General features: G+C 46.8%; 2 protein-coding genes and 1 long non-coding RNA gene across 3 annotated transcripts; 2 read left to right on the top strand and 1 right to left on the bottom strand.

Moving 5' to 3' along the window:
* The first annotated feature begins 12,630 nt into the window (after positions 1-12,630).
* Positions 12,631-21,681, top strand: LOC119404170 (uncharacterized). Its single transcript, XM_037670753.2, has 3 exons — positions 12,631-13,682; positions 14,245-14,661; positions 21,181-21,681. Exons 1-3 carry the CDS (start codon positions 12,714-12,716, stop codon positions 21,520-21,522), a joined length of 1,728 nt encoding a protein of 575 aa, XP_037526681.1. The 5' UTR covers positions 12,631-12,713; the 3' UTR covers positions 21,523-21,681.
* A 10,391-nt stretch (positions 21,682-32,072) lies between these two features.
* LOC119405304 (plastin-2) lies at positions 32,073-94,095 on the bottom strand. The gene is made up of 5 exons (XM_037672129.2): positions 93,887-94,095; positions 44,730-44,954; positions 42,839-44,116; positions 40,129-40,269; positions 32,073-35,400 (listed from the first exon to the last, which is right to left on the bottom strand). Exons 1-5 carry the CDS (start codon positions 93,956-93,958, stop codon positions 35,185-35,187), a joined length of 1,932 nt encoding a protein of 643 aa, XP_037528057.1. The 5' UTR covers positions 93,959-94,095; the 3' UTR covers positions 32,073-35,184.
* Positions 47,403-48,223, top strand: LOC125759843 (uncharacterized). The gene is made up of 2 exons (XR_007417547.1): positions 47,403-47,639; positions 48,141-48,223. It is a non-coding gene; the product is annotated as an uncharacterized LOC125759843 (long non-coding RNA).
* Positions 94,096-107,593: the final 13,498 nt, after the last annotated feature.

Below are 107,593 nucleotides of genomic sequence, written 5' to 3'. Positions count from 1 at the left end.
GAGATGCGCGGCTTCCTCCTCGGGAGTACGTACTTTCTGAAGACTCCCCACGACATCTCTGGACATGATCGGGCGCCTCGTGAAGAATATTCTTTTCGGCAACAATTTTTCTTTTTATCTTTTTTTTATTGATATGACATATAAGGAGATGTTGGCGCACAATTATGGCGCCTCCTTAGCCCTTGAGTGAAACTTGATTACATATCCTAAAGTAAAACATACAAGGCAGTTCATGGAAAATAGAACACTCGGGCACACATATGCAAAAACACACTTATAGGCACATATCGCAACAAAATGATAAATAAATGTTCCAAAGTCAGCGAATGAAGTCTCTGATAATGTCCGTCGTTAATATTTGGTCCGACCAGCACAAAAACAGCAGAACACACGTCTGGTCTTTAAGAAGATGTATTCGCTCGTGTGTACATAACAGTCGATACGTCATTCACGTCAGCACACACATACGATGGGTGTCATATGAGACTGCGCATAATAAGTACGACATGTGTTATACAAATGAAAGTTCGTTAGTTCGTAGTACTTGTCAGCAATGCCGCTGTCTTGTAAGAAACGTGTTAACGCTTTCTCAATCATTTTTTTTTCTTTCTCTCTACTCCTTACTCTGTCTTTCGTTGATGTTCTCTCTGTCTCCTTTCTTTTTTCTTCTGCATTTTTTCTCTTTTTTCTCTTTCTTGCTGTGCTACGCTTTACTCTCTCCCCTTCTCCTTTCCCTCCTCCTCACACATCACAATTCTCCTCCTCACGTTCACTTCCCTTTCCCACTCCCTTGCTACACTATACCAAGGTCAATCTAAATAGGTCGCGAAAGTCGGAACGAAAAGTGGTCGGAAACCTGTTGCGACAAACATCAACACCCGCGTGACGATTAAAGCGCTACTAGGTGAGGGGGGGGGGGCAAATAATGAAAACAAGAAATTAATTAAACGTTTATTTTCATTAGTTTTAATTTTATTTGTCACTAATTAAATTAGTAGATTACTTTAATCAAACTTTAGTCTTGGGTATGTGGTTGAGTGGCGAATTTTTTTCGTTTATTTTCAAAAACAGCGGGCACACGCAGGCAGTCTGGTAACATGGGCCAACGATTTTGCGCATTTTTAGATGCAAATGGCGTCGCTCGTTTTTGCGCAGTAGGTTTGTGCCTGTCGTCCGTAGGTGATTTCCTCGCATAAGCGTTGTTTTCTAGTCGTGGTACTTGGCAGAAGGTAATATAGCCCATCGCAGCCATCGGGAACCGTTTCAGTGACTGTGTTTTGCCAGCGCACGACCGGCGTGCTGCCGCCCTTCGGGACGATGAGTCCGCCACGCTACGCGAAGAAACGCTGCGCTGTCTACGGATGCAAGAGCAACACGTGTGCCAGGTTTGTGTGCACGTTGAATCGTTATGCTACTTCTGATTTCTGTGTTATATATTTTGGGGTAATATCCTGTTCAACTGCAATATTTCGCCAATAAAATACACCTTATTTATCAAATCTGTCTTTTTCGTCTTCCCGTTATCTTGCAGGCTTCCATTATGGAGCCGTCATAGTGATAAGAAAAAGAACGTGCAGCTATAAAAAAAAAGTAAGAAGCGGCGCCCTGTCAAAAAATTTCATAATTTCGCGCCCATCGCGTTAAAACGTGACGTCATTTCCGCTTCCGGTTGTGACGTCATCTTTTTCTTTTTTTTAAATTCTATTGTCCGCTCCTCACATAGATGGCGACTGTTGCAACAACTAGCCACCGGCTTGACACGTGGGCTTCTACGGAAGTTACGCTACCAGTTTACATATACCTTGCACTATACTATACAAGGCTATGAAATGCTCTGCTAGCGTGTCTGGATAGCAGAGCTCAAGCATAATATGCAACTAAGCTTGAAGCTTAGTGGGGTGTATTTGTTTTTGTTTGAATGTTACATTCTGCAATAAAGACAAAAAAAGTGTCTGGATAGCCGAGTGGTTAGGACGCTCAGCTTCGGATCTAAGGTACTCGTGTTCAAATCCCGCCTCGTGAAGAAGTTTTTTTCGGCAAGAATTTTTTCTTTCTCTTTCTTTATATCTTTCTTTCCCTCTCTCTGTTTGTTTCTTTCTTTCTCTCTCTCTCTCTGTACTCGTTCTCTCACCCATTAGGGTTATTACATGCCACGCCGTAGCAATGAGTAGTGAGATTTGCCCGAATTCTCTGGCTCATACCCGTTGATGATGATGATAGATTTGCGGCAGGGTCGACATTTTAAGGCCGGCTTAAACCAATTCGCGGTTAATACACATGACTGCGTTCTCATCAGTTCAGCAGCGGTTGCTCGTATGTGCTGGCAAAAATGAATTTAGTTGCGTATAACTAATATTTTGAGTGGTATTGAAACATTCGTCCAGCAGTGTTTGCGCATTAGGACATCGATCCACGAACTTTTCGTTGCTAAGGAGGAGGAGTAGGAATAAACGTTTATTTTAGAATCAGTGAGAAAGTTCTTTCTTCGTTCGATCGACGGCTTTCTCAGTCCATAAAGCCATTGGGTAATTGCGCGTCCTTTGTTTGGTCCAGCAGACTTCTCTGGTCTTCCAAAAATCCCCTTTTTTTTAAAGCCTTGCTTCAAGCGACCGCGATCGTCGCAAGCACCGAACGATAACCAATGGGAATCAAGGTAAACGCTGACTAAGGCCGAATGGTTATCCCTTACTTCAGATCTTGTCTATCAGCCCTATTAAACCATCTACACTTCTGCGCGCTTATCGTGTCATGCAGCCGGTAAATAATAATTGGCGGCAGAACAGTCCATGCTATTCGCTTTCCGAGAAACACAGACAGAGAGCTCCTCTGAAGATCTTGCTGGGTTTCACCCGTGCTTGAGTTTACGCTGACACAAATGTTACGTCAGGCAGAAGAGAACAAAATGAAGACGGAACAACTATTCGCTGTTTCGCCCCAGAATTGTGCTCTTAGAAGCATTTCCAAAAGTCAGAGCTTTGCATTCCAGTGTACTAGATGACATGGCCTTTTAAGAACCCCGGAGCAGCGTGTTACGGGCCAGCAGCAGTGCAAATTCTCCACCAGTAGCACACAGAAATAGCACTAACGGCCAGCCTATCCAAACTGCCGAACACCAACGCTGCGAAGACGCTAACGTTCGAGCTATGAAGACTCCATTGGTGAAGCAAAGTTTTTAAATGCGAAGCATTTCTTAGCGAACCTCTGGAACTTTGAGCGTTTCTATCTACGTATCTATCTATCTATCTATCTATCTATCTATCTAGCCCTCTACGTCTGGGCGCTCTCCTGGTCGTCTCCATAACTTGTAATACACCAAAATTTGCATAGCAGGAGATCAGTGTATGACGAACACGATTCACTGGTGGTGACATTAATAGCGCAAAACGCCTGTTGCGTACGTCATGAATTCTTTCCCTCAGTCACGTGTGGCACATACCCGCATACCACAGTTTGTTATGCGGCTATGTGTAACAGGTGATTCGCAGTCTCAATCAAACCATTAACGGCGAACATACACATCGAAACGCAAGGCAAGTGAGGGAGCTGACGACAGAACACCCCTGGAAGACGCTCGACTAACATCCACTCGTCCACGAGGTCCGCCAGAATCACGGAGAGTTCTCTTCATTTGATATGCGGCTAAACGATGGCCTCAGGATGACCGAGGATGACGTCAGAATGATTGAGAGCCGCATTGCAACACGCGAACAAGCCGCCGCTAAGTGCCCTGACGTCATACGGCTATACTACAGGAATGCGGACGTCTACCGCTATAACGCACGTTGCCTCGACGCTGCGGACAACGTTTGATGTCATCCCGCATGCGACAAACATAAAGCCTATAGGAACGAGCAGGTACACAGCGATGCCCTGACCAAGTTGGCCAACATGAACACAGTAATAATAATAATAATAATAATATCTGGGGTTTAACGTCCCAAAACCACGATATGATTATGAGAGACGCCGTAGTGGAGGGCACCGGAAATTTCGACCACCTGGGGTTCTTTAACGTGCACCTAAATCTAAGTACACGGGCCTCAAACATTTTCGCCTCCATCGAAAATGCAGCCGCCGCGGCCGGGATTCGAACCCGCGACCTTCGGGTCAGCAGTCGAGAGCCATAACCACTAGACCACCGTGGCGGGGCCAACACGAACGCAAGCGACATGACCACCCTGCCGGCCTCAATTTAGATGAGCATCGGCGAGCCGTACATGATCAGGGCCAACATCCACGTATGCGACGGCCTCGTTAATGAAAACATGGGCACCTTGTGGTACATCGAACATGATGAACACGGCAACTTCTTGCGACTGTGGCTTGAATTTCCAACGTCCTCGGTAGGCGTTGTCGTCCAAGCCAGGACGAACCTCATCTCTACAGCACACCTCTAATAGAATTGAAAAGAGTGCCCGTGGGACTGCGCACAACCCCAACCATAACATACGCCAGAAAAATATCTCGTTTAAGAGGGCACAGTTTCCCTTTGCACAAGGAAACACCATAACTATATATGTCATAAAGGGCCACAAACACCCAGGTAGTCTTTGGATACGACAAGCCCTATCCACTGAGGTTGGTCTACGTTGCACTTTCCAGGGCTACCAGCCTTGACGACCTCGCCAACGGAAAAGGTGACTTCGGGTTCTTACTCTACCGACACAGTCTGTCGACGACATGACCAGACTAGCGAACAGGCCTCTAGACATTGCCTTGGGCCGGGCTACCACATACATTCGGTGCCACAACCTCGACAATCACCCCACCGCTCGCCGCTCTCAACGTACTATCGGCGTCAAATGAATCCCGAACAGAGGCAAGCCTTCGCATTGGTATAGTGCGCGCCGTGCAGTCATCACAATAAAGAGGCGCGCGCATCCGGTTTGACCGCACTGCCCATATGCGCGCCTGTCCAGAGTGATGACTGGACGGCGTGCACTCTACCATTGCGAAGACTTGCCGCTGTTCGGGTTTCATTCGACGCCGATAGCACCGTCTGTGCACGCGCACGACCTCGAAAAAGACGCTCTGCTCACAGAAATTCGCGTGTTACCACTTTCTGAAACCTGGAGCGATGAGCCCGCTGCAACCACGGGATTCTAATGTGGCGTCCAGAGCAAGCGCCTTCATTGCATGTGCGGCTGCGTGGGCACATCTAAGAACACTGCGATGCGCGAGTTCAACGTAGGCCGCATCCCACTTCGCCGGCCGCCAGACACCGAACACACCCAGACAAGTAGCGGAATCGGCGAGGTCTGCGTTGCGGACTTCATTAACAATAACAAAGACACTGCGCTCGCCGCCATCTACATGAGAGCTGTCAAGAACCCCTTCCACACATGCATCCTCCATCATAACGGACAAGTATAAGCACTATACAGGTCGGCTTACCGTGCCAGGTGTTGGTAATACTTATGTTGTTGTTGGCATCGTTACGCAACTGTAAACAACTGCTTATATAAGACATCTGCGACTATTCAACATATGTGTGTGCGTATACCGTTTGCACATATCTTTAGCGTCATTTCGTAACGTTTCGCTCAATGTAAAAAATTACGCCACAGTCATCTTCCCGCCGCATGATTCGCATTACATTGATGACCACGATAGGTGTGATCTGCGGAAATTTTTAGCACGAAAGTGTTTTATGCCGGGGTCCACCAAGACTTTAATGACGTATTTCCGTCACGAAAGTACGTCAGCAAAATGAAAGTCATCAGATGGCAAACTATGAGAAAAAGTTCTATTGACGGGAGTCGAACCCATGACTTCTCGGTCCGCGACGATGGCTGGCGGCCGTTTAGCCCACTGAGCTACCGCCACACATTACGGAGGCTACATGAACGCGCCTTTTATCTTTCACACTTTCTTCTCGGCAATCTTGGATGGATGGATAGATGTTGTGAGCATCCCCTTTATAATGGGGCGGTGACGTCTGTGAAACTAGGCTCGAAAAAAAGACGCGCCGTTGCTACGACCGTCCCATTCAGCGCGTTTCCAAGACAAGTTTCATTTTGTCAACGCTTTTACACACTGTGAGGTGGCAGCTTTAGACCAAGCCTCGCTCATAGCATCCATCCATATCGCAAAATAGCTCTCCGACACTCGCCTGGCTGTCGCACCACGTTCCCCCCTCGCCCTGTGAGAATTAAAGGCCAGGCAAAAGGAAAGACACGACGCGCGTAGCGTTTCTCTTCGCATTTCACGACGGTTTGAAGGAGTGCATATCGAGTATCAGTGTTAATATGCGCTTGTTGATAGCATCTTGGAGCGGGATTCATCACCCCCCCCCCCATATGCGGTGTCCTCGTATATGTTAAGAACTTCAGCTACTGCAAGGGTTAAATCATGATTATGGGCGTTAGTCTTCGGTACGTAGACATGCCACTAGGCGTCAACGTGAGTGAGATGCATCCACATCAAGCGGTGCTATATTTTCCAAACAACAGTAGACATTGTACCAGCTCTCATATATCAATGCACTATAAACAATAAACTACTTTTGTGACGACCCGTTTCACTTCTAAACCGATTCCTATGGCGGAGGGATCAGCCATCATTTTTTTTTTGCTTAGGTAATGTGCCGTTGGAACTCTGCATGCTCGTCCGATATCAGTCGCAACAAGTGGCACGCCCACCTTTTTCCAAATTTTTATGACCATTTCATGTAGGTCTTCGGAGGATTCGTACGGAATGCCTTTGATTTCGACATATGCCCTCCGGGAATAGTGTTCAGCCCGAAGTATTCTGCCGTCATGGCAGTTTACCTGCCACGCGAGATCAGAGCACTGTGCCTTTATTTCAGCATTTGAAGGCTTTCGGGGCTTGGTTTTCATTCCTACTTTCTTCATATTCCTCGTTAGCTGTAGCCAAATTTGTTTTAATATCCCTTAGTTTCTTGCGAAAGCCTCGCTCGATTGTTTCTTTGAAATCTTTGCACTGCGCCCTGAGTTCACGCTTCAGCTCATCAAAAAGTGCTCCGATCTCCTTCGACATCCCCTAAACAAACAGCTATGCCAAAAATACAAAATGATACAGATTGTAGCAATGACAGCAGCGGTAAGAGCTGTGAAAGTAAAAAAAAATAGACTTATTCTCAACCTGAGTAAAAGATGTGCAGGGTCGGTGAGCACACGTGAAACCTGCTGCCCTCCTTGCCGCCAAGTGAAAGGAGCAGACGGTGCGCTCGGTGCTTTTGTACTGTCCGCACAGATGACAAACCAATGGGGCAGGAGGGACAGTGTCGCACTCAGCTTTCCGTAGTTTGAAAGGTGATGCTAGCGTCGGAAACACAGCTTTCCCATCCGCGGCGTTGAAGTTCGAAACGGTAGCAAAGCCCACCACAGCCACATTGGAGGACACGGTATCAGCAATGCCTGCGTAAAAGATGCGCAGGGTCTCTGAGCACACGTGAAACCTGCTGCCGCACTCGCTGCCAAGTGAAAGGAGTAGACGGTGCGCTCGGTGCTTTTGTACTGCCAGGCACAGATGACAAACCAATGGGGCAGGAGGGACAGTGTCGCAGTCAACTTTTCGTAGCTTGAATGCGTCGGAAACACTGTTTTCCCATCCGCGGCGTTGATGTTCTGAACGGTAGCAAGGCAACCACTGCCACATTGCAGGACATGGTATGAGCAATGCTCGCGTAAAAGATGCGCAGTGTCTGTGAGCACACGTGAAGCCTGTTGTCGCCCTTGCTGCCGAGGGCGGCAGCATGCTTCACGTGTGCTCACACCGTGTGCATCTGCCCGACAAGACAATGTTGCATGGTACTGCAAACCGAAATAACTTTAACAGCCCATTTTGCCCATTTGGTGACGCCGCCTTCCGCAAGCCTGCAATTGAGCCGGCTTCACCACATCTGTGCAGCAGGCCTCAGTGGTGGCCGACCACCAGGGGCCGAATTGAGTAAGTGAGTTTTACCGGGGGGATGAAACTTCGCGGTTTTTCTGTCCCGTGACCACAGCGATCCTAATGTTTTGGGGACTGTACTACCTACGAGCATAAATGAAGTTGTTGTTGCATTTTATATTTATTACCAGGTTACTTAGTAACTTCGGAGTTTTTAATACGCAAGTGAACCTAAAGGTTGCTGTTCGAGATTGCGAAAATACGTGCTCCACCCGGAGTGGGAAACGGGAACTCCGCCGTCCTATCTCTCGCGGCGAAAAAGGGGCATTTCTTGTCGCGCGCCCATGTATGCTACGACCTAGGGTGTCCCAAAGGCCGCTTTTACCACCGTAAAGTTTGTTTCAGCGAAACTGGCAAAATCCTTGCAAGCTTCAGCGAAACAGACGCATGAATTAATTCGCGCCGTCACCACAAATCGTGCTGTGCTGAATGGTGTCGAAATTCTTCACGCCACACCGGCATAAACTTCTTTCGTATCCCGGCGGACGAGAGGATACGATCTGAATGCTACCCGTCTTGTTTTTCTACGCTCGCACGGCATATCAGGGTGCGGTTGCAGCAGTAGCGTAAGATATTCAAGTTGCGTTTTTACTGTATGAATGGTACGTTTAGGCAATAAAACATACGAACAAACTCTGCCCTTTATTCTTGTCGAATTTGTGTGTACACGTAAACAAAAGCAAAGTCTTACTTATAATGAGTGGTGCGAAAATAGGTGGATGGGCAAAGCTTCATCAATCAGAAAGCATAATAATAATATCTCGGGTTTAACGTCCCAAAACCACAATATGATTATGAGAGACGCCGTAATGGAGGGCTCCGGAAACTTCGACCACCTGGGGTTCTTTAACATGCACCTAAATCTAAGTACACGGGCATCAATCAGAACGCAACGATTGCCATTTTGATCATGTGGTGGGTTGCACAACAGGAAGAAGATCGCGCGCCCGCCATCTGAATACGTTCCACTCGCTCAATTCGGCTTGCTGGTACATCCCAGTTGAATTTCGCGCGAACTCGCCCCCCCCCCCTCCCACTCGGATCCTCAGTCCTCATCAAGATGGCAACCCCCAGTGCTTGTCTGCAATGCCCCACCATGTTTTAGTATCGCCCCCAAACACCAGGCGTTCATCCGGCGCTGCGAGCGAATATCGTGTTCCATAGATGGTATAGGAAGTTTCACTTCCCTGGTTTTACCATTGGCCAAACGGCTTCGCTAATGATATCTGCCGCATCGTGATTGGCTGAAATATTCTCTTACGAGAATTTTTACCGTAAGACATATTTGTTAATACGGGCCCTGACCTTGATCGTTGTATTAATGGCGCATTTCACCGTTCATTCCAAGATTTTCTGCGCGAAGCGAACTCGTAGACGCGTCTCTGACACCATGTTTCACTATGCGTAAGGGAAGCTTTCGAAATAAAAAAAAATTAACAAACCTATTATGGGTCCCCTAAACTATTCCGAAAGGTTGTTTAACCTGCGTGAACAAAGCTCGGCGTTTCTTCGCTCAGCGGTCTGCTTGAAGGGACACTAAAGAGCAAAACAGTTTTTCCCGCATTAGTGAATTACACATTCACAATAACGAAAGCACAACGCCTGCTGCGAAAAGATGCATGGTAAGCGAGAACACGCACAGAAAGAATATGTAGTTGGCAACGCCGCCTTGAAGACCACGCACCATCTCGGTGCGACGTCACTGACCTTGACGGCGTCTTTTGGGGCCTACACACTTTCTGAATGGTAAATATGAAGCAGATTGTCTTCTGACAGGGCCAGATACTTAAGATAGCCAGTTTTAGCAAATTTTCTTGAGCCAATGCGGAAAAAACGCGAAAAGGCGCTTTGAAATCTGCGACGTCACGGAGACACAGGTATTCGCGCGAGGTCGGGCTACAGGTGGCAGCACCGTCGCCGCACTAGTGTGGATAGGCGGTTGTCGGCGCGTATACAAACGTGCACAGCAGCGCTTCGTTGTGAGCGATGTGACCCGATGTACGGCAAAGAAAATGCGTTGACTGCATCTTTGTGGTAATATGTGTGCTCTTCATTCCCGAATTAATGCACGAGGCGCGCCGAACGTTACAATTACTTGTGAGAGAAGCGCATTCTGCCAACGAACGGGTCGGCGACAGACGCATGGAGCAATCCACACTAGGCGCGGTTCAGCCAGAAGCCGCTAGGCGGCGACTCCGCTCGATCTCGCGGCCAATAGCGCGAAATTTATAAATTACGGTATATTTTGACCTTCATTTTCTAATATAATATTATCTGGGACTTCCCAAAACCACGATATGATTATGACAGACGCCGTAGTGGAGGGCTCCGGAAATTTCGACTACCTGGGGTTCTTTAAGGTGCACCTAAATCTAAGTACACGGGCCTCAAACATTCTCGCCCCAACGAAAATGCAGCCTCCGCGGCCGGGATTCGATCCCGCGACGTTCGGGTCAGCAGTCGAGCGCCGTAACCACTAGACCACAGTGGCGAGACCTGCGCTGAGAATAAACGTAGAAACAATCTAGCATCACCTAGCGAAAACCTAGCGACGACCCACAAGCAGCCTAGAAACAACCTGCATCACCTAGCTAAGGCTTAGAAACAGGCAACCAGAAAAGTCTTCATAATCGTCCAGTTTCGCTGTTTCAAGCCTTGCAAAATATAACAGCACGAAGGACGGGAATAAAGACACAAAAACCACAGGACGAGTGCTGACTACCAACTGAGATTTATTTGATGAAAGTGCCTTCTTTATACTGTCACATGTCACCACCAACAACACGCCCCACTCACGAAACCAGTAATATCACCAATCATGAACGCTATCTCATAACAAAACCTGAATCAACGCACAGTTAACAACCGGAACAGCACTCACAGATTATAGAGACGCGCATGGCAATTGTCGAAACACGCTTAAAGACACATTATCACTGTTTAACATGTAAGTGCACACATCTCGTTAGAACACTGTATTGCGCATGCTCCTCCCAATCAGCACAGAAAGCAAGATATTACAACGACTAAAAACGTGGCAGCTGGAAAAGACGATGAACGCCCAACAACCGCAAAAACGACAGTGCTGTGTCCTACAGAGGATGATCAACAGGTGAAACCCAGCCCTGTCTAATTAAAACTTTAGGTTGCTCATACATCGCCTTCCAAAAAGGCCATCTCGTCTTTGGAGAGAAATAAGGAGAAATAATGTGTTAGCGAACCTTCCATAATCATTCAGCTTCGTTGCTTCAAGCCTTGCGCTACTACGTGCAAGCTTCGCCATGTGCTTTCTCTCTTTTTCTTTCTATCGTTCTTCCACTTTTTCTTTCTCTCTTACTTCCTCTCCTTCTCTATTTTCTCTTTCTTTTTATGTCTTTCTTTCTCTCTCTTTCACGGTTCTCAAGTGCTCCATTTCTTCGCCAAGCAGAGGTTTCGTTTAACGCTCGCACCTCCTGTATTCGGTGGTGGGGCTCTCCCAAACCCTGTGGAGCATACAGACCTGAGGACTTTTGCACGACAGAGAACGTTACCGATAACTTAAACAGCTTCACTGCAAAGAGAACGAAGAGAGCGCGTGCCGGTTCATGATGATGATGGTTTTTTGTGCACATTGTACACACCAATGTTATCACGGCCGGCTTAAAGAGCTTCGCTGTTAAAAATGCCCCCACCTCCCCGAAGGGAATCGTGAGGAAATGCGAATGCATTTCTTGCGCCGAGAGTACACGGCGCAGTAATTTTAATGGCGTAAATTAATGACGAGACGAGGATTTGTACCGTAACCATTTATTTACACATTCATCAGCACCTGTTTGTGTTGTCATTGTACCTGACGGCCATAATCTCAGCCTTGTGGTCGCCGTTGGCGTTTCACAGCGGCGTCTCGAGCGCACATTTCTTCTTGAGAGGCGCCCAGCCAGCGGACGGGAGAGTGGGGCGCAGGGAGGAGAGAGAGCGAACGGCGAGAGAAGGAGCGGCGAAGCACTGCACCAATGCCACCTAGAAGAGCGGTGCGGGGAGCGGCGCGCGCCCGCGCAAACCGCGGTGAGGGGGCGGAGCGCGCGCAGTCACGTGGGGTGTGACGTCGCTGCGCCGTTGCTACAGACGCTCCTCTCCGCTCCTCGCGCCGTTGCTAGGGGGAGGAGGAGGAGCGCGGATGACGGCGGATTCGGGGTCGCTTATAAAGTGCATTCGCTCTTAAAATATTAGTTAACCTTTAATCTCCTTGGGAATAGCCCAATATGCTCTGCATTATTACCAGCGGCAGCAAAGCACTTTAGACAGAGCACAGGTAATTCACACGTGTTTTCTGCAAGCCTGTTTTCGCTTTCCTGTAGATTGCCCTAATTTGTTTTCGCGCCACTTGTCAAGACAGATAACCACCGTGACGCCTTGGCTCAAGTATTTCCCGTATGTGGCGCACGTTATCTCGTAAAGGAACGGCACCGATGGGTATATGAGCGTAATCCAAGGATTTACGTTGGGCTATCTCGTTCATACCGCCTTCTTTTCTGCAAGTTTCTTGACCTTCGCGAAATGTGTAATCACACACACACACAGGCAGAAAAAAACTTAGAAATTCGCTGGTTTCAATACATGCTAGTCAAGATGACTAATATTACTCCAGATATTCGTTTCGATACGAAACATTTCCCATCTGCATGCTTTCCGTCATAGCACGCTGACGGGAAATCGGATTCATTCGTCAAAGAAACAACCAGAATAGTGCCCACTATCGCGCTGAAAGTACCATCAGGCAATCTGACGTCAGTTTCCGCACGGTATCGTGAAGTGCCGCCATGATCGTCAGTATGAAAACCACCGATGAAGTGGAACTGCTCGAAAAATATCTGACGTCGGTTTGCCCCAGAGACCGCGTATGGGAACTGCGGCTCACAAACTGCGTGGTCGGGAGCCCTGACGCCCTGTTAAGCTTAATACTCGGGTGCCCCAGCTTGCGGACACTTCGCTGCGTGGCCTGTTCGGCAGAACCGTACGACATCCTGCGTTTCATACTCCCGATGCAGAAGACGCTGCATACCGTCGAGTTCACGCTAGACGAGCGCATGTCCGAGAAACAGGTCCGCTCAATTTGCTTCAGCCTCGCGACGGCGGAATCGCCCGAAGAATTTCTTAACCTTCGTTACGTGTACGTCGAGGTGTCCGGCATCGAAAGGATGGACGTAATCATCAGCCTGATGAACATATCGGTGAACGTCAGCCACTTGCACGTCCACTTTCTACGCGGCAACTTCGCCGAGGCGGTCGTGAAGTGCAAGATGTTGTGGGACTGTCGCGAGCACCTGAGCTCTTTCACGTTCACGTCCGAAGTGCCTTCCACGGCTTGCCTGTTCTCGCCCCAATACATGAGCCCCGTGGTGGGCGGCGCCATATGCGGCAACGTGCTGTACACGCGTAAGCCGCACACTAGTTGGAACTGCTTCATGATGAACGAACTCGCCATGCGTCAGAGACCTCTACGACCAGGACGCGAGACCGTCGTGGTTGTGCCTTGGTGGCTCACAGCTGTGCAAATGATGCGCGAAGCCGGCGTCAGGAACACTTGGAGCGACGTGAGGAACCTCTGCGTCGCCCTGATCGATCCTTCCAGCTACACGCATTACCCGTGCGCCGGCGTCGCCTTCCACGAGGGCCTGGTTGACTTCTTGCGGCACTTCAGGAACAACGTCGAGTATGAAGAGTACGAGCATCTCACCGAGTTAAATGTCAACTCGTTCCACTGCGCCGCCGACTTAGACATGACGGAGGTGCGTTTTCTTTTTTTTTAAATTATATGTTGTTTAGGAGCCCTTTTCATAACGCCGGCAACTTCTTATAACAGATAATAGAATTCCTGAAAATCGTAGCATTAAAAAAATACATAACGACCACTTAGGAAGAGATAATTTAAGTCCATTCATGTAGCAACACGAAAAACAACCCAATACGCAGTCCAGTGACATAACACTAGTTCACATAAAGTGCAGTCAACGAACCCCGTATAGAAAATATTTACACAGCGTCCAGTCACGTATAACACCACTGAAATTGACAAAGTCAAGTCAAAGGGGCACAGTATATGTTGGCCCAACAGGTTTTCTGAATAATTCCCAAGCAGACCCCTAGCTTCTAGAGACTTCTTTACGGCTAAAGGTGCCCGTTTTTGGAAGGCATTTATTGTTCATTAATCTTGGAATTATAGGAGGCTGAAGGGCTTAGGGTCCAGTGCCATTAAATCTAAGAGCAGCTGTTGGCTTCGTTGGCGATATCGATGGGCATTCTAATAAAAGATGTACATACATATTCATTACTGTGTTCATGCCCATTCAGGTGCTGTTTGACGCTGGGCTGACGTGGCTAACGGCTCTCTCGCTGTCGCCCTGCGGTGTTCAGCGACTCGGTTCGTTGAGGCGTCTGACGGTCGCCTGCCCTTTCCTCAACGACTTGGACGTCCGCGTCTACAGCGACGTCCTGCGGTGCTCGCGTTGCCAGCAGGACCTCCAGCTGAGCTCCAAAGACGCGGCCGAGCTGAGTGTCGGTCGCAACGGTGGACGTCTCACGTTCGTAGGGGTGCCCCGGTTCAAGTCGCTGGACTTTCTCAGCCGCTGCAACGTGCGAGAGTTGCGCATGGGCGGCAGCAGTATGGTCGCGCCTGAACAGCTGGGAGACCCGCTCGTGTTCAATGAAAGACTGCGCTGCTTGGTTCTTGGCTACGACAACATGCAGTTCGACGCGAGGTTGTACAATGTACGTAGTACAATGCAGCGTTTCTTCGTTTTTAGTGTATAAATACGACACATGTGGAAAGTCGGATACACAACGAGCAATTTAAAAAAGATTTCAAAAGTGGAAGTGAGGTCCGAAGTATTGCTGTGCCGTGGGCTGCCATAACAGTGCAGACAACACCAACGCACGTGATTCACGTGTGAAACTGTATCGGTTCCCGGGCATGTCGCACGAGAAATAAGGGCGACAAGCGTGGATCACCGCAGTAAGGAAAATCAAGTATGTTCTAGCTCAAAGCGCTGTCTCGCCTTCTATTTTGGCTTTCTGAGTTCATTGCTTTCGTTCGTTTCCACTACATGAATAAGTACTACGTAACGCGGCGCATGCACACGGCGACTGCAGTAATCATTACTCGCTGTCTTCTCGCATTGTGAAAGTCGAGTTACGGTTGTAGGTGAAACAACTTTGTGTTTTGATTCCCCGTGTTCGTGAGACGTACCCGTCGTTGTCGAACGTTCACACTCGCGTTGTACCGCGGTTAGCGTTGTGCGGTTGCTTGAATTCAAGTGAACTCGGCAGATTGTAAAAAGTTGGGCGCCTGCTATTTACGCATCGGAAAGGCTGCATTATCACGCCGGAAAGAACGTCTGTGCATTTTCAGCAAACTTTGACATTGTTCGGCTGGTTTCCTTTGTTTTTTGTCGCTTTAGTAGGGTGATATATATATAAGCCGCTAAATGTAAATCGTGCTTAATACATGTTTTGCAGTTGCCACCTTGCACTAGCGTATCTTCTGTGTTTGTGCGATTTTCTGGCCGCGTTGGAGCAGCAGCTTTTATTCGCCTGTAAAGACGATACTCTCATAAAAAAAAAGAGTTCAAGCATGACGCGGGAGCCGAAAAAACAAGGCGAGCAGTTTAACTTGCACAGTGGTTAAAGCTCAGCTAGCTGCATCGCGTCTGAATCGGCGGGTGATGCTCCAGCGGTACGGAGGACTTGACTTCTCAAGCATTTCTAGTATCATGACCGTATAATTTCTTTCTTTCGCACGCCGCAAACTTTTCTTCACGAAAGTACACGGCTGCTACTACAAGCATGCCATGTCAAAACAACAATCATATGCTTCATACTCTACAATGCAGAACACCGGTAGCGTGCACGACTTCATTTCGCAGTGCATACGGACAACTATGAATGTTGAACATGACAGAATGAGACTTAACTCGAGGTATACGTCCTACACGGTGTTATCGCAACTTGAAAAAAATCACAGCATATCCACGGAGTGAATGATGATGAGTGGGCGAAGCTGCGGAGGTTCATCGGTAAACCGTGAATCTTCCGTGAATTCTGCCCAGTACATCATCACCGACGTGAGATCGGGCGCGTTTTTACTAAAGGTTCCATGAGTTATGACGACTTGCAGCTCACTTTAATTTTACATGTACGCTGTGAATCTTCATTGTTTAGAAAACCATTGCTTTAGAAAACATCTGGCGTCTTTCGTTAAGCAGCTGGCGTCTTTTCGTTTTGCTTTAGAAACATCTGGCGTTCTTTCTTTTTGCCTTTACAAAACATCTGGCGTCTTTCGTTGGTTTATTTCATCAATCAACGGCGTTTTGAACAAAATTTTTATTGTTTAATCACGCACAGGAGAAATCTCACCAGGCACTACCTTGGAGGTAAACAATGGCTGCTAATGGGAATGAGAGACAGAAGAAGTCGGCTTTTAGCTAACGCGCACGCTGCGAATTTTTTATTGTTCAACAACGCACAGGAAAAATCTCCCACCGGCACCACCTTGGAGGTCAAAGCGTAAGACTGGTTACGCACTACGACTACTACGACTACGACTACGAGGGACGAACGGGTGCCGCCTTAAGGAGCTTCGCCCTTAAAATGCATTTCGCGTTTAGTCGTGCGTCGTTGTCGTCGATCATCTGCTCTTCACCGTAAACGTGATTGACGAACCTTTCTCCTTTCATTAAGCTTGCCTGTCGGAAGTGCCTGTCCAGCTGGGAGTCCTTTTTGAAACTGCACTGCAGGAGGTACATTGTGAGGCACCGCAAGAACTCTGCACGTGCACAGAAGCGAGCGGCAGCGCGGCGGAGAGAAGGAAAAACGCGCGTTGTTTGCTCCCAGTTTCTACTTTTCTGCCAGTGATGGCGCTGCCTGTCAAGTGTAGCAGCGCTACTAAGCGATGCTTGGGGAGCCTATACGTGCTGTGCTCTCCCTGCTTACTTCGCCTTACGTCAGCCAGCACAAAAACCGCTTCGCTCCCTGGAGCGGCCGTATACCCTTACACCAGCGTTATGTAGAGTCACGCGAGATCCGTTCCAAAAGTGTTAGCTGCTAGCCTTGCTTCGTATAACACTCCAATTTGTTGCCATCGGATTCATTGCTTCGCCCTCGCAGCGAAACTGTGATATTTTTTCTCTAAATTAACCAACAGTAATTGCTTGGAGGCGGGTGCCGAACGAACGAAATTGACGCCCGCTTCAGCATGTGATGTTAACGCAGCATACTGCTTCTAAGCTCTCTCAGAAATACGCTCTGCCTTTACGCTGCGAAAGTAGCGGTATTCAAGCACTCACCTCGTCCCCTTGCGCAGACTGAAAACAGTTGCAACCCGGCTCCAGTAAGGACACATACGGCGTCGTGCCCGCACGGAAAATATGCACTGTTTCGTTCTCGAATGCGTCACATCTTATCAGGCGAAATAAGGCGAGATATCACACCGCGAAATACTGGTTTTGGCTCATGAACAAGTAGCCGTGGCAGCCTAGCATACCGCTGAACATCTGCACTTTTTTTTACGCCGCAGGCGGAGGTCGCGTGGGAGGTGGACGCTGCTGAACGTTATTTTGCAAGCACGATAGCTAAAAAAACAGAGTTCGTATCTAATTACTGTACCTAGACGACAATAATAATTGTATCTAATTACAATAATTTTTAACGATTTATTTTTTTGTGACAATTGTGTTTTATGTAGCGTACTGATGACCTAGCTGTATCTCTGAAAATCACTTTTTGTTGCCCCATTCTTCATTTTTTCCTGTTAAACTGTGCTCATCAGTTGTTTTATTGCTCCGTGTGAAACGGGGCAATGGTCACGTCAAGCCTTACTGGCTTTTTGTCCATGGTCCTCAACATTATTTGTATGTTAAAATAAGTTTGATTAGGATTGACGTTACCGATATCTAATGAACAATATCCATCTGTAAATTAACAGTAATAATGCAATAGCCCGTATCAGTTAATAAAACCGTTGCATCAGGTGTGAGACAAGCATTGTTGCTTTGAATTAATCTTATTATGGCGCCTCTAGCGGAAATGGTTTGCTCACGACGGCATTCCTGCGCAGTGAGTGTACTACCTTATTTGTTTTCTCAGCAGCGCCGGGCTTTTCGCCTTGTACGGCGATTGCATGATATTCTCAAACATTGTACAGGTATCCAAGATATGTCTAACAGATGTCCGTTTTTGATCGTTGGGAATATGTATAGTTAATTTACCTCAATGCTCCAAAAAAGGGTTCCTAGTGAAACGCCGAAAGACTTTTCTAGGATCAAGAACAAAACACTTTGCCGGTCGATAAATAACACACCGACAAAAGGGTGACAGCAATTCCAAGAAAGACGTCAGTCAGTCCTGTGTCCCTTTCATTGGTGTAGTTTTTCATCGAGGAGGTTTTCGCTCTTCGTCCTGGAAATGTGCCGCCAACTAGCCCAATGGTTCACGACCGAAAGACTTCTTTTGGAGGTCCTTACTGGGCCATGTTTTCGAAGGTCGTTGGGGCATTGGTCGAGCGTGGCACGCCATACGTTCCCGCCCCGTTTTATCCAACTTTATAAATTATTTTACTCTGATACTGCCATTCTGTGTAATGCACACTTATGTACTTCATCTTTTTTTTTGTTTATTGAAATGAAAACTAAGCGAAGGAGTTAAACCACTATACCACCGTGGCAGGCAACCGTTCGTCATAGACATTATGTCAACTACCCTACTGAAACGCCATTCCAACAATTGCTCGTGTTTCCGTAATATTCTTATCGAAACGTAAGCCACATATATGGAAATTATGTATATTAATCGGCATGAAAACATACGAAATTATTGAAATGGCATGTCTAACGTTTCAGTATGGTGGTTAGTGAGACTACCTTTATTTTTTTATTAGTTAACAAAATGTGAGCACAATTTAGATTCAGAAACAGCCGCCCAATGAGCGCTATATCGGGATCATGTGCAGAAGCACGTGGCAGACACGAAGCGTGCCATTTATATAAATTTCATGTCGGCACAAATCGGGGCCTAGCTCCTTCGTGGCGTAAATTTTTTTCACGATAACAACGAAAATGATTAATATCTTCGGTACGATACTTCACCCAAGTGATTACAATATTACCATACTTTCCTTGAGTGAGCATATTTGGCCGCATAATGTTTAAAATAAGATTCTTCCCCCACGCTTACCCGCCGCAGCATCCGCAGGTCACCTAGTTTGGGCACTTTGGTTCAGAAATCTGAGAGCCTTGCTTATTTTGTTATTATTAAGGCGAAAGACTTGGGTGCCTCATCAAACGCGAAAAGTGACCATCGTGTCGTCGGCGTCAACACGGCTGATGCAAAATGTTGGGACGCGATGCTGTCACGATAGGACGTCATATAAACATCATATGGTGTCACTTGGTGACGTCATCATGATGTATTAAATGCGAAGCATTTTTTAGCGAACCTCTGGCACTTTGAACGTTCCTATCTACGTATCTATCTATCTATCTATCTATCTATCTATCTATCTAGCCGCCTACGTCTGGGTGCTCTCGTGATCGCCTCCTTAACTTGGTGTAGACCAAAATTAGCATGGGAGGGTAAAATGACTTGACGAATATCATTGTGTGGTCATGACATGAATAACGTGCAAATCCTGTCGCGTGCGTCGTCAAACCCTTTCCTCCAGACACGTGTGGCACATACCCGTTTACCACCGGCCGCAGTGTACGGGTATGCGCCACAGGTGACTGACAGTTTATATCTACCCAGGAACGGCGAGAACAGACATCGGTAATTTAAATGCGAGAGTTAAGAAAAACCGTCATCGGCAGCGTTGACCTGACGAATGGAAAGAATAAAAATCAGGATCCAAGCAGGAATCGAACCCAAGCATTCTGCGTGGCAATCGGGTATTGTACCACAAAGCCACGCCAGGTCTACAAACTGGTTTGGAAAAACAGCCTATGCAGGCGTAATGGCGGTGCAACGTCAGTTGTGGTTGTGGTGCTGGGTATCTAATTTTACAAGAAAGCAATAAACACTCTATGTAGTCCTACAATATAGACGTCATATCGGGTTAACGTCGTAATTCCAGTGTTGGCTCCGCTTTTATAGCAGTCTAATAAGCATTACATTTGTATTCCTATGATTCAGCAGGCTATATTGAAGCATTGCTCGACCCCGGAGGAATACATTACCGAAAGTTACGTATGATATTCACATCATTGCAGCGTAAAGTGCACTTAGTCCGCCAGAACGACGCAGTGTCCTCTTCATTTCTTACGAGGCTCGGCGATGACCTCATTCTGACCCAGGATGATGACAGATTGATAGGCAGCCGCTTTGTATACTAGACTATGTAGGTCACATACGCCCAGGTAGGCTACGAATACGACAAGCGCCATCCACTCATGTTGGTCTACGTAGCCCTATCCATGCCTACCAGCCTCAACGGCCTAAACCTCACCAACGCGATGGGTGACTTCAGATTCCGACATGTCGCCGGCGCTATGGACAGACAATTTGTCGAGGAAATGACCGAGGCATCCACGATTTCTAACAGCTGTACTATAACTCATACTTCACTACACATGGACCCCTCGCCACCGTGATCGCGACCGGATCGGATAACAAGTTATGACCAGCGTCTAGTGCTCACTGATCACGGTGATGATGACCTTGTTCAAGAACTGTTAGGAACCCCTTCCACACATGCACACGGGTTCGTGAAACGTGCGTCCTTTCTCCACGATAACGGACAAGCACTACATATCAGCTTACCGCTTCTGGTGTTGCTAATACCTACGTTGCCGTTGGCAGCGTTACCCAACTGTAAACAACTGGTTTATAACACATATGCGACTGTTCAGCATATATATGTGCGTATAAAATTTATATAAATCTTTAGCATCATTTCGTAGCGTTTCGCTCACTAAAAAGAATACGCCACAGTAACTTTCCCGCCGCATGCTTCGCATAACATCGACTCCCGCGGTACGTGGGATCTGCCGAATTTTTTTATGACGTCATATCATATGACTTCGCATGATGACGTTCTCACATGACATCGGCCCTTGGTCAAAGGCGGCACGATCCCAGAGGAAGGGCAAAATGTTGGGTGTAGTAACAAACTTTAAGGGGGGGGGGGGTCAGTACATTCGACTGAGAAGAAAAATATCGCTTTCACCTTCGAGCGGTCTTAGGCAAATGCATAAGAATCTACGTGACTTTCTCTATTTTATTTTGCTTCTTTTCGAACAGAGCCTGAAGAAGCTCCACAATCTGCGCCTGTTGTGCCTACGGTCATGCGCGTACCACGAGACTCTTCAGGTGAAAGGCTACATACAATCGCTGGGCTCCTTCATGAATCATCTCAAGGTCCTGCACGTCCACTACACAGGCCCGGACGGCAGCTTTCAGCGGTTAACGTGGGTTCGTCACGCTGACACGATTGAAGAACTCCGCTATGAACTGGATGATGTACTCATAGAACCGGTGCTGTGCGGCCGCGTGCTCAGTGACGCACCATGCGTCATCTGCACGATGCAGACATTCATCGGGCTCGTGAAACCCAAATACCGGGATGTGCACACCAAGTTTTAGCGAATGCCTGCTCTTTTAGCTTTCATCAGACTATTTTACCTTGCCCTTAAACGTACTTCCCTTTTTCTGAATGCCTGGTTAGTGAAGTCGCGATGGTAAAGCCAACACTACCCGACACCTTCTGCTCCGTTATCAAACTATAGCGAATTATGACGTTTTTTTCTTCTTTACATGGATGTTCTCCACGAAAAAGACAACGGTGACTCTTATGCATCTGCCGAGGTTTTACAGCAGCAGCTATGCAGTACGATATGGTTTGTCGTTGCAAAGATTCACTATTGTCCTTCGTATCTACCCTCAGCTTCATAAAAGGGCTCCCCGAAGGGCTTGACTACACCAGAATTCTGTGAATAGGTTATGCATATACACCCACGGTGCTATTGAAACCATATCGCACCCGAATACCGGGCGTGTACTGCGACTGCTTCTTATATCTGCCTGTCGCGCTTAATCACATTGTTTTTTCTTGCTTTTAACTGTCGACAGAATGTAAAGCTTTACGTTCCCTGAACTTAGAATGCGTGATGCCCAACAAAACTTCGTATACTCACAAATAAATGCACATGATAGTGCAAGATTATGCATGAGGGGGATGGGTATTTTGCAATACGAATCACCACCCCTCTGAACTAGAGTGGCGATAACATATCACCTGGAAAGTATTTTTGCATGCTTATTTTTCAGCATTGCTTAGCGTTGTCATTCTTACAAATATTTATTCTATGTGTGTGGATCATATGTAAACTTTTGTGCATGATTTCTTATCTATTTTAAGAAATATACTTGACTGCGTTTTCAAAACATTTCATTCGTTTATGTTGCGCTTCGTTGTACTGACTTGTGGGATTTTGTTCCCGCCGACGGCATAACAAATAAAGAATTTAAAAGGAAAGTGGCCTTAATGCAAGACTTAGAGGTCTGAGAGTGGCACTCGCTCTGTGTACGTAAACTTGTGATTAACTCTGAGCCATGTTCTTTTCTTTTCCTCGGTCGATGTATTGATCCTTCCCCCCCCCCCCCCCCCCCTCCCTTTGCTACAACCTCGAAAGCGTTCTGCACCTCGCCTGGTATTGCAGTCCTTCAAATCCCCCCCCCCCCCTGTTCCCATGTGTAGGGTAGCAAACCGGTTTTCCTAAACTGGTTAACCTCTCTGCCTTTCCTTCTCTACTATTTCTTCTCTCTCGTTTATTCCGGCTCCGGCAACGCCGCGTTGGCCGGGCTAATCGCGGAGGCCAAGGCCGATAGCTTCAACACCATGCCGCACGACGGTAGTTGGCGCTCCGCTTTGGTTTTACCGTCGCTCCGCCACGCCCTGCAGATCCCGCAAACTTTTGTGGCCAGCAGTATATCCAGCTCGTATACTGTCAGGTTCCGGCTGGAATTCAGCAGTATTCCAGCCGGATGTTGATCCAATTGGAGCTGAACTACAGTACTCTAGCTGACGTCTTTTTCGCTGGGAAGATCTCTTGTTCAATAATCCAGCTGGAAATTCAACTGTTTTCATCTGAGAAGGAAGCCAAGGACCGCAGAGAGTTAGGTGGAGCGACGAAACGATAAAATTAGTGACTAGTAGCATGAAGTGAAATCGGCTCGCGCCAGATAGGGCAACTTGAAGATAATTGTGCCTTCACCCTGCAGCGGACATGAACAATTAGGGTGAGAACGACTCATTATTTCACCATCCATGGTCGCCATCTTGTGATCTCACACGCGATTACTTTGCCGAAGCTGGTGAATGCTCTTGCCTTCGAATCGGATTGCACCACATAGCGATATAAGGGCAAATTGACCTATAAAAAAGCGTGCTGTATTTTCCTGGGGCAGACCGGAAAACGGGTTTTGCAACAGTCTACACGCGTTTGATGCATAAACTGCGCCCTAAGCGTAGCCAATACAATACTGTCGTTACAACTATGGGCTGCACTAGGGTAAGGCAGCTGCGTAATGATCAAGTTTCGATCAAGCTCAGAATATCTTGGAACTTAGGCGAACTTACACGTCTTTCAATTTGTCCACTTGTGTCTATGTGACTGAATTCTGTTTCGCGATTCTCGTAAGCGTTCGTCTAGCAAGAAATGTTGTGTTCAACTGTGTAGATATTAATCGTCTGTGATGAAATATACTTTCTAAACAAATAAACCTTATTGGTGTCCATTTTGTCTGATGACGGAGAGCTACATACAGCTCTCCTATAGTAGAGTGCTACAGAATGCTCCGCATCTTTTTCTTTTTTTCTGAGGAAAGAAGGCTCCTAGAGAACCACAACGTCTTTTAAAAAAATGCCCCCACCTCCCCGAAGGGAAATGTGAGGATATGCGAATGCATTTCTTGCGCCGAGAGAGGGTACCGTTGCCGTCAGACATTTGCCTTCACCGACTTCTGCCATCGCCTTGAGAGGCGCCCAGCCAGCGAACGGTCGAGAGTGAGGCGCGAGCGGACGGGAGAGTGGGGCGCCAGTGTCCTCGGCTCGGCGTTGGTGTTTCACAGCGGAGTCTCGAGCACACAATTCCGGATGTTCTTGAGAGGCGCCCAGCCAGCGAACGGACGAGAGTGAGGCGCGAGCGGACGGGAGAGTGGGGCGCAGGGAGGAGAGAGAGCGCACGGCGAGAGAAGGAGCGGCGAAGCACTGCATCTACCCTCTCCTACACTCTCTCGCACCACATGCTCCAGTTGCTAGGGGCGAGGATGAGCGCGCGCGCCCGCAGCTGTTGCTATGGAAGAGGGCGTCGCGGACAACGCCGGACGCCTGACATCATCATCATCAGCCCGTCTACGCCCACTGCAGGGCAAAGGCCTCTCCCATGTTCCGCCAATCAACCCGGTCCTGTGCTTTCTGCTGCCACGTAATACCTGCAAACTTCTTAATCTCATCTACCCACCTAATTTTCTGTCTCCCCCTCACGCGTTTGCCATCTCTTGGAATCCAGTCAGTTGCCCTTAATGACCACCGGTTATCCTGCCGACGTGCTACGTGCCCGGCCCATATCCATTTCTTCTTCTTGATTTCAACTATGATGTCATTAACCCCCGTTTGTTCCCTGACCCACTCTGCTCTCTTCCTGTCTCTTAAGGTTACACCTATCATTTTCCTTTCCATCGCTCGCTGCGTCGTCCTCAATTTAAATTGAACCCTCTTTATAAGTCTCCAGGTTTCTGCTCCGTAGGTAAGTACCGGTAAGATGCAGCTGTTATATACCTTCCTCTTGAGGGATAGTGGTAGATTACCATTCATGATTTGATAATGCTTGCCGAATGAGCCCCAACCCATCCTTATCCTTCTAGTTATTCCACTCTCATGGTTCGGCTCCGCGGTTACTACCTGTCCTAATAGACGTACTCCTTTACAACTTCCAGTGTCTCGCCACCTATCGCAAAGCGCTGTTCTCTACCAAGATTGTTCCACATTACTTTAGTTTTATGCATATTAATTTTCAGACCTACTCTTCTACTTTCCGTATCCAGTTCAGTAATCATGAGCTGCAATTCGTCTCCCGCGTTACTCATCAGTGCAATGTCATCAGCGAATCGTAGGTTACTGAGTTACTCTCCATTAACTCTTATCCCTAGCTCTTCCCAATCTAGGGCCCTGAAAACCTCCTGTAAACACGCGGTGAATAACATTAGAGAGATCGTGTCTCCCTGCCGTACGCCCTTCTTTATTGGGATTCTGTCGCTTTCTTTATGGAGGACTATAGTGGCTGTGGATCCGCTGTAGATTTCTTCCATTATGTTTATATAGGCTTCGTCGATGCCTTGATTCCGCAGTGCCTGCATGACTGCTGTTCTCCACCGAATCAAATGCCTTCTCGTAATCTATGAAGGCTATGTATAGGGGTTGGTTGTATTCCGCGCATTTCTCTATCACCTGATTGATAGTATGAATATGGTCTATTGTTGAGAATCCTGTACGAAATCCTGCCTGGTCCCTTGGTTGATTGAACTCCAATGTTGTATTAATTCTGTTAGCAATTACTTTTGTAAATAGCTTGTAGACAACCGACAGTAAGCTTATGGGCCTGTAATTTTTCAGGTCTTTGACGTCCCCTTTCTTATGGATCAAGATGATGTTGGCATTCTTCCAAGATTCTGGTATCCTCCCCGTCGAGAGGCACTTCGTATACAGGGTGGCCAGTTTCTCTAACATAATCTCTCCACCGTCTTTCAACAGGTCTGATGTTACCTGATCCTCACCAGCTGCTTTGCCTCTTTGCATTCCCTTTAGGGCTTTCTTTACTTCTCCTGTCAATACTGGTGGGATGTCAGATTCCTCTGCGCTATTACTCCTTCTTACGTTATCATCCTGAATGGCTCGGCTGCTGTACAGATCTCTGTAGAACTCTTCCGCTACCTCAACTATTCTATCCATATTGTTTGTGACCTTGCCTTCCTTATCCCTTAATGCATACATCTGATTTTTGCCTATGCACAGTTCTGTCTTCATAGCTGTGAGGCTTCTTCCGTTCTTTAGAGCATGCTCAATTCTCTCCATATTATACTTTCTTATGTCGGCTACTTTACGCCTATTGATTAACTTCGAAAGCTCCGCCAGCTCTATTTTGTCTGTTGCATTTGAGGCTTTCATAGCTTGACGTTTCTTAATGAGGTTTTTCGTCTCTTGGGATAGCTTACCAGTGTCCTGTCTAACAACTGTACCCCCGACTTCCACTGCACACTCCTTGATGATACTAGTCAGATTATCATTCATTCCGCCAACGCTAAGGTCGGTTTCCTCGGTTAAAGCCGCGTACCTATTCTGAAGTGAAACTCTGAATTCCTCAACTTTCCCTCTCAGAGCTAGTTCATTAATCGGCTTCCTGCGTATCAGTTTCTGCCGTTCCTTCCTCACGTCAAGTTGAATTCTAGATCTTACCATTCTATGGTCACTGCATCGGATCTTGTTAACTATTTCCACATCCTGTACAATGCCCGGGTGGCCGCACATTATGAAGTCTATTTCATTTTTAGTTTCGCCATTAGGACTCCTCCACGTCCACTTACGAGTAGACCGTTTTCTGTAGAAGGTATTCAAGATGCGTAAATTATTGCGTTCTGCAAACTCTACTAGTAACTCCCCTCTGGCGTTTCTAGAGCCGATGCCATATTCCCCAACTGCATGATCTCCAGCCTGCTTCTTGCCTACTTTTGCATTAAAGTCGCCCATCAGTACAGTATACTGTGTCTTTACCTTACTCATTGCTGCTTCTACGTCTTCGTAGAAGCGTTCAACCATTTGATCATCATGGCTGGATGTAGGCGCGTAGGCCTGTACCACCTTCATCTTGTACCTCTTATTAAACTTAATTACGATACATATCACCCTCTCATTAATGCTATAGTATTCCTCTATTTTGCCAGCTATATCTTTATGAATAAGGAACCCCACTCCTAGTTCTCTTCTGTCAGCTAAGCCACGATAGCATAGGACGTGTCCGTTCTTCAGCACTGTATAAGCCTCCTGTGGCCTCCTAATCTCACTGAGCCCTATTACATCCCATTTAACACCCTCCAATTCCTCGAATAGTACAGCTAGACTCGCCTCACCAGATAAAGTTCTAGCGTTATACGTAGCCAAATTCAGATTCCAATGGCGGCCTGTCCGTACCCAGAGATTCTTAGCACCCTCTGCTGCGTCGCAGGTCTGACCGCCGCCTTGGTCAGTTGCTTCGCAGCCGCTGGGGACTGAGGGCCGAGGGTTAATTGGTGTATTCATGTGGGAGGTAGTGGCCAAGTACTACACCAGGGTGGCCAATCCTGCTCTGGTGAGGGAGTGCATTGCTGGCTGTGGTCGCCAGTGAGGCTGCACCCCAGGCCTTTTTACACAATTCCATCATCACGCGGATTTTTTTTTTAATCCGGTTGGGAATTGTCCGGCACCGGGATTCGAACCACGGACCTCTTGCATGCGAAGCTGATGCTCTACCACTACGCCATCGCTGCATCCTGACACGCCTGACATAGCCTGACTAAAAATGCATTCGCATTTAAAAAGCTCTCACCAGGCATTTCCATTCATTATGGTTGATACCAGCCATGCGTGACAAGAGGGCTAACCAGGGCAGAGACCTCTCTGCTATATCGCATCCGCACGGGGTCAGCGGGAACACCAGCATATGGCTCTACAAAATCAGACTTGCCGCGACGCCAGTGTGTCCTACTTGTAAGACCTAAAGTCACCGGAACGGAAGTCCTGTTCTACTGACTTTAGTGAGACCTACATAGAGATATTGAACATTATTTGATGAATTGCAGTGAACTTGATAAAGATCGAGAACATTTCTTTGAAGCACTCCAACGTTTAGGCTCGCCCCACGACTGAGTGAATGATATGGTGTTTCCGCGTGGACACTGGACATACAGGAAGGAGATGTGTCACTGCTATTGAAGTTTTTAAACGCCACAGACCTCTGACAAGCTCCCGTCCTAACAGATCACATTGGTTCCCAGCTCATAAGGGCAACATTTCAGGACCTCCTGACAGCAACCCGAACGAGCGGGCACACCAACTGGCACGAGAACTCACATTCCGCATCTGCTGCCCGCCCCCTCGTTTCACCCAGCCTGGAGCAACCTATCACTCTAAGAAAAAAAAGAGTCAAAAGAGGGTCATGGAACCGTGACTCTCTTCGGGCGTTCGTGTGACCCCTTTTGGAAGGTACAGGCAGAGAAAAAGAGTTCGCATTTTGGAAGGAGTCACTGGACGCTCCTGAAGCGCGTTTCGATTATCGCGCGCTTGCCCTTTTCCGCCGTTGTGGCGCGTTGCTCGCCGACGGAGACGGGGTTGGCGCCGGGGTGGCGCGCCGCTTCTGGCTTCTCTCTCAGTCATCTCATTCGTCTCAGTCAGTCTCAGTCTCCTCGTCTATTGGAATGCATTGCGTGGTTGCGTTGATAGCGCAGGTTGCGTGTCTTGAAGTTTCATCAGTTTCATGTTCATGCGCGTCTTCGGTGGTGTTGACGCCGGCTCCGTGCACGAAGTGACGCTTGGAGGGCCGAATATTCATGGAGCAGCGGATACGGACAACGGGCGCCAGTTAACGGTGAGTGTACTGTTTTCGTAGGCACTAATTATACAGCTTTAGCTGGGCGTCTGCAGCAGCTCTGCGGAAGTTATCTGCCAGCCATTTCCAACAGCAGCCTGTGTCCGCGGGGCTGTTGCGGATGCCCAACTAAAGCTGTCAGTTAACGAGTTGCCACCGTTATGCGCGTTGCTGTACAAGCTCCCATAAAGTGAGCGATACAAACAATTATCAAGGGTCATTTCTTGCTGATCGCACGTTGTGTTTGCACTACTGAAGGTGCAAGAGTCGTTTTGAGATGCACTTTAGTCTACTTCATAATAACATTTCCATCGACTTTCAGTGTGCTGCGTGCTTCCGCGCGTGGGAAGTGAAAAAAAAAAAGAAAGCCTGTGTACAGAACGCTCACACGCACTATATATAATGGTTTTTGTTGGCTTAAAGACGGTAGTTTGAGGTGCAGATATAGTACGGTGGCTTCCAGAACGTACGCGGTAGTCATTCAAGTTGGACACGCCTCGCCGGTAAGTCAAAAAAGCTAGAGACTTTCGTCGGCGCCCGTTGTTGCGGCCGCCGCCGTGCACTTTTTTCCTTCGTTACTGTTTGCTGTTTTCATGGTTTGCCAACATCTGCGATGACGCTATAACAGAATCAAGTGAGTGTACGTGATTGTGGGAGTTATGTGCGCTAATTCTAGCATACGACATGTCTGATCTCGACGTAGACGGCGTCCGCACGCGCTGGGTGTCGTTCGGGCCCTCGTACTGCTCGTACTCGCATGTGTTTATCTGAGTATGGGTTACGTTTGTAAAACATGCGGTCAGTAACCGCTCACGGCGTGCCCCTGACTGCCGGAGGATGTGCTTAGGTGTCGGGGCAAGCCGGCGCAAAACCGTGTTTATTCTGAAACCAAATTTTGAAGCGATTTCTCAGAAAAGAAGTGCTTTCATTCGTGTATAGCCAGTGCGTATTGCGACACGAGGTTCCCGCTGCCTTTTACGTGAAAATTTGTTTCCGTTGTGAAATTTGAACTAAACACTCGTGGCAGATGTGTGTACAATAACGGTGTGTTGAACAAAGGGTGGTTTTAAATACAAATAATGTGTGTGTTTTGGTTACTCCCAGAATACCGGATAACTTCTCCCGCCTCTTCACTCCAGTTGACAGCCACACTCGGGGAAACGAAGGTGCCGCTCTGGTCTGGCGCCTCACCGCTCGTGATGGGAAAATCAACAGCGGCGTTCGCGCTGTCAACGAGGCAGTCGGTCCTACATTTCTTTTGGTTGGACAAGACGACGTAGGAAAAGAGGTGAGTGGCACCCACGCAAAGGAGCCTAAACCAATTTCGTTTGTTGTTTAAAAGAGGCTCACATCATCTTGTGCTGCAAGTTTGTCGCCAAGTGACGTGTTACAAAAGGTACTATTTGCAAGTTGTGTTTTACACGAAAGCGGCAAAAAACTTGGTTTCTTAAGATACGTGTTTGCATTTGTTGTTTTGTTGTGAGCCTTCATTGTGTCTATGTGAACCACTTATTTTGTAGGTTTCGCAAACCTTTACTGCAATTTCATTTTCTCATCATAATATCACGTTCTGCTTTTCAGATACCGTGTTTCATGGTGCTCACGCTGAACAGGAGCGACAACCCAGCAAGCCACAAGTCTGATGCCTCCAGTCGTCACCTCTTTTTGATTTATTCTTAATCATAAGGAATAAAGATTGAAACATGATGCCTATTTCTGCAGTTTATTTTGCACTAAATGGCACTATCCACACCATTCACACATTTTAGTTGGCTATACTCATAGAAGCATGTAAATGAGGAATACCCAAACTTCTTAATTGGAAATCAAAGACCATCTTTATGCGCTTTCTATATAAATTGGCTGGAAAATATGTGTTGTTTTGACGAGCTTTATTAAAATAATGCTAAAACTGAACTATTCTTTTTTTGCAGTCGCTGCGCAGAACGGCAAGATTATTGGACTTGCTTAAAATGAATACTCCGCTATTTTCAACAGTAGTCGCGCAAAAGTAGAGCGAGGGTCCAATGAGTAGCTTAAAATACTCGTGGAATCGCTTGACGCTTCGATGTGGGTCACTTGACCCCCGTAGAAGTGTTACCGGCAAGAGTCGTCTGACTCCCTATAAGTGGTAACATGATCCTTCGGATGAGAGTCTTTCCACTCTTCCTAGAGGGTCAGGGGACTCTCCTAGAGCGAGCCGATCCTGACCCACCAAGAGTCACTGTGACTATTTAAAGAGAGTCCTATACGTGGCAAGTCAGAACTCTCCGAAAAGAGTCGCGCATACTCTTTTTTTTTTCTTAGAGTGTACTGGGGAGCGCACACCTTGCCGTTGCTCTCCCCAGTTGGAGACGCTTTGAAGGAGTGCATATCAAGTACCAGTGTTCATTATGTGCTTGTTTATGCCATCACTGCGCGGGATTCACGATATGCTGTGCCCAGATACACGTTAACGACTTCAGCTACCACAACGGTTAAATCATGATCATGGGCGTTAGTCGTCGAGATTGAGATATTCCACTAGGCGTCAACGTGGGCGCATCCACGTCAAACGGTGCTATAGCTGCCAAACGCCAATAGACATTGTACAAGCTCTCGCCGATATCAACGCACAATAAACGATCAACTACTTCTGCGTAGACACGTTTCAGATTCGCGTTATACCGATTCCTATGACGGATGATCAGACTTGTTTTTTCATCCATCCACCGGCATGTTCATTGTTGCGTGACGCTGCGCGCGCCTTTTTGGCAGCCTGCCCGCACTTCGCTTTTCAAAGAGGATGATGTTTACAAAATAACATGGAAGGAGGAATTCGAGCGGGGCAATTACCTTGCATATCTCGCAAGGCTACATCCGCCTACACCCCACAAAATCCTCCTCCTTTGACTTCACCGGCAAGACCTAATTGTAGGATCGAAATAACCATTGGATGCAGAGGAACGTACGACTGCTAGATGGGACCTTCGGCCACAATCAGACAAATTCGAACTAAATGAGGCTGAATTAATAGTGTTGCATATAAAGAATTGGCACAGGTGGCATAAATAAATTATCTGCCATTCTTCGCCATCACACAGGAAGGTTGACCCTTATTTTATTCTCCTGCTCTTCACCAACACAAACAACCGCAGTGTGCTGCCATATAATGTAATGACAACAGAATGGTAGGACTGCAAAACGTAGCATTACGGATCGTTAAGGCATGTTAAAATTACGGCGTTGAAATACAATTAGCCCCGCCACGGTGGTCTAGTGGTTATGGCGCTCGACTGCTGACCCGAAGGTCGCGGTATCGAATCCCGGCCGCGGCGGCTGCAGTTTCGATGGAGGCGAAAATGTTTGAGGCCTGTGTACTTAGACTTAGGTGCACGTTAAAGAACCACAGGTGGAGGAAATTTCCGGAGCCCTCCACTACGGCGTCCCTCAATCATATCGTGGTTATGGGACGTTAAACCCCAGATATTATGAAATACAATTAAAAAAACACATTGACTCGCACAGCACAGTACATAAGGAAAGTTGTAGACTTTATTCTAGCACTGAGAAAACAAGGCACATACAGCATTTCATTTGGACGAAAGAGTAGCTTTGAATGGACAATGGCCAGCCAGAGAATAGTAGAAGTCATGCCCTTTTCACATAGCTTGCCAAGAGGCCCAATTTAGGAGGCACATACAGACTAGGAAAAGCATACTGTCACGCTGCACGAAAGGTCATCATCCCGCATGTAGTTCAGAGCTCATTTTCAACAGCTTGCAGCAACTACACGCGGCTTGCTATCAACAGAAAAGGCATGTCCTAGGCGCGCAAGAATAACTAGTTTGCTTTGAGAAAGTTGCCCATGAGTACAGACTACCATGAATAACACTGCTAAAAATGTCAATGAAAGGCCTGAGCAAACGAAAGTTTCCTACTGTGCAGCTTTTTCAAAATACTACATTTTTAAACAATCCGAAGAAATTTGAACAAACACTCTGAACGAACCTGAAAGAAATCTAGGAAGCATTTCACCACAATAATTTTTCAACTCCGTTCATAATTAAAATGACCAGAAGTCATTATACAAGGAATGTTGCTGGAGCAAAGGTTTCGACGCTTCAAGCCTTTGTCTTCTGCGCTTTAATCTTGTTTAGGATCGATGATTGGGGAGATTGGGATAAATTGAAATGCAGATTTGCCATGCTGCTAGAACCACAGCATTAGAGTTAGCACTGACACTATTTACTTTGAATGCACTTCGCAAGCTAAACATTTTTCAACTTATTAAACACGTTAATGTAGGCAGTTACTGTGACACGAGTTGCGCGAGAATTTTTTAAATTTTGGTTTTTGTGCACAAGACACCTAAGTGTACAGATTTTCTGCGCTACATTGGACTATTTATCACAGCCATGTACCATAACAAGCGCTATCGTCGTCACTGAGTCTTACATAGAAAAGTTTAAGACAATGACCGCGATTCAGCATTAAAAGGTGGCTGGACGGCCTTCACAGCAATCTCAGCTCTTTTCGAGCTGTGCTGCATTTACATACTTCGGAAATACACATTCTGTGTGTAGTAAGTGCGCCAGGCTACTCTGCAAAATGCCCAAGCCTAGTGAGAGGCCTCTTAAATGTAGTCGAATACTTCGTAAACAAATACGAATGTTTTACTTTACCATAGAATCAAGTGCACCATTTATTTTACCAAGCATACAGAACGCCCCTGGCATGTAGCCAGTGTATAGGTCAGCCATGTCATCAAAGGTTAGCCTTGCTTGATTGTGGACCCTGCATACAATACATGCAAAAGACTTATCTTTCATATATGCATGCAAGTTTGCATATTTGCCAACTGAAAGAAAAAAAAGCTGCAGCGAAACAGCTCGCATCAAATGCATGGGCTATGCATGGTCCCGGCCCACACACAGCTCATGGAATGTCAAAGAAGGATCTGATCCCCTGCGAAAGAAAACCCACAGCATGTCACCAAACGGTACGAATAAGGATCAAAGTCAAGAGCCTCCACAGCTTGCAGAAACGCCAAAACAAGTTATACTTGCGCGAACTATCAGTCATTAAGAGCCACATTCAGGAAATGCAAAGCCATCGATGTTGCGGCTGCCAGGAAGCCCATGATTCAATGAGGGCTAATAAGTCATAACAGCGCAGTGCACTCATATAAAGTGCAACAAAAATTACACTTGGAGTCAACAGCGGTGTAAATAATACATCAATCTTATTCCATGCAAAATCAAAACAAGACATGGTAACACAATGAGGTCATGGAAATGTTACAAACACAATATTACACGGCAGATTAGAACAAAGGAAGATTATGTACATTATACACATATGCCTTTATAGAGTGACAAATAGAATAGGGCATCGTGATTGCAAGACCCTGTTCTCTAGCTCATTTTTCTCACTTTTAGAACAATATTTTCGGCTAATTGCCACTTCCTAGCCTCGAATGCACTTCGTACCACTGAAGCACCTTAGCAAGTGAAAGCACTTCTTGTCTATCTTATACGCCCATTTCTACAGAGTGCTGCGAAGAAAATTCAGGTTAAAGTGCACGATCATCAGGCACTCCTGGTCATAAAAGCCAACAATCCTCTCGTAGTCAATCAAATGTCTTTGCATTGCATACACGAAGTCATAAGGGAATGCAAAATCACTTGTCAGTTGGTATGGAAAAATATAGTGAATACAACACATTTCAGCAATGTTATGTGATTCTGGAGAGTAATATCTGTGCTATTGGCACTGAAGTTCCCCACATCCTGTAGTAAAGGGCAACAGCAATAAAACTGTCTTAATCACAAAAAAGCGAAGTCTAATGCACAACAACGTCTACTGAGCTTTAAGATTATTAGACTGTTTAAGCGACGGCTGAAGCGTAAGTATTGTTAAGGGACAACTACACTTGAAAGTCCATTACTGCTGTGCACGCGTGAAGACTGCAGTACTAACCTTCCATCACAGGTTGGCGTCTTGTTTTCAATAAGAGAACAACTTTTGTTTTTGATTTCAGCACTGACTTCTGCTCTTATTTTTGTGAGATGAACCTAATTTAAAGCGGTTTATTTACGGTGATTTCGCTGCAGCACTGTACACCTCAGCTCAATGTAACGTAAGCCCTTATCGTTTCACAAGGTGGCTTCCCGAACATTTTGGGTACTAGTTCTGTAACACCAAATACAAGAAAATTGACTAAAATGAAGATAAGGATTCTTAAGTGTTAAAAGAGGTATCCGAAGACTTCTCACATTTTGTCACGTGACATTTCTTATATGCCCGTAGAAATGCCTCCCTTTGATAGCTGTTTGGTGTGTTTAGATATGGTAAACTTTAGCAAAATGTTGCCTCCTCAGCCACTGATGGTGTGCGGCTCACACTACGAAGTTGAAAGGCTAGGCCAGCATCACCTGGCGCCTATGGTAAATATGTCGAGCCTCTCTCTACATCGCTGCTACGCTTTGCCTTTTGAAGTCGACATGCTGAGTCGGAAGATCATGCAATGATGACAGTGTGGCTTAAGACAGTCTCATGTGGGAAACAAAGGCCACAAAAGGCCTGTATGATGATAAGTGTCGGCACACAGCACAGTGACGTCGCACATGTTGGCAGGCACAACTTTTTACTGCTTCTGTTGCCGATCCTGGTCTTGCTGCTGCTGCTGCTGCTGCTGTTGCTGTTTTTGTCCAGGCACGTAGTCCCTGGCCATGAGGCAGGCAAACACGGTCATGACCATCTTGTGCTTTCCTTCGGCGATGTCCTCTGGCAGTGCATAGATACGGGCACCCTGTTTGCGGGCCATCGAGATGGCGTACTTGGCGTTTGCAAGGCGCTCCTCCTGCGGATGAGAAGAAGCACTTTTATACATTTGTGCACGCATGTGAACGTAACGAGAGTTGTCCAGCGCGAAATGCAGACATCATTCTAACTACAACAGACTATCGGTAAAGAGAAATTGCTTAAATGGAAGTGCTACTTAAACGGAACTGCCGCTAATATGGTTGGTCTTGTACTTGGCAGCTGCACCCCTATACTTCCTTGTCAGTAAACGAAGCTCAAATTATGTAGCACACGCTGTCTTGGTCCCTTCAAGATCTGTTTGACGAGATTATGTGTACACCATCCTTGGAAAGGTTCCTTGCCATTTCAAATGTAACATTAAATGACGATATTGAAGAATGAGAAAAAAGGCACAGCTTATAATATGCGATCGACAATATACAAAAAGCCAGATGTTGCCTTGTAGCTTTTCGTCTTCAGATGAGTAAAAGAAGGTCACCACTTATAGGCACAAAAAGTACGCTTTCAAATACGGGAAAAAAAAGGACATTTATGTGGCACAAAATTAATGCACCAAGCAGATTATTTAAGATCCCAGTTTCATGAAATCAGTATTGTCCGTCAAGCTTCACAGAAATTGTGGTGCAGCCTGAAAACTATCCCTAAGGTAACTCAGCTGGCTCAAATATAGACTGATAAGAAGAAACGGTGGGCTTTACAAACTGAGTAAAGAATATAATAATTGTTGGGGCTTAACGTCTCAAAACCACAATATGATTATGAGGGACACCGTAGTGGAGGGCAGAGGTCGGCAAACTCACTCATGAGTCAACTCACTCAGGCTCAGATCGTGCCGTGAGCCTGAGTGAGTCCGGGTGAGTAATATTTTGGTGAGCTTGAGTCCGAGTGAGTCTGGTTGAGAAACATTTTAGTGAGTCTGAGTACGAGTGAGTCCAGTACAGGAAAATGTGGGGGAGTGAGTCCAGGTGAGCCATAAGCGGAAAATATATTTCTTGAGTGAGTGAGTGAGCTCCACACTTTTTTGCTGACCTATGGTTCTATCTGCACAACTTCAGCACTACTATCAGCTTTATGTCGCCTCACGTTTATACTCGCGCCGACTCGCACATACTTCAAGCACTAGCGTTCATGCGCCAGCTCAATATCAGAGGCGTGAGTAATGTAGATGGGGGGGGGGGGGGGCAGGTTGACCGCACACCCACAAACTTTCAAGGAAGTTCTTGATAAAGATATCTCGTGAGAGTCATCTCTTTCAATAACAATGTCCTTGCTGGATTGCAACCACTGATAACTCAACTGAAGGTACGAGATCAAAAGGCACCTAGTAGAGCACCAATAATGCGAGGTATTGGTGTTAAAGAGCATTGACGCCATGGTCGAAAAAGCCAATTATACGCTAACAGACTCATGAGTCAACTCACTCAGACTTACTCAGACTCATATAGAGCCGCGAGTCTGAGTAATATTTTGGAGAGTTTGAGTCCGAGTGAGTCCGGCTGAGAAAAATTTCAGTGAGTCTGAGTCCGAGTGAGTCCAGTTGAAGAAACTTCTGGTGAGTCCAAGTGAGCTCTAAGGGCAAAATATATTGCATCAGCGAGTCTGAGTGAGCTCCCCATTTTTTGCCCACCTATGGTGGAGGGCTCCGGAAATTTCAACCACCTGGGTTTCTTTAACGTGCACCTAAATCTATGTTACTGGGTCTTAAACATTTCCGCCTTCATCGAAATTGTGGCCGCCGCACCCGGGATTCGATCCTGCGACCTCCGGGTCAGCAAACTGAGTAAAGAAATGTGAGCGAGGTAGAACTTATGCACATGTGACAATTCCGGTTCTCGGGAGAAAGCAATATTATATGTTAGAGGTACAGAGACCCTGCCTTGCTGCTTGCGTTCATCCCCCCCTTCCCCTCCTCCTCTCCTCCGCTCTCGAAATGTCCACTCCTGAAATATTTTCAGGGAGAACCCTGCCCCTACCCCTGTTCTCTTAATGACTCTGCTGTCTTCTCGTGTCTTAGTGTCGCGCCCGCCATTTTGCATCACATGCTGTGAAGTCCCCACTGTTTTCTCAAGCTTCCTTCCAGGATCCTGCATGTAAATGATGCGCCAGAATAGCGACATTATTGCAGACTTTGTCAACTCTTCCCGACTTACTTCGGTAATGTCACGACACAGAAGTAGGCTGAAGCTGTTACTGAATATTGCCATAATTACATGCCATGCTGCCCTTCAACTGAGTTATCAGCAGTGATTCTACACTACGCACCTGTCATTGAAACATGACCGAATGGCTCTGAACTAGGCATGTGCGAATATTCGAGCACTTCGAATATTCGAATGAATATTGCGGTATTCGAATTTGCCTACACAAATATAAGTTATTTGAAATTTCCAGTAATTCAGAATGAACGGATAGGCGCACATATACCGCACATAACCCCCTGCATAGGTGGTTTCGCTGCAGCGTAGGAGTGCTATGCCGTGAAAACACCTATCCAGAAAAAATTCGTTATGCGTCGAAGCCCCACTTCAAGTTAAATTGAACATATTACGCTCGCATAGATTAATCCTTTTTCTAAAGTTTAAAGACTTGTTATACGGGCTCATATGCTCTAAGTGTAGTAAATGTTAAAAAAACGTATTTTACCGGTTGTCTCTTGCAGCCAACTCAAATTCAAATCCTGTTACTATTCAAAGTGTTTTCCACTTCGAACTAAAATTAATGAAATTCGCACATACCTTGTTTCAATTCAGAAAAATATTGTGCATGTTAATTGAGTCATGACAAATATGCTTTTTTCTTTAAAATATATTATATATTCTATTCGAACGATTCGATTCGAAATTATTCGACCAAATAACTGTTCGCTTTGAACCTAAAATTTACTATTTGCACATCCCTACTCATGACCTACGAGTCCTCGCAGAAAACACACCGCAAATGCTTTGCCATTTCCAGGGCAAAGCACACGTAGCAAAGGGTGTGCTGGCACGACACCAGCACTGCGACATTACTGGGACCCCTGGGCAAGCAATGTTTTGTTTCCTGAATATTTCTTGCTTCTGGAGAATTCAGCAGTACAGCTCAACCTTCTCATGTACTACCCTATTGCTGCGATTGCTGCATTTCCAGTTGTGTGATCCCGCGTTGAATATATAACCTGTGCAGCATATAGCACAGCATAATTATTTTGCACTTTTTTCGAATGCTAATTTTGTAACAGTATATTTAGGCAAACAAACATAGGAGGTGTTTACGAAAACATATCAAACTCTTAAAATTACGTGGAAACTTGCGAAGAGTGCGCTGCAGCTCGCCCTAGACCATTAATTGGCGAGCTTCAGCCACTGAAATGAGCACGCGGACAGGCTGTTTGTTGGGTTAGTGCCAAAGTGACAATGAAAGTGCTCAAAAAAGTCTGTGCTCAAAAATTAAGGTGATGGCTGTGTTTCTCTTCACCCATCATGAATTTGCCCCATGTAGTCAGATGATCAACCTGGGAACACACCAGGGAATCATATCGTGTTTGAGGAATCCTGTGCCCAGTAAAAGGCCTGAATTGAGGGAATACGAGACATGCCCATTGCGTGATGTCAATGCATCAGCTTGCTTGTCGTTTTTTGTCTGGAGCTTCCTAGCAAAACAATACACTCCCATTGTGCTCCATTCACTGCATTCCCCACACCCAGTCCCAGCGAACATTTTCCTGTTCCCTAAATCTAACATCACATTGAAAGGATGGCATTTCAAAACCACCGAGGAGATTCAGGACAATGTGACAAGAGATCTGTGTGCCGTTGGCAAAAATGCATCCCAGGATGCTTTCCAAAAATAGAAACTACAATGTGAATGGTGTATTGCCAGTGGAGGGAACTACTTGTGAAGGGACAGTGCTTAAAATGTGCTTAAAATAGCAAAAGCTCAATTTCTTTTTAAACAGAGTGCATTTTCAGTGTTCCGTAAAACAGCGCAATCATGCTCATGGTGAACAAATATATCTTTATGCCAATGGCACGTCGATTCACTGATTGAGTTTAGTTCACCAATGTGTAAAAAATAAAATCAATATCTCGTAGCTCAATCACAAAATGATGAGCCTAGAAAGCAGCAGTGTTGGTATAGCTAACACTTCACTCCTACTTCCACATATGGTGTTACGTAATTGAAGTTACAGTCACCTGAGTCACCTTGGGGCATTACACACCCCATAATGCAGCCAACTAGCACCCATATGTGGAAAGCTACAAGAAGCATCACTGCCAAGGAAGAGTTTACACAGTCAAAACATTTCCAATTATTTTGAAATAACAATTTTAGGCCACAATATGAAGTCAATTTCTAGGTGACTTATTAAAAACCTGAAGACGTGCTCCAGTGACATGGAATGGTGTCTCAGCTTCGTGATCAGTCAGTTCACACGTACAGGGGCGATGGAAAGAAACGTCAACAGTGCAGGGCACTGTTTTTCATCACGCTCTGACCTTGGTGGTAATAAAAAGATGCTAGAATGGTTCTTGATTGCATCATGGATGACTCTAGTAGCTTTTTATTACCATCCAGGCTACAACCACTTGGAAAAGAAATACGAAACAGCAGAAAAGGTACATGCTGATATGTTTGCATTTCTTTCCGTCCTCACTGTATATCACTGTTGCGCTTTGAGCTTTACAATAAGACATTTCCACGCTGCACAACCTGAGTAGTTACCCGAGTAGTTCCGTGATTATCCGAGTAGTTTATGCTAGCAGAAAAAGTTGATATCACAAACCTGATTAGTCGCATTCAGGACTTGAGCATAGTTGATGCATCCAGGGTTGATGGCATCGACCAGGTCAATAATGGGGCGTGCATCACAAATGCATGGGTCTTGGAAGTTCCGGATTTGAGAAGTCTTTCCAGCAGACTTCAGCTGCATTAGGAGATAAAAACAGCGTCACCGGATGTTCCAGAATACAGCAAGAGAGGTTCCGGAATGCACTCAATTTGTGAACATATCTCCATGCTATGCTTATGAAAGAGTGCTGGTGTGAAGGGAGCTGCGGTATTCTGAATCTTAAAATATATGTATATACGGCTCGTACGTAATTTCACCTTGCAGAGAACAGTATGAATATTCATAACCGAGTAGATGTTGGTCATTACAAATGGTAAAACAAGGACAGGGCAATAGCCATTGCAACATTATGTGGCCACAAGAAAAATGGAGCTGGCGGTCCCTACGTGGGACTAGCCGGGTGGCGCGTGGTCTCCCCTGCATCTTCTCTGGACCCCAATAAAGTTTGCATCATCATCATCATCATCAGCCCCATGTAAGTAAAAAAAATGTTGCAGAGGATCCCTAAGCACATTCTTGTGAGATGCAAACACAAAAGTGTTTGTTTGGCTAGGTTGTTAAAGAGTAGTGCTGCAAAGCCTGATGTGGAGATTATCCTCTCCTACACAATGGATGTGGGTAGTTGCTGTGGCATAGTAGAACGCATGCAAAGTGTTGCTGTGGCGAAGGCAGCTGGGTGCATGCTTTCACACCTACTCAAAAGATGCGGCTGTAAGGGGTTGCTGCAGTATTTGTTGGTGCCAGCATAGGTTCTGGTGGGAAAGGTCACACGCTTTTCGGACGATGCTTTTTGCGGATGCCAGCTGGGTTTGCGCTCTTGCTAACCTAGCCAAGAAACACTTTCGAGTTAAAAGGCCACAACTTGATTTCAAGTAGTGCTGGAGCACTTATTGACAGCAAAAATTGTGCCACAAATGCACTCCAGTACTAGGATGGACAATTCTAGCTCAGCACCATTTGAAACAAAGATTTGAAACAGCTTATTGCAGTAGTGTAGGATGGAAAATATCACTCACTTGACAAGAGAATAAAAGTAGCATTATAAATGGACAACTCAATATGTTTCATATTGAGTGCTGTGGAACACACAAAATTTGTCTTCGTGATGGCCAACACGCTCAAGGGCTATAGTTATTAAAACAAACAAAATGCATTCACCCCCTCAGTATACAAGCACTAAGAGCTATAGGTAGCAAATCAATAATTTTCATGAAATTGTGGTTGATAACCTTAATACCCAGTCGTTTGAAACACCTTGAAATTATCTGCATGAAATTTTTGTATTTCGAATTAATCTTTAAAACGAAATTCTCAAGCCAAGCACTTGATCTTTTTTGAAGATTAATTTAAAAAAGAATTCATAGCTTCAATAATCAAAATTGAGTCTGGTGAACGTACCACCAGACTGGATTTTGCTGTCGCTATCATTTAATGATATTTGGGTGCGTTTTGGTCAAATAAGGATTGTTATGTCAGCCAGCACTTTGCGCCGTTCTCTATGCTCGTTCATCCCCTCTTTTCTGCACTGTTCAGTGAAGTATACTGCGCGCAAAGTGTCTCGCATTAAAATCTTTTTTATTGCGCTAGTAATTTTATGAACACACGAGGCACGTTTTTGTCGTCGTGTGCGTATAAAGTCCAAATCGATAACATAGGCCCGCGCGTCATACGTTCTATGTGCGTGCGAAAGCTTGCGAAGGACTGACAGGCGCGGCTCAAGCAGAGATGAAACACACGGACGGGCTTCGTCGGGCGAAGGAGCATGAAGGGGTGATGGTGGGGGGGGGGGGGGCTACCTCGCTCGGGCACCAACCTCGAACTTTGATCAAAAAGGCGCGGTCGCGCATGCGCGCTATCTCAACTGCGATCGGAAGACTGCTCATACCCTTAATATCTGAGATTTTATGGACCAAAAACATGATATTATTTTTAGACGCCGTAGTGGACGGCTCCGAAAATTTTGACCATCTGGTATTTTTTAACGTGCATTGATATCGCACAGTACACGGGCCTCTAGCATTTCGCCACCACCGAAATGTGACCGCTGCGGCCGGGATCGAACTCGTGACCTTCGGGTCAGCAGCCCAGCACCATAACGAGTGCTCCACCGCGGCGGACGCGGCTCATACCTTTGTACTTACTGTGCTCTCACCCCCTTCGCGTTGAAGCGACAGAAAGCACGAAAACCGTTTCGATCCCGGAAGCGGCCGTATTCCCTTATGCCGAACTTTTGTAGAGTTACGCTAGATCTGATACTAATGGACTTAGCTGCTGGCCTTACTTCGTATAACATTCCAATATTTAGCTTTCACATTCATTACTTCGTCCTTGCGGCGAAATTGACCTTTTTCTCCTCACCCACGCGACGCTAAGGCTCTCGCTCCGCGACTACCCACGAAGCTTCGACGCCAGCATTGAGAACCCCAACACCAAAACTCATGGAAGTAGGGAAAAAAAGGCTTTAACCTTACAGTACTGCTCTTATGACTTAATCTACGAACGAAAATCAGCAGATAATGGAGCCAGGAAAGGTATAGGGCACTGTCTCAAAAAGAAAGAAAGGAGCCCTCCAAATTCCCTTCCTTCATTCATGTGCAAACGAATGATCTGCGGAGCGCCCCACCAATCAGGAGCGCTGACCGACCTTTCCATTTGTCCACTGCACGATCTCCTGCTCCACGATGGGGTGGCCAGTGTCGGCCAGTTGCGTGAGCACCGAAAGGGTGTAGGCCCGCATGAGCTGCCAGACGAGCGCCAGCGTGAGCGTCGCATTGCCCTCGAAGAGATCCTGGCCGGCAACACCGACCAGCGAGAAACCCTGCTTTCGGCCCAGCTCGACAGCGTAGTTGCAGTTCTCCAGCCGCTCCATGAAACCCTTGAGCCGGCTGAAACTGCGGTGCACACGCGTCCAGTTCACCAATCCGGGCCGGATCACATCGAACAGCTGGAAGATAACAAGCCCGTCGGCCAGATCACTGTAAAGCCAGTTCACGTAGGGGTTCACGCCCATGGAGTTGATCCAGTTGCGGTACGTTTTCTCTTCGCGGGTCTCCTCAAGTCCCTCGAGACCTTCCAAGGCGTTGCCGTCCTCGGGAACGTCCAGGGCCGGGTGGTTGTTGAATAGGTTGGCCACGAAAGCCACGTTCAGCTTGTACACGCCGTCCACCACATCCTGCGGGCTCAAGAAGGAGCGGCAATTGATCTTATCCGCCTGCTGAAGCATGACCTCGGCTCGCTGCAGGAGGTCGTGCTCGCGCATCGCCTCGGTAGTGACGCCCGACCCGACCGGAGCGATCTGGCGCAGGAGGATGGTGTAGATCTCGGAGTCGCGCACGTCCGAGGTGAAGTTGGTCAGGCGGCGGTTGCTGCCGGCCCGCTCGAGGTGGTAGTTGCACCAGCGTAGCAGAATGGCCTCGGGCGCGAGGTGGAGCAAGTGCGCCATGTCCTCTCCCGGCTGAACGAGCTGCACGAGACCCGGGCAGTGCTGCAGCGTGATCTGGTTGAAGAGGCCGATCTTGATGATCTGCCAGAGCAGGCCCAGCACGAGGTGAGGCTTGCCTCGTGCCAGGTCGTGCGCGTCAATGTTGACTATGCTGCAACCGATGGACTGCGCCGAGCTCAGGGCGAGCGTCAGGTTCTCGTGCTTCGTGTAGACGGTGAGGCCCTTCTTGTTGATCGCCCGCTCGTCGATCGTCTCCGGGCAGGAGTGGTTGATCATCTTGCAGAGAAGGATGCCGTCCTTAACGCGGTCGTACAGTGCCTCGCCGGGCATCGGAATGGGGAGCAGGTGCGCCAAGTCAGGGTCAGAGCTGAGGTTCCGGTTGATCCAGTCGGAGAAGGCTGCTCGTTCCTCGTGTCGAACGGAATGTGTGGTGCCTTCGCTGGAGGCCTCGGACATGCCTCCCAGTGTCTGTACATTGTCCTGGAATAGAGGAATGAATACGGCTTTTAAGAACGTTTCATAGATAATATCTTATGTAACAGTGAAAGCTCAGTGCTTGAGAACATCTAAAACGTCAATGTTTTATGCACATAAGCACTTTAGTAATCGAGAAATTAAGGCAAGTGTAGGTAACGATTTCCGAAGTGGGACATTCTGGAACGCAAGCCCGATGATGCAGAACTTACTGCGCACATTTAGTCACTAGCACTCAACTAAAGATAGAAAATAACATTGCAGTGCACTACAAGACGGATTAAAATGCAACTTCAGCGTTTCAGTTTCATTCATGGGAAAAAGACCTTGACCTACCCTTGAGAACGACGCCAGTTGCGTTTTTGCCGGCATGTGCTCTGGTGCGCCCGTTGTCGTGTAGGCATAGCGAACACTACGTCACAAGGCCACTCTCGGAGGCGGGCTGTTTGAACTGCGCTAACGATATGTGCAGCACTAAAACGTGATCTTCTTTAAAACTAAGAATTTCCTTGGCACGAAACAAGCCTTACAAGGTTTGTGAAACGCTACTGAGACAATCCACAGCGACAAAATATTTGCCTTTAGTGTCCCTTTAAGCATATACATATAGATTGCGTACCTTTTTGGACAGCATTGCCTTGAAGCCCGCCGAAACTTCCTGGCCTCGCAGCTCGGCGTAGATCTGCTCGAACTCGGCGATGGACAGGCGGCCGGGTTCGGCCAGGGCGCCTCGGCGCCTCTCCATGTCCTCGATCATCTGACGGACTTTCCACTGGGGGAGCTTGAAGCCCACTGTGGCCAGGGCATCGCGCAGGCTCGAAAGTTCCACGAAGCCCTTGCTCAGCTATAAGAGAATTGAAAGACAACACATTTAATTCGTAATTCAACACTTTTTTCAAATGCCCAATTACATGGCATGCAACCACAAGATAGCAGAAAAATAACGTAGGTTTCTATAATACTCGGTGCCGCACAAAATTTTATAAGGTCCGTGTGCAATTGCAATGTACGGGAGAACACAGAAAGGTGCAACCACTTCTTTTTCTTTTTCTCAGAAAAGCTGTAGTAATCAATCTCTTCTTTTGTGCGGGGGCGGCGGTGGAAAAGATCCCGCCGAATGAAAGGTAACAATAATGACCACAGGATTGAGAGGGTGATATACACAAGATAGCTCAGTCATTGTTGTGATCAAAATTTGGGATTTTGTGCAAGATTCATTCCAGCATTACATGTGTAAAAAATGCAGCCGCTAAGTTTGGATACTTAGCGGCTGCTTAGCGGCTGTGGATACACGAAGTGTGGGCGGTGCCGTGGGGGGGGGGGGGGTTGAGTTTTCAAGGAGGGCGTGCCATTGCACATCCGTAGTTGACGCCTCTGTTCAATGGTTCTAGGAAATATGGTACAAAATTACGACTTTCACAGCCACGTAACAGGCAATCTTCGTTTCCGCCTTTGCGCTAGCTAATATATGATGTTTCAACGGAGGCTACGGCTCTCCATCACCCACCGACCAGCTCCTTCACTAGTCTTTACTTGCTACACATCCAAACCACACACACACTACCCAGACTCCTGCCCGGGTTGTGGTGCCTCACGGTGACGTTTCACACCACGGTGGAGTGCAAGACACTCGCTCTTCCTTCGTCTCAACGCCCGAACGCTACGTCCCCCACACGTCGGAAGGGTCATCGAACTCCGCGTATAGCGCGTGACACGAATGGAAAATGATATGTGATTGTTTCAATATCCCGGCTAAGATCTCGCAGCCGAAAAGAAACGCACTCGAAATGGGCAAAGACTCAAGAAAATGAAAACACGATCAAATGTAATATGTTCACGCAAACGTTGGCAGTAGAAAAATGAGCAGCAACATACATTTGTATTAATATACGACTCACGACAAGTGATAGCACTGATATGGTGGGAAATGCGTTCTGTGGCCGGAGCGGGAGAAAAATGAAGCTATCCCACATGAAAATAGGATGTGAATTCCCAGCTGGACATCGGGTTTCCAGCCTGGTTTTCAGCTGGAAACGGCTCTTCAGGCTGGGAATTTTCCATTCCCAGCTGGAAATGGTATTTCCAGCAGGGAATGAAACCCATTCCAGGCTGGAAATGGTATTTCCAGCATGGATATGGAAATAATTCCCGACTGGAAAGCCATTTCCAGCTTGAAGTTTCCAGTTCCAGTTGGGAAGTTATATTTCAAGCTGGAAATTTTTCCGGCTTCAGTTGGGAAATAATTTGCTCAGCATGCAGTTTTCCTGTTTGAGCGAGGAAGTGGTATAGTTGACAAAAGGAATTCCAGCCGCCCAAAGATTGATCTTCATACAAGTGACAGTAGATTAAATGTATAATGCAGACCGTGCACTTAGACATGACTTAGAACAGTGTTTCTCAAATGGGGGTCCGCGAGGTCATTATGGGGGGTCTGCAAAACCCAAGCTTGCAAAAAAAAAAAAAAGTTTTTTGAGGGCACGCTATGTCCCGTGACAGCGGCCCCTTCTGGTTTTTGGTATGCTTGACCGCATAACATGTTTGCATTGCGTCGTAGCTGACTTATGTTTCTTCCTCATGAGGTGGCTGTAAAGTTTCTGTTGCAGTTTTCTGCGACTTATGCGAGCACGATTTTTCCAGGCTTGCATATTTGAAAAGCAAACATCGCGATGAAGAGGTTCAATGTGGCTGCAGGCTAAACAACTTATTGAAACATTGCCACGTAGAAATAAAAGGCATATTGCGTATTCACACGCTGCATATTGCGTATAACCCCCCCCCCCTCTCCCACTGACTCATTTTGCAACCGTGATCTACCGCGCCCCGTACGGCTGGGTTGCAAAATAATTAAAAAATAAACTTTTATTTGACCTTTTCAGTAGTCGTGCGCCGTGCTTGTTCAGTTGCTCATTGAGCCGTTGCGCCAATAGCTAGTGTTTGAACAATATTAGTTACTTCCTTGTGAAAAGGAGCCTTATTTTCAACATTCGCCATGGACTGTCACGATCGAATAGCAGTGAACTTTGCTAACTTGCTCTGTCCGACGGCGCGGCCATGAAAAACGCCGCACTGCCGCGATGTTTGTTGGCATCTCAGTAGCTCTATTCTCGTATCATTTCTCGGTGACTTATGACGTTAATGCTAAATAATAACCTACTCTGTATACGGTATACAAAAATTGTATTCCTTTTTTAAGGTTAATACCGTTAAAGACAACGGTCCAATAGACCGCATGAATTAGTCTGTCGCCGCAGTCAGCCACAGTTTCGAACAGCACATGGCGGCCAGTCGTGGTGATATCTGTACGTGTGTGTGCTCGGTGTTCGCTAGTCTAGGGTGTTTCCTTGATGATTATCTGTGTGACAGTTACATGGAATCGTTATTTTTGGTCAGGTTTATCTCTGGAAAGTGTTACGAGTGATGACCAGCATGTTCGAGCGGTTTTTATTGCCGTACTGTGTGCGATGTCTTGGATACACCAGCGTTGATCAAGGGACAGCGATTTTCTCAGCTCTGATTGTTCCATTTGGAGGTAAGTTGCACTTATATATTTCAAGTGTAAGTGAACATTTATCCCGAATGTTTGTGGGCTTCGTTATCACAGTGTCATGTTACCTGGCTGTGTGTAATGTTTATATATGCGCGAAGTACACTACAGGCCGGTTTGCGTAAGCAGCCTTTGTCTCCAATGGCCCTGTGCCGTGCAATGCTTGTACCGAATGGTGCGCATGCGTCTGTGCAACAAACGCCAATAATTACATATGTTCGAGTGAATTCATTGGACGTCTATTCGGAGTAGTTGAAGGTCGATATAAATAATCGTTACATAGCACCTACAGTATAAACCGCAGTGCTTATCAGATCTTGCTCACCTTTGCTTTGCACTGCATTGACTTTGTATTGTGGTACTGTTTTTGAAAGCGGTATTGATGCTGTTCATGTGATTTGGTAAAACTATACTTTTGTTAGAATTGCGTTTTATGGGTCATTGTGGTTTTGATGTTCCCTCACTATGTATAAATATTCTTTTCAGGTGGTGTACAAGGACTCATTCCACATCTCGAGATATGTTCCAACACTTGCTACAAGCGTTTAAATAAATGCTGTTAAATTTCACCACCATGTTCTTTGACTGTGTGCAGTTCACTGGATGAACAGGTCCTGTAGGAACCATGCTAAGACGCATGCGATGTAGCAGCGAGGTGAAATCTGGAAATTCTTCCATTTCTAGCTGGGAATGAAGAATTGCAACTGGAAATTTTGCCATTTCCTGCTGGGAAATATTTGCTGGAAATATTTCCATTTCCAGCTAGATTATGGAACTGGAAATTTTTCCAGCTAGATTTTTTTCCCAGCTGCAGCCTTTCTGCTTTCCAGCTAGATTATGGAACTGGAAATGTAATCCAGCTGGATTTTTTACCAGCTCCTTTCCCAGCTAGAAAAAGGTCCAGCTGGGCAAAATTTCCGGTTCCATAATCCAGCTGGAAGTAAAAACTTTTTCACGTGGGATATAAAAGTCTTATGGCTATCGCCGACAGGGCTACATGAAGGGGATGACAGGCTAGAAGAGATATGAGCTAATGTGCTACGATAATGTTCACAGCGGAAAGAGTAACTCCAAATAAAAAGAAACCAGAAATTTTGGCGAATTAATGATGTCACCAAGTTTCGCGACGAGAAAAGGAAAAGGACGATTGGCTCTATGCTCGTCGTCGTAGGGAACCAGTAGATTAATTGCGATTACCCAAGATTAATTACGGTAAGCCAAAGATTAATCCACAGGCACAAGAACGTCTTAATGCATTCCGCAACCTTCTGAAGACGGCAACTCGGGACAGGACGCAAACCCACAACCAGCAGGTGCTCAGTAACTCTGTGTACTAAGCTACCACGACGGCTTGCGTGAAATAACGCAATACGACGCATCCTTAATAGCCTCGTATTGCTTATAAGCAAACACATATATATCACTTTACATATAACAAAAACTACAAATGGCTACTAAATACAAAAAGTTCAGGCGGCTTCGCACTCGTGGTGCCGAGCCTGAAAGTTCAAGAGAGCTGGGCGGCCTTCGTTGTTTCTCTTTCGCTTTCTCTGTTTTTGTACCTCTCTACTGCCTCTGTTTCTCTCGGTTTCTTTCTTTCTCTATTTCTCTTTCTCGGTCTTCTATCTTTTTTCACTTCCTTCTCTCTCTCTCTCTCTCTCTATTGTTAGCTTCCTCTATCTTTCTCTCTCTGTGCTTCTTTTCTCGCCCATTCAAATCACTGCATCCAAAGCCGGACAAATCGGCGCAGCGGGAGAACGCGCGGCGGGCACACATGTTCGAGGAGCGAAGCAGAAGATGAAGAAGAGGACGAAGAGAGCGCGCGTCGGCCGAGTTCTTATTGCGCTGCACGCGCTACAAAGGTAGACGATTATCACAGTTTTTGCGAACGCGTAACGGCATAACAAAAAGCACGACTGCTCCGCTGAAAAAAAAAAGAAAAGGAGGCCGAGCAAAAGGCAGACAAGCTTCTGGCTGATTAGGAACGCGTATTTGAAGCTAACGAGCGTGTTTTAAAGGGACACTAATGAGAAAATAACGACCTTTTCTCTCGTATTAGTAAGTTACCCTTTCGCAACACCGAAAGCACCACTCTTACGATGAGAAGGCGTAATGTAAGCCACAAAACGCGCAAAAAGAAACTACAGGTGGCGATGTCGCCTTGAGGTTTCCGCACCAACGTGCCGTGACGTCACAGATTTTAGCAGCGTCTGCTGGAGCCCACATTGCGTTTTGTCGGCAAAAATGAATTACACTGTGTTTTAAGAAGGCAAGCTTCAAGAAAATTTCGTTATGCTATTGTGGCCAAATTACTCAAAACAGAAATTCATGACGTCAAAAGGACAAGAATACCCTTCAGTTTCGGCGCCAACTTTAAAAATGCAACTTTCGCCTTCACTTTTTCTTCCAATGAAGTTATGATGGCCAAACTAACGACAGTATAGTTCCGAAAGAATATTTTGTCAGTCTAGCCTCATTTAGCCTTTCATTTTAACGCGTGTGTGACGCTCCGGGTTACACGAAAAACAGCCGACGTGAGTTTGTGCGTCCGCTCTCTTTTCGGGGCTACCGGCTTCAGGGAATCGAACACGCAACCTCGCGATCAGCAGGAGGACGCGGCAGCACACCGAAAGAAGGGTCTTAACGCGAATATTCATTTGCAAATATCCACAAAGGACATCTTATTGAGTTTTCAACTGTCACAAACAGCCGTCTTCGCTGCGCACATCCCGCGTATTACGTGGCCTCCAAGATTGCCGACACGGCCTTGGCGGCGTCAACCACATCCGAGGCCACGGTAAGAAGAGCCTCCGCCGGCGGACTTGTAGACGACACTCATCCAGGCTGAATGCCGTATTTTTCGATTTACAGTTCGTGCTCAGTGTGGACAGTGAAGGCCGAACATCGGCCAACAATGCTGCCACCACGTAAACATTTATTTCACAATAACAAACGGCGTATTTCGTTTCCTTTTTTCGGCTCGGATTTGTAGATGCGCTTACGACTCGTTTTATTTAACAACTGTGAATTTACTTTTCCTTCGCTTTGACAGTACCGCTACATCTGTAACTATCAAAAACAATTTTCGAGAAATAAACACTGCATATAATCCGCCCTTCAGGATCTTTCACACAACGTAAAAGTTGAGGCTATTAATAAATAACGACTACCGTGGAGATTACACCACGGGATGTACGGTATCAATCTAAAGTGACGGCGCGGCCATCACAAGTCTTCTTAAACGCGCTGAAGGACAGCGAACGACGGCGGTACGGTACCTCGGCTCATGCGCAGATTTCTTTGTCACAGGCCTAGCGATAAGTATAAGAACAAGGCCTTAATAAAACGACGTTGTCTGCAGCCTCAAATAAAGCTACCCATCTTACGCGTCCCTGATAACAGCAGCGCATACTCCCGGTGTTTGGAATGCCTAATGCCTCACTATAGCCTCACACTCGAGTGCACCAACGGGGACAAGTTAGTTCCGGTATCAGTGGTTCGAGGGAAGACGGAAGCATGAGATGAAAATTGCTTGCACACGGGTGCTTGATCCAACGTTTCGACGAGTGGCCTTTTCTTCGAGGCAGAGCCTTGATGCTACCTTGAATAAAGACAAGATCTCACTTGTCAAAACATTGGACTGACCAGCGACACCCCGTGTACCAAGGATTTGAACGCGATAGCGTTAAAGAGCTCGTTTTGCAGAAATTCCGGTGTCGGCGTCGGTGTCGCTGGTTGTGAGCGAAAAATCAGCGTTGTCCATTAGCAAAATATCACGAAACATGCAAATAAAATAAATAATGAAGATTTTCTGTTCGAGTGACAATCGAACCCAGGCCTTGTTGCGTGACAAGCAGGTGTTCCACCACAGAGCTGCGTCATTGCTTAAAACTGCTTCGGAAAAAAAAAAAACACTATAGGAATGTCATGTAGTGGGAGGAGTGTTCTTAACGCATGTACCGTATTTATTCGAATCTAAGCCTATGTTTTTTTCGAAAAAACGATGTGCGAAAGTCTCTGTGTGTGTGTGTGGGGGGGGGGGGGGGGTCTGCTTAGATTCGAGTACAATGATTAAGTTTTTTTTCTTTTTTTTTGTGGCCTTGCAAATTTCTGGGGTCGGCTTAGAATCGGTGCCGGCCTAGATTCGAGTAAATACGGTAATATTGCATGGCAGAAGCGTAGAATCGCGCCAGGAGTCATGAATTGCGCAACGAACGGGTGTTTCAAAAGGCCCACCCATTACAAAGCGCTCAGACATAATTTATCATCATCAGCAAAGGCATCAACAAAGGGCGCAGCTGTGTAACTTCGCCTGTTGCCTTGCGGACGCGTAGTCGGTCGGCTCTTCGCTGATTCGCAAAAGGAAGAATTATGCACTTCGCAACTGTACTTGCAGTAGGCATTCTAGGATAGTTTGAAGCGGCCAATGTTACACGCACAGATGTTCGTTTCCTTGCGCCACGGTAGAGGCATGCACCGAGAACCGAAGCCAGGCTAGCAACTGAGAAGGCGATGCGCACGGGGGCCGATTACGCTATCGCGTTCTGCTCTTGGAAGCGAAGCTCAAGCGTCTTCCAAGTTTTTTCAGCTTTTCCGGCGTCAGTGTTTCTCAAGGCGCAATTTAGAGAAGTCATCCCCTCTCAAACGGAGCATCAAATTGACAAAAATAAGGAGCTATTACACGGTCATTGATCCATTAATTATTTAGCTTGATTCAACGGCCTTATGAACAGTCCGCGCTTGAACATACCTTGGCCGATTAGATAGTATGGGTTAATTTAGACCACCTCGGTCTTTTTGACGGAAACATAAATAAAACCGCAGAGGCGGTTCTCCTTTATTTTACGTCCGGCGCATGACGTCAGTATAGATTGTGCGCCCTATTGGTGCAGGCTGGCGTGAATCCGCCAGTGAGGAGGAAATGCCGCCGCCATATATAATCTTTTACCCGACTTCAGCTTCGGCCGAAACATTATATAGTCTGTTGAACGGAACAAAACCTTGAGTAAACGTAATGAAATGCTTTGGGAGGCCCGTAAGAAACGCTCTAGCCAGTCATAAACGAGGCCCTAGTACATCACGACGTTCGGTGGAAATTTCGTGTCCACGAACTGGCACGGTGATAACGGTTTGCACGGGAAAGGCCCGGTTCGTGTGTAAACGCGTCCTGCCGCTTCACATTCGAAGCCGATCCACTCAGCCGGAAACAAAAAAAAAACAGCTGCGGTTTCAGGGTAACGCATGATGCTTCACTGCCGACAACCGCAGAGAACAGGAAGCTGAAAATAGCAAAAAAAAAAAGAAAGAGAGAGAGAGAGAGAAAGTTGTGAACATATACGACAGTCAGCGCACTTCGATACGACTAAACCCGCGGCACACAGATGGGGATATACAATGGTTATATACGATCACGTGCGATTCGTACGAGCGCCTAACCTAACCTAACCTAACCTAACCTAACCTAACCTAAAGCAACGGATACGTGCACTTCGGGCGCGTTATGTTTATATAACGTCTGAGCAAACACCCAAGGCTAGACGTACACACTCCACAGATATCATTAAGCAAGGAGACGTGCTATTTGAAGTACATTCGATACGACTGCCGTAAGTGCGAAATAAGCACCTGCGTCGTGCAGCTTACAAAGGCATCAGCAATACATGTTGGTTGTCTATGCTTCGTAATTATGAGGAATTTCAACACCCTGGCGCTGAAATTACATTGACACTTAATTTATCATGTGTAAATTCTAATATATCTTCGTACGTTCGACGATGATTCGAATACGGTTCGACGATGATTCCTCTGGTAGGGAGGAGGCATAACGAAAAAAAGGGAAACAAGATAAAACGGCGACCAAAATACAAAGGTTTTAAAAACTTCAAGACGTTTCGACTTCAGTACGGAAGCCGAAAAGTCTCGAAGTTTCTAAAACCTTTTCATTACGGTCGCCATTTCTTGTCTTTCCATTTTTTTTCTACTATCATATCTGATTGTGTTAACTTTGAAACGTGCGACTGAGTTTCTCTCTCTATCTGATTATTATACCAGATTACAAAAGTACAATTATTTGCACCTTTGAAACATTACAATTACCTGTGCATTTTCTTGCAAAGCTCAATTGACGTCCAGTCACCTAACGGCACTCTTAGCGTGGTAGATTGGTACGCGATATCCGGATAGATTTTATACGCGTTGCATAAGTTATGTTAATATTTCTACTATACCATAATGTTCACACACAAACGATATAGCAATGCAATGTATTTTTCGTGGAAACCCTACTTGATTTGCCTTATTCAACGCAGTATGCTAAAAAATTATTTAAATATCGCCTCGTTAGTGCAAGTAATTCCATATGCAACGCTTAAATTATTCTGGCCCGCGGTACATTCTTTTACCATATGTATAAAATCATTGCAATATCTTTCAATGTTTTGTCAATACATTAGTGCGGTGGCAACTGCTTCACACTCCTCTTTACGTATTGTTTCCAGGGTCGTTTTAGGTATTTTTAAAGAAAAAAAAAACGCGCATGTGTCGCAGTTGCGATCGTGATTCCGGTCTTCCGTTGGAACGCTAGCGTAAATAACGCGCATAACAGTTTAACATTTAACTACCTCGCTGATGCATATGCTATACGTTCAGAACGAAACAAAGTGCGACGCCGCGTAACAGACGGTCCCGCAGGCATGACTAAGACTTCAGGATGACGCATCGTTCCCAGTAAGGAACGTGGAAACACGATCGACGCAAGTTGCTGTTACAGAGCCCTGCTGTACTCTACGTCTACACCGTAGGCACGCCGCAGTGAAGGGCTCTGGAAATTTCGACCACCTGGGGCTCTTCAACCTGCACCTAAATTTAAGTACAGTGGAATTTCGTTCATACGATTTTCACAGGAACCGGAAAATAAAACGTATTATGCAAAAATCGTATTAACCAAAGTGGTTAAAAGAAGGACAAAGATATGCATACTCAGTCAGCAACTCACTTCTATATTGAGCCACTGAAGTAGCTGGTAAATCTGCGCTGAATAATAATAATATCTGGGGTTTAACGTCCCAAAACCACGATATGATTATGAGAGACGCCGTAGTGGAGGGCTCCGGAAATTTCGACCACCTGGGGTTCTTTAACGTGCACCTAAATCTAAGTACACGGGCCTCAAACATTTTCGCCTCTATCGAAAATGCAGCCGCCGCGACCGGGATTCGATCCCGCGACCTTCGGGTCAGCATTCGAGCGCCATAACCACTAGACCACCGTGGCGGGGCGTAAATCTGCGCTGCACTTCCTTCTTTTAAACGTCAAGAAGTAAGTTCTTCTGAAAAGCGTTCTGAATTCTGAAATTCTTCGCCTGGCGCATCATCGTCATCACTGAAGGCATAGAGTTTCCTACAATACTTACTAGAGGGAACACTGGCGCTAGTGTATATGGGAGTTACAACGCATGGCGCTTCAGCCAGCAGAGGAATGATGGGTAGTACACGGATTTGTCTAAACTTCGTTCTTTAGGCTCCATTTGGCTACGCGTCACCTGCATTCGCTTTGTAGCAAGACGAAGTTCAGCAAAAGTCAGCAGTTCCACTCCACCATTTGATCCTTTTTAGGCTCACTAATTGGAATCTGGTCACGAAGTTCACAACGATCCATTTCTTTTATCTGAAAGAAAACCAAGACACAGCAATAAAAAAAGCCACAAGTGCGTTCGAAGCCCGCAAGTGCGAAGACTAGGCAAATCCGTGTACTACACATAGTTCCCATGGTGGCTGAACGATCGCAGCGCCAGAGTCTCCTCTAGTTAATTTGAGGAAACTATGATTGAAGACAGCGGCCGCGCCTGGCAGCGATCTTTTCACCGCAATACTGATCGCTGCTACGGCCTCAGCGGCTCTGCAACGTGCACATCGTGGCTTGTCGGCATGCGGTTTGAGCTAGTACACCGAAGAATAAACGCAGGATTTCTAGATATAACGGCCAAACTCCACTTTCGCGGTCGTATTATCCAATTTTGAGCAAAAATGTGATCCTGTTAAACGCCTGATAATGCATTATTTCCCAGGTACATTGGCCCGGAGTAAAAAGACAAATGTATTAGGCCGAGAAACGCATTATGCAGAATCGTATGAACGACATTCCACTGTACACGGGCCTGAAACATTTCGCCTGCATCGAAATGCGATGGCCGAGCATGCATGCATGCATGCATGTATGTATGTATGTATGTATGTATGTATGTATGTATGTATGTATGTATGTATGTATGTATGTATGTATGTATGTATGTATGTATGTATGTATGTATGTACGCACGCATGTACGCATGTACGCATGTATGTATGTATGTATGTATGTATGTATGTATGTATGTATGTATGTATGTATGTATGTATGTATGTATGTATGTATGAATGTATGAATGCATGAATGTATGTATGTATAATATGCCCTCAATTTTCTCGGTTGCCAAACACGGCTGCCACGTCCACCTGCTCCGATTCCGCCGCTACACCGCCCTTTGAGCAGAGTGTAACGCGTATCGTTCGACGGGAACTTGAAGCGGCAAGTCCAGCGCCGTTCCAGCCCTCTCCATTCGACCATGCCACTATACAACCAACCCCCGCGGTCTCCGTTATTCAGGCGGTCGTACGACAAGAATTCGCCAACCTCGGGTTCCCTGTCGCCTGCCCCGTCTCTCGCCCCTCGTCCCGACCAATGCCCATGAATGCACCTCGAAGTGACCCATTCGTTCCTCCACGATCTCGCAACCCAGCGGAATGGCGTACTCCCGACGACAGACCCATCTGCTTCCGGCAGCCTACATGTAGCAATATCTAGGGTTTAACGTCCCAAAACCACGATATGATTATGAGAGACGCCGTAGTGGAGGACTCGGTAAATTTCGACCACCTGGGGTTCTTTAACGTGCACCTAAATCTAAGTACACGGGCGTCAAACATTTTTGCCTCCATCAAAAATGCAGCCGCCCGCGGCCGGGATTCGATCCCGCGACCTGCGGGTCAGCAATAGAGCGCCATAACCAGTAGACTACCGTGGCGGGGCATGCGTGCATGCATGCATGTATGTATGTATGTATGTATGCATGTATGCATGTATGTATGTATGTATGTATGCATGCATGTATGCATGCATGCATGCATGTATGTATGTATGTATGTATGTATGTATGTATGTGTGTGTGTGTGCGTGCGTGCGTGCGTGTGTGTGTGTGTGTGCGTGCGCGTGTTCATGAAGTTCTTGCTTGCTCAAATCGCGCAATAAAGGTCGCGCTTTCCGCACATTATCGCTCCGTGGCGTATAGGCTATGAAATATTGTTGCACGCGCGTTCAAAAGCAGGCGCCGCGTCTCGCCGACAGCTGCAGCGGGATTCGAAACACGCGAAACGCGAGCTGAGAGAAAACAAACAACAAAGGCATCCAATAGGAACGATCGCTCTAGATCGCGTGTCGTGTTCGCTTTCCCTCTTTCTTTGGATAGACAGCGAGCCACTCTTCGTAGTATATACTCCGAACAATGGCGGACCCACACTATTTGTCTTTTTTTTTTTCCTTTTACAGGTTCAGAGCGAGCCATAAAGTACCGGAAGTATGCGCCGAGTCCCAACAATGCACACCATTCTTATGTCGCGCGAGCGCGAGGCGGCATGCGCGCCAACAGGCGCGTGACATCGGTGACGACTTGGCCGCGAAAAGACGCCCACTCGTTCGCTGCGTGCTTTTGTTTTCTCCTCCGCTATATATACACACACACTACGCGAGCCGATGTGCGATCGCTTGCTTTTTCCGCCGACTATCCCGCCGTCATTGGTTTTCCTTTCTAAAGTGAGAGCATTGTCCTTTCTTTCTACCTTTCTCTTTCATACTCAAAATCGGCTGAGAGCGCGAAACCTTAAGACCTCCGCAGCCGACGCCGCGGCACACTCAACGTTCCGCCGTATGGGGCGAGTGTGTGTTCGCAAGGCATTGTTCCGATGCGGCCAAAAGTTTGAAGAAAGCAGGGAGAAAAGACTTGGGAAGGGACATTATGTCACGCAGCCAGCCTTGGCAAGCGAACGCTCCGCGAAGCCAGCAGTGTCGGCCCAACACACAGGGCCGTAACCAGGAATTTCTTTTTTTTTTTCGGGGGGTGTTTGTTTCGGGGGGTGCGTAGAACGGCTAACTTTAGCAACAAGTGGTTGCTGTGAAGACGTGAAGGTATTTTAGTGCCACTCGAATAACTTTTCGAGTGGCATGAAAAAATTTCGGGTCAGAACCCCCTCAACCCCCCCCCCCCCCTTAGTTACGGCCCTGCCAACACATGACTTTTTCCGTCAAGATCCCGCAAAGCATTGTAGTAGAGCGTAGATCAATAATAATAATAATAATAATAATAATAATAATAATAATAATAATATAATAATAATAATAATAATAATAATAATAATAATAATAATAATAATAATAATAATAATAATAATAATAATTGTTGGGGTTTAGCTTTCCCAAAACCAGGATATGATTACGATCGCGAGGGATGCCGTAGTGAAGGGCTCCGGAAATTTCGACCGCCTGGGGGTTCTTTAACGCGCACCTAAATTTAAGCACACTGGCCTCAAGCGTCTTCGGCTCCATCGAAAGCGCCGCCGCCACGACCGGGATGCTATCCGGCAACCTTCGGGTCACCAGTCGAGCACATTAACTGCTACAGACCACCGTGGCGGGTATCCACTTTTTCCTTCCTCCGCGACTTGAAGCACCGGGCGTTTCACAAGCGCTGCGTCGCGGACACAAACAATAACAGATACGGGAGTCGTTAAGAAATGCAGGCGCCTGATAAAGCAGTCATGCGAGACCCTCCGGAAATAACGCGGCAAAGATGCTGATAAGTGGGCCAACCTCCACAACATATGCGTACACGCATACCGCAGAGGCCGAGAGACGACAGCGTCGCAAAATACTTCCGCGACGCCGAGTGTCGCCGCAAAATATGTGCACGCGAACACAATGCGTATGTATTTCACACTGCGGCGTGACGCCTGCCGGATGCAGCCGCGCTAACACGCCGACTTTTTTTTTTCCTTTCTTTTAGGCTGCACCGATTTTGAACAGTATATCCTCCTTGGCGGCCCTCTTGCTTTCAGAGGAGTAGAGAAAAGTTTCTTCGAGGGGGTGTTTCTTCAAAGGGTGTGCTCCCGCGTGTGTTTACGCGTGCGCGCATATATACACGAACAAAATGTAAGAAATTCCGGGGGAGGGGGTGGAGGCAGGCAGGTAGAATGTTGAAATCCCATACCACCACCCTGCTTCCACCATCATTCGGCAACGGCGTACGATGTTCGATTTCCGAAAGAATTGACAGCCGGGCTTGGTAATAGTTCTTGAACGTCTTGAAAAGAGCGCAAAAAGAGCGATTTGTGAGAACAAACGTGGACCGGTGCCGAAGGCAGTTTAGCTGCACTGAGCTTACGGTGAACTGTAAATTGAGCTTATAGATCCGATCACGTCTATATTCAGCGTCACTCTGCTTTCTTCGGCCACGTTAGCAGATGAAGATCTCGTATCCGTGACTCGTCCAGTGCGTAGCACCGACACGACTGCGTGTAGTCTAATCTGACCAGACCAAGCTCAACTCTCAAGATAATTTGTTGCTGGGCTATTTGGTTCATTGTTACATCATTGCGCACCACTTTGAGGACGAAGACTGAACCACACGAACCCAAGCGCAAATTCAAGCGCAATTAGTTGGTTCATATTACTAAACTTCAGAGCGCAAATTTGGTACGGGACATAGAAAACACAAGCACACAAACACACACGACAAGCGCTAACCCGCAACTATCTTTATTGAGAAAAAAAATGCCTACATATGTACCCAGTACAGCCGTCATGCGCATACGTACAGCACATCATAACTACACACACACACACACGCAAAAAAGATCGCCACAACGCAGATTGAACATCATATCTAAAAATTTAAACACGAGCGCTCTGTTCTCAATAATGCATCATTTCATTGACCTACACATTGTAGGTGCTGTGCCTGTGAGCCAAAGCTTACCAGCAGTGGAATCTTAGAGAAGAGTGGGAATTCGGTGGCCAGAGAACTTGCTGAAGCGTATCATAACAGAAAAAGTGATTGTGTCAGTGACACTTGCGTGGTGCTACGCAACAAAGAAAAGGAATTTTTAGGTTTGATGTTCTCGTCTCCATTGTGGCGGTGCGATATATTTTTTTAGTTATGATGGGCAGTGCGCTTGCGTATGGCCGCTGTACAGTGTGTGTGTGTGTGTGTGTGTGTGTGTGTGTGTGTGTGTGTGTGTGTGTGTGTGTGTGTGTGTGTGTGTGTGTGTGTGTGCTGTACAGTGTGTGTGTGTGTGTGTGTGTGTGTATGTACGCACACACACACACACACACACACACACACACACACACACACACACACACACACACACACACACACACACACACACACACACACACACACACACGAACGTTTTGTCACACTAAAGATGGTTGCAAGCAGCGCTTGTCCAGTGCGTGTTTTGTGTTCTTCCATGTCCCATACCGAATTTGGGTCCTGAAGTCTAGCAAATTCAACTCGACTTTGCTCTGAGTATACAAAGGAACAGTAGAAACAGTGCGATGCGACGACCACAACGATGCTAATGATGATGACTTGCGGTTTTTAATGGCGCAAGAGCAATGTTTAGCGAGCACCATAACCAACAATGTGGTGTTTACAGTCAACAATTACATACGATGATGGCATGTAGCGTTGATGTAAAGTGGCCTAAAAAGACGCCCTGTAAGGAAGCGTAATATGTGTGTGCTATAAAATAAACACAGTGACATGTGGAGCTGCCTGTCGGTAAATGAACGGCCGCTAAGTAATGACAACAGGTGGGTGAATGACAACACGGACTGCGACGCCAATGCGATTAACAGAGTTCTTTCTCGAAAGCTCATTAGTATTAACCAGGACATTTAGCCCGTGCCCCGTGGCGAAGTCAACGTGTTCTCTCCGCCGAATCGAAAGCGAGAAAAAGAATAGTTTCAAACCGCATCGACTCAGCCACGTATATCGAGCAAGATCGCGTTTAATGGGATCAAACGCTCCTCGCGAAAGCTACTCGCCAATTTCGTTGACGCATGACGTTTTATGACACCCAAGCCGGGAATGGCCGAACCGGTCCCAAAAAGTCTTAACCATTTGATGGCGTTGTAAACGACGAAAGGTAGACTGAACGCACACAGACTGGTTGGTCGTTTGGTTTGTGGAGTTTAACGTCCCAAAGCGACTCGGGCTTTGAGAAACGCCGTAGTTGAGGGCTCCGGAAAGCTTCGACCGCCTTGAGCTATTAACGTGCACTGAGATGGCACATTAACGGGCTTCCCGCATTTCGCCTCCATCACAATGGAGGCGCCAGTTCGATCCACTAGGATCGAACTCGCATCAGCAGCCGAGCAGCAGGGGCGTAGCCAGCGAGGGATGGGGGTCAAACACCTAAACCCCGCAACCCCGAAAGTTTTAAATTTCGAATTTGTATACATACAGGCACACATACAAATGCACGCACGAATACACCTGAAGTATCGTCCAACCCACCCACCCCTGTGCCCATAAAAAATTTCTGGTCACACCCCTTCCGAGCACCGTATACCACGTACTGGACCACCGTGGCGACGAAACTTGTCACTTTGAGACGACATACGCTTAATGGCAAAGGGCGTGGAATGGCCAAAGAGCCCGGAGAAATAGCCTCAGGAACTTGATGCACGTCGTAAACGACGAAATGCAGATGTGGACACATATACGCCTAAAAACCGTCGCCAGTGAAATGTGTCGCGCGCACAAGTAACAAAATGGAGACAGTGATCATAGTGGGACGTCCCACGAACATAAAATATATGTGCTTCGGATGAAAGACAACATATAGTAAAATAAGTTAATGCCAGCAGCACTATACTGCCTAACCAGGACCAGCACGCAAGCGTCTGAGTCCCGAACATCGAATGGCTGATATTACTATCGTGCTTTAGAAGGACTTGTTGGGCGAGTTCGTGCATCTGCACGAAAGGTACAAACGGCGCGAACTAACGACAAAACCGAGGGACAAGCGCAGACTTGCAAAAAGTTTTATTCCACACATACCGCATATAGGTACATAAAAGAAACTGGCATAACTGCGCGTGCGCTGCTCAAAGCACCCCCCCCCCCCCAATTCAAGATTCTCTTAATAGAAAGTACACCCTAAAAAATCTCATCGATAAGAAAGAGGGCGCGTGATTGCGACAGTGATACTCCAGTTCTTCGTACCCAACAGCGAAATTAGATTAGCGTTGCCATTGAGTAATTTCCATTAAAAGAATCATGATTGAGGGTATGCTTTGAGCCGCGCAGTGATGCGCATTGATGTTACTTCTATGCAGTTTGTGTGACATAAAACATAGTTGCAAGTCTGCGCTCAGGGGCGTAGCCAGAAATTTTTTTCGGGGGGGGGGGGGGGGGGGGGTTCAACCATACTTTCGTATGTTCGTGCGTATGTTTGTATGTGCGCGTGTATATGTACGCAAGCAAAACTGAAAAATTTCGGAGAGGGGGGGAGTTTGAACCCCCCCAACCCCCCCCCCCCCTGGCTACGCCCCTGCCTGTGCTTGTCCTTGTATCTGGTGCTTGTGGTCAAGGGCTAATTTGCCCAAAGAATTGGTCTATGTGCTCGTTAGCTTGCGCAGTCTATACATTTTTGTATCGTGCTTCGCGGCAGCAGCCTTTGCTAACAAGACTCATTCAAATCCGTGCATCACAACTTGTTGCCTTAAAATGATTTTTTTTTTCAGTTACTCGGGCGTTTCTGTAGTCTTTCCTTTCTCTGTGTCCTTGTCCGAACGCATAACTTCTTCAACGATGAACACCTACACCAATTTATGTGAACTTTCTGTTCGAAATATATTTCCTCATAGTGATCACGACTGTGCACAACTCACACACCAACTATAGCGATAAACCAAGCTAACATCTCTGAGTTTATCATTTTAAAATACGTCTAACACAAACATCGCACACGTGATACAAACTTAAGCTTTCCGAGAGGCTCACGCGGTAACAGGGTAGAGATCAAAAGCGAAACTACAGGCTCCCGCTGCAACAAATTCACTGTGCGAATTTTAAGATCTGGCGCGTTAGTTTAACTCATATGACCATAACATAACGCAACGCCCAAAACCATGCTTGCGTTCTTTTGTAAACCGGTTAGCATTATCTTGTAAACTGGCCAGCGTTATTTTGTATCAACTGGCCAGCGTTCTTCGGTAAACCGGTCAACGTTCGTTTGAGAACCAGTCAGCGTTCTTTTGTGAACCAATCAGCGTTTTGCTCTTTCGTACTCACGGCGGTTAGCGTACACTAAAGGTCGCTTGACGCTACGACGTTAAAGTCTAAAACACACTCGTGACACGCACTAACCAGGGCTTGGCGCAACCTTTCCACCGCGACGTTTCCCGACGGCCATAGCTGCTCGCCGCCGGGTACCCCGTTTGGTTGCTCCTCCCACGAGGGCGGTGACGTCATCGCGGTGGCGACACACAATGGCGGAGCAGTTCACGGCCGCGCATCCCTCCTGGTGGCGTCACTCGCACACACACCGCAGCCCGGCCACTTGTCAACTTCGTCATTGTCGTTCTTGACCTCAGTTTATGATGGCTGACACCCAATAATGGGGATTGGCGAAGTAGCGGATGGATTTCTCCATTGGGTTTTACAGGTTAAGACTGACAAGCTGCTGTAGTTAAATAATATATTAATTTGAATTGCAAGTGATCTAAGGCCGCCAATATTTAAAGAAGGCATTCCTCTAGCCTCTGAGAAATTATTCCATAGCGAAGCAAACAACCCTCAATAGAGGCCCCAAACGAAAGAACAACCGGCTCCGTTAACTACAGGCCGAGCTTTTTGAAGAGGGGGTACCACGATTCTTTTTCTCAAAATCGTGTAACGGAGACAGGATAAAGCGGTCGTTTGTTTGTTTGTTTGTTTGTTTCCACAAAATTATGGCGCATACCCACTCTGGGGGATTGGCCAAGACTTGACGAATCGCTTCCACTCAGTCGTCAACTTCTCCGTCGGCGAAAAAGAAGTCTAGTTTTCGCTTCCCTTCCGCTCGAGGCTCCCACTTTGACAAGCAGCATCGCAGTTCTTAGCGGAACTTGGCAAAGTTTCGATCTTTACCCTTATATAGTACGACAGTACTAAATGTAGGTGAAGTCACGAAGTACTATGCAGTACTCACGGATTGAAATAAGACAATTTAGGGCTAAGTGATGCACATGTTTTCGTTTCTACCATCTCCAGTTCGGGTCACATCGGCGTAATTTGAGACACGAACGCGTAGATCAGAGCCAACAGTATCCTTATAGACCAGATTCGTCGCTACATGACGTGGTTATTTCGAACAATTGCGTATGCAAGTCATTATATAAATAATTTGATGTCGCGTTTGAATACGCGAGTGTTGTACATGTTCAATAAGGAAACGTCCGCGTGTGCACTGGCCAGGACGTAGTATAGGGTATTGTGAACTATGTTTTCACAACTTGCGGGGGGGGGGGGGGGTTTAACGCGCACGCGAAGAGCAAAACATGAGCGTTTTTAAACGATTATTTCCTGCGACCTGGTGTTATCATATGCTTGCCGCGCAATATTTCGTGGAAGGTATTAGCAATCTAGCACAAATCGTAATGCAGGCGAAGGCGGCATAAAACTACCCGTGAAGGCTGTTGTAAATGACGATAGAGGACGTGAAAGTCCAGAATAAAGCATCTACGTGCTTAACAGAAGCGTTCTGCCTCCATTCAAAGCTATCTTTCTTCTTGCTTTTCTTTTGTTGTGACAGGACATAAATAAATAAGAGTTACTTTTTTTTACATCCTCCTGCCAACTTTAGCAACTAACCATGGTACTAACGGTGTGTGCAGGGCAGTATCGAAGATACATGTATCTTAGATACTATCTTAGATACCCCTTGGGTATCTTGTATCTATATCGCGATACGTCTTGCAACACGAGTATATGTATCTGTATTTCCGATACATTCAATAATGTATCGTGTATCTTAAGATACAAGATACTGCTATAGAAAGACCGAGCGAAACAATTAACGGTGGCTTAACTACTCTTCTCAAGCTGGTACTGCTGCTACTAAGCTGCTTGAGTATAACTAACGACAGTGACATTCTTTTATATATCTGCCAGAATTCTCCAGCGAGGGCTGGCGATAAGGCCAGCGCGTCCCTACGTTGGAGCAAGGTCACGTGGTGGCGCTCGCGCGATCTTGACAAAAAAGCCCGCGAACGTCTACGAGCAGACGAACTTCGCTTTCTCGCAATTTTTTCTTTCTTTTTACTTGTGTCGATACCATGACACTTCCTCGTAAACATACTGTTCTACGTACTCTAAAACGTACGGCACCTTTCGCGAAAATTCTGATGCCCCTATAGTGTCGTTATCGAAGTTTCCCTTGCGTGGTGCTTCGTTACGATGTCTGAAGAATGCACGAATGGGGTTTCTTTGCGTCTCGCGGCTTTCACACGACAGCGATTTAAAAGATCTCGTGGATGTAAGTTTGACTTACATACGATGAGATTGACTTATATGCAAATGAGATTCTAAAGACTGTCGCTCCATCGGTGCTGATGCTAGATGCCGTAGAACAAGCACTTACGTAACCTAAGATATCTTGGCGTACTACATATTTGTTCTTCCTGCTCAATTATTCAGGCGGTTATTTTGGTCATAATTTGATTGTCAGCATGAGCGCTATTTTTTCTGTCCTCCGTTTGCATCCCAGTTAAAGGAAGCCCGCGAAACACGACCACGTGATTGCCCTCGTGCGCTGCCGTACTGCAGCGCTCTCAAACCCGCTTCGAGCGAAACAACCGGCCCGTGTACCATAGTGAAATGACCGGCCGCGGCTTTAAGCATCGGCTTCACAGTGCGTCAAAATTTCTGACGACCGCACACGGCAAGGAAACGCCGTGGTCCTCGATATGCTGACAGTTCGCGCGTCGGTTGTTATGCTTGAGGCACGTTTGAGAGCGCTGAAGTAGGGTAGCGCACGAGTGACGCAGTCACGTGGTTTCATTTGATATTTTGTGCGCTTTCTTTTAAAATCGGAAAAAAATCACCACGCAGCATGTACGTCGCCACCAAAAATTGGACCGGTCGTTTTGGAATGCCCTCTACGACGTGATGGCACCCACTTGGTCCGAAATGAATATTAAAAATCATTTTTGACCTTAGTTAATCATAACTGACCTCAGTTAATCAACCAATTAAGTGTAATACAGTATAAAGCATATTATAAGGAGCGCCACATGACGGTAAACTATACTCCATTGCTTTCATTCAGTCGCGGCTAAAGAGACACTAGAGAGAAACAATAAATCGGTTTAGATTGATAAATTGTACTTTCAGAACCATAATGTCGTTAATTCCACCATCGTAGGTGTATTTATAAAGGAGAAAATGAAGTTCAAAGTTTCATTTTTTTAAATTTCGCGCCATAATCTCCACGCGTGACGTCACGCACTTCAAAGCGTACGTATCGTATTTTGGCGCCATTGGCTCAACAAAATTACCCCGAACTTGGTATGTTAACTCTATGGCCCCCTCAGAGGACATTTTTACCGTTTAGGAACTACGTAGGACGCAGTACGCGCCGTCAAAATATATGACATCACGGTGAATGGTGAGGAAACTTCAAGGTGGCTTCGCCACCCACGTTTTCTTTTTGCGCGATTTCTCGCTCACTAAGAGTCTTCTCGCAGCAAGCATGGTGTTTTTGGTATCGGGAAAGAGTAGTTTACTAATAGGAGAAAAATCGTTTTGCTATTTAGTGTCCCTTTAACCACTTTTTTAGATAATTGATTCTTTACTTACGTGAAACTACCTGTAAACGTATTCACTGTGATTGATATGGAACCGCCTTGCTATTTTACTAAGATATATTGGTTTTCTTTTTTGATGTCGCCGTAAAGTTTTTCGCTGTTGGAAATCACGAGATAGTCGGAGCCGTAAGTGGCAAGAGAAGTGGTATCCTGCAACGCTTTGTGCCCACTACAATACGCCTGAGACAATTCTCGACGGCACTAGTTCTCTCGGAGAAGAAACTTCAAAAGATTACACGTTAGTGAATACGTCGCTAACGAACGCTTTACGCCAGCAGATAAGTAGAATATAAAAATCATTGCAGTTTTAAGCCCACAATGTAAGCATGACGCATCACGAAAAAATATCGCTACCAGCGTTGTTGCTGCATTTCGGGTGATCCGGTATTGCGAAAACGGTAATACGCTTACGGATAAGATTGAACTGCACAACGGTATTTCCGCCATCGTGCGGAGGCTTCTTATTGACGTTCTTGTATTCAGATGGCAACCCGCTAGCTGGTCGGCAGCTAGAGAAGCGGCACTCACTAATTACAAAAAGTGTCAAACAAGAACCATTGACAGCGCGGCGTATAACAAACTCTCATGTTAAGCCGGGTTGTTTCGGAATGAAACTAATATATCTTGAGCAAGTAAGACAGAAATCTGGGGACACAAAGATATTTTCTCAAAATTAAACAAAGTTGGTCGCAGTTAAGAAAAATTCCGATTAAAGATTTTTGTTCATAAGCATTTCCTGCTTCAGTATATCGATATATAAGAGCAAATTTGCAATAGTATCGAAGTATCTTAAGATACAATTGGGAAGTATCGTATCGGATACAATTATTCCGGAAGTATCTTGTATCTGTATCTCAAATACTTCTTGCCTGAGTATCTTGTATCGTATCGCGATACAATTTCAAAGTATCTTTGCCCAGCCCTGGTGCAGGGGGGTACTGAGTTGGAAGAATATTAGTCTAAAAAAAAGTCTCGCGGTGCCTCATGCATTTTGCCTAAGACGCCTCGAAATTGAAAACAATCTCCCTTTTTCTTCCGTTTTCTTGTGAGTCTACTGTATTGATACCCCCCCCCCTCCCCTGCCTCCCTCCCGAAAGATTTTTGCATCCAAGGCGGTTTTGTACTGTCTCCGTGATCGGAGGCATTGGAAGCATTCTGCACCACACCTGGTTTTGCAGTGCCTCCGGGATCGGCCCGGCCCACCTTTGACCGAGTTAGCGACGATGTCAGTTGATAACGCCATCATGTGACGTCAGGTTACGTGGCGTCATCATGACGTCACAACTTTTGGTGACCCGTGACGCCAATATGTTGTCTATGGTGGCGTCATCACACGATGGTGACAGTCATTTTTGGCGTTTGACGAGGCATCTAAGGCTTTCGCCTTGACAACAACCGGCCTGCGAAACGTTCTGTTCCTGAAATGTCTTCAGGCCTTACGAAGAAATTTAGACAAATAATGAATACTCGACCACTCGCAATGGTGAACACTCAAAGCCAACCCAGAAGGAAAAGCAACTACTGCAGTCCGTTGGTACGCGGAATGTCGTATTCTCGAGCGCCTTAAGAAAATGACTGTGCGGCATACACGACATCCGCGTACTGGCAACGTGCATTTAACACAAAGACTGAACCCCGTCGGCATAAAGGTCAAGTCAACACGGCGAAGGCAAAAAACGAGGGCTCGACATCCATCACTCGTGCACCACTCGTCGGAATGCCAGCCTGACTTCAGCTGCTCGCTGTCGGGCCTTAAAAGGCTCGCCCCAGCGGCGCCATGTGTACCCGCTCAGCGCAAAAGAAAATACAACCGGGTCTGGCACACATTCCTAAGACCCATATTACATTCCTAAGACCTGCTGCTCTTCCTACGCCCTGAGTGTCAGGGACCCCACAACTGATCGCCGAAGCCAGCATACATGAAATCCTAAAAGTCGCGACATCTCGAGATCCACGCTCCCCTCTTATTCTTGGTGTACCAGTAGAAAACCGCACTGACATTATAGCATGTCTTAAGCTTGAAATAAAGCCGCTGCGGTGGTACGCACTCCCAGGATTTGGGGACATTTGTACGTGGCGCCATTTCTAGGAGGCAGCAACGGCGTCCTGCAGTAACTGAGTGGGAAACAGGCGAAAAAAAAATATCTCTTGAAAAAAAAAGCTAGTTATCAAAACCGACTCCGGCTTCTACACAGTATATAGAGACCTACTGGAACATTTCGGTAAAATTGCAGTATAACACTAGAAGGCGTGTAGCTTCTAAGGACAATTGAACACCGCCCATTTAAAACACATGGGGCCCCACTGTAAAATATTAAACATTCTGGGAAGCCACGCGGTTTGTAGTGCGCCATGTAATTTTAACAATGTTCAAATAAGTCTCTGCTGTATAGAACAGGGAGTCGTCTTTGAGAACTACCTTTTTTCGTCAGATATGATCTTTTTTTCGCCTGCTTGCCATTTAGTTACGGCAGGCCACCGCCGTCACCCACGAGAGATGGCGCTACGTGCACACGTCGCCTAGAGCGCCTCGATGCGCGCGCCCGCGGAGGCGAACGAGCGCATCGAGGCACCCTAACGTCGCCAAATCCTGGTCATGGTAAATTACGGTGCTCGACCGTTAAATCTAAAGTCGCGGTTTGCAATCGACTAGGAAGAAAAAAAAGACCGCTTTCTCCTTCGAATCGTCTTAGACGAATGCGTAAGGGACCCTGCGAATTTTTTTTTTTTTTTCCGACGTCCTATAGTTGTTCTCGAAGGAGACATAAGACGAGTGGTTGGTTAACGACGGACTATTCTAACAAGGGAAGGAGGCGAAGACGCGTTCGACGTTGTCAATTCATGGAATACACAAAGCTCACGGTGTATAAACGACAACGGGACGACCGGAAGTTGAGTGCCGAAAGCACCGTACACGATACCAAGTCTTGCATTCTACCTTTATCAGAATGCGTGGTCATCGCGCCCGGCAATCGAACCTGCGACTTCGCGCTCCGCAGAACAATATCGCGTCCACGCAATGAGACATCAATGCCGCGTCTTTACCGCCGCGTTAATTTCGCACGCGTTGTGCATCGGGGTGCAGTTCAAGGTGGTTCGGGCACGTTATTTTCCTTTGATACAAAGGTTGCAGCGCACACAGACGGTGACAAAGTGAAGCAGAAACAAGACACAGCGCTGATGTCTTGCTTCTTCTTCACTTTGTACCCGTCTGTGTGCGCTGTAACCTTTCCAACATGCAATACGAACTAGCGCACCAAGTCATCTTCGTGCATTTAACTTTGCTTCTCTCTCTGGAGCGCAAACACAGTACAACAAAACACACGAAAAACGCAACACAACGCAGAAAGCGCAACGCAACACACACAAAACCCAACGCAACACACATAACCCAACACACACACACACACACACACACACACACACACACACACACACACACACACACACACACACACACACACACACACACACACACACACACAAGAATTTCGCTTCATCTGGTGCCCTGCGCGTTCCTTTCGAACAGGTAAAAGGCGGGAAATCTGAGGTCTTTGATCTGCCAATAGCTTTTGCGCACATTTCGCAACGTCAGGGGACCACAGAACCCTGCCCCGCGAGGAAAAGCTTTTCCGTCTCGTTTCATCAGATCGGGAGGGGGGGGGGGGGGAGTGGATCGCACGCTGAAGTCGATAGCGGCGGCGGTGGCGGCGTGGACCTCGACGTGCGGCCTATCAGTGGCACGACGGCACACTCGACACGATAGGACCGCGCGGATGCCGCGAGCCAGGAGGCCCAGATACGGGCCTCTCGAGCTGCCCCCCTCCGGGGCAAACGGGGCGGCGGCCGGTCGTATACAGCCCCAGCGATTCCGTAGCGTGGCGTGGCTGCAGTCCGCAAGATGCGCCCACGTATATATATATGCCTAAACACCGTGGGAGTCGCGAGAAACTCTTTCGGCGCGACGCGTACGTGTAAACACGCGGCGGGGCCTTACGGTGTTCGTGTGCTCGTGGCCGTGAACTACTTAGCGACGCTGCTGCCTGTGCAATAATACAGCGGAGTAGCGCTGACTATCGAGACAGCTATAGCTACGGTAATGCGCTAGAACTCGCATTATGATTACAAGGGTACTGAGAATATATAAGACATTTCTACCTGTATTCTGAAAGTGTTTCATTCGCAATGCCCGTCTCTTTGTACCGCATTTTTGTCGCGTAAGATTGCTGAAGCAGGTACCTGGTTCGGTTAATTTAAGACGTTAGAAGCTCTAAAGAAAAAGAAAAAAAAAAGAAAAACGGACACATAACACACATAACCTAGCGCCCGTGGTGTATTCGTGGAGTAGATATGTCCGTTTCTAAAACTCTGAAATATCAGAAGTACAGTTTCTTGGTTTTGATAATGCTTTTTTTTTTTTTTTGCTTTGGTCTGTCTTCTATAAGAGCAGCACCCTTTTCCATCGCGTTTCTGTGTTTCTTTCAATAGCCAAGATATCACATTACTGGAACAAGCTGATATTTACCTACAGTGGCTCTTCACTACATAGCCAATGGTATAGTAAAGCGCTGCAGATGCGATACCAATGATTGTGTTTGTAGTAAGGAATATAGTAAATGGCAGATGCATATTATTATTATTATTATTATTATTATTATTATTATTATTATTATTATTATTATTATTATTATTATTATTATTATTATTAATGAATATCATTAATGATCATCAGAATGCTTGCGTGGTCAATGAACGCGTGCTAGTTAAAGGTGGTGGTAATTTTCTATCTATACGACGCACGGCAAACGTCGCCCGTAACAGCTCTGCTGCAAAACTATACCACACTGCGTGTACACAAAGTTTGTGATGCGTATTCGCAGAATCCTTTGACGGCCGTATTAAACGGCTTCCTGTGGCACACAGTAGTGGAGAGAAACGGAAGGGTTTACGCGCGTGCGTACTACACATCACACCGAGACTATCCGCCGGCCGCGTCATGCACGCAACGGGTTCGCCTGCATGCCAGCTGGAACCCGCGCCGCCACTCGTGCGGCGAGACGCTAAATCACCGCCTATACACGGGCACATCTGGCTTGCCAACTGGATCCCATTCAGCGGGAGCCAGGCCCGGCGAAGAGCGCCGTCAATTAACCCGGAAGCACGGCGGTGCTGAAATGCAGACCGGCGCGCCTTTGCTTGCGGCGCCTAGCGGGAAAGAGAAACTCGCAGGGTCCCTTACGCACTTGCCTAAGACTTGAAGGCGAGAGCCACCTTTTTCTCTTCAGTCGATGGAATGATCCTGCCCCACCCCCATCCGAAAGCGTTCTGCACCTAACGTGGTTTTTGCACTGCCTCCGGTATCGGAGGCATTGCAAGCTGTCAGCACCTCACCCTCGCTTTGCACTGCCTCCGTGATCGGCAAACCTTTGAGCAAGCAACGATGCCGTGCGATGACGTCATCATGCGACTTAACGCTATGTGACGTCCTAGCGACGTAACAAAATTTGTCAAGTGGCGTCACGATGACGTCATTGCTCGATGATTTCTTTTGCATCACTCGCGTTGACGCCGACGGTCAATTTTCGCGTTTGATGAGGCATCTAAGGCTATCAGCTCAAAATAAGTGTGCAGACTTGTAGCGAATGTTCCCAGCCAACGCAGGCTGCGACAGCAAGTGACCACTGGTGCATCCAACTAACGAAGAAGCAGCACAAGCACGCGTCGTGGAGACTAACTCGGAAGAAACCGCGCGTGAAGATATATTCGTCGCATAAGAATCAGAATCAGTTCATTCATGTCAGTAAACAGTGATCACAACGCGATACGTATATACGGAAGGCGGAATGATCTCCAGCTCCAGCAAAATGATCGCCGTATCCTGCGCGAGCCGATTCCATTTTATCCCTGCGAACTTCTTAATTATGTCACTGCATCCAACTCTCTGCTTATCCCCGGCTGCGTTTCCCAGCCCTTGGTAACCGTTCCGTTGCTCTGTTCTATGCATTACGCGGCCAGCCCAGGTCCATCTCATTCGCTTGATGTCAACTTGGTTATCTGGAACCCCTGCTTGTTCCCTGAACCATTCTGCCGTCCTCCGATCTCTTAGTGTTACTCCTATAACATTACGTTCCATTGCACGCCGCGTCGTCTTTTACTCTGGTTGCCTTGTTATCCTCCATGTTTCAAACCCATATGATAGAACTTGCAGCATGCAGTGATTGCATACCTCTCGCTGCAATGACCGCGACAGATTTCCTGTCGTTATTTGGGAGTGCCTGCCTAATGCGCCCCAGCCCATCCTTATTCTTCGGTGAATTTCCTTTCAGTGATTAGGCTCCGCTGTTAGTAATTATCCTAGGTATACATATTCATGTGTGTTGGTTACCTTGTATATGCTGCCGCAACGTTGCACATTTTCTATGCTCCGCGTTTTGTTTTGCTTTGCCCACCTTGCCTGTGCCCAACTAAGGCCTGAAAAAATTGGGGGACGCTTAAGCTTCGCCTTTAAGAGTTGAATGCGAAAGCGAGCAATCAAATCGAAGATAGTTCTTCCTTCTGTGCCGCATAAAGTTGCACGAAATGACGCATCGACGCGCACGCCACGCCGTCCCGCGTAATCGCAAACAGTTGCGCGCAGACGAACGGGAAGCCGACGTCGCGCCGCGGGTCTTCCGGCCGGACTTCGCGCCCCCTTTCACCCATTCACACCCCTCCACCCAGCCCACCCCCCGGTTGTGCCAACAGGCGCCTCCGGAAACGGTAGCCATGCGCCGCAGATAGAGGGGCACCACCCACCTCCGCAGCGGCCGCACCAAAGAGGAGGCAAACGCGCTGCAATTCCTCGACACCAGCTGTAGTACATTCTAGGCACTGTACCAGCTGCGCCCACAGATGTGATAATTCGAGGGCCTCTACGTGCCAAAACCACGATGTGATGATGAGGCATGTCTTAGTGGAGGCCTCCGGAATATTCGACCATCTGGTGTTCCTTTACGTGCACTGACAGCGCGCAGTATACACGGGCCTCTATATCATTTCGCCGCCATCGACCGCAGCAGCCCGGATCGAACCCGCGATCGAACCCGCGAACGTAACAAAGGCTTGACCGCGGTAGCTTCACAGATGTGATAATCAACGCTAATGAAAAAATCCGTAAACAGGGGTGAGTGCTCGAGCAGGTTCGAGCAGGATCAACGCTAAAGTAGTTTAGACTGGCACGTTATTGGTTCGAGCAGTTAATATTACCATGATAGGTTCACTATTGGAAGAGAAAAGCAAGGTCAAAGCATCGCATTTGAATTCCGCGCCGAAACCTTTGCGACTCAACGTCGCTGTGACGTCAGGTATCCCGAAGTCCTTTCTTCCGCGTTTCGGCCACACGGGCCCATTTCCTTAACTTTAACCTCGTTAAGTATCTGCCTCCCTACGGAACCATCTAATGCATGTTTTAGCGAGAAATAGTTTCATACAGCATTTCGTCATAAAGGGTCATTTCTAATGAGAGACAAATCCTTTTTTCCATTCAGTGCTCCTTTAGTGATTTTCATTATAACGTGTGACACAGCTCGAACATAAGGTGACACAGGGAAGACCATGCGAAAACACGGCATTATGTGGCACCGTTATGCCGTCGAAATGACAGCGAACGATCAGTTAGAGCCTACCAACACCCTCTCGGCTTGCGCACGCGCAAACTGTCGACGACGTCTGACTGCGATGTAAGAACTGTGCTACTACTACATCGTACGTATAACGTTGCGTCGTACGGTGGACTCTCAACCAGGTCCTGCGTAAAAGTGCTGGCTGTATCCCGTACCCGGAAAACCAGATCTTTTGCTCTTGTTTCCCGGCTATAAGTGGCGCTTTACCCAGGACCTGTGAAGATTGTAACCGATGGACACTGCGAATGACGTTGCCTACATGCGATCAGTCACCATCTGTTCCATCCTTTAGTTACAAGGTTGCTTCAAATATGTACAGGATGTACTCACAAATTACGACAGCTAAAGTTAAAAGAGTCCCGATGGCTGACAAACGCGTTCGAGCCACAACCAGCTCCTCCCTAACTTCTTTTGTTCACTTTATCTCCCCGTAACACTTTCATTTCCTGCCCAGCTAAACAGCAGCGCCTCCAATGTCGCAGTAACAGCGAAGTTTGGTCCGCGGTGTGTACTAAATTATGGTCGTAACGGAGTCGCGAAGGTAAGCAAGCTGAGGTCAGCTCCCATGTGGGCGAAAAAAAAAAAATTGGCGTTACTCATCAAGAACTTTCCCCGGTTGATTCACGGCCTGCGATCGCGTATGCATGATATGCGAATCCCGTGTGCGGACGATTCCTCGCGCTGCGCCTAAAATAGAAGGTGACAAATGAAGCGATCGCGCTCGTGTGCAGCGCTACCGAAGAACCGCTGGACGTCAGTCGTACCGACGCCTTATATACGGTACATTTCCGGGGTAATAATTAATGGAGCGTTAAGCCCCAAACACACCATATAATTATGAGAGGCGCCGTAGTGGAGCACTGCGGAAATTTAGACCACCTGGGGGTTCTTTAACGCGCACCTAAATCTGAGCACACGGGCCTCCATAGCATTTCGCCTCTATCGAAATGCAGCCTCAGCGGTCGGGATTCGATCCCGCGGCCTTCGGTAGTCGAACACTAACACCACTGGACCACCGCTGCGGGTACTTATGTGGTCTTAAACGCGCGGTGAGGAAATCGTAAAAGATGATTAGGAAAGCCCGCAACCGTAATCGTATAGCATGAACGTCATAAGGAAATAAAACCGATTGTCAATTCATTGGAAGGGATACCAGGAGATGCGAAGCCGGACTGAGGACGGCCAACTTAGGGGTTACCTGGAGCGACGAAATCAAGGAATTCGGAGACATAAAATGGAATCGACTAGCGCAGGATAGGGTTACTTCAATATGAGAGGCAGATGCATTCGTTCTGCAGTGGTCATTAGATAGACTGGCAATGACGATGACGACCTGCCCTTTGCAGTGGATGAATAGACTATTGAATAATTCAATTGATGAATAGAATATTGATCCCTGAGAACCCCAGGGATCAATATTAGGACCCGTTCTATTCACTATGTACCTAAATGATATTGCAAACATTCCTTCATCTTCGAGCATTATCCTATATGCCGACGACAGTAACATCTTTTTTTCTGGCCCCAACCTAAAATAACTTGAGCAGAGAGCAAATAGTTGGCTTGAAGAATTAGAGGGATAGTTGAGGGGAAATCAGGTGATGTTAAACGTAAAAAAAAAACTAATTTCATTCTATTCCGTGCTAAAAACAAAGCAATGAACCAGAACCCAAAACTCTATTTTGGTAATTCAGAAATAACATGTAACAGTAGCTGTAAGTTTCTGGGCGTACACTTCTGCAATGACTTGAGCTGGTCTGATCACGTGGGTCATGTAGAGATGAAAATGGCTCAATCCATTGGTGTTATAAGCGGCATTGACCATCTTCTTCCACATTCTGTGGCAAAGCAGCTATATAATTCTCTTTTTCATTCGCACCTCACATACTGCAACTTAGTTTGGGGCACATGTAATAAGACCGATGCACAAAAATTAATCACCATGCAACAAAAAGCATTGAAGCTAATAACTAAAAGGCCAGATATACATAGCAATTTATTTTCTGTTTTTCGTGTATTGTGTTTCACTGAATGCTACAAACTTAAATTGATGGTTCTTATTTATAATCGTATAAAACGAGACTTTGCTTCATTGAGCATTATGTACCTCACTCGTCACATTAAGTATAACTTACGAAGGACGTTACTTGTTCCAGCTCGATCTAGAACAAATTATGGTACACAATCACTTGACCATCAAATAGTAGATATATGGAACAGTTTTCCTTCTGTAGTAGAATTATCGCAGATAAGCAGATCTGTACATTATTTTAAAAAGAAAGTAAGATTACTCTTCGATCCAGGATGAAGTGCTTGTTTTTTTGTGTGTGTGTGTTATGTGCATGCAATGTATTTTGCCACTTGCGATGTATACTTCTGTTCACCTGGTTGTACTTCACTGCGTTTCAATTGTTAAGCTACACACATTGTTAGTTCCGCTTTGAATTGTGAATTATGATTGATACTATTGTACCTCTTCATTCATAAAATCAAATCACAACTTTACTCTGATGGACATATCAACATAATAATAATATCTGGGGCTTAACGTCCCAAAACCGCGATATGATTATGAGAGACGCCGTAGTGGAGGGCTCCGGAAATTTCGACCACCTGGGGTAAATACGTAAGGAAGACGTTAACTTATACACCGAAAGCACATAAAGATCAACCATTGCGATACTTCCAATGGTTACCCAGGCTAAAGACTTCATTTACTCGTCCGCATATGTACCACCGCTATAGCATGTCAAATATTTCCGATGGACAGGAATCACTTTAGCAAAGACAGTCATTTAACGTAACGGAACGACTAACGCGTTGTATACAAGATGCAGCCGCTCCTTATGGGGTACTCCGTAGGAGCGGATTATGGATTAATTTTGATTACCTGGGTTTATTTACCCTGCACCTAAATCCAGGTGCAGGAATGTTATTGCATTTCGCTTTCAACGAAATGCAGTCGCCGCTATCGGGAATCCAACCCGATTCCTGAAGTTCAGAAGCGCTACACCGGCAATACGATGAAAGAAAACGAACTGAACATAGACATCATTGTCTTCAGAATACATGAAGATTTCACCGTTATACAACTAATGCGCTTAAGGAATGCTCATTTTTCTCAATTAAAGCGACTGATGGATGGCCTATACGCATATGTGTCTACAGGTTATATTACAATGACCGACGTGCAAAACAGGATTTTCAGCTAGCTCGCCTGAGAGCTACACCAGTTAGTGACTTCGTCAGTGCGGCATAACTGCGTCATCAGGCCTAGCTCATGGTCACGCATTGGAGGCCAAGTGAATTCGTCATTGCCGACAGTCATTCGTCGAGGATGGCGTAATCATGGACGCTACATATATGCAACAGACGCGAGAAAAAAGAAAGAAACATTGCTTTTTTTTTTTTACTTCGGCCGCCACACACTTGATAATCTCTCGCGCGTTTACTCGCGGTACACGTACATTGCTTAGCTTCAAAGCTTCCGCTAGTTGTTTACAGAGGCATGTTGTCAGGCAATTATCCATTGTGCACTTGATTGCGCTACGCCATGCCACGATATGCCACGCCCGGCGAACGGCTACACTGTTCTTGAAACAATAGCGAACGGCGGACGTGAGCCGTCAACCGACAATAACGTTTCATGGCTATTCACAAGGGGTCGCGCCAATGATGAACGACAGAAGATGTCGAGTGGAAATTACTTCGAAACAGCTTAGATTACACATATGTTTTAATCAGCGCCGCAAGGATCGGTCATAGTCGCTTGTCAATAACGCCTAAAGAAATGAATAGATCAAAGTCCGGAGCTGATAAAAATGCGCACAATGGTTCATTTGCTTCATATATCCTATGGAGAAAATTAAGCAAGTATAGCTGGAGAGTGCGTGGTCGTGTATACTGGCTCCTGACAGTGGCCGCATGGGTGGGCGTGACACGCGCACACACATGCACATTATTATTATATATATATTAGGGGTGTGCGAATATTCGAAAGTTTCTAACATTCGTCGAATATTACATTCGCAATATTCGTATTCGATTCGAAAATCGTGTATTCCAAAAGTTTCGAATATTCGAAAAATTCGAATATGCGATTCGATTATCATGCACAAAATAACTCGTCTTCCACATTTCTGCTGCGCTCGTATAGCTAAAAACGTTGCCGAGAGGAGCGATAAACATCGTAAATACACGAAGGCACGATATCTGCCTGCGACGAGCGCCCCAATACGTATGATTTATTCCTGGTGCATCTCCGACGTACAGCGCTGTTGGCGATCACGTAACCGTACATTTTCAATATTATGCGGCCGTAACGTGCCGCACTACCATTCGTTCACTATGCGGGACCACTTCTGAAGAAAGAGTGACCCATGTGACTGGTGGCAGACTGTAGGCACCTTCAGATACCCCAGTCTGGCAGAGCTTTGCCCCGTTTAACTCCCTATACAAGCCACTTCTGTTCCAAGCGAGCGTGCCTTTTCAGTGGCAGGGGGGGAGGGTTGTCTCTGTTAGAAGGGAGCGCCTGCTGCCTGATCATGTGGAGCAACTCATATTTCTTCATGATAACATGTAGTCATTACTTTCATTGTGCCGTGATATTTGCTTGCGTCGTGATATGCATTGCGCTAGCCTGAACATTGTGTTCTGGAGATAGCAGTGTATGTTGTATTACCAGTCAGGCTGTTAATGCTTGTTTTTTTTTTTTTTTCAAATAGCTACATGTTAAATAAAATAGTGTTACTGTGGAGGCATTTTTCCTTTGATATTCGATATTCGATTCGGTATTCGAAGGTGGATATTCGTATTCGATTCGTATTCGAAAAATTTGATATTCGCACACCCCTAATATTGTATATATATATATATATATATATATATATTGTAACGAGAGAAACAGAGACAACGCCTGTTCACTAGGCCGGCTGTTCTATTCTGAACCTCGTTCTTCTCTTCTTCGCACATCCTGCTCTCGCGCCAGAGCCCCGTTGTCGTTCTTCGTCATTACACTCGGCCACGACTGCGAGCGGCCGCAGCTGCCCACAGTGTCTCTGGTGGGCGGCACTGGCTGCATCGAGGTGGCCGATCTCGGCCACGCAGTGACTTGGTTTGATGAGGTGCCAAACGTAGTTCAGGCGGGCGGCATTGACTGTGTCGCGGTGGTCGGTGTTGGATACGCCGTGACTTGTCCGGCTGAGCTGCCGAGCATTCCGGAGGGCGACATTGGCTGTGTCGGGGTGGTCGTTGAAGGCCTTGGTCACGCTGTGACTTAACAGGCTCAGCGGCAGGAAATGACGCTAGTGGATGACCCTTGTTGCGCGACCTTGGGAGAAGGCTCAGCGCTGCCGAGTCATCAGTGTCCATAACTTTAGCGTCGCACAGAGGTGACAGATGTGTGTGCAAGGAAACGTCTTGCGCTGGCGTCGCGGGAGCGTAACACTTAGATAGCAGAGGCATGTCTTCAATGTCTGCAGCCGTGTTGGTCTCCCCGGCCTCCATGGGCCTCCCGGCCTCCGGAGGGTCTCCCCGGTTCCCATTCGGCGCAAGGTGACCATCTGCTGTCATGGGCTCGTTCGGCTTCTGGACTGCACGCGTGTCAGGCATTAGAGGAGCCGGAGTCTCCACGTTTCCAAGTGATGATGAGCTTGGGGTCTCCGTCCTCGGCTTCGGTGGCCCGCAGGTGGTCTCGGTCTGGAGCAATGTATGTGTGAGGTGTGTCCAGACGCGGAGTCTGAGGTCTGGACTGCGATGTTCGCCTTGCGGATTGCGTCAGTGTCTGTGGTGGTGCGTTCCGCAAAGCTTGCTGTGAATGAGGTGCCGGACACAGCTGTACCGTCGCGGCAGTTCTCTTCAGGAACTCGGTACCTGAGAGTGAGCACGTCAGTGCAGGGCGCACCTGCACCGTCGGGATGATGCCCTTCAGGATCTCGGTCATTGAGGGAGGGCAGGGTGGTAGAGGCTTGAGCTGCACTGTCTAGGCTGTGGGTCTGACAGCTCCCATCCGGGGTTGACAGTGGATCTTGAGCTAGGTGGTCGCAGGCATGAGGTAGCGGGCGAAAAAGACTCATCAGCTTGGCTGACCATTCCGGCCAAGATCCTTGCCGGACGCCTTCGTAGGCATGCCATGCCTTGGCGGCATCGCGAAGGTGGTCGATGGCCACCCACCATTTGTGCTGGTCTGTCCAGGCCTCGCGCGCTCCCACAGCGTTGACGGTCGCCACCCAATTTCCGACGTGGTCCTGAAAGCCGCGGAACTCCGGTATTTCGCAGGCAGCCGGCGATGGTAACATGCCAGGCGAAAATCCAGAGTGAGCCGACGCTAAGCAGGCCAGTTGGTAAGAGAGCTGCGTGAGGGCATACCGCAGCTCTCTGCGACTCTCGGGTGAGCTCTCTTCATGGTCTTGCGAGGCGGCGGCGGCGGCCAACGCGGCATTGAGCGAGTGCAGTGCTGGCAAGGCGGTAGGACACAGCACGGAGATCGACGCTGCCAAGGCGTTCACCGTGGCTCGGAGTCGCGCGATGGTGGCGGAAAGCTCGGCGGCGGTCTCGGTTGATCCGCGCGTGGAGCCAGTGGTGACGTCCGAGGAGTAGGACACAGCATTCCTGGGCAACGGTAGGCCGTGTACTATGTTGGCGGCGCCGGGGTAAGCCTGCCCTTGAGCCACCGAAGAGGCCTGGACGCCGTCCTTGAATGGTGGCACAGGTGCTTCCGGCAGTAGTAGCGAGACGGGCTGCATAATCGCTCCTTCGAGCGAAGGTCCGCAGCGCCGATGAGCCACGAGGACGCACTTACGGTTCATAGTTCGTAGACTGCGCCATTGTAACGAGAGAAACAGAGACAACGCCTGTTCACTAGGCCGGCTGTTCTATTCTGAACCTCGTTCTTCTCTTCTTCGCACATCCTGCTCTCGCGCCAGAGCCCCGTTGTCGTTCTTCGTCATTACTATATATATATATATATATATATATATATTGCTTTTCTGCACCCTTTAGCGAGCGATAGAGAGAGAAGGGGGGGGGGGAGAGAAATGCTTTAATGAAAAGCTGGAGCTGTTAGCCTGGCTATTCTCGCCTGACATGCAACTTCAGGTGCTGGGTGATGATTATGGCTTCACATAACAAACACCTAACGCATAATTATAAACACACACACACACAGACTACACTGTTTACAAAATTTTCTTAGGGCTCGTGGCCCGCAAGAACGTGAACAGCGCTTTCGTGGTGCTTTGCCATGGGCCCCGAATATGCCTCAGTTCTAAGCTCGGGTCCCGTCGAAGGTGTAACGCAGCCTTCAGAGACTATCTCCCTGATGCGTGTCGCTCGCAGTCTCACAGGACACGTTGCAAGTCTTCTGGGGCGTTAACTGAATGCACGTTGGCGAGTCAGACTGTTTAAACCTTGCTGTCAAGATAGCCAATGTCTATGACCTGGCGGGTTTATTAGTCAGCGGGCCGATCGACACGCAGCACCCGCTAACGGCAACGACGTGCGAAAGCGTTCGACGACAATGTATCACGACTCTTCCGAGATATCGGTGCGCACTACGCAGCAACCCTGCGGGGGGGGGGGGGGGGGGGGCTGCACGCCCCCGTAGTTCAAGAACAGCGCCCACAGAGTGCAAGCACGTGAAACGCGCCCCTCTCTTGACGCCTCGTTCGGTGAACCACGCATTCAAGCTCACACGGTTCACTGCCCGACCCCCACCGCTTGCACGCATCCCCGCAACGAATTCGTTGACGCACGAGCGCGTATGCGAGAGCGGGTATCGCTCATACACCGCTTGATTAACTATGCATCCATACACCGTCAGCGGAACGGGGGGCTCCACTTCGAATTATCTTTCCGAGCCGAGTAGCCGATCGATTAGTGTTACGGTCAATGAACACGTAGTTTATTGAGCATTGACGTACCATAAAGCGACATGCGTAACCCAGTGAATCCAACAGACAATTTAGCCAAGGACAGCGTAGCAGACATTATATGTTGTTTTTAGCCGTAGTGTAATAATTATGACATAAATGCGAAGAATTTGAAGTAGACGAAAAAGCGCTTTTTCCGTCGATGGGATCCGAACCCACCACCTTCGAACAGCATGGACATAAAGGAACACTGAAGTAAAGCACTGAATCAGTGTAGAGTGGTAAGCATTTATTTCGGGCTCTATTGGCGGTAATGTTGCGACTCTACGGTAATCAAAATCAAAGAAGATTAACATTTGAGTTCTCTTTTGAATTCCGCGCAGAAAATCTGTCCGTCGTCACAAATTTCATACCACTTGTTTATATTTTAGCCACGCTGTCTAAATATGGATTATTTAAACTACATTAAGGTTTTTTTTTTTGCAGCAAAGAAGCATATGCAGGCTTTTTTTTTAGCAGGCGCCGTCAATATGCGACGTCACAGTGTAGAAATTCTTCGAAGTTGGCATCTCAACTATTACCTTTCCTTAGCGCCTTCTCTATTTATTTTCTTACAAACATCTCGAGCCAACAGTGGTACTTTGGTATTAGGGCGGGGTAATTTTGCAATCCAACTCAAAACACTTTTCTATATCGTGTTCCTTTAGGAAAAAAAGCTTCACAAGTCAATCAATCATTCCATTAATCAATCCAACAATCAATCAAATCTTAATTTTATTGACCAATTCAAAGAAACGATTACAATCTATCCGGCCCAATGAGCGTGAGAGGAGCAACTGAACTAAATAATTATAAACGAGAATACCGAAACAGCAGAGCAGATTAAAAAGCAAGCAAAAGCATGCCGGCATTCCGGTTGCGATTCAGAGGAGGAAATGGCTTTGAGGAGGCGATGCAATGCGTTTACTGTACGCAACTGATGGTCTACTACAGTTAGAAAAGGCATGGGAGCATAGAGACGGGTATACCCGAGGATGCTAGCTGGTATGACGGCATCAGAAAGTTTGCAGGCATTAAAGGCAATCATCTGGCAGAAGAAAAGGGTCATCGGAGATCAATGGGGGATGCTTTCGTCCCGAAGTAAACGTAACAACCCAAGCAGGGGCGTAGCCAGGGGGGGGGGGGGGCTGGGGGGTTCTAACCCCCCACCCGGAAATTTTCAATTTTGCTTGCGCATATATATACACACACACATACAAACGCACGCACGAACATACATAATGTATGGTTGAACCCCCCCCCCCCCCCGAAAAAAATTTCTGGCTACGCCCCTGAACCCAAGTAATGACGACATTATGTTATCACTTTACACATCGTCCGCCACAGTGGTACAATGGTCACCGCGCTCGGCTGCTGAACGAAGGTCGCGGGTTCGATCCCGGCCGCGGCGGTCGCATTTCGATGGAGGAGGGGAAATGTTAGAGGTCCGTGTACTCTGCGATGTCAGAGTACGTTACAGAACACGAGATGACCGAAGTTAGCGAAGCTCTCAACTATACGGCGTGCTTCATAATCTCATCTCGGTACTGGCACGTAACACCAAAGATATTATTACTTTACACATTTAAGCTGTCCGTATATAGGCGAGGACGGTGTAAAAGCTTTCGGTCTACATAGTTCCTCCTAAAGCCCCTGCTATTATTCTTTGTTTCTGTATCTTGCGAATGTCTCTGCATGTCTAACTTCGCTGTAGCATTTCAACTATTAGTAATTATACGAAGCCAACTTATATACCACGAACTTTTATTTCATTACATCGGTACAAGCTGCGATCCATGCTGACACCAGTCAACGTCCTATTGCGCAATGCAAAGCTGCAACCAATCAGGCTGCAGGAGCACACAAGACGCACTCGGCCCACATCTCTTTGTGTTAATGTCATTCGGATATGCAGTTCATTCCAGTGTACCGCAAATTGCTTAATGAGCAGTGGTTTGAGTGTACGAGCTATTTAATAGTAGCGTATTAGGCTGTGCTGTTACATTACTTTTTGATGAGGCCGTAGGGCCGCGCATACGAAACATGGACGACAATTATAAGAACAAACACGAGTGATTAGTTAGTCCATTCGGTTGCGTCATCGTGGTTACCAATATGCGCTGCCATATTCAATTAACAAGCGAACTCCAACAAGTACGTATTAACGAAGTTTTTGTTGTAGTTTCTTTTTTTAAGTATCTTTTATGTTGTCACTTGAGCCATTGACTTTTATTCTCTTAACCTCTGAATTCCTTATAAGCATAGATGCACTATCCACGTTCCAATGAAACTTGAGAGCACAATCACTTCACTCACAAAAATACCCGCTCTGCCTTGCGCCCCTCTACTTTACACAACTGGACGCTTCCAGTCACTACGCCATAGACAGACACTACCAGACCGGTTTTAAATTATGTCTCGTTTTATGTTACGTATAACAAAAAGCAAAACTTGACGCCTGTGCGTACGAGCTTTTTTTTTTTTTCCTGTCGCTATGCTCTGTTTGGAACTGTCGCGACACCAGGACGATGACACACTGCCAGTGCAAGAGTGACAGTTCTTCTCGTACACCGGGTCAGGTTCCGGCCGTGCCTTCGCGCGGTGTATCCGTTACTCGGTCATCCGGCCCGCTCCGGTTCCCCCCCCCCACCCCCCCAATCCGGTACAGTGCGGGAGTGCGGTACCCTTTAAAATTTATCAAGCCATCTCGTGTTCTCGACGCCAGACGCCGGATAGTTTTTTTTACTCGTGAGCCATGCAGGGCTTTCGCCGTAATGTAATTACACTATACACCGTCGTTGGCACTACGCATCCTATAAGAATGCGCAGGAGATCGGAGGAGGACAGAATGGAAGGGTAGTGGCTAATCTAGCTGGCATCAAGCGAAATAAATGAGGCAGGCCTCGTCCTATCGGGAAATTGGGGGCAACCGAAACTGGGAGAGTGCGCACCTGACCAACATTCAATTTATTTATTTTTTATTTATTTATTTTCTTCGTTCTATCGCACTGTACAATGCTCTCTTCTAACTGTTTCCTTCCTCCATGCCGGGAATTGGAATTGCATCCACGTGCTCAGCAGCGCAACGCTTCTACTGCTACAGGCAACAACGACGATCGTGCGTTCATATCCAGACAACAATGAAATGCCGCAACGTAAAATGACAAAGTGAGCTCGATAAAAGATGAGATTGCGCCTATACCAGAGAACGGCTGAACGCCAACATGCCCACGATCTAGAGAGCATCACGCATTGGGAAACGACGCATACAAACACGCACGTACCCGGCGCATGTTCGGCGGCCGCACTTCTGTATACGCTCGCCGAGTTTTTCGTGTACTATGCCGCCTCCGCCCCGAACTCTAACTCGTAACAAGCTTCGTATAAAAATTAAAAGGGAGTTAGAGGTATCTAGTTTCTTTCGCTCATGCGCGGTCAAGTAAACGAGCAGCAGCCAGCGACCTCCCGATGATCACCGCTGCGATGCCAGATCAAGCACGGACGCCCCTTTTCCACGAGTGCATACCCCTGTAAACACCGCACTCCATATGATTTCGAGTGCTTCACTAAAACTTCTCGGTCGTTCGACGATAGTACAGGTATCCCGCGAACGAGACACAGATCAGTACCTGTAGACTGCATCGTATATTATATTAGGTTTATATTAGCGTTCTTGAGTGAAACGAATTCGATGCTGCCGTCGAGACAAAATAGATCACTGAAATTCATTAAATTCTCTTGTTCTTCGTGCCGAAACTACAATACCATTATGAGGTGCAGGCCGAAGTAGGGGGCCCCGGAATAATTTTTACCGCCTTGGGTACTAGATAATACCTAGGGTTTTATCTGCCAAAACTACGATACGATTATGGGGAACACTGTAGTGGCGGGCTCCGGAAATTTCTAACAGTACACGAGCCTCTATAGCTTCTAGCCTCCATCGAAATGCGACAGCAGCGTGCCGGGATCGAACACGTGACATGCGGCAAGCATGTTATAGCGGCTTGACAAAGGCCCCGCCCCTGCACAGTTTGGCAGCAGACTGCTATTTTCATAAAGCAACGCAGTTAAAAGAGCAGGAGTTCGTCGATGCACAAAATATGTTTCGAAAAACATTGTTAAAGAGCACGCCAATATGCGCTCGATCGACAGCAATACCTTCGATCCATTTTCCTGCTTTCGTGCGCGCACAAAGGAGTATTTTACAGGGCAATGCATTTGATAACAGTTTGAATCACTCGTTAACGAAGCAAAATTACAAATGGCTTATGAACGTAGAAGAAAGATACGAAAGAAAAAAAAAGCGAGCTCGGTGGTATCAGCCACTGGCCCGCTTCAAACGATGCTCATAATATCCATCAATCGAGCCATCGGTGGAGTATGAGCTCGGAGTCGATGTCCTGTTGCGAAAACGTGCGCACTTCATCGGGACTTCCAACAATACGGCGGGACGTGATGTATGTACGACCGCCATGCGGGCACTTGACAGGCTCGAGAGGATTGCCGCCGACGTTCGACGAACGAGATAACGCGAGACGAGGAACTCTTTCATTTTTTGCGGCGAAGTACTCTTATGAGGGGTAATGCGCGCATACAAGGAACTTGGGAAGTGAAAAGACAGCCTTTGTTTGCGCTTACGAAGGAGGTTAAAAAAAAATTGCTGGAGTGGCGATTATTGCGCAATAGTGACGCCGTGCCCACCAAAAGATGGCGGCTGCGCCCGCCATCTTAGTAGGGGCACGATATATCACCGTCGTTCGACGAAGGAAAGAGAGCATTTTCCACGCCCGCCAGAGAAGTTTAATATGGCAACTTTTACGGGTCAGATACTGCTGCAAATGTGTCCTTGTGTTGCTAGTTTTCATAAATAAGCCTCAAAGTCATGGCAAATTTTATTGGATATCAATCGCCAATACTCCTCTCGACGAGTTACTTTTGTCGGCAACAACGATCTTTTATTTTATAATTAACGTAGCATTTACACTAATAGATCAAAGCCATTTGATCTATAAGTAGGCACCATCAGAAAAGAGCATGCTTCCGAGCTCATTGATGGGCAAAAGCTGCCTTCACTTTCGCTGGCAAGGCGTTTCGAGAGCTTCCACTCCAGAATTTTTTAGGGGCGAAGCTCCTTAAGGCGGCACCCGTTCGTCCCTCGTAGTCGTAGTAGTCGTAGTGCGTAACCAGTCTTACGCTTTGACCTCCAAGGTGGTGCCGGTGGGAGATTTTTCCTGTGCGTTGTTGAACAATAAAAAATTCGCAGCGTGCGCGTTAACTAAAAACCGAATTCTTCTGTCTCTCATTCCCCATTAGCAGCCATTGTCATGTTCCAGTAGGAAGCGTTAGTAGAAGTAGAAGTGTAAGTGTTAGCTAAAAGCCGACTTCTTCTGTCTCTCATTCCCATTAGCAGCCATTGTTTACCTCCAAGGTAGTGCCTGGTGAGATTTCTCCTGTGCGTGATTAAACAATAAAAATTTTGTTCAAAACGCCGTTGATTGATGAAATAAACCAACGAAAGACGCCAGATGTTTTGTAAAAGCAAGACGAAAGAACGCCAGATGTTTCTAAAGCAAAACGAAAAGACGCCAGCTGCTTAACGAAAGACGCCAGATGTTTTCTAAAGCAATGGTTTTCTAAACAATGAAAATTCACAGCGTACATGTAAAATTAAAGTGAGCTGCAAGTCGTCATCACTCATCGAACCTTTAGTATAAACGCGCCCGATCTCACGTCGGTGATGATGTACTGGGCAGAATTCACGGAAGATTCACGGTTTACCGATGAACCTCCGCAGCTTCGCCCACTCATCATTCACTCCGTGGATATGCTGTGATTTTTTTAAACCTCCTTGGCGCTTACGCCCTTGAACGAGGGTGTAATACTTGTAAGCCGGAACAAGTCTAAAGCACCTCGCCGAGCATCCTACGAGGCACAGGTTCGGATGGATCTAATCATAATAGGGTCATTCCATTCCAAGTGTCCCAGACGTGGCGCTCGCACATCGCAGATATTCCTGATAATATTTGCACCTTTTGCCTGTGCCACATGGAGTATTGTGGCAAAACATTTTTGCTCGAAAAATATTTTGACGATCGTGGCGCCCCCTCGAAGTTCGCTTGTATTTGTTAAACTCTGCCATATAAAAAAATGTGTATAAAATCTATTTTTTGTGTGGAACTTTGAAGCCGCGCTTGCGCTATTACAGAGATTCTGTTTAGTTGCCATATTTATTAATTCCGAAATTTTTGTGTTTCACTAACAGCTACGCATTTTGAAAAACTACAAAAATCTTCAAAGTTTATTTTTTCTTGAGCTATCTCGAACTAACCCTAACCAATCTTAATAATAGTATGAGTTTCAGGAAAGTGTATTTTAGTACAAAAATGTTTAGGGGTAAAATAGACCTCAAGTCATCCGGAAAAAAAATTGTGAAATTAGAGAAAATATGCGATTTGTCGCATGTTTGACCGTATTTTTCGTACTGATGCGGTCCAAGTAAAAATCCTCATCATGCGGCGTTTGATAGAAGACTATCGCTAAATAATGAAGAAAGTCTAATCAAATCAGTTTTTGTTTGAAGAAAGAATCTTTGAATTGGCCCTCGGAACGCGCCCTGCATTTCTTTTTTTGTTGCCACTTCGCCGCAACGCACGTTGTCGCCCTTGAAGCTGGCTATCGTCACAGGCGGTGGCAGATGTATGTCAGAGATGTATGTGAGTAGCTCGTGAGTGGTCTAAAGTCTTGTCGCGTTGATGTCAGGGCGACGAGTAATGAATTCGCGTTACAATGTTCGCTTGCTTGGTGGGCCCAATGGGAAGTATGGACGCCCGAGAGCAACTTATCGTTGGCACATTGTGCTACAGGGCCGTCTGCACAACTAGCACACCCATACTGAAAGAAGTAATGCACATTGTAGACACTTTTCTTTTTCTTGGTACACGTGTGGACGTCACGAGATGCACGTGAATTTTTCTGCGATCCGGCGTACACTAGTCGCAGAAGAAAGATTGGCCGCGTATCTGCGTGCTTTGTTGCAAATGTCGTCGAAAGACGATAGTCTTGTGCCGGCCGTAGTGCACGACTCTTCCTCCTCTATGTTGAACCGCCGCACCTGGCTCATAGCGTCGCATTTTCAGCGCAGCCTAAGAAACACTAGCATTATCAGCGCAGCCTAAGAAACATTAGGGTCTGTAGAATTACTTATCTATGTATTTTCTAGTAAAGGAACACACCGCCGAATACTTACGTATTTATGCTGCGCCTCAGATATGCGTAATATTTGCTTTTTGATCGACAATGCTCACAAGTATGAACGGCCATACCAGTTCAAGATGGCTGGGCGTTCAGAGAGTGGTTAGACTTCGGCCGGGTAGCTGAATCGGGTGACAGACAGACAGACAGACAAACAGACAGACAGACCAAAATTTCTGCGTTTAAGTTCCCCAAGAAAGACTATCGTCTTTAATAAACTGCGCTACCGCACTCGATAATTTACTGTGTCATCGTCATTTTGCTATATTAAGCGGATTCCGTGTGATATATTAAGTATAGCCAGAAAGAGCCCTGAGACACGCGCGCGCACTACGCCCGAACCAAAAGTCCAAGCCGAAGGCTGGCGAGACGGAAGGCAAAGCCAAGCAAACAACCGCAGCCTCCAGCTTCAGCCCTCACCCGACGGCGAATCACAGGACGGAGTTCATTCCGCAACGTAAGACTCAATAAACATAAGTCGTATTACCAATTGAAATCAAAGCTCCTCAGGTAATTCGGTTCACTTCGATCACCTTCACTATTTTTATGTTCACAGCATAACGAAGGCTTCTGACAATGTCTTCGAGCGTATCATGTCCTGCGCGAGCCGACTCACTTTTACATTTGCAATTTCTTTAACTTAGTCACAGCATCGCTCCGCCATGCATGGCTGAGCTTGACTTCCGTTTGTATCCATTCCATCTCTCTAAATACTTTTTCTTTTTTTTTTGAGCGCCATATGTCCTGTGCTCCCGTCTTTCGCGCTGCCTTAAAGATGGGCCCGGTTTCACATTCATGCTCTACTAATCATCGGTATCATTATGTATCTCCTTCGCCTCCAGAGGCATTGTAGTTGAGAGTACACATACAAACGAAAAGCTTAGCAAAATAATCAATCCGCAATCCGCAAGCAACAACAGGCGGAAGAACATACCACAGTCCTATCATCCGACGAATGAACAAACAGAGCAAGGCACAACCTCAACAAGAAGATGAAACAAGATTGCGGTCTGATATACGTTTCTGGATTCCTATTTCACAAAAGCACACACTATTGTGGAAGCCTGCTGAATGAATCACGGGCTATGACGTAACGCGGCGACGGAAAGGGGCGGGAGCGAGCGTGTAAACAGTCAAATCACGTGCCGTGCCCACAACATTTGGCAGCCGTTCAAGGCGAAGAAAGAAGCGCACCGAAACGGCTTAGGCGAAGTAGAATGGCGCGTTAAGAAACACACGCACACTTTTTAGCGGCCGGAATGTGAATTAACATCATATCGTCGACGGAAACGCCTTCAGCGTCGACAAGATGGTGACCGTGAGACTGCGCATGGATGCTGTGAAAAACAATGAAAACGCTGCTGCAATTTCTGAAAGATACCGGAGTAATTCACCATCTTTGACATTGAGCACGGTATACATTTACAACGTCAGCGGCACCACAGTGGTCTTGCTTCTGTCCTCTCAAACTTTCCATCCCTTCCCTTGTGCAGAGCAGCCAAGCGGGCTCAACCCTGGTTAAAAAGGTAGTGACAGAAAATTTTTGTGTGGTTCTTTCTTTTTTTGCGTCAAATGAAAGGCCGAGCCCTCAAGAGCCAAGAAAACGTACTGGTAAGCGTGAGTGCGCACTGACAATTGGATTACATGTTTTAAAAAGCTAGTTTCGGTTCCTAACGTACCCTGACGTCGCGACACGGTATTAGTTCCCCGTCACGTGTTCACGCAAGACGTTTCCGCGGCCGCTCCGCTCTGTTAGGAACGCACACAAGCGGCCATTTTGTTCGTTTTAGTACCTGACGTCTTCGTGAATGGCCATACTGGTGCGACACTGTAGCCTGACGTCACGCTCGTGTCGATGATGTCAGATGCGCCGAACGAAAATTGACTTTAATTATCCAAATAAAACATCAGCATTTCCTGAGCTTTCACACTTACTCAGAGCCGTCTCTGTTTACAGGAGATTTGTATCGTGGAGTAAGGTTGGTGACAGTGCCCCTTTAACCTACCTAACTTTCTGTTATCCTTCTCTTGCTCGAACATTGTTGTTCAGAGACGCATCGCTAGTCGCGATAAACACAGTTCATAAGTGCACCCTTAGAATACGATGATAGCACTACTCAATCGTAGCGTCTCGTGTTCCACAACTGTCGGAAACAAGTTTTGCGCGCATTCCAAACACAGACTGAAGAAAACTGCTGGTCAAAGAATCATCGTTGTACTCGCGGAAAATATCTGGGCACGAAATGTAAGTCGTGAGCAGTGAATGAGAAGGAACAGCGAATTCACCTTTTTAAAAAACAGTTACTAGCTAAGGCAGCGTTAAAATATACGCGTTGTAACTTGTCAGGGGCAACGAACGGGTTTGCTGAACAAATTGCGGGCCAAGTACTTCTAAAAGCCTTCATGTCATATTTAAAAAAAAAAAAAAACAAGAAAGAGAACTTTAGCGTTTCATATTTAATACCAGACAGAACGCGTGGATTTGCAAGTCTTACGCCATACGACTGCAGCGTAACCAGGGTGCAGAAATGCAAGACATTACAGGCCTACACCGCGTACAAAAAAAAAATAACGTAGCATGTCATATATAAAAAAAGAAGCGGCGAGATAAGCCATACGGGCTGTCTGGCTCAAGCAAGCGTAAATAGACTACGCCACGATTGTATAAAGACGATGCGCACGGCACTTGTTTTTTCCCGCTTGTATAGCGAACCTTGGTATGCCGTACAGCAGTCCTCTTTTAACTCTGCTCATGAAATGTGCAGCAGTACTTTCACCCCTACTGCACAAGCAACTGTTGCCGCCCGCAGACATGCCGCAGCTGTCAAGCTGTAGATGAGTCTGTCTGACTTAACAAGCAAAGCAGTCGCACTAAATCCATGTACGCTACACCGAAATTGACTTGAGCGCTATCCTTTTTACCACTGCGGCAAAATAGTACAATAAGCTCTCATGTCCGTCTCGGTGGAACTGTGCTTACGGTGTTCGGCCGCTGACGTGAAAGTCGCAGGTTCGGTCCCGGCCGCGGCGATTGCATTTAGATGGAGGCGAAACGCTAGAGGCCCGTGTACGCTGCGATGTCAGATGGTTCAAATTTCCGGAGCCCTCCACTACTGCGTCCCTCATAACCATATCGTGGTTTTGGCAGGTAAAACCCCAGGTGTATTGATATTGTTACAATCAGCTAAGAGTCGGGCACTATATATACATAGGCACGTTACACGCTTTAGTAGACGGCATTTTGCTTTCGAAGCTAACGCAGTGAGAGGAACTCGCTAATTTATCGCACATATCCACTGGATATTATTTGCGTTTGATGCCTTTGTCACGAAGTCTTTTAGAACTTTAACACCACACCGGTTGTGCTGCAGCGGCAATACAATATTCATCGCACTTAGTACATTTACGGTAGGGCACTCCTAGTGTTTAGTCGTAAAAGTCGCCGCCGCAGATACTTATCTCCCCAGCTCGAGATAATGACAATTTGTCTGGCTGCACATTTGAGATCAGCGGCTAGGTCGCCACAAATTATCAACTATGTTGGACTCCCGGGCTCCGAAAAGTCTCGCGGCTATTAACGAGGCAGAGAGTTCTTCGATGAATCGTATAACGATACGCCTGGGAGGAGCCATTAGCAACATCACTCGTAAAATGTCTCGCTCGTTTCAGGATTAGTAGTAAGCTCGGATAATAAATAAGCTATATAAGCTATAAGCACTGTTAACGCGAATTCTGATCTCGCTTGACAGTAGTAGCGGCACGGACGGACGAAAAACTCGACCCGTAAACAATCGCGCCGCAAGAAAAAAAAAAAAAAGCCAGGAGCTTCGCCTCTCCGTCTCGTCGCATTGACGGCCTCAGCACTTTTTCAGCGCGACACAACAACGAAAGCGCCGACAGGTGATGAGGCGAGTGCCGAAAACGTTGCAGCAGTCGCGCGTTTTCACTGCGAACGGGCTCGAAAGGGAATTTCGCGTACTACCTGTGCCTGGCAGCCGGCGCTCGCTAACTTATACATATCCCGGAAAGTGCAGTACACGCCCGAGCGAAAAATAAAAAAAAAGCGACACACTGCGAGCTCGCAGAGGAAACAGCAGCGGCGCGACTGTCCCTTCCACCGGCAGTGGGAACGGAAAACGAGAAAAAAAGACCGTCCGGTGCTTATTTTTCCGGCGGGCAGCGCACGGTAGAGTCGCCAGACAACGTGCGCACACAATACACCGCCAGCCGCCAGCTTGACCAGTACCGAATTCCCGGGTGGCGCCGCAGATACGGAGGTGAAGTGTGCAACGAGGGGTGGCGGCCGCCGCGTGGCCCCCCCAAGAATGTGGCCCCTCGCGAGAAGCCCCCCATCAACGACCCCCGAGAAGGACGGGGGGCGACGTCGAAGCTAGCAGTCGCCGAGGACGACGCGGGTGCGACGACCACCTGTTCACGGCGCCCACACCTTTCCGACTCCACTCACCGTTTCGAACTGTCCGCCGAGCTCTTCTCGTTGTTCGTCCGAGAGAAGCAGAGACTGTCGCGTTCCCGCCATGATCGTCGTTACGGGGTTCCTTCTTGGTCCCGTCAAGCGAAGGGGGTCGCCTTCACACGCCTCCCCGACGGCTTCACCGAAGCACACGCACGCACTCGCAAGCCAAGACCGGCGGTGAGAAATCCGCCGGCTCAACGGGCAGGCAACCGCCGCTGCCACTAGCGACCGCGACGCCGCCTCGCGGACGTGAATCACACCCGTGACGCAACTTTCGCTGCCTGCCGCGTGACGTACGCGTAGAGGTGACGTCATGCATATACGGTCCCTGCATCTCTCACAGGACCGAAACGCGCGTGCGCGTGATGTTCATCGCGCTGGCGCTGCACTCGCGCGCGTCCGTACGAGGGCGCGAGATTACAAACGGCGTTCCACGGCGCCGCGCACGTTCGTGAACCGTGACCCTATTTCGACGAGGAAGGTGGCTGCGGGCCAACGAAATCGTCGAGTGAGCACCAACGATTCACCACCGTTGGCGCGAGCTAAACAAACACGTATTATAAAAAGATAAGGACGCTCGCTCGATCGTGAGTCAACGCGGCTGCTTTCATTAAAGCGGTATATAAACACCTTGCTGCACAGGTGACTCGGCTGAGTTCGAAAGCCGGAACCTTTTGCGGTGTGACGACCGCGAGTGTCATTGTCGCTTTTTCCGTAACTTGAACACGTAATAGCGTCGCTCACTTCATTCAGTTTCATGATATCATCCTTGCCGATCATTGAACTTCCGGCCTGTTGTTACTGGCATCATTGGATCCCTGGGGCAGGGGCGTAGCTATAAATTTTCTTGCTCGCTACGCCCCTGACCTGAAGGGCGGGGGGGGGGGGGGGGGGGGAGTCAGCCATCTTTTATGTAGGTGCGTGCGTGTGTTTGTATGTGTGTTTAATTGAAAACTTTCAGCCGGGCCGAAGTGGGAAAAGCGTTCATTTCCCCCTCGCCCACCTGTGCCCCCCCCGCCCCCGGCTACACCACTGCCCTGAACGTAGCAACATTATATATCATTTGTATATAAAATATGTCACCGAAAGTGTAGCATACACTTTATGCTAAGAGGACAGAAATACGCTTGTAACGTACGGGAAATGGTGCATATCTTCTCGTTGACGAGTCCGGAGGGCATTTGGCCCAAACCTAAACGATTATCTGTTTCTTTGCTTTATAAGTTCTGGTAAGTAGTTATTTTCACTCTAGTTTTCTGCTCCATTTTGTATTTATATTTTCTATAGTAGAAGCGACATCGATGCTCCCATCGTATGTGAGAAACGTGAAGCCGTGGCGGCGTTCTGCGCACAGCCATGTTGGGACGGAGTTTTCGTGATACCAAAGTCCCGCGGTCCACATTTACGCTAATGTTCCAAGTGTTTTGAAATGCGGGTACATTGAATCCCGTGCCTCATCCGCATAGCGAGATTTAATTTCAATTTACCGGGCGTTGCTACATACACGTTCCTTCAGTAACGGCGAAACAATGTTTCTTTTTTCTCACGGTGTAACGCACGCAAACAAAAAAAAAAGTGGTCGTGCTTCAATTATCCCCCTCTCTTTACGCTTTGAACTGTGCATCAAATTCATTCTTTCCCCACAGAACTCCCGTTGTTGCCTGTCGAGTAAACACAGAGATCACTGCGGCGTGGACTCGATGAAAAACCAAACAAAAAGTCTTCATTACACAACCTTAATTAGCTGTCAAAAAATCGACGGTGCATTCGGTTAAAACGATATATTCGCCACCAATTTATGTACAGCTAATGTATCTTAATGCAGTATTGAACGACGCATGGTTCCACATATAGGCCTCGATACAGCGTTTCGTTAAAGATAACGACGTTCTCACGTTATTTCTACCGGATATGGATCGCCGCAGGTTGCGGACGTTTGACAGAACATTGCAACTAAGGTTCGACGTATGATTTTTTGCCTGTACATAATTGCTGGCATTCTTTGTCACTCAGCCATATTAGGCACATACGTATCGGTGACACATAATAGCATAAAGATCGCACCTGTATCATCGTGAACCGGCATTCTTTAACCGCTGGACGCATTACACACTTCACGCGCCCCATTTCAAACTGGGAAATGTCGCCTCATGCGCATATTATCGAGTAACTTCATAACCAACAATGATTGCTGGTATTTTACGTACGAACATTGGGCAGTTCCACGACCACGCACAAACTGTGGTCTTCAAACAGTTTCCTACTGTCTTCCCACCACACTAAACAAATATACTATGCGATGAAAACATACGTTATGTTCCTAAAAACGCATTGCTTCAACTAATGTTATGAATGTCAACCTTGCTTTTGTGTTTCTTGAAAATGTGTGTTTCTTGCTGATTGTTATCACTTTGCTTTGTGTATTTCTATTTTGAAATTGCAACAACTGCTAATACTTGTCATGTTGCTGCTGTTATTGTACGGGTAGGTGGGACCAGTCACGCTGGCTATATGCAGCTTTTATCCCACCATCCTTGCTGTTTATACCAGTTTTGTAACTATGTGGCAATAAACTTCGAAAACCACCATAATATTACAAGGGACGCCGCAATAGAGGGCTCCGGAAATTTCGACTAGCTGGGATTCGTTAACGCTCACTTAAATTAAGTACACGAGCCTCTATATCATTCTCGCCTTCATATAGAAAGGGTGATCGCTTAGGCCGGGATAGAAAAGGTGACATTCGGGTCAGCACCCAAGCACCGTAACCACCACTGGCGTAGCCAGGGATGGCTGAGGAGTTGAAACATTAAGTAGGATGGAATACTAAGCGGAATACAGGCGATGTGCCGCGTCCACTTCTCGTCTTCGTCTGTGTTTTTCGCGCTGGTAGCCACGATGAGTTCGAACAGCACCCCCCCGCCACCACCACCCCCCCGAAAATTTTCAATTTTGCATGCGTACATATACACGCACAAACATAGAGCATATGTACCATCGAGGCGGCTGAGTACATTTCGTGCCATTAGAGTAAAGCCACGTAAGCAGCAGATGCTTAGTGCCCATCATTCTGCAGTTATTGTTTTGTTCCGTTTAATTAAGCTTGTGTCAGTTGAGTTACTTGTTTGCAACAGCTTATCATGGGAAACAATTTTATTTGTCATACCACCCATGCTGCGAAGCTCACATGCACGTGAGTATATTCAAGTTCTCCAAGTAACCAGCCCTTCGAGGCTCTATATATCCATCCTTTGAAGGATATCATCCTTACAAGAAAAAAAGAATGAGCAAGTTCCACTCCGTACAAACCGTCCGACAGCGAAGCTGTTAACGCGCGATTGTATGTGATTGGCTAGCGAGGTCGCGGAGTGTCGCTAGATTTGAAATACGCGCGCTTACACTCCATTGGTCAGAGCAAGATTACGTGACCTGCGGGCTCGTCGATTGCGTTTCAGCGAACGCCGCGTTCGACGTGACTTGCCGCCGGCGCAGCCGCAATCCTGCCATGTGTGCGCTCCCTCACATCTGTACATGACCCTCTAACGCGCCCAGGTGCCTTGCCCTGGTTTACTACAAGTCATGAAAGTCTAATTAATAAAAGTGCGAATTTCTTTGCATTTTTTGTTTTTATTGGAATTAACGTGTGTATCTAATTAATGAAATTGATTGGAATGAGAATGGCTTTCCAAGTAGTGCGTACCGGAAGTCACCATAATCATCATCGTCATTTCATTTATTTGAAAAAAGCATCATCATCATCATCGTAATCTCGTTTTATTTATTTATTTGTTCACTCTCCACCCTATTCGCGTGACGCCTGCTGCTGCTGCTGCTACTACTACTACTACTACTACTACTACCACTACTACACTACTACTACTGCTGCCGCTGCTACGACTACTACTATTACTACTTCCGCTACTATTACTACTACTACTACTACTACTACTACTACTACTACTACTACTACTACGACTGCTGCTGCAGCTGCTGCTGCTACTACTACTACTACTTCTGCTACTACTACTGCTGCTGCTACTACTACTACTATTGCTACTACTACTACTACTACTACTACTACTACTACTACTACTACTACTACTACTACTACTACTACTGCTACTACTACTGCGACCACTACTACTGCTACTACACTGCTGCCACTACTACTACTGCTGCTATTACCACTACTACTACTACTACTACTACTACTACTACTACTATTACGATGACGACGACGACGACGACGCACATGCATGGTAGACTCTAAGACAGCGTCGCTGTACAAAAATCATCAAGCAAACAACAGTTTGCGGCAACAATGGCAAACGTTTTTTATGGGCAGTCTTGAAACCATATGAAGCGATACGTGCAACGAGGAACCGAACGGCTTCATGGCTCTTATCTTCGAACCCAACGCGGAACTAGCGCAACACTGTTGAATATTTATCTTGCTCGTTCCATCAAACGAGGCTCCTCGGTAAATGACCCTCCAACCTGGGCAGTCGCCTGATGCACGATATGACGCTCTTTCGGTTACAGTCGGCTTGGAAATAGAGTCCCCTGAAGTGGGCGCCGGCTTGTGTTACTCTGCTCAAGCAGCAGCGGCAGGTGCCGCATGAAGATACGCCGATGGGCAACGCCGTGGCAGAGAAATGTGAAGTGTCAGCAATTCGAAGATAGGTTCCTATCCAGGCGATTAAACACTTCTATGAGACAATTACACGCTTCAATTCCAGACGCGTTGCAAACATGGTTTGTGTTTACAGTTTTACGCAAGGTAGTAGGTTGGACGAATACAAAAAGAGGAACAAAGGCAATATAGGCAGGGGTCGGACACTTCGGAAAGTTTCGGTAATGGAAATAAAGCGTCGCCATGACGCTGATAACGAAGCGAAAAATCAGTAGCGTTTCCATTTGTTGCTTTATGTTTTCAGATTACATAACAGTAAATTAAAGCGACGCGGTTATGTGTAGAAATAAATTGTGTGTTTGGCTATCTTCTTTTTTTTAACGTCCCATCCGACGTGGTAGCGGACTTAGCCGCCAGACGGCCGGCCCGGCTGATGCGGTAGGGGAGTGGATATCTTTATTTAGTCGCTTCATTCGTTGCGTCAACAGGAGGAGCTATCGCTCTTAACGGTTCGGCTGGTATTGGTGCTAACGACTCTATGTATTTATATAATGTCTAGTTCGTTTACAGAGCGCGCCTAACGAAACCTGAGAACCTAAGTTACATTGTAAAAAAAAACAAAAAAAACCAAGGTTGTCGTATGTTCCTGCAGGGCTGTCACAGAAACAGAATTTTTTTAGGGATGGACGTTTTAAAGGGCGCCGGGGGTTCAAGAATCTAATACTTCAAGCTTCCGGTTTTCGATGCGCATCCACATTTGTTTTCTGGTCGCGCATTTCTGCCACCTATGACGCCCATAAAATGCAAAAGAAACGGCGCTTGTGTTTAAGCCCTGTCACATAGAGTTGGCGACATTCGAAACCACAATACCACCTGTTGAGACTTCTTTTCACGTACCAGGTGGCCGGTAAGGACGGCTCGATGGCGTTACGCGCGCACGCTTGTTTATTCATTCCCTAGGAGCGCCCTAGGAGGACCAGGGCGGTAGGCGCTACAGCAGTGCGGTGGGCGCTGATGCGGAGAGGTGGGCGGCATTTCCACCGCCGCCCACTCTGGAGAGAACCCTGGTTCCAGCTGTTCAAGTGCCGATGAATATAGCCGACGTCTCGTAAGTGGGCCTATACGTGTCACTCTAGCAAATAAATAAAAATAATAAAAAACTGCCCTTCAACAACGGAGAATTTCGTTCTTTGTGTGCAATCCGGGGTTTTTACTAAACCTCGAATGTCCCATTACGACGTCGCGTACCCAAAAGCGACAAGCCGCAGCGCGCCCGTGGCATGTGTTTGTGCCACTTGCATCTAGAAAACCTCGCCTCTCGTGCATACACTTGATCGCGTTGCCTGTACCGAAGTACGTTGGCACAATTCCATCTTCAAGCCGGCAGCGCTCTCCCGAAAGTGAAGTGGCCTCGTCAACATATATACGCTCGACGAACGGCGACACCCTCCGAAAAAAATGCGCGTTAAAGCGAATCTGCAAAACAGAATCCGTGCCATTACGATAGACGTAACCAGCGCTGACTCACTTGCCATTCCAGTCGTCACGAAGAACGCTTAGATGGGTTGGAGTAATAGGATTGCTTAATTCGCGATGACTCAATACCGGAGTAGATGACTTTCCGTGCCCTCATCCGAATGTATTTGGATATAAAAGGAAACGTTTTCTAACGCTGTCATTGCTGTGTCTACAGCGATCAATTTTCGCGTCAGCGCGCAATGTTTGTATGACGTGAAATCATTCTATTACGAAAAGAAAGAGTGCGATGTTGGTTTTTTTATATTGCTTCCAAGAGCATGAATAGCGCTAAGAAAGTAGACGAAGAAAAAGAACGATAAAAGCGGAAATAAAAGTAGGCGAGGTGTTGAATGAAGAGAACCCTTCCACCTCCTCCCCCCAAACACGCACGCGCAGACAAACTTACACATGTCATCACCAGCCACTGACGAAAGCTGTCACAGATACAAAAAAAAAAGCTCACAGTGTCCCTTATGCACTCAACTAAGACGACTGGAAGGCAAAAGCCATGTTATTTTTATTATCAGCCGATGTATTTATTGTTCCTGCTCGCCACCCTACGAAAGTTCTGCACCTAACGTGGTCTTGCATTGCCTCCAGGATCGGAGGCACCTCACCTGGTTCTGCACTGCCTCCGTGATCGGCCCACTGTCGACCAAGCTACGATGTCATGTGACGACGTCATCATGTGAAGCCACGTCATGTGACGTCACTGTAATGAGAACTCTTAGAGGTCATAATGACGCCTGAAATTTCGGCGATCTGTGAGTCAGGATGACGTCCTATGGCGACGTCATTCGCCTAAAACGACGAAGGCAAAAGGCGTCTTCTTTTTTTTGCTTCTTAGTCGATCATATTGATCCCTCCACCCCCGAAAGCTTTCTGTACCTCAAGTGGTTTTGCAGTGTCCCCGAGATCAGCCCACTGTCGTCCAGACTACGATGTCTTGTGATGACATCATCATGCGATACCACGTTATGTGACGTCATAGTTACATCATGATGACGTCACACATTTTGGCGATATGTGGCGTCACGATGCCGTCATATGACGACGTCATGAAATGATGATGATTGCATCCATCCCTTTTCGCGTTTGATGAGGCATCTAAGGCTTGCGCCTTAAAAAACGTTACGTGGTCTTGCAATGTGTGTTTTCGGGCTGGTTTTTTCTGATCGTGAACAACCGACGAGCCGCTGCTGTCACGTTACTCTACTTACTTATTCTGAATTCCTTACAAAGAGTTCAACGGTGCGCTGCTTGAATATGAAATGCCATGCATTAATCAGAATCTTTTCCCACTCTCCCTTGCACCTCTTCAACTCCTCTTCTCGCTCCACATACCATAAAACCCTGCTTATAACGGCGCAGTCGATCATAATGTGGGGTTATATTAGGGAAAAGTGAAAATCCGCAAACGGTTTGGTGGGCCTACAATTCGTATGTAGTGATGAAACAATTTTCAACGATGAGCCACAATGGGAACTACACTTAGGTCGGGAGAGCCCACGACACCGTGCGAAAAGTTACTTCGACCATGATACGAAGCCTTGAAGAAGGCATTCACTGCGATAACTTCCTGTATGGTAAGTAGTGACGTACTGTTATGCATGCTGCGATATGCTGGGCATATCCCGATATTCACGATGCAACCAGGACATAAGTGTGTGTTTGCGAACTCTCCAGTGAGCAATCAAATATCTTCAGAGAACTCCCGATTGCTATGATTGCCGTGATTGCCAAGTCGTTATCTTCAGTTGATTGGCTTTTTCCTGTCTAGAGTGCGTCACCGTTTGTTAATTTCATTATCTTTCGCTGTATTAAGTGCTGACTAGTACATATTGCTGACAAAGAAAAAGTAACCGATTGCATTTGCAATTACTTCACTGTAAAAAGTAACCGATTACAATTACATTTGTAGCCTCAACAAAATAATCTGAAATTTACTCTAAAGTACTAGATTACTTACCACGTTACTTTTTATACAACTTTTTTTTTTATTATGGCAGCACATATATAAATATACACATAGCGTGACGTAAATTAGCGATGCCGATGGTAGGTAATAGAATCGGAAAAATTGGTACCTGCACTTACCTACTTCAAATTGTCGTCGAAAGCTATTTCGGTATTGCACGCTACCGTGTCAAATTTCAAAGCGAGGCTTGAAATTTGATACGAAGATTTGAGGTATGTAATTTTGTAGTCGATTACTGTAAAAAGAGTAATTGTATTACATGAATCATTACTTCTTAAAGGAAGTAATTGAAGCGTTACAAAATTGCAGTAACATGTAATCGGTTACAAGCAATCCATTGCATATAACGCTTTATGTACAACTGTGATTAAACGGAATAGTCGAGGTACTCTTTACACTTCAGTTTCATTACAGCTGCCCATGCATTAAAGATCCGAAAGTGAGAACTCGGCAAAAACAATTTATGTGATAAGGTCTCGTATCCTAGAATCATGATTGCCTGCGCTGCCCGAAAAGAGTTCCTTGTCGCAGACGTCCTCGCACAGGAACTTGTCGTCCCTGGGGCCATCAAGCTAATGACGTCAGCTTGGTGGTGCGAATGCGACAGCAAATAGCGCGATAGCGTAGCAACCACGCGATAAACAGCGTATTTCGGGTTGCATATCTTTAGTTCCGTATGTGCTACGAGGAACAAACTCTACTCGCTCAGATCCTGAAAGAAAAAAAAGAAAAGAAAAGAAAAGAAAACTGTTGTCATGCATGGGTTTTAATGGTATGCAGCACGAGAATATTTAAAGAGAAAGAAAAAAAAAATTTTAGACACTGGGCACTAAATGAGCCTGTTCGTATTTGACTAGGTTATCCATTATATCATGCCGCAGATAAGAAAAACTAAACGACAGTAATCGGAAGCCTCCCGTAAAATGACCAAAAACAAAGATAATGATTAAATTGATCTACTACAAGCTACAAACTAACATAACTAATAATAATACTTGCTATGGTTTTACGTGCCAAAACCTCTATATGGTATCGACGCACGCCGTAATGAGGCACACCGGATCAACTTAGACCGCGTGGTCACCTAACGCACCTGCCCACCTAACTTCCTGCTCCCCCCCCCCCCTCGCACGCTTGCCTTCCCTTGGAATCCAGTCAGTTAGTTTTAGTGACCCGCGGTTATCTTGCCTACGCGCTGCATGCCCTGCCCATGCCGATTTCTTCTTTTTTTTATTTCGACTAAGATGTTCTTAACAACCGTTCGTTTCCTACCGCCCCACTCTGCTCTCTCTTTGTCCGTTATGGTTACATCCAGGCCCATAGCCAGGAAATTTTTCGGGGGGGGGGGGGGGGGGGGGGGAGGGCACTTGCTGAAAACCTTGATCATTTGAGAAAAACGTCCATTTTCATTATTTATTTTTGGTAAAAACGCCTTGATCTCAGGGGGGGGGGGTGTTGCCGGTCCCCTAGGGCGCCGCCCCCACCCCCCCCTGGCTACGGGCCTGGTTACATGTATCACAAGCCTTTCCATGACACGCTGCGTACTTTTATATTTGTAATCTTCTATTTTTTATTGTATGCACATTTTCTCTTGCACGTGAAATTTTGTATCTGCCGATATCGCATAACCTGTATACATATATTACTCGCCCTCGTATTCGCCATTGCTCAGAGCTATATGTATGTACCGCCCTGCTAAAATCACCAAATAGTGATTGCAGTATGTGTAAATAAGTAGGCCCGCCAAAAAGAAAAGAGGGAATAGGAAACAAGTGATTTTCTTATCGCCTGCTGCTTGTACACCTGCCTTTCTCTAAGTGTGTCTTTGGTGTGTCTTGCAGGCCGGGAATTCTGTCTTTACGTTTAGCCTTGGCTTTCGTCCCTCGTGGAATACGTAAAAGCGATGTAGAGACAAACACGATCCCATGACCTCGCATTCGACACCGGAACGCAATAGGCGCAAAGCCTCCGCGGCTGCTTGCAACGGCCGTGCAAAAGCGACAACAACGGCAACATCGACGCTCACGTGACCTCAATGGTCCAGCGAGAGCGTGCTCTTCAAACTGTACTGTTGCAAGAGTAAAGAGAAAAAAAGTAGCGTAAACACTGAAGTATGGCAAATGGCTGCCCAGTTCTGTGTATACAGACCGACCTGGTTTGGTTGAAATCTCTTTCGTATAAATCTGGCCTACATGGGAAATTGTTTCACGCTCTAATGCTCGTTTGTTTTTTGTGTGCTTATTTTTGGTTATGAAAAGACAGTTTCTTTTCCTCAGCTCGCTTTCCCGTTATACAACGTGACTTCATGTTTTTTTATTGTTGTTGCGTAAGTTGAAACATTCTGCCTGGTGCGGAGCGTTCCGCTTTAGGCGTTACCTATATTATGCTATATTATGGGGCAGGCACGTAGGCAAGGGGGGGGGGGGGGCGAAATTCGTCCAGCCTTTTATATTCCCGGGCAACTTTTTTTCTTTTTACCATGAAAAGTCTTTCTTTCGAATAATTAGGCCTTGGCCCCCCCCCCCCCCCCCCGAAAAAAATCCTGGCTACGTGCCTGTTATGGGGCATTAACGGACCCGTTAATGTCCCATAATATAACAGATAAAAACATCCGTAAACTGATATCCAGTGTCTGGTATCAGACTGATTATCTAAAGCAGCCACTAAATCCATTCGCTATTTCATTCTCCGCCCGCAACAAACACTGTCGCTCGGCTACACGATGTGTTGACAGATTCCTCAATACCATCCTTACAATTTGCACATGAACGCTATAATTTCAATAATAATAATAATATTATCTGGGGTTTAACGTCCCAAAACCACACTATGATTATCAAAGACGCCGTAGTGGAGGGCTCCGGAAATTTAGACCACCTGGGGTTCTTTAACGTGCACATAAAGCTAAGTACACGGGCCTCAGACATTTTCGCCTCCATCGAAAACGCAGCCGTCGCGGCCGGGAATCGATCCCGCGACCTTCGTGTCAGCAGCCGAGTGCCATAACCACTAGACCACCGTGGCGGGGCAACGCTATAATTTCAGTCTACTGTGCGACGCGACAGTAGTTGGCGTCGTTATTCGCTCTAAAAACAGTTTGCACCCTTTCAGGCGTCTTTTAGCGCCACAACCAAGGAGGTTACATGAAACCTTTAGAATAACCTCGCTGCCCCCAGCAGCAGTCGTCATCCCGCTTATTTGCCCTTCTTTTTTTTCCTTGATAACTGATAATAGCCGCAATTTGGCCGAATTTGTAGGTATTCATAGTTGTCAAAGGAGCGGAATAAAATGGCACGAAAAGGAAACAGACCAGACGAGCGTCCACTTCAAACTAAAGTTTATTCTCAGAAATCCGTGCCTCTTTATGAATCAACACAGATCACAAAAAATCACATAATACGCAAGAAGACCTCATCCCGCCCCCCAAAAATAAAGCGTAACAACACACAAGCACACCTTAATCTCACCCCAAAACAAAAGTTGAACTACAAACATGTGACGCAGTTACAAAGGTTAAACTATGAAAGCTTGAGATGCTGTAACGCATTCTCAGATTCAAGCCTTCATCATGAGGAAACAAAATGTGACAAAAATTACCTAGCGCAATACAAACACATACAAACACACCCTTTCTTAATACAAGCACAGCACACAAGGAAGGTACACAAGGGACAAGCGCTTCCTTGCGTGCTGTGTTTGTATTACGCTAAGTAATTTTTTGTCAGTATGCACCAACTAGGCCCCCAAAAAAGTCCTATTAAGAAACAAAATGTGTGATGTTATCTGCAAGAAAACCTGCTTTGCAGGGGTGAAGATGCAATGAAGGCTGGCTGACACACTTCAGTCCGTTCTGTTGAATTTATAGAGACCCTCTACAACTTATTCTTCAAATCTCTAACCTCTTACAACTCTAGTCACCGTATTGGAGTTGCTGTGCAACACTTTCTTCTTTTTTTTACTTGTGGCCGAAAAAATATACTGGACAGATCGGCCGATGCCTGAACATCAAAGTCAGAGTGCTTCTCAGCTCTATGAAAAAAACATCACCGTATGATCATGTTGCTTTACGTTGTCGGCAATGTGGTTGCGAACCTCTTTTAAAAGACGCATCAGGGTTGTACCGCAGCCGCAATAAGGGAAGTAGTGAATTTTTAGATAGTTTTCATATTCTATAGAACGCTCCCAAACGTGTCAACCAGCCTTCCCTGAGTCTTCAACCCTGTGGACTATAGCTTTTATTGCAGAAAAACACCCACATTTTGTTTCCCCATGACAAAGACTTGAGTCTGAGCGTGCGTCACATAATCTCAAGCATGCGTCCCCCATTGCTCTCGTGAGAAGTTCTCGCTTTGAATTTCAGTGATCCACGAGGAGTATGTCGCGAGAAGATTAGCAAATGAAAGCCTGTTTTGGCGCGCATGCGCTCGCCAACAATGGCGAATGAGAACCAACTTTTCATTAGTCCAGGACCACGAACTTTCAGAACGCCGTCATCGACACAAATGTTATATATAGAAATGACCTTATTGTGAATAAGGAATGGGACCATAACGCTAATACACACGTAACTCAAGACGAAAAAGAAGAAAAAAAACTTGGAAGACGCTTGAGCTTTGCCTTCAAGAGTACAACGCGATAGCGCAATTGGGTCCCGTGCGGATGGCCTTTTCAATTGCTAGCCTACCTTCGGCCTTCGGTGCATGCCTAAACCGTGCCGCAAGAAAACGAACGTCTGTGCACGTAACATTGGCCGTTTCTAACTATATTATAATGCCTACTGCAAGTACAGTTGCGAAGGACCCACTACGCCGTAAATTTTTCTTTTCGCTAATCAGCGAAGGGCCCACTACGCGTCCAACGGCAACGGGCAAACCTAAGCATCTGCTCACTTTGTTGATGCTTTTGCTGATGATGATTATTACATATGCCAGAGCGCTTTCTAGTGGGTGGGCCTTTAAAACACCCACTTGTTGTGCAACTCCCATGTTTTGACGCCCGACGCCATTGCAAGCTTGTGCAACGCGATATTACATGCCTTAAGGAGACTCCTCTCACTACATGACATTCATGTAGTGTTTTTTCCTGACGCAATTTCAAGCAATTGCTTGGCTCCGTGGTAGACCACCTGCTTGACACCCTGCTCGGTTGCTCAGACCTTCGGGCCCAACAGGCCTTGGTACAGAGAGCCAGGGCGGCGGCTTCAACCAATGGGGTCCCGGAATAGAGACTCCACCTAGTCTGTAGGAACCTCTAAAGAGGTCCCACACATCTCCTTGTAAATAAATGCTTTTCACCACCACCACCACGCATAAGGCCTGGGTTTGATTGTCACTCGAAACGAACATTTTTTATATTTATTTTATTTGCACCTTTCTCGATTTTTCTGTCACAGACAACGCTGATTTTTCGCTTACGACCAACGACGCCGACGCCGGAATTTCTGCGGCACGAGCTCTTTAACGCTGTCGCCTTAAAAGCGGCAGCAGCAACAGCAGCAGCAGCAGAAGAAGAAAAAGAAGAACAAGGACAAAACATTTTGTCCTTCCTATCATTGAAGTAGAAAAAAAAA

Source organism: Rhipicephalus sanguineus, chromosome 9 (assembly GCF_013339695.2).
Source record: "Rhipicephalus sanguineus isolate Rsan-2018 chromosome 9, BIME_Rsan_1.4, whole genome shotgun sequence".
Taxonomy (NCBI): domain Eukaryota; kingdom Metazoa; phylum Arthropoda; class Arachnida; order Ixodida; family Ixodidae; genus Rhipicephalus; species Rhipicephalus sanguineus.
This window is presented reverse-complemented; position numbering and strand designations above follow the sequence as displayed.

Coding starts and splice junctions, on each gene's coding strand:
- LOC119404170 (XM_037670753.2), top strand. CDS start 12,714: ATGATCGTCAGTATGAAAACCACCGATGAAGTGGAACTGCTCGAAAAA. Junction 13,683..14,244: donor CCGACTTAGACATGACGGAG/GTGCGTTTTCTT, acceptor ATGCCCATTCAG/GTGCTGTTTGACGCTGGGCT. Junction 14,662..21,180: donor TCGACGCGAGGTTGTACAAT/GTACGTAGTACA, acceptor CTTTTCGAACAG/AGCCTGAAGAAGCTCCACAA.
- LOC119405304 (XM_037672129.2), bottom strand. CDS start 93,958: ATGGCGGGAACGCGACAGTCTCTGCTTCTCTCGGACGAACAACGAGAA. Junction 44,955..93,886: donor TCGGCGGACAGTTCGAAACG/GTGAGTGGAGTC, acceptor ATTCTCTTATAG/CTGAGCAAGGGCTTCGTGGA. Junction 44,117..44,729: donor AGGCAATGCTGTCCAAAAAG/GTACGCAATCTA, acceptor CCTCTATTCCAG/GACAATGTACAGACACTGGG.